Source organism: Anomaloglossus baeobatrachus, chromosome 4 (genome assembly GCF_048569485.1).
Source record: "Anomaloglossus baeobatrachus isolate aAnoBae1 chromosome 4, aAnoBae1.hap1, whole genome shotgun sequence".
In the NCBI taxonomy this organism is placed as follows: Eukaryota; Metazoa; Chordata; class Amphibia; order Anura; family Aromobatidae; genus Anomaloglossus; species Anomaloglossus baeobatrachus.
In genome coordinates this window covers 626,362,205-626,506,383 of record NC_134356.1, presented here as the reverse complement: position 1 = coordinate 626,506,383, position 144,179 = coordinate 626,362,205, and the positions used below count along the sequence as shown (strand labels likewise).

At 48.5% G+C, this 144,179-nt stretch overlaps 2 protein-coding genes across 3 annotated transcripts; both read right to left on the bottom strand.

Moving 5' to 3' along the window:
- Positions 1-29,856: 29,856 nt before the first annotated feature.
- MAP2K7 (mitogen-activated protein kinase kinase 7) lies at positions 29,857-87,168 on the bottom strand. Of its 2 annotated transcripts, XM_075346334.1 has the most exons (12): positions 87,001-87,168; positions 56,313-56,360; positions 55,636-55,774; positions 53,139-53,205; positions 43,392-43,505; positions 43,102-43,221; positions 41,109-41,216; positions 40,818-40,997; positions 38,608-38,688; positions 37,997-38,139; positions 34,303-34,348; positions 29,857-31,949 (listed from the first exon to the last, which is right to left on the bottom strand). In XM_075346334.1, exons 1-12 carry the CDS (start codon positions 87,116-87,118, stop codon positions 31,812-31,814), a joined length of 1,302 nt encoding a protein of 433 aa, XP_075202449.1. In that variant the 5' UTR covers positions 87,119-87,168; the 3' UTR covers positions 29,857-31,811. The 2 variants fall into 2 exon arrangements, with proteins under 2 accessions (XP_075202449.1, XP_075202450.1); XM_075346335.1 differs by lacking the exon at positions 56,313-56,360.
- A 34,518-nt stretch (positions 87,169-121,686) lies between these two features.
- LOC142301935 (volume-regulated anion channel subunit LRRC8D-like) lies at positions 121,687-135,994 on the bottom strand. The gene is made up of 2 exons (XM_075342993.1): positions 135,943-135,994; positions 121,687-125,796 (listed from the first exon to the last, which is right to left on the bottom strand). Exon 2 carries the CDS (start codon positions 125,792-125,794, stop codon positions 123,449-123,451), a length of 2,346 nt encoding a protein of 781 aa, XP_075199108.1. The 5' UTR covers positions 125,795-125,796; positions 135,943-135,994; the 3' UTR covers positions 121,687-123,448.
- Between the last annotated feature and the right edge of the window lie 8,185 nt (positions 135,995-144,179).

The following is a 144,179-nucleotide window of genomic DNA, read 5'->3' as shown; positions in this document are numbered from 1 at the left end:
TTGACATACCTTGGGATACAATTAACATCTAAGTATAAGCTTTTGTATCAGCAGAACTATCCTAGTTTATTTACTGAGATAAAAAGGCTCCTGCTCAATTGGAATAAGCTCCCATTGTCTCTGTTTGGAAGAATCTCTGCAGTCAAAATGTCTGTTCTGCCAAAGCTCCTTTACCGGTTTGAGACCCTTCCGGTGTGTGTACCATACAAAGAATTGCGCAACATTCAGTCTAGTATACTTCAATTTGTTTGGGCCCATAAGAGACATAGAATCAAGAAAACAACATTATTTGACAGTAAACTGAGAGGAGGCCTGGGGGTCCCTGATATTACTAAGTACTATTGGGCAGCACACTTACGCCACATCCCTGCATGGTCTAATCGCAGTGCCTTCTCTAGATGGATGGAAATAGAGAAGCTATGGCTCGCCCCAATACACCCTAACTCTTACCTTTGGGGCACCTCATCTAATAAGCCTGACCCAAATACTCTGGGCCCTATAGCCTTTACGAAGAGGATATGGGACTGTTGTGTCAAGAAGTTTCCACTTAAATCTGAACACTCTCCATTGACTTCTTTTCTTTTTAATCCCAGAATGCCGGACGGTATGCAGGGTACAGCGACTAAAACGTGGTTTGACAGGAAAGTCTTTTGCTTTGCTGACATAGTAGACGCACACTCCAGAGTCCTTCTCCCATACGCCACCATAGCTGCTAAATTTAATCTCCCAGGCAATTCCCAATATCGGTATTTACAAGTTAGACACCTGATGCACTCCCTTTTTACCTCATTAGAAGTCTCTATCCCTACACTTTTTGAGAGATTATGCAGAGCTGGGGCCTCTACTAAAGGCCTCATCTCCGATATATATCGTATTTTAATGGCTCCGTGCCCCGAAGACAAGCCAAAGCATACATATATGAGGAAATGGGAAGATTTCCTTGGTGAGTCCATTCCCTTGTGTATGTGGAAGCGGATCTGGGATACGGCCTCTAAGACATCTTCATGCTATGTCTATAAGGAAAATCAGTATAAATTACTTATGTATTGGTATCACACCCCATCACTACTACATAAACTAAACCCAGCTATACCTGACAATTGTTGGAGGTGTGGAGCCACAGGAGGAGACATACCGCACATATTCTGGGTATGCCCCAATATCCAGTGTTTCTGGAGGTTGGTGCAATCTCTTATTTATAAAGTAACTAAGCTTTGCGTTCCCCTGGATCCTAAATTCTATTTATTAAATATACCACTTGCTCAGCTGGGGAAAAGAGTGAAGCGGTTACTATTACACATGACCACAGCAGCTAGATGTCTAATTGCCCGTAACTGGAGATCGGCCCATCCACCCTCACTTACAGATCTCCAATCTCGGATCCAAGATGTGAGAAGGATGGAGTATTTATCTGCCCTGTCAAATAACACAGTAGATCTTTTTGAGAGTGTTTGGTCACTTTGGGATACTTATTGGGCCAACAAAGAATAACAGTGAAGTACGGCCTTGATGGAAGCCTGATATGCTCACCCTCCCCAATCCATCCCCCCTCCCTTATGTTTTCCCTGTCTAGTATTGTATTGTTCGTCTTGTCATATTCCCTGTTTTCAGTGTATTAGTGGATAATATGGATACTGATTTCTGGTGTACAGTTATTAACAAGCTTGTGAGACATATCCATGCATCCATGTATTTTTTTTGTATCTGTTCTAAAAACTTAATAAAACATTCAGTTATAAAAAAAAAAGAAGTCTGAAGACTACCAATAAATTTTAGGCCCAGTGTGAGAAATCTGGGTCTTCCTCAGAGGTCATAGGTCTTCCAGCAGGACAATGGCTCAAAACACACTTCAAAAAGCACTTGAAAATGGTTTGATAGAATGCACTGGAGACCACTAAAGTGGCCAGCAATGAGTCCAGACCTGAATCCCATAGAGCACCTGTGGAAAGATCTCAAAATGGCAGTTTGGAGAAAGCACCTTCAAATCTCAGGGACCTGGAGCAGTTTGCCATAGAAGAATGGTCTAAAATTTCAGCAGAGCATTGTAAGAAACTCATTGATTGTTACCAGAAGCGGTTGTTTGCAGTTATTTTGGCTAAAGGTTGTGCAACCAAGTATTAGGCTAAGGGTGCCAATACTTTTGTCTGCCCCATTTTTGGAATTGTGTGTGAAATGATCAATGATTTGATTTTCGTTTCATTCTCTTTTGTGTTTTTTCATTGCAAGTAAAATAAATGAAGACAATAATACCAAAGAATTTGTGATTGCAATCATTTTCAGGAAGAAACTGAGTATTCTCTGACAGAATTGCAGGGGTGCCAATACTTTTGGCCAGCACTGTACATTAGGGACAATGTGCATCAATCCAATGACTAAGACGCGTGTCCTATCTTTTTTGTCCATATAGTGTTTATATCTATTTCAGTGCTGAAAGGTGAATTCCATATTTACGGAGCCTGATGAAGAGATCAGAATAATCTCCAGAACTGTGGTTATCTTTTTAGTTTGCCATTAAAACTAATCAACCACTGTAAGGGTACCATCACACTTTAGCGACGCAGCAGCGATCCCACCAGCGATTTGACCTGGTCAGGATCGCTGCTGCATCGCTACATGGTCGCTGGTGAGCTGTCAAACAGGCAGATCTCACCAGCGACCAGTGACCAGCCCCCAGCCAGCAGCGACGTGCAAGCGACGCTGCGCTTGCACGGAGCCGGCATCTGGAAGCTGCGGACACTGGTAACTAAGGTAAACATCGGGTATGGTTACCCGATGTTTACCTTAGTTACCAGCGCACACCGCTTAGCGTGTGCAGGGAGCAGGAGTCGGCACTGGCAGCGTGAGAGCTGCGTAGGCTGGTAACGAAGGTAACTATCGGGTAACCACCTTGGTTACCCGATGTTTACCTTGGTTACAGCTTACCGCAGGCTGTCAGATGCCGGCTCCTGCTCCCTGCACATTCAGGATTGTTGCTCTCTCGCTGTCACACACAGCGATGTGTGCTTATCAGCGGGAGAGCAACAATAAAAAAACGAACCAGGGCTGTGTGTAACGAGCAGCGATCTCACAGCAGGGGCCAGATCGCTGCTCAGTGTCACACACAGCGAGATCGCTAAGAGGTCACTGCTGCGTCACAAAAACCGTGACTCAGCAGCTATCTTAGTAGCGATCTCGCTGTGTGTGAAGTACCCCTAAATCTCTCAATGTTGACTACCTGTCTACTTACTAGCTAACACAGCACAAAGATAATTTTTCCCTAAACTTACAGTGGGTATGGAAAGAATTCAGACCCCTTTAAATGTTTCACTCTTTGTTTCATTGCAGCCATTTGGTAAATTCAAAAAAGTTCATTTTTTTTCTCATTAATGTACTCTGCACCCCATCCCTCATCTTGACAGGAAAGGCAAAAAAAAAAGAAACGTAGAAATTTTTGCAAATTTATTAAACAAGAAAAACTGAAATGTCACATGATCATAAGTAATCAGACCCTTTGCTCAGACACTCATATTTACCCCTTCACAACCTTTGACGGATATATCCGTCATGGAGCGTGTGACATTAAGCCCCACCCCCTGCCGCGGGCAGGATTCAGCGATCTGCGCACATATCAGCTGTTTTCAACAGTCTGGCAGTGTGATGTATATACGCGCAGCCATGATTTTCACTTACCGCCGCCCACACAAGTCACGTGAGTGATCACGTGACTTTCGGTGGTTGCCATGGTAGCACAGGGTCATGTGATGACGCCTGTAGCTATGACGAGTCACTTTCGTTTTCACTCGGCCCGGAGCCGAATGAATCAGGAAGTAATCATATCTGCTATTTACAGCTGTATAGCTGTGATCAGCAGATATGGCAGAGCAATTGGATTGCTGATGGCTCTAGCCCCCTAGAGGGACTAGTAAAATAAAAAAAAAAACAAAAAAAAAAAAACGAAGAACCTAAAAAGTTCAAATCACCCCCCTTTCACCCCATTGAAAATTAAAGGGTTAAAAAATAAAATATACACATATTTGGTATCGCCACGTTCAGAAATGCCCGATCTATCAAAATATAAAATCAATCTGATTGGTAAACAGCGTAGTGGCAAAAAAATTCCAAACACCAAAATTACGTTTTTTGGTCGTCGCAAGTTTTACGCAAAATGCAATAACAGGCGATCAAAACGTAGCGCAACCATTGTACCATTAGAAACGACAGCTTGAGACGCAAAAAATAAGCTGTCACTGAGCCATAGATCCCAAAAATGAGAACGCTACGGGTCACAGAATATGGCATAAAATGTACGCCACTTTTATTGGACAAGCTTAGGAATTTTTTTTAACCCCTTAGATACAAGTAAACCTATACATCTTTGGTGTCTACAAACTCGCACCGACCTCAGGCATCACACCCACACATCAGTTTTACCATATAGTGAACACAACATCCCAAAAACTATTGTGCGATCACACTTTTTTTTTGCAGTTTTTCCACACTTGGAATTTTTTTGCTATTTTCCAGTACACCATATGGTAAAACTTATGGTTTCATTTAAAAGTACAACTTGACCCGCAAAAAAGAGAATTTTGTTTACTTACCGTAAATTCTTTTTCTTATAGTTCCGACATGGGAGACCCAGACCATGGGTGTATAGCTTCTGCCTCCGGAGGACACACAAAATACTACACTAAAAAGTGTAGCTCCTCCCTGCAAGCATATACACCCCCTGCATGAACACATCTAGCCAGTTTAGTGCAAAAGCTGAAGGAGGACATCCACCCACAAGTAGAGATAGAGTAAAACCCGGAATAACCGGAACCTCTGTCTACAACAACAGCCGGTGAAAACACACGGAACAAGAACTGCCAACAGGCAACAGGGAGGGTGCTGGGTCTCCCATGTCGGAACTATAAGAAAAAGAATTTACGGTAAGTAAACAAAATTCTCTTTTTCTTCATCGTTCCTTATGGGAGACCCAGACCATGGGACGTCTCAAAGCAGTCCATGGGTGGGAAATAAACAGAAACTGAGAAGTAGGCAAAACCTAACTTCACAAATGGGCGACAGCCGCCTGAAGGATGCGTCTGCCCAAGCTCGCATCTGCCGAAGCATGAGCATGCACTTGGTAGTGCTTCGAAAAGGTGTGCAGACTAGACCAAGTGGCAGCCTGACAAACCTGCTGAGCCGTAGCCTGGTGCCTGAAAGCCCAAGAGGCACCGACAGCTCTGGTCGAGTGCGCCCTAATCCCCGGCGGGGGGGGCACCTGAGAACATTGGTAGGCATCGGATATGGCCGACCTAATCCAACGAGCTAGGGTCGGTTTAGAAGCCGAGAGACCCTTGCGTTGACCTGTGGTCAGCACAAAAAGAGAGGTGCACCGCCTAAGGGCAGCGGTGCGTGACACATAGATCCGGAGCGCCCGCACCAAATCTAAAGTATGCAACGCTTTCTCAAAGCGATGCACAGGGGCCGGACAAAGGGAAGGCAATGAAATGTCCTGGTTAAGGTGGAAAGGAGACACCACCTTAGGGAGAAAGTCCGGAGTCGGACGGAGAACCACCTTGTCTTGGTGAAAAACCAAAAAGGGTGACTCCGAAGAGAGCGCAGCCAAATCAGAGACTCTCCTGAGAGAAGTTATGGCCACCAGAAAGACCACTTTCTGTGAAAGACGAAACAAAGAAACCTCCCTAAGAGGCTCAAAGAGGGGTTTCTGTAAGGCCGTGAGGACCAGATTGAGGTCCCAGGGATCCAGAGGCCGCCGGTAAGGCGGAATGATGTGAGATGCGCCCTGCATGAAGGTGCGCACCTGGGCCAGTCGGGCGATACGCCGCTGGAACAACACTGACAGAGCCGAGACCTGTCCCTTGAGGGAATTGAGGGACAGTCCCAGCTGCAGACCGGACTGTAGAAAGGACAGGATGGTCGGCAAGGAAAACGGCCAAGGAGCATGGCCGGAAGAGCGACACCAGGACAGGAAAATTCTCCAAGTCCTGTGGTAAATCCTGGCCGAGGAAGACTTCCGAGCCCGAGTCATAGTGGAGATGACCTCGGAAGGAATGCCTGAAGCCGTCAGGATCCAGGACTCAAGAGCCACGCCGTCAATCTGAGAGCCGCAGAATTCTGGCGGAAAAACGGACCTTGTGAGAGAAGGTCTGGGCGGTCCGGGAGATGCCACGGCACCTCTACGGACAGACGGAGCAGGTCTGGGTACCAAGCTCGCCTGGGCCAGTCTGGAGCAATGATTATGACCCGACGGCCCTCCATTCTGATCTTGCGCAGGACTCTGGGCAAGAGAGCTAGAGGGGGAAACACGTAGGCCAGACGGAACTGGGACCAATCCTGAACCAGCGCGTCCGCCACCAAGGCCTGAGGATCGTGGGAGCGAGCCACGTAAACCGGGACCTTGTTGTTGTGCCGGGATGCCATTAGATCCACTTCCGGAGTGCCCCACTTGCGGCAGATTGACCGGAACACTGCCGGATGCAGGGCCCACTCGCCGCTGTCCACGGTTTGACGGCTGAGATAATCTGCCTCCCAGTTTTCTACGCCTGGGATGTGGACTGCGGATATGGTGGACTTGGAGTCCTCCGTCCACTGAAGGATGTGTTGAACCTCCAACATTGCTAGGCGGCTGCGAGTCCCGCCCTGGTGATTGATGTAGGCAACTGCTGTCGCGTTGTCTGACTGGACTCGAATGTGCTTGCCCGCCGACAGGTGGTGAAAGGCTACGAGAGCTAGGAGCACAGCTGATTTCCAGCACATTGATCGAGAGGGCTGATTCGGACGGAGTCCAAGTGCCCTGTGCTCGGTGGTGGAGAAACACTGCTCCCCAGCCGGATAGACTGGCATCCGTGGTGAGAATCACCCAGGACGGGGCCAGAAAGGAGCGTCCCTGGGACAGAGAGAGGGGCCGAAGCCACCACTGAAGAGAGCTCCTGGTCTGTGGCGACAGAGCCACTTGCAAAGAAGAGGTCCGCTTGTCCCAACAGCGGAGAATGTCCAGCTGCAGGGGACGCAGATGGAACTGAGCAAAGGGAACCGCTTCCATTGACGCCCCCATCTGACCCAGCACCTGCATGAGGTGCCTGATGGAATGACGGCGGGGCCTCAGCAGAGAGCGTACCGCCAGATGAAGGGTCTGCTGTTTGACTAAGGGCAGCTTCACAAGTGCCGGCAGAGTCTCGAATTGCATCCCTAGGTACGTTAGTTCCTGGGTCGGGGTCAGAGTGGACTTGGGCAGATTGACAAGCCACCCGAATTGAACAAGCGTGGCGAGAGTGAGCGAGACACTCCGCTGACAGTCTGCAGTGGATGAAGCCTTGACTAGAAGGTCGTCCAGGTAAGGAATCACTGCCAACCCCTGGAGGTGCAGAACCGCAACCACTGCTGCCATGACCTTGGTGAATACACGAGGGGCCGTGGCTAACCCGAAGGGGAGAGCCACGAATTGGAAATGTTCCTCTCCGATTGCAAAACGTAGCCAACGCTGGTGTGAAACTGCAATTGGCACATGCAGATAGGCATCTCTGATGTCGATGGATGCTAGAAAATCTCCTTGGGTCATTGAGGCAATGACCGATCGCAGAGATTCCATGCGAAAGTGCCGCACCTGAACATGCTTGTTGAGAAGCTTAAGATCCAGGATGGGCCGGAAGGAACCGTCCTTCTTGGGCACTAGGAAGAGGTTTGAGTTGAAACCTCTGAACCGTTCCCGGGCGGGAACCAGTACAATTACTCCGCTGGCCTGCAAGGAAGCCACGTCCTGAGAGAAGGCGGCGGCTTTGGAGCAGGGGGAGTGGACAGAAAAAATCTGTTTGGCGGGCTGGAAGAAAATTCTATCCTGTAGCCGTGGGAGATGATATCCCGCACCCACTGATCGGAGACGTGTTGGAACCACACGTCGCCAAAGTGGGAGAGCCTGCCACCGACCAAGGACGTTGCTGGCGCAGCCAGATAGTCAAGAGGAGGCTGCCTTAGTGGCAGCGGCTCCTCCGCTCTTCTGAGGACGCGGCTTCGTGCGCCAGCTGGGTTTTCGATCCTTGGCTGAGTTAGTGGACGAGGCTGAGGGCTTAGAGGATGACCAGTTAGAGGAACGAAAGGAACGAAACCTCGACTGGTTCCTGCCCTGGACAGGTTTCCTGGTTTTAGTTTGTGGCAAGGAAGTACTCTTCCCGCCAGTAGCTTCCTTAATAATTTCATCCAGTTGTTCACCGAACAGCCGGGACCCAGCAAAGGGGAGCCCAGCAAGGTACTTCTTAGAAGAAGCGTCTGCTTTCCACTCTCGAAGCCACAAGATCCTGCGGATCGCGAGGGAATTAGCGGAAGCCACCGCCGTGCGGTGAGAAGCCTCCAGAATGGCAGACATGGCATAGGATGAAAAAGCCGAAGCCTGGGAAGTTAAGGCAACCATTTCGGGCATAGAGTCCCTGGTGAGGGAATGCATCTCCTCCAGAGAAGCAGAGACGGCCTTAAGAGCCCACACCGCTGCAAAAGACGGGGAGAACGAGGCCCCTGCCGCCTCATATACAGATTTGGCCAGAAGGTCAACCTGGCGGTCAGTGGGATCCTTAAGTGAGGTGCCATCGGCCACAGATACAACTGTCCGGGCTGAGATTCTAGACACCGGAGGATCTACCTTTGGTGAATGAGCCCACTCCTTGACCACCTCTGGTGGAAAGGGAAAACATTCATCAGAACTACGCTTTGGGAAGCGTTTGTCAGGACAGGCCCTGGGCTTGGTCACAGTGGCCTGAAAACTGGAGTGGTTAAAAAAACATACTCCTTGCTCTCTTAGGCGAGGTAAACTGGTGTTTTTCTACCAGAGAGGCTTGTTCCTCTGACACTGGTGGATTGAGGTCCAGTACGGAATTAATGGACGCAATCAAGTCACTAACATCCGCATCCCCTTCAGATAAATCAATGGGGTACATAGAGGTAGCATCCGAGCCCACAGTAACGGCATCCTCCTCGCCCTGCAATTCAGCTCGTGAATCAGAGCCGTGGGACGAGGAAGGAGAAGAGTCCCTGCGTCTCCGTTTAGGAGGACGGGGTCCGGGAACAGATGAAAAATCCTCTGTGAGCTCTGCAGAGCGAGTAGGAGCAGCAGAGGCGCCCTGAGCAGCCGGAGGGACCCCTGGGGAGACTCCAGGCTGAGGCACCACCATGTTAGAGCAGGCATCACAATGTGGATATGTGCTCGGTTCATGCAGTATGAGCTGACATGCAGTGCATATAGAGTAAAGCCTTGCAGCCTTGCTCCTAGTGAGAGACATGCTGCTGAGGTGGAGGCTCTGCAGTAAAGAACACACTCCTTCAGAATGACCCCCAGAGAGTGTACAATAAAGTCCACAACCAGAGGTTGTAGCTTACCAGACCGTTTTGTGTGCCCTCCGGATTTAACAGCTTGGACCCCCAGACAGATGCAAAGCTGCAGCAGCCAGCGCCGATCAGTGTGTAAACGCTGATAAAATGGCGCCGGAGTGAGGAGGGGGGGCGGGGTTTAGTCCAAGAGCGGGAACCGGAGGGCCAAGGAGAAATACAGGGGAGGGAAACATCTCCTCAGAGAGGAGTGTCCTCCCCTGAGCTGAACGGCCGGTGGGCGGCGCCGCACTGTCCCCCTGCATGACTGACATGCAGGGGCAGTGAAAACGAAACTAGGCCGCAGCCGAAGCCGGGGCCTAAATTTTCTCATGCGGCCGACGAGCAGGCACCCTCGGCGCGGTTCTCAGGAGAAAACCAGAGAACCGGCCGGAAATCACAGCACAGTGACATAACACACTCTCCCCACAATAAATGCACAAGGGACCCTTCAATAACGTCTCAATACTTAGCTTATGAGACGCAGGGCCAGGTCCCTGAGGGGTGAGCGCTCCGTCCGGCAGGGTCCTGAAAGGGCTGCGGATGGAGACCGGTCTCCTGCAAAGCAGAGAGAACCGTGATGGCTCCCACTTCAAGCCAGAGCCCGAGGGATGGTGAAGGAGCGCGGCATGTAAGGCTCCAGCCTTGTAAATCAACCTTAACAGCACCGCCGACACAGTGGGGTGAGAAGGGACATGCCGGGAGTCCAGGTTGGACCCGCTTTTCTTCCAACTCTTTGAAATCAAAAATCAAAAATCAGATGAGAATGCATGTGTGTGTGACCTCCTGAACACAAAGCATTGAACTGGATAGATGTGTTCATCCAGGGGGTGTATATGCTCGGAGGGAGGAGCTACACTTTTTAGTGTAGTACTTTGTGTGTCCTCCGGAGACAGAAGCTATACACCCATGGTCTGTGTCACAAACCACCGGGGGGGTCACTCAGAAATCCCCCGCGCTGGCTACCAGTACGTCACAATCGGGGGGTAACAAGTGGGGGGTCACCCCTCCTTTATACCTCCCGACCGACAGACAGAGCACGTGACGCGCTCTCTAGCGCCCCTCTTATAGTCAGGCCAATTATGGAATTGCCCGACCATAAGCAAGGAGGCCGCTATACTACTTATGCCGATTATTGAAGGGTCCCCGGTGAGAGTAAGGTATATATTCCCCCGACCTCCGCGGGCGGAATATATAAAATCTCCCCGAATCTCACTGGCCTCCCCACAATAATCCTTGGCACAATTCGCTGCCACCAACCGATTTACGGTAACTATTAGCCGAACACACAGACGTGGGATTCAAGATCGAGATAACAGAACAGCCCAAGATTAATTATATAATTTAATCAGCCTAAAGCACACTAGAAACTACAATATATACAATAGGGAATCTACAGAATATACATATGTCAGAGTACAGTTACAATCAAAGCATGGGTTACAAACAGGCATACACAGTTCCAGCAGTTACCTTGTTGCGTCTGGCCACAGGGGGGCGCTGTAGACCAGGTTTCCAGGAACTCCCTCACAGGTCTTTCCCAACCAGGCCCCCGAGCAGAAGAACACTGGAAAATGGCCGAAGTAGGGTTATCAACCTGGGCAATCCAGGTCCCCTCCTACCTTAGTGACCTCACAGGGAAGCCCTGCTCCACCCCTGGCTGGAGTTATGGACAAAATCCACAACATGGAATATGGCCATAACTTGGCCTGGGAGCGTCGTAGGCGGACGCCAATGCTCTCATTGTGACAGTTATGAATTTAGCTACAGAACGAGGGGACTCATGACCTGTCTGCCAGTTCCCCATTGGCTGATATCACGCCTGGGGCATTTCCCAATGTCCTGCTCCCATAAAAAGGGTGTGCCGGCATCGTCCACATGCGGAGACACCATTTTTATGGTTGCCATATTTATCGGAAATATGGCTTGCGAGATATGAACCATTTTTTACTGGAGTCGTTCTGTCTGGCTATTTCCATAGCCTTGCTAATGAGATACAACTCTTGTTACAGGGTGACGGCAGGGAGTCATCCTGTGTCCATTGTTCCCACACCACCTCATTTCCATATCACAGGACATGGCCATGGGATTTGTTGCTAAACCAGTTGTGTGAAGGAAAGGGGGGGTGACACCAGGAGAGGGCTTCCTGACATACTTGAATATCATGATTTATCGTCATCTCTCCGGATTTACCTCACACCTCCCCCCTTTTGAGGGCGCTAGGGGGCAGCACACTCCGGTGTTCCCCCGTGCGCCCGTCCGCGACCTCTCCTTGTCGGGACAGCCCGTCTGCGTTACCGTGGTCACGGCCCCTTTTGTGGCGAATGGTGAAGTTGTATTGCTGGAGCGCAAGGCTCCATCGCAACAATCGCCCATTCGTCCCAGAGACGGTGTGCAACCAGCTGAGGGGATTGTGGTCCGTCTCCACGATGAAGTGGCGCCCGTATAGATAGGGTTGCAGACGCTGCAGGGCCCACACTATGGCCAGGCACTCCTTCTCCATCGTGGAATAGGCAACTTCCCTTGGTAACAGCTTCCTGCTCAGGTACAAGACTGGGTGCTCTTGGCTCGCAGAGTCCACCTGGCTGAGCACCGCACCGAGGCCGAAGTCACTGGCGTCGGTCTGTACTACAAACGGCCGCGTGAAGTCGGCTGCCTGTAGCACGGGCGGGCTGGACAGGGCGTCCTTTAGGGCCCGGAAGGCTGTCTCGCAGTCCATTGTCCAATCGACTGCAGAGGGCAGCTTCTTCTTGGTGAGGTCCGTCAAGGGCTTTGCCAGGCTACTATAGCATGGAACAAACCTCCTATAGTACCCAGCGGTCCCCAAGAAGGACATCACCTGCTTCTTGGTCCTGGGGGTGGGCCAGGATGCGATGGCTTCCACTTTCTCAGGCTCGGGCTTCAGTGTTCTCCCACCTACCCGGTGACCGAGGTACTGGACCTCGCTCATGGCCAGCTGACACTTTCCCGGCTTGATGGTCAAACCTGCCCGGTGGATCCGCCTGAGCACCTGTGCTAGATGCTCTAGGTGGTCCTCCCAGGTGGGACTGAAGACGGCAATGTCATCCAGGTACGCGGCCGCGTACCCTTCAAGTCCCTTGAGCAGGGTGTTGACCATCCGCTGGAAAGTGGCAGGGGCATTCCTCATCCCGAATGGCATCACCGTGGACTCGTACAGTCCAAATGGGGTAATAAAGGCAGAGCGTTCCCTGGCCTTGCGAGTCAGGGGGATCTGCCAATATCCCCGGCTCAGATCCATGATGGTCAGGTACTGAGCCCCGGCCAACTGATCGAGCAGGTCATCGATGCGTGGCATTGGGTACGCATCGGCGACCGTGACCGCATTGAGCCCCCTGTAGTCCACGCAGAACCGAGTGGTTCGGTCCTTCTTAGGGACGAGGACTACAGGCGAGGCCCAAGCGCTGTTGGATGCCTGGATCACCCCCAGCTTCAGCATCTCGTCAATCTCCTGGCGCATGTGTTGCTGCACCTCCAGGGAGACCCGATATGCTGAACGCCGGATCGGGGGATGATCCCCAGTGTCCACGTGATGGACAGCCAAGTCAGTCCTTCCGGGCTGGTTGGTAAACAACCCCCGGAAGGGGAGGAGGGTGGCCCACAGCTGGGACCGTTGGTCCTCCAAGAGCTGGTGGCCAACCTCCACATCCTCAATGGATCCGCCTGCCCTAACCTGGGCTAGCATATCCAAGAGGGTTTCCGCTTCTCCCTCCTCGGGCAGGTTGCACACGGGGAGCGCACATGCCTCCCGCTCATGATGTGCCTTCATCATGTTCACATGGAAGGGCTTCCGCCTTCCACGGGCAGGGTCCAGGGTGACCAGGTACGTCACAGGGTTGAGCTGCTGGTACACGAGGTATGGGCCTTCCCAGGCTGCCTGAAGCTTGTCCTGTGGTACGGGGACCAGTACCCACACCTTTTGACCCACTTGGTAGGTCCTCTCACAAGCGTTCTGGTCGTACCAACGCTTCTGATCGGCCTGGGCTTGAGCCATATTGTCGTGTACCAGTTGCGTCAAGGCCTGCATTTTGTCCCGGAAGCGCATGACATACTCGATAACCGACACTCCAGGGGCGGCCAAATCCCCTTCCCAAGCCTCTTTCACCAGAGCCAGGGGGCCCCGCACACGTCGCCCGTACAGGAGCTCAAACGGTGAGAATCCTGTTGAGGCCTGTGGAACCTCCCGGTAAGCAAATAACAGGTGTGGGAGATACCGCTCCCAGTCACGCCCATGGGAGTCGACCAACATCTTAAGCATCTGCTTTAAGGTGCCATTGAACCGCTCGCACAGGCCATTAGTCTGTGGATGGTACGGGCTGGCCACCAGATGTCGCACCTGGACTTGCTTACAGAGGGCCTCCATCAGCTGGGACATGAATTGGGTCCCCCGGTCAGTGAGCATTTCCTGGGGAAAACCCACTCGGGAGAAAATCTCCAGCAATGCGGTGGCCACCTTGTCAGCCCGAATGGACGACAAGGCCACTGCTTCTGGGTACCGGGTGGCATAGTCCACTACCGTCAGTATGAAGCGTTTCCCGGAGCTGCTGGGGATGGCCAGCGGGCCGACCAGATCCACAGCCACCCTCCTGAAAGGCTCATCGATGATTGGCAGAGATACTAGTGGGGCTTTGGGGCGTGGCCCCGCCTTCCCCACTCTCTGACAGGTTTCACACGAACGGCAGTAGGCAGCCACATCGGCCCCCATTTTTGGCCAGTAGAAATGCTGGTTTAACCTGGCCTTGGTCTTAGCGATCCCTAGGTGTCCGGCCATCGGAATCTCATGTGCGATCCGCAACAACTCCGTCCGGAACGGATAGGGTACCACCAACTGTCGGTCCCTGGGCCACGCCTCCGGTGAACCCTGCTGGACCGTGGCCCGGTACAGCCGTCCTTGGTCCCAGACCACTCGCTCCGGGTCCGAGTCCGAGGGAGGCTGTGCCGCCTGCTCCTTAAGAGCTTTCAGGCTGTCGTCAGCTTCTAACGCTGCCTGAAACCCCTGACTAGTTGTGGCCAGAATCGACGAGACTGTCACATCTTCGGTCAGTACCCCGGGACCTGTGTCCTGGCCTCCACCTGACTCGGCTGCCACTTGGTCAGAAGGGGAAGAGCTATCGGACCTCCGGGAGGCCCCTTGGCTTCCAGCACTCCCACTGCGGGTGACAGCGGCCACAGCCGCTGCGACCGTGGGTCGTGCCTGCTCCTCCTCCGTTCCTGACCAAGTCGCCGGTTCAGGCAGACCTACCTGGCTTCCTGACACCCCGGTTGTGGGGGAACCATGCACCGAGATCTTACCTGGGAGCACTTCCGCTCCTGGACCGGCCCCAATCTCACCTGCCTGTTCCCCTCCTGCAGCAACAGAACCCCGCTGTGAAATCTCTGGGGACCCCACATTTGCTGTGGTAGCCCCCACCCCACACACTGGTCCTCCCCCTGCAGCACCCTGCTCTCTGCTTATCCCTGCAGAGGGCAACAGATCCCAGCTCACAGGCTGGTTACTTGTAGAGGCATTGTCACACCTTTCTCTGACCCCCTCCCCTATCACAGCTGCAGCTGAGTGTGTGTCTATGGTGTCTATGCAAGCAGAAATATCAGAGTTCACTCCCTCCTCCCTTACATCATTCATAGATAACACATTAACATTGTCCGGAGGCATGTCAGTACGGGCTGAAGGTTCAGCCCTTGGTTGGGGCCCAAACTGGGAGGTTATCTGCCCCAAATCTGTCCCAAGTAGCACGTTTGCAGGGATCCGATCAGTTACCCCCACCTCTCTCACCCCTCGCCCTGCGCCCCAGTCCACATAAATGTCAGCAACAGGCAGCGCCGGGTCAATGCCTCCAATCCCGGAGACAGCGAGGGTTTTTCCAGGGATCAAGTCTTGGGGGGACACCATCTCAGGCCGCACCAGAGTCACCTCCGAGGCGCTGTCTCGCAGTCCTATGGTCACAGACCGGCCGACGGTGACAGGTTGGAAGCTGTCCAGGGACCTACCACCACCCCCACCCACACAATACACCTTGGGCGGCCCTTGGGACGGGGACGGAGCCGGGGCCTTGGGACGCTGAGGGCACATGGCCTTGAAGTGTCCAGGTAGGTTGCACTGGTGGCACCGTCTTGGTTCCGCCACGGCCCTGGAGAGGGGAGTTGAGGGGGACACCCCCTGCAGTCTAGGGGCAGGTGGGGCAGTCGCAGAATTCATCTTACCCCCTCTCCAGGTGCTGCTGGTGGCCGCTCTCCTGGCCTCAGGGGCCCGGTTGTTGGTGTAGTCATCGGCAAGGGCAGCTGTAGCCGTGGACCCCTTTGGCTTCTGGTCTCGGATGAACTGGCGGAGATCCTCAGGGCAGTTCCACAAGAGTTGCTCCGTGATGAACAAGTCCAGGATCTCCGGTCCGGTGGAAAGCTGCAGGCCTTGGGTCCAGTGGTCGGCAGCTCGGGCAAGTGCCCGCCGGTGGTCAGCCCAGGAGTCCTTTGGTCCCTTCTGTAGGCTCCGGAACTTCTTGCGGTAGGACTCTGGAGTGAGGTTGTACTGTTGGATCAGGGCCCGCTTGATGGTGTCGTAGCCCTGATCTGCCTCAGCAGGCAAGTCCCCAAGGACATCCAGGGCCTTACCCCTTAAACGGGGGGTCAGGTATTTGGCCCACTTGTCCTTGTCCAGATGGTGCTGCAAGCAAGTCCGTTCAAAAGCAGTCAAGAAAGAGTCCAAGTCTCCATCCTTCTCCAGCACTGGGAAGTCCTCAACACGGACCTTTGGAAGTTTGGTGTCTCGAAGGTCACATGTGGCTGATGAGGGCCGGAGCTGAGCTAGCTGCAGCTGGTAGTCACGGTCTGCCTGTCGCTCTCGCTCTTCACGCGCTGCCTGCCGCTCTCGCTCCGCAGCCTCACGCTCTGCGTGCCGCTCTGCCCTGCGCTCTGCCAGGAGTTCCTTGTAGCCCTTCTGGTCTCCAGCCTGGAGAAGGGCCATAGCCATTTGAAGAAGGCTATCCGAGCCTCCCAGGCTCGGTGGAATGGCACGTGGTGATCTGCGGCACGCTGCAGAGCTAGGCGATTCACTGTCCCTTTCAGAGCGGAGGGCTGGCATCTGGCTCGTTGAGGAACCTTGGGTGAGCTCCTCCTCATCTTGTCCATAATTGCCAGGTTGTGCAATGTCCTCGGCAGAACGGTTTTCTGGCGTCGAGCTCCTGGGGGACTCGTGGGCAACCTCCTCATTGCTGTCCACAGCACCGTCCTCCCTCTCTTCGGCTCCTGCCTTAGCATTGGCCAGTTGCATAGCTCTGCTCCTGGTGCCATCAGCCATTCTTGCAGACTTTTGGTCACTGACACAGAACTGACACCTGATGCCTCCACACACCTTACAGTATCTGCACTCTTACACTCTAGTGTTGAGCTAGTCTGAAGACCCCAGCAGCCACAGCTGCTGCAGGCAGTCTTTAGTGTCTGGGAGTATGGGTCTCACACTCACACACACTATTATCTCGATCCCACCGCTATGCCACCAATATGTCACAAACCACCGGGGGGGTCACTCAGAAATCCCCCGCGCTGGCTACCAGTACGTCACAATCGGGGGGTAACAAGTGGGGGGTCACCCCTCCTTTATACCTCCCGACCGACAGACAGAGCACGTGACGCGCTCTCTAGCGCCCCTCTTATAGTCAGGCCAATTATGGAATTGCCCGACCATAAGCAAGGAGGCCGCTATACTACTTATGCCGATTATTGAAGGGTCCCCGGTGAGAGTAAGGTATATATTCCCCCGACCTCCGCGGGCGGAATATATAAAATCTCCCCGAATCTCACTGGCCTCCCCACAATAATCCTTGGCACAATTCGCTGCCACCAACCGATTTACGGTAACTATTAGCCGAACACACAGACGTGGGATTCAAGATCGAGATAACAGAACAGCCCAAGATTAATTATATAATTTAATCAGCCTAAAGCACACTAGAAACTACAATATATACAATAGGGAATCTACAGAATATACATATGTCAGAGTACAGTTACAATCAAAGCATGGGTTACAAACAGGCATACACAGTTCCAGCAGTTACCTTGTTGCGTCTGGCCACAGGGGGGCGCTGTAGACCAGGTTTCCAGGAACTCCCTCACAGGTCTTTCCCAACCAGGCCCCCGAGCAGAAGAACACTGGAAAATGGCCGAAGTAGGGTTATCAACCTGGGCAATCCAGGTCCCCTCCTACCTTAGTGACCTCACAGGGAAGCCCTGCTCCACCCCTGGCTGGAGTTATGGACAAAATCCACAACATGGAATATGGCCATAACTTGGCCTGGGAGCGTCGTAGGCGGACGCCAATGCTCTCATTGTGACAGTTATGAATTTAGCTACAGAACGAGGGGACTCATGACCTGTCTGCCAGTTCCCCATTGGCTGATATCACGCCTGGGGCATTTCCCAATGTCCTGCTCCCATAAAAAGGGTGTGCCGGCATCGTCCACATGCGGAGACACCATTTTTATGGTTGCCATATTTATCGGAAATATGGCTTGCGAGATATGAACCATTTTTTACTGGAGTCGTTCTGTCTGGCTATTTCCATAGCCTTGCTAATGAGATACAACTCTTGTTACAGGGTGACGGCAGGGAGTCATCCTGTGTCCATTGTTCCCACACCACCTCATTTCCATATCACAGGACATGGCCATGGGATTTGTTGCTAAACCAGTTGTGTGAAGGAAAGGGGGGGTGACACCAGGAGAGGGCTTCCTGACATACTTGAATATCATGATTTATCGTCATCTCTCCGGATTTACCTCACAGTCTGGGTTTCCCATAAGGAACGATGAAGAAAAAACAAGCCCTCATATGGCAAGTTTGACGAAAAAATAAAAACGTTACCGCTCTCGGAAGAAGGGGGGCAAAAAACAAAAACGCAAAAACGGGAAGTGCCGGGGGCTGAAGGGGTTAAGTCACATGCTGTCCATTTCCTTGTGATCCTCCTTGAGATGATTCTACTCCTTCATTGGAGTCCAGCTGTGTTTAATTTGTGACGCCCTGGACTAGCCAGGTAGTCACAGATAGTGCCCCGCACAACACCAGTCCCACACAAGGCACCACCAGCCAAACCATAAACCCTAGTCACCTCCCTCAGTGCTTAATGGACACATCAGGAAGGCAGAGCCAGCGGTTGGCACTCCCACCGAGGAGTTAAGAGGGCCTGAGGCAGGAAACACAGCAGTTCAGTTGTCAGTCAGATTAGTGACAGTGGAGTGGAGAGTTGAACCAGGCCTGTGTAGCAGGTCTGCAGCAGTCTGACAGGTGCTGGGGTCTGAGCCCTGGTACCTTGGCTAGGAGGCATGCGGTGGCCTTAGCCTGCAGGACCCGGGAAGACGGCTCGGTGGAACCGTGGTGGACCGGGACAGGGTAGTGGCCCGCTGGTACCGACCCGGGGAACGGACTCGGAAACCGGAGCACACGGGGGTACTCAGATCCTGAAACGAGGTCCAGAATACACTGGACTGAGTTAATTCACTGATTACGGTCTGGACTATAAGTCCTTTCCCACCCAAGTCCCGACTGAAGACAACAGCCCACCGAGGGGGATAGAAAGCCACTGCACAGGCAGAGAGATCCCACGGGCCAGCATCTGCGGGCAAACGGGCTCCTCGGACATACACAAAGCCGGGAAGCGGACTCCCGTCGCTGAAGCGCAGGCAGTCTACATATACACTACACGATGCAGGAGAAAGCCAAAGACCACCGAACCGGGTGGGGGACCAGACGCAGCCGGCTGCGGGCCCCGACCACCATCAAATTTGTTTACCAGAGACTTGTGTGTGTCAATAACAGTGAGTACCACAGTGCCATCAGGCCGCACACCGTCCAGCTACTCTCCCCAATGGGTCCCGGGGCCATCATCCCTGCCCACGGAGGGATTAACATCTTGCTGCATCACCATCTCCCCCAGGTGCCCCGTAACCGCAGCGGTGGTGTCTACACCTTCACCACATCCCGTGGGTGGCGTCACTAACTCAAACACGGCTCCGGCCGTACACCTACCCTACCACCCCCCTAAGTAGCGCCAACCCCCTTTCAGAGCGAAGTGACCCCGGGTCTGGAGGCGCTCGAGCCACCCAACGAGCCCGGATCCGGGGCGGTACACATTGACTCTTCTGGTGTCACGAACAGGATACTTACCTACTCACTTACCTAATGAAGTGCGCCTTGAAGTGAAGTCAGCGGTGATCCGCTGCGAAATTTGCAGAATCCGCCATCTTTTGGCGCGAAGATTCCCGCCAGAGTCTTCTTCCCCGCAGAAAGGGCGCGAAAAGCCGAAGCCCCGCCCCCTGGGAACATGGTCGTGCAGCAAAGCGTGTGGTCGGAAAGCGAAACTGCCCAGCAGAAAAAGGGAGTGCTGCGAAAAGACCAAGGGGGAGAAGTGGGTTAAGATCAGCGGCATGTAACGAACGCTGTGAAGTGCATGGACGCCAGGACTCTGCGGCAACCCGTTTCTGGATACCAACGCAGCAGGATGTGTCGGAGTACGCAGGCCCAAGCCCACTTCATGCTGGAGAAGTGAACGTTTGAGATGAAGGGCCTGGCTGCAGCTGTCCGGGCGCGCGAAGTGGAGATGATCTCGAAGGAGCGGGTAAGCAGTGACCCACGCCCCTATGTTCCCCAGGAACTGGCCGTCTTGGCTGAGGGACCCAGCTTGCTCCCGTCCACCACACCATCTCCCTCATCGCCCGTGTCCGCAGCCACCGCCCCGACCGACCCACTGCCTCAGTCCGTGGCAGCGGAGCCCGTACCACCTATGGGGGAGGACCCAGCTACTGGGCCCTCAGGCTTTAACGTCACTTTCGCTGCAGCACCGACGACGACATTCCATCTGGCCCCGAGCATGGCCGCAACAGAGATGACGACGACTCCGGCAGTCCGCCCGCCGCAACGGAGGCAGTCTTCGCCCAGGCAGAATGTGAGTCCGGTCGTAGCCGGCGCCGGGGGCATCCGAGTGAGCCTGGCTCCTAGGCAGGAAGGGGAGCACAGAGTCTGTGCCCTGTGCTGGGAGCGGCAGCAACGCCACAAGATTGCTGTTTAAAGAAGAAGAAAGTTAAGGTAGCGGTTCCCGGCTACCATACTGCTTGTGCCCGTTGGGACTTTGTTGATGTTCCCGTTGTTTACCGTGTTATATGAACAAGGCTGAGAACTTGCAGGCCACCCAATAACTTTTGGGCTTGTAAATAATCCCGGACCACCCTTTCAGGTCCTGCAGCCCCCAGGGAGGCTGGTTGGAGGAAGGGCCTGCGGCAGAGGAGGCCGAGGTCCCGTCACCATTGCAACCGGTGACTACCCTCCGGGTCAGGGGTCCCCTGGACGTGGGGCCTCCGAGAGACTGCCGGGTAAGGAACTTTGTACCCGGCACGTTTGGGCAACACCCGGACCCAAACCAGATTCCTGAATGAGGAAAAGGGGTGCTGACCTGTTTTTAGAGGCAGCATCAAGGTTCAGGTTTGTTTGGGTGGGCAACTGAAAGGACCTGGTCCAGTCCAGTTCCCGGTTTAATAAAAATGTGTTTGCAACGTTTAACCAAAATGCCTCCAGTCAAGGGAAGAAACAAAAGCTCTCAATTGTAAATATGTTAGTATGCTTGTTCACTGTTTTTATCTTTTTCAGTTCAGAAAAATAAACGGTGGTGGTCAGACAGCCCGCAGACGGTCTGTAGTTAACCAAGGGGGAGGGTGACGCCCTGGACTAGCCAGGTAGTCACAGATAGCGCCCCGCACAACACCAGTCCCACTCAAGGTAACACCAGCCAAACCATAAACCCTAGTCACCTCCCTCAGTGCTTAATGGACACACGAGGGGGGCGGAGCCAGGCGGTTGGCCACGCCCGAGGAGTTCAGAGGGCCTGAGGCAGGAAACAGCAGTTCAGTTGTCGGTCAGATTAGTGACAGTGGAGCGAAGAAGAGTGGAAGCAGGCCTGTGTAGCAGGTCTGCAGCAGTCTGACAGGTGCTGGGGTCGGAGTCCTGGTACCTTGGCTAGGAGGCATACGGTGGCCTAGCCTGCAGGAGCCGGGAAGACGGCTCGGTGGAACGGGACAGGGTACTGGCCCGCCGGTACCAACCCGGGGAACCGACACGGAAACTGGAGCACACAGGGTGGTACTCAGTCCGGTGGATTCTGGACCTCGTTTCATGGTCGGAGTTAATTCACTGATTGCGGTCTGGACTATAGGTCCTTTCCCACCTAAGTCCCGACTGAAGACAACAGCCCACCGAGGGGGATAGAAAGCCACCGCACAGGCAGAGAGATCCCACGGGCCAGCGTCTGCGGGCAAACGGGCTCCTCCGACATACACAAAGCCAGGGAGCGGACCCCCGTCGCTGAAGCGCAGGCAGTCTACATATACACTACACGGTACAGGAGAAAGGCAAAGACCACCGAACCGGGTGGGGGACCAGACGCAGCCGGCTGCGGGCACCGACCATCATCAAATTTGTTTACCAGAGACTTGTGCGTCAATAACAGTGAGTACTACAGTGCCATCTGGCCGCGCACCGTCCAGCTACTCTCCCCAACGGGTCCCGGGGCCATCATCCATGCCCACGGAGGGGTTAACATCTTGCTGCATCACCATCTCCCCCGGGTGCTCCGTAACCGCAGCGGTGGTGTCTACACCTTCATCACATCCCGTGGGTGGCGTCACAAACTCAAACACGGCTCCAGCCATACACCTACCTACCACCCCCCTAAATAGGGTCAGCACCCTTTCAGAGCGAAGTGACCCTGGGTCCGGAGGCGCTCGAGCCGCCCACGAGCACGGATCCGAGCAGCTCGGCTAAAGCAGAGCGCGGGGCGGTACAAATTAAACTGATAGGTGTGTGCCTTTCCAAATCAAGGCCTGTCTATATAAGCCCTCACAGCTCACAGTGCATGTCAGACCAAATGAGAATCAGGAAGTCAAAAGGAACTGCCCAAGGAGCTCAGAATCAGAATTGTGGCAAGGCACAGATCTAGCCAAGGTTACAAAAGAATTTCTACAGTACTCAAGGTTCCTTAGAGCACAGTGGCCTCCATAATCCTTAAATGGAAGAAGTTTGGGACCACCAGAACTCTTCCTAGACCTGGACCTAGACCATCGAGCCAAACTGAGCAATCGTGGGAGAAGAGCCTTGGTGAGAGGTAAAGAAGAACCCCAAGATCACTGTGGCTGAGCTCCAGAGATGCAGTAGGGAGATGGGAGAAAGTTCCACAAAGTCACCTATCACTGCAGCCCTCCACCAGTCGGGCCTTTATGGCAGAGTGGCCCAACGGAAGCCTCTCCATACTGCAAGACATGTGAAAGCCCACATAAGTTTGGAAAAAAACACATGAAGGACTCCCAGACTACGAGAAAGAAGATTCTCTGGTTTGAGGAAACGAAGATAATTCTATCACCAAAGAGTTCTAAGCGGTATGTGTGGAGAAAACCAGGCACTGCTCATCACCTTCCCAATACAATCCCAACAATGAAACATGGTGGTGGCAGCATCTTGCTATGGCTGTTTTTCAGCTGCAGGGACAGGACGATTGGTTGCAATTGAAGGAAAGATGAATGCGACCAAATACAGAGATATCCTGGAAGAAAACCTCTTCCAGACTGCTGTGGACCTCAGACTTGGCCGTAGGTTCACCTTCCAACAAGGCAATGACCCTAAGCACACAGCTAAAATAAAGGAGTGGCTTCAGAACAACTCTGTGACCATTCTTGACTGGCTCAGCCAGAGACCTGACCTAAACCCAATTGAGCATCTCTACATAGACCTGAAAATTGTCGGCCACCAACGTTCACCATCCAACCTGCTGGAACTGGAGAGGATCTGCAAGAAACAATGGCAGAGGATCCCCAAATCCAGATGTGGGAAAAGAAGGGAATTTTGTTTACTTACCGTAAATTCCTTTTCTTCTAGCTCCAATTGGGAGACCCAGACAATTGGGTGTATAGCTATGCCTCCGGAGGCCACACAAAGTATTACACTAAAAGTGTAAAGCCCCTCCCCTTCTGCCTATACACCCCCCGTGCTCACGGGCTCCTCAGTTTTGGTGCAAAAGCAAGAAGGAGGAAAAAATTATAATTGGTTTAAAGTAAATTCAATCCGAAGGAATATCGGAGAACTGAAACCATTCAACATGAACAACATGTGTACACAAAAAACAGGGGCGGGTGCTGGGTCTCCCAATTGGAGCTAGAAGAAAAGGAATTTACGGTAAGTAAACAAAATTCCCTTCTTCTTTGTCGCTCCATTGGGAGACCCAGACAATTGGGACGTCCAAAAGCAGTCCCTGGGTGGGTAAATAATACCTCATAATAGAGCCGCAACCGGCTCCGTCCTACAGGTGGGCAACCGCCGCCTGAAGGACTCGCCTACCTAGGCTGGCATCTGCCGAAGCATAGGTATGCACCTGATAGTGTTTCGTGAAAGTGTGCAGGCTCGACCAGGTAGCCGCCTGACACACCTGCTGAGCCGTAGCCTGGTGCCGCAAAGCCCAGGACGCTCCCACGGCCCTGATAGAATGGGCCTTCAGCCCTGAGGGAACCGGAAGCCCGGAGGAACGATAAGCCTCGAGAATTGGTTCCTTGATCCACCGAGCCAGGGTTGATTTGGAAGCTTGTGTCCCTTTACGCTGGCCAGCGACAAGGACAAAGAGTGCATCCGAGCGGCGCAGAGGCGCCGTACGAGAAATGTAGAATCTGAGTGCTCTCACCAGATCTAACAAGTGCAAATCCTTTTCACATTGGTGAACTGGATGAGGACAAAAAGAGGGTAAGGAGATATCCTGATTGAGATGAAAGGGGGATACCACCTTAGGGAGAAAGTCCGGAACCGGACGCAGAACCACCTTGTCCTGGTGAAACACCAGGAAGGGGGCTTTGCATGACGGCGCTGCTAGCTCAGACACTCTCCGAAGCGAAGTGACTGCTACTAGGAAAACCACCTTCTGCGAAAGGCGTGAGAGAAATATCCCTCATTGGCTCGAACGGTGGTTTCTGAAGAACCATCAGTACCCTGTTCAGATCCCAGGGTTCTAACGGACGCTTGTAAGGAGGTACGATGTGACAAACCCCCTGCAGGAACGTGCGTACCTGTGGAAGTCTGGCTAGGCGCTTCTGAAAAAAGACAGAGAGCGCAGAGACTTGTCCCTTAAGGGAGCCTAGTGACAAACCCTTTTCTAATCCGGATTGAAGGAAGGACAGAAAAGTGTGCAAGGTAAACGGCCAGGGAGAAACACCCTGAGCAGAGCACCACGACAGGAATATTTTCCACGTCCTGTGGTAGATCTTGGCGGACGTTGGTTTCCTAGCCTGTCTCATGGTGGCAATGACCTCTTGAGATAATCCTGAAGACGCTAGGATCCAGGACTCAATGGCCACACAGTCAGGTTCAGGGCCGCAGAATTCAGATGGAAAAACGGCCCTTGAGACAGCAAGTCTGGTCGGTCTGGTAGTGCCCACGGTTGGCCGACCGTGAGATGCCACAGATCCGGGTACCACGACCTCCTCGGCCAGTCTGGAGCGACAAGGATGGCGCGGCGGCAGTCGGCCCTGATCTTGCGTAACACTCTGGGCAACAGTGCCAGAGGAGGAAACACATAAGGGAGTTGAAACTGCGACCAATCCTGAACTAAGGCGTCTGCCGCCAGAGCTCTGTGATCTTGAGACCGTGCCATGAACGTCGGGACCTTGTTGTTGTGCCGGGACGCCATTAGGTCGACGTCCGGCATGCCCCAGCGGCGACAGATCTCCTGAAACACGTCCGGGTGAAGGGACCATTCCCCTGCGTCCATGCCCTGGCGACTGAGAAAGTCTGCTTCCCAGTTTTCTACACCCGGGATGTGAACTGCGGATATGGTGGAGGCTGTGGCTTCCACCCACAGCAGAATCCGCCGGACTTCCTGGAAGGCTTGCCGACTGCGTGTCCCGCCTTGGTGGTTGATGTATGCCACCGCTGTGGAGTTGTCCGACTGAATTCGGATTTGTTTGCCTTCCAGCCACGGCTGGAACGCCTTTAGGGCAAGATACACTGCCCTTATCTCCAGAACATTGATCTGAAGGGAAGACTCTGTCTGAGTCCAAGTCCCCTGAGCCCTGTGGTGGAGAAAGACCGCTCCCCACCCTGACAGGCTCGCGTCCGTCGTGACCACAGCCCAGGATGGGGGCAGGAAGGATTTCCCCTTCGACAGAGAAGTGGGAAGAAGCCACCACTAAAGGGAAGCTTTGGCTGCCCGAGAAAGGGAGACGTTCCTGTCGAGGGACGTCGACTTCCTGTCCCATTTGCGGAGAATGTCCCATTGAAGTGGGCGCAGATGAAACTGCGCAAAAGGAACTGCCTCCATTGCTGCCACCATCTTCCCTAGGAAGTGCATGAGGCGCCTCAGGGGGTGTGACTGACCATGAAGGAGAGACTGCACCCCTGTCTGTAGTGAACGCTGTTTGTTCAGCGGAAGCTTCACTATGACTGAGAGAGTATGAAACTCCATGCCAAGATATGTCAGTGATTGGGCCGGTGTCAGATTTGACTTTGGAAAATTGATGATCCACCCGAAACTCTGGAGAGTTTCCAGAGCAATGTTCAGGCTGTGTTGGCATGCCCCTTGAGAGGGTGCCTTGACAAGAAGATCGTCTAAGTAAGGGATCACCGAGTGTCCCTGAGAGTGTAGGATTGCCACCACTGTTGCCATGACCTTGGTGAAGACCCGTGGGGCTGTCGCCAGGCCAAAAGGTAGTGCTACGAACTGAAGGTGTTCGTCCCCTATGGCGAAGCGCAGGAAGCGCTGATGCTCTGGCGCAATCGGTACGTGGAGATAAGCATCTTTGATGTCTATTGATGCCAGGAAATCTCCTTGGGACATTGAGGCGATGACGGAGCGGAGCGATTCCATCCGGAACCGCCTGGTTTTCACATGCTTGTTGAGCAGCTTTAGGTCCAGAACGGGACGGAAGGATCCGTCCTTTTTTGGCACCACAAACAAGTTGGAGTAAAAACCGTGACCCCGTTGCTGAAGAGGAACCGGGATCACCACTCCTTCCGCCTTCAGGGTGCCCACCGCCTGCGTAAGAGCCTCGGCTCTGTCGGGGGGTGGAGATGTTCTGAAGAAACGAGTCGGAGGACGAGAGTTGAACTCTATCCTGTAACCATGAGATAGAATGTCTCTCACCCATCGGTCTTTTACTTGTGGCAGCCAGGCGTCGCAAAAGCGGGAGAGCCTGCCACCGACCGAGGATGCGGTTTGAGGAGGCCGAAAGTCATGAGGAGGCCGCTTTGGGAGCGGTTCCTCCGGCGGTCTTTTTAGGACGTGACTTAGACCGCCATGCATCGGAGTTCCTCTGATCTTTCTGAGGCCTTTTGGACGAGGAAAATTGAGATCTGCCCGCGGTCCGAAAGGACCGAAACCTCGATTGTACTTTCCGTGGTTGAGGTCTGTTTGGTTTGGACTGGGGTAAGGATGAATCCTTTCCCTTGGATTGTTTAATGATTTCATCCAATCGCTCACCAAAACAAGCGGTCGCCAGCCAATGGCAAACCGGTTAAGAACTTTTTGGAAGCAGAGTCTGCCTTCCATTCACGTAGCCACATGGCCCTGCGGAGTACCACCAAGTTGGCGGATGCCACCGCCGTACGGCTCGCAGAGTCCAGGATAGCATTAATGGCGTAGGACGCAAACGCCGACGCCTGATTGGTAAAGGACACCACTTGCGGGACAGATGTACGTGTTACTGCATGAATCTGCGCCTGACAAGCTGAGATAGCTTGGAGTGCCCATACGGCAGCGAATGCTGGGGCAAAAGACGCGCCTATAGCTTCATAGATGGATTTCAACCATAGTTCCATCTGTCTGTCAGTGGCATCTTTGAGTGAAGCCCCATCTTCCACTGCAACTATGGATCTAGCCGCCAGTCTGGAGATTGGAGGATCCACCTTAGGACACTGAGTCCAGCCCTTGACAACCTCGGGGGGGAAGGGATAACGTGTGTCCTTAAGGCGCTTGGAAAAACGCTTGTCTGGACAGTCTCGGTTTTTCTGGATTGCCTCTCTGAAGTCAGAGTGATCCAGAAACATATTTAATGTACGCTTTGGAAACCTGAAACGGAATTTCTCCTGAGAAGCAGACTCCTCAATTGGAGGAGCTGGGGGAGAAATATCCAACCCCTGATTGATGGTCGCTATAAGGTCATTCACTACTGCGTCACCTTCAGGTGTATCTAGGTTGAGAGCGGCTTCAGGATCAGAATCCTGATCTGATACCTCCGCTTCATCCTCCAGAGAGTCCCCCTGCTGGGACCCTGAACAGTGTGATGAAGTGGAGGGAATTTCCCAGCGACCCCGCTTGGGCGGCCTGGGACTGCAGTCCGTGTCAGAGACCTCACCCTGGGACCTATGGTTTACCCCCAGGGCACTTTGCCGTTCCAATTGAGGGGGACCAGGGGTCAAGGATTGGATAGAGCCCGGGGCCTGAATCACCGGTCTGGACTGCAAAGCTTCCAGTATTTTAGCAGACCATTTATCCATAGTCTCAGACAGTTTGTCAGCAAAGGCTGCAAACTCCGTCCCTGTCACCTGGACAGTGGTAGCAGGTGGATCCACCTGTAGCAGAGGCTCCGGCTGAGTAAGTGCTACAGGGGCCGAGCATTGCACACAATGAGGGTCAGTGGAACCTGCCGGTAGTACAGCTGTACATGAGGTACAGGTTGCAAAGTACGCCTGTGCTTTGGCACCCTTGCTTTTTGCGGATGACATGTTGTCTCCTCTGAGAACAACCAGGAGGGTATATAGCCAAGAATCAACAGAGCGACCGTACAGTGCAATGTATAGCCTATAAGCCTATATATATATATACACTTCGGTACTCAGTGGGGCCAGCACCACAGGTGCTGCTTACCGACCGCTCAGAGCGGTTACGTGGTCACCAAATTCCCTGCCTGGGTCTCCCTGTTGTCTCTCCTCTCCAGCGTCTGAATCGCTGACAGGAATGGCTGCCGGCGTTCTGTGAGGAGGAGGAGACCGTGGGCGTGCCCAAGAAAAGTGCGGGAACCCAGTGCCCCACTGTACTGAGTGAGGAGGGAGGAGGATACTAATGTATGCTCCAGCCCTCCGCTGACGATCCGTGCAGCGTCCCGCCCCTCCCCTGACTGGCAGGCCTGTGGGCGGGAATAAACGACACTAGGCCGCAGAAGCCGGGGACTAAAGTTAGAAGCGCGGCCGGCAATAAGCGCGGCCGCGCGTAGTCCCCCGGCGCACTAACACCTCCAGCAGTGCTGGAAAGTGTCTGGCACAAGCGCCCCATGTCCGGCGCACTAACACACCCAGCCGAGCTGGAAAGTGTCTGGCCCAAGCGCTCCATGTCCGGCGCACTAACACACCCAGCAGAGCTGGAAAGTGTATGCCACAAGCGCTCCATGTCCGGCGCACTAACACACCCAGCAGAGCTGGAAAGTGTCTGGCACAAGCGCTCCATGCCCGGCGCACTAACACACCCAGCAGTGCTGTAATGTGTATGGCACCAGCGCTCCATGCGCGGTCCCCACGGGGACACAGAGTACCTCATAGTAGCAGGGCCTTGTCCCTGACGATACCCAGCTCCTATCCTGCAGATTCCCAGGGGCTGCGGAGGGAGCACGGTCCCAGTGCCTGGAGACCGTTCCGGATCCCACTTCACCCAGAGCCCATTAAGGGATGGGGAAGGAAAACAGCATGTGGCTCCTGCCTGTGTACCCGCAATGGGTACCTCAACCTTAACAACACCGCCGACAAAGTGGGGTGAGAAGGGAGCATGCTGGGGGCCCTGTTATGGGCCCTGTTATGGGCCCTCTTTTCTTCCATCCGACCTAGTCAGCAGCTGCTGCTGACCAAGCTGTGGAGCTATGCGTGGATGTCTGCCTCCTTCGCACAAAGCATAAAAACTGAGGAGCCCGTGAGCACGGGGGGTGTATAGGCAGAAGGGGAGGGGCTTTACACTTTTAGTGTAATACTTTGTGTGGCCTCCGGAGGCATAGCTATACACCCAATTGTCTGGGTCTCCCAATGGAGCGACAAAGAAAAACTTGTTGCATCATTCCCAAGACGACTCATGGTTGTACTAGCTCAAAAGGAAGGTGCTTCTACTCAATACTGAGCAAAGGGGCTGAATACTTATGACCATGTGATATTTCAGTTTTTCTTGTTTAATAAATTTGCAAAAATGTTTAAATTTCTGTTTTTTTCTGTCAAGATGGGGTGCAGAGTGTACATTACTGAAAATAAAGTATAATTTAATATTTAAAAATGTAAACTTTTACGTTTGCAGTTAACATAAAACCCAATTTAAGCAATAAGGAAGTTTTTGATGACAAATTCCCTTTCATGAGGATGACTGTCCTCCCAGTGGAGAAAAGAAGGATCAGGTCAGATTTCAATTGGATGGATGAAAGAATGGATGGATTGCCGTGACCTGAAGCCGTGTGGCCAGCTTTATGAAAGTTTAGAAGAAAAGTACTCACAAGGACACAAACTCGAGACATGATGGAGTGTTGTAGCAGAGTTTATTTCAAACATGGCCTCCCCTGCAGAAAAGCCAGCTGGACACATGCAACAGGAATAGTAGAGTGGATATATAGGGGGGATAGAGGGAAAGATGAAAAAAGAAGGGAAGGGGTGCTGGAGGAAGAGAAAATAAAATAAGGGGAAACACACATACACACACCCACACTACAAAACAGTGCGACAGCAATACCGCTACACTGCTGCAGTAATATAATTACAGACATTAAAACCGGTGGGAAATCCCCATGAGCCCACCCGCCCAACCCCCAATCCACCATGTAGCTTTGGTACAGTCAGCCCCTCCCGCCCATTTAATAACTCTTGGATCCACCCTCCCATAGGAAGGAGGCAGTCACAAATTGATCTGGCATTTAATTAACGGACAATGCATTAAAACTGCATCTATAGACCCATTTATGAGCAGTCCTGAAGACACGCAGAACATTGATCAACTCTGTAGCCGAGACGAGGCACGGCCGAAAATAACGCCTCGCACGAGACCTCCGCGTATACCGACATTCTCTGCTTTCTTCTCACTTTCACGCGCAATCATCTCTGGTAGCACCAGCCAACAAGAACGATGATGTTCCTGCCCTCGATTCACTTGCATTTTTCTGATCTTCTGTAACTTTTTTTTTTTTTAAAGAAATGCCCATAACTTGCACCTGTGCCCATCTACATAGAGGTACTGTGAAGGGTCAGTCTAAAATTGTTTTAGTCCAAAAGCTTTTCTCCCACTCCCTCACCTTGCGACAAGCATGAATATACAAGTCATTGTTGGTTCATCCATGTCATCCTGAGCTAGCAGAGGTCGGTGCTGATAACCGGCTCCTCTACCCAATTCTTAGTCTTTGTGGTGGAAGCACCAAGAGTCTTTCTTCCCCCTCGACTCTACCTTAAGCAGATACACTTATAAATAGATATCTTCACAGCATAGTACAGTGCACCACATCTACCCGCAGCATGTTTCCAAAAGTTGCTCTGCTCCCGTCGAGCGCGTGCCGTGCACTTCTTGCTCTGGACAGTCCTGTTCGAGATCCGTTTCAGAACAAAAGCTGGAGACCATTGAAAGGCTACTCGATTAAACCTGTGTATATGACGGCCATATCTAATAGGGATAAAAGCTTAATAGGTGCTTCATAAATAAAAAGGTAAGGACACCATCCAGTAAAAAGAGCATCGAAGACTTTCTTCAACGTATCGTAAAGGCCCGATGTTACAGTCAGACGCAAAGTCTTTCCAAAGACTTACGTGTGGTCTTCAAAAAAAATAAAAATAAGTAAAATGTCAAAATAGTTCTATGGGTGCAACGGAATAGGAGGAAAAAAAAATAAAATAAAATGATTGAAGTTCATTCATCTAAAAACAGGCTCGGTGGTGATGATGCGACTCCACAACATGCCAAAAACTTTCATAATTAAATAAATAGAGACCTTTCCCCCCCCAGTCATGGAACATGACAACCTGACCCAAGGAACAGATAAATAGGCTTCCGTAACTTAGAAGTCGCAGAATAAAAGCTTAGAGTTTTTAGTCCATAAAACACAATAAAAAGGTGGTGTGTTCTGACATACGTATTTCCATAAGTGGGGACGGGGTCTTGAGAAAAGCCTCCAACTCTGATGCAGAGTCCCTAAAGAATGGAGGACAGTAACATCTTAATTGATGAAATAATACAAAGGGGATTCCTCCCCCCTCCTCCAGGTGTTGAGTCGAAATGGGGATGGGGGGGGTGGATTAAAAAAAAAAAAAAAAAAAATACATCTCCAACTGATGGAGATGGTGAGGAAGTGGGAGCCTGACCTCCCCTTACAGGAAGAATTTTCAGAAGAATCCCCGATACACCACATAATATACGATTATCCATTTTTGAGTCTCAAAGCCATGTCTGCAGATGATGTTGGGGAGGGGGCAGTCCTCCCCTCCCATGCCAGATGCTACCTGCTGAAAAAAGGTAGATTTTGGGGACTGATTAGAGTGCTGCTTCTCGGAGACTCTGTCTGAGCCATGACGTCCTGGAACCAGGAGGCTACGTCTACCTCCTGTGTTTCATACCGACGCAAGAATGGATGCTCCTGCAAGACAATGAAGAAGCATCAATGTGATGATAGAATGTGTTTCCCCAAAATATCAGTGTGCATTTGTTACCCATATCAGGGAAACACTCAAATACTGGAGCAGCAATCTCCATTTTGGAGGACTAATGCGAGCTTCACACGCTGGGACATCGCTAACGAGATGTCGTTGGGGTCACGGAATTCGTGACGCACTTCCGGCCTCGTTAGCGACGTCGTTGCGTGTGAAACGCACGAACGACCGCTAACTATCAAAATTACTCACCTAATCGTTGATACGTCGTTCAAATCCCAAATGTCGTTGCTGTTGCAGGAAGCAGGTTGTTTGTCGTTCCTGCGGCAACACACATCGCTACGTGTGACACCGCAGGAACGACGAACAGCACCGTACCTGCGTCCTCTGGCAACGAGGTGGGCGTGTCTTACCTGCAGCTGCTCTCCGCTTCTATTGGATGGCTGCCGTCTGACGTTGCTGTGACGCCGCACAAACCACCCCCTTTGAAAGGAGGCGGTTCGCCGGCCACAGCGACATCGCTAGGCAGGTAAGTGCGTGTGACGGGGCTTAGCGATGTTGTGCGCCACAGGCAGCGATTTGCCCGTGACGCACAACCGTAAGTGTCCGTGGCAATAAATGATGGCAAGAGGAACCATATAATGCATTTTAATATCAAAGCAATTGATCCAATATGGGGAAAAACATCTAAAATATAGGCATGTTTTGATAATCTAGAATTAGTCTCCTTTCTATTATTTTTGAAAGGGAACTCTTGGAAGATGCCATTTACCTGTGGTTAATCTGCAGGTAAATAGAGCTACAATGCGGCCAGGACTCCTTATGGTAAGTGTTACTCAATAGATTAAATTATTCTATTTACTCCCGTGCGCCGCCAGCTTTCAGTCATGGGGGCAGGCACTGCACAATACTGTGATTGGCAGCTGTAAGCACGTCCCATCACATTGATTGAAGTGTGCTCTACAATATATTGGTGTGATGAGCTGTCTAAAGTGCTGGGGCATGATTACAGCCGCCACTCACAGTATTGCAAGCATTATCTGTAACTGCTCCATTCACCGTCCACATGACTGAAAGCCGCCGGCTCTTGGGAGGAATCACATTTTTTTCCCCAAGAGGTCGCACTCTCTGTAAGAAGTCCGGACAGCATTGTAACACTATTTGTATGTTATTCCAGTGTTTGCGTAAGTTTCTTTCAAATATTCCTGTTTTCTCCCACACTCCAAAGACAAAATGATGGGGAATTTAGATTGTGAGCCACAATGCAGACCATGACGATGATGTCTGTAAAGCGCTGCGAAATATGATGATGCTATACAGTGTGTCCACAGCCATTAACTTGAGAACGGCGGCAGCTATAGGCATACAAGCGGTGTCTAGGTATAGTAAAGTAGCCATGCGCTACGCATTGAAACCTATAGCGCCACCTGTGGAAAACAACGGAGTTAGCATTTTTATCTGAACTTGAGAGAAAAAAAGTGAATTAAAAAATTGTAGGGCGTCATCAATTCAATACAAATCGACACCTTGCATACAGAAATGCTATGATATGAAACCCATGACCCCCCCCCCCAAAAAAAACATTGAATGCTGGTCATGCATATGGCGCTCATTTAACTTTAATGCTCAAAGTGGCCCCCGTCAGCAGCAATGCACATCTGGACTCTGCACAGCATACTGTATCTTGCTGCATGTTGTGCAATATGGTAGGTGACACGTTTGCACAAGCATCTGTGATAAGTCGTCGTAGGTCCTGCAATGTTGGTGGAGGGGTCACATACACCTGTTTGATGTGACCTCACAGAAAGAAGTCCAATGGGGTCAGGTCAGGTGAGCGTGGAGGCCACTCCACACAGCCACCATACCCAATGACTTGTAGGAAGGTCTCCATGAGGTATCGCTTCACGTCCGCAGCCTTGTGAGTTTTACACGTTCTAATCATAGCATTTCTGTATGCAAGGTGTCGATTCGTATTGAATTGATGATGCCCTACAACTTTGTAATTCACTTTTTTTCTCTATCTCGTTCCGTTTTCTAAATAAAAATGCTAACTCCGTTGTTTTCCACCAGGTGGTGCTATAGGTGGTTTCATTGCGTAGCGCATGGCTACTTTACTATACATAGACACCACTTCTATGCCTATAGCTGCCGCAGTTCTCACGTTAATGGCGGTGGACAGGATATGGGTGGACACACTGTATAAGCAATGCATAATAATCATAATATTTACCTGCAGACTAACTTTATATTTGCAGGTAAATAGCATTTTGCAATGCGACAGGTTCCCTTATGCAATTAATCTTACCATGAAATAGCACACAATACAGAGTTCCCACTCACCAGAAGCTTATTGTACTTTGGCCTCTTTCTGTGATCTTTAGTAAGACTGAAAAGAAAAAGAAAAAAAAAAAAAACACTGTAATTAGGACCGAATAACTGGCAATATCACAAATTTGCATCCACAGGGACTTATTCTCTGCAGAATAAACTTTTGCTTCCGAAGAAAATTTAATTTTTTTCCTCTCCTTCCATGTGCTAAAACTTTTTAAATAGCGATATAAGGGTTTGGTTTTTGTTGAGTAAGATCCAACGACTTTATTGATATTAATGTGAGGGGGGTGGGGGATGTGGTGACCGAGAGGGTGGGTAGGATAAGGAGTGATTGAGGAAATCGCAAGTCTGGAGTCTAGAATCTTTTTTTTTTTTTTTTTTTGATCTTTACAGCATCTATTACTTGATTTTATGCATTCATAGCATAGTCTATAGAAGTCAAATCTATTTTTTTTTATTATTTCTTTATTGTTAATAAGGGAAAGAGCGAGTCACGATTTTGTATTTAACGGGAACTTACACTCCTCAGTGACCAAAAAGCAGCAAACACGCCGTTGTCAGAGAAACTGCAGCATTTAAATGGCTAACAGCAGCAATCAGAGCTCCGCTCTGGTCGCTGCAGTTAAACAAAGATGTTGGCTATATAATTTGGCTCCTGAGACCTCTCCACACATTGGGCACCCCCCACAATCATCTAGTAAACAATGCGCTAAGGATAAGCATCAGTAAAAATGCACACGCAATTATATTGATTTTGCTGCAGAAATGCGCGACAAAGATGAAATCTGCAGCATAATTTCACAAGCTATTCATGTCAAATACAAACCAATGGTCAATTAATGCTGCAGAACTTCTCCCCGGTGTATAGATGAGGAGATTTTGGAAACTGGCATACAAAATACTGGTAGGTCTGGACGCCACATACAAGGTGGCCATAAAATAACCCAAGGTATTTGGAGCTGTGTGCAGACTGACCCAGTGGACAGGATTGGCTGAAAATTGGTATGTATGCTTTTTAAGTCATGGGGAAACGGAAGGCATCTTATAACTTTTTTTTATGCCAGACCTCCCCACTACGTAAAAAAGTGGAGTTGTACAGTGAGAAAGCGGCCGAAAACCGTGTGCCGATAATTGGAGATGTCACATTTGTTCCACAGACTAGCATAACTGTTCAATACGGCCGCCATGCACGGTGATCATGTTCATCCTATGAAGAACGTCTGGTGGGATGCTGTGCACTTCCAAAATGATGCGTTTTTTGAGGTCAGCCAGGGTGTGGACATTTCCCCGATAAACACGCTCTTTCAAGTGTCCCCACAACCAGAATTCACAAGGCGTGAGATCGGGCAAACGTGGTGGCCATGCGTTAGGGAAGGAGCGGCTCAAAATCCTGTCATCAGGAAAATGTGCACGCAGAACATTCTTCACACGATTTGCGATGTGAGGAGGTCTCCATCATGCATGAAGGTGGTCGTCTGAAGACACTGCCGCTTTTGGAGTTGTGGAACGACCACTGTTTCCAGCACTATCTGGTATCTCACTGCTGTCACGGAACAGATAGCAAACCCTAGTTGGCCTCATTTTGTTCGTAAAAGAACGGTCCGAGGATGAATGATGAGGTGAAGCCACCCCAATCGGTTACCTTTGATGAATGCAGCAGAACCCCGACCGCATGCGGATTTTCGAAGCCCATATGCGACAGTTTTGTGTGTTCACCGTTCCATTTGTCGCACCACAGAACATTCCATGGCCAATTGCCATCCACTTCCAGTCTCACCAGAAACATGAATGCAAATGTCATGCGAGGAATCTGTCACCAGGAAGAAGTTGTTGATGATGGCTAATTTTGTAGGGTATGCCCGCAAGACCTTTCAGAGAACTTTCCACACTGTGCTGTACGGGAGCCCCAATTGTCTGGAGACACTGTGTGCACTGCTGTTCCCGGCAGGGTTGTTCGTGCCCTGTTCCGCGACAGCAGTGGCAATGTCCTCCACAACCTTTCTGCTTACCAGTCGTCGCTCGCGCCCTGGCTGAACACTCAGTAACCCTGTTGCCTCAATAAGTGTCATCATCTGTCTCAGCGCATTGACAGCCATTGGACCACTACGTGTGTGAAAGTCTTCCTAACGACGAAAGGCTCCCAAGTGCAGCTGTAGCGTTCCTGCATTCTCAAAACAACCGCACTAACAGTGCACAATCCGGCAAAGAGACAGGCATCTTGCAGACTGAGTTGCAAGGCACGCTCACTGTACAGCGCCACTTTTTCACCTGGTGGGGAGTTTTGGTATGTACAGGGGTTGGACATAATAATGGAAACACCAACAAAAAAAAAAGTTTAATATGGTGTAGGTCCACCTTTTGCGGCGATTACAGCCTCAATTCTCAAGAGGTGTGGATTCATACAAAGTGTGAATTGTTTCCAAAGGAATTTGAGCCCAATTTTGCAGTTAAAACACCCTCCAGTTCTTTGAGCGACGATGGTGGCGGAAATCGACGTCTAACTTGAATCTCTAAAATCGACCATAAATGCTCAATAATGTTGAGGTCTGGGGATTGTGGGGCCAGATGAGATGCTCAACTTCATTAGAATGTTCCTCGTGCCATGCTTTAACCATTCTAGCTGTATGAATTGGTGCATCATCATCCTGAAAGATGGCATTCCCCTTCGAGAACAGTGCTTGAACCATTGGATGCACTTGGTCGCCAAAAATGCCTAAATAATCTCGGCTGCTAATTCTTCCATGAAGGGATATCAATGGCCCAGTGGATCTCCACGAAATAGCACCCCAGGATCACAGAACCTCCGCCATGTTTTACGGTTGGGAGAAGGCAGTCTGGATGGAAGGCTTCTTTCGGCTGTCACCACACGTACACTCGGCCATAGGTCAGAAAAAGGGTAAACGATGATTCGTCTGAGAATATCACGTTTCCACTGCTCGAGGGACCAATTCTAGAGGTTTCTACACCACTCAACGCTTGGACACATTTGTCATTGAGAGCAGCGGTTTTCTAATTGCAGCTCTTCTGTGGAATCCAGATTTGTGCAGCTCCCGACGAACAGTTTTCGTGGAAACTGGGTTCTGTAGGTGTTCATTGAGCTCAGCAGTGATTTTCGGAGCCGTGGTCTTGCGATGCTCTCTCACAATTCGCTTTAGAGTCCGACGGTCTCTCTCAGTCAACTTCGACTTTCGGCCGGACCTGTGCTTTGCTGCGGACGTTTTTCCTTCTCTTTCAAACGCAGTCATTACTTTGGAGACAGTACCTCTTGACACGCCAAGCATTCGGGCACTTTCTGTTACACTAGCACCAACAATTTGGCCTCTTTGAAAATCCGAGAGGTCTGCCATTGGTATCAGGGTCTCATCAATGTTCTTACGATTCTGCAAAACAAACAGTTAATTTACATACGCATATCACATAACACAAATAATCAACTACAAAACATTAACATGTCACGGTTTGCATGTTTATAACATGTTTGAAGATTATGATTCCAAAACGGTAGGTGTTTCCATTATTTCGTCCAACTCCTGTATATAAAACAAATTAAGATGCCTACTGTTTCCCCATGCCTTGAATAGCATACATACCAGTTTTCAGCCAATTCTGTCCACTGGGTCAGTCTGCACAGAGCTCCAAACACCTTAGGTTATTTCATGGCCTCCTTGTATACGGACCATGTGTGCAGAATCATCTTACTTACCAGTCTTTGACAAAAGACTGAAAGAGAGGAGAAAAGCCCATATTATGAGGGAGAACTGGAGGTTCTTCTTGAAGGACTTTGGTGAGAACTTCAAAGTCTGTCTTGCAGTTCTTGTATGGGAACTGTCCTGTTGCCAACTCCACCTAAAAGACAGTAAGCAAAATGGTTGATGGAGACACACATCGGTCACTTTAAGACTTTAAAGCACCAGTCCAGCAGCACTTTAAACGCAAGCCCCGTCATATACTCGCCTTCCAGCGGCTTCATAGTTCTCCAGCACAGCATCAGTCCTGCAATGCCATCTTGCGCCCACAACTTCTTACTGGCCAGAAGTCAGAAGCTACGTCACAAGATCTCAATGCAAGTCTATGAGTGCCTTAACGAGGATTTCAGACTTGTATCGAGTTGTGACCTGCGGCTCCATAAAACACTGGAGCTATCAGCAGGTCACTACTCGCTGGAGACCGACCAGAGTAGCTGATATAAAAGATGAAGCCGCTAGAAGGAGAGTATAACATGGGGGGCAGGTGACTTAGATTTAAAGCACAAATTAAAAAAAAATAAAGTGCTGGAGTGGTGCTTTAAATGACCTCCTGGGTTTTCCATCTTACCAATGAGATCCCGAGACTCCACACATCTGCTCGAATGTCGTAGTCTGGTTTGGTTGGATCTGGTGGATCAATTCTCTCGGGCTGAGGAAAAACAAAATTCAAGTAAAAGGCTAAAATTCGATTTCTATTTATCAGTCATTTTCAGTCGAGAAAGGAGGGAGCTAGAGGTGATCAATAATTCAATGGTCACCTCCACTGCCTTTAGTATAATTTACAGAAATGGTAAGATACCTTACTATTGCCACCTATCTCTGGAACTGGCCCTGTCGCACACTGAATGAATGAAGAGGTGACTGCCAGATTAATGTGAGATTAATAGGGGGGGAACAAACACTATCATGTGTAGGAGCGAGGGTTAAAAAGATTTCAGTTGCAAACATTGGATATCATCCTCCAATACAGAAATTTAGATATCATTATGAGCCTATAAATTAAACAGCACATGCTAAGTCATTATTATAGGCACATATTATGTATATGCTTTTCACAGTAGCGCTCTTTATTACAAGCTGAGAATAGCTACGTCACCTGTCCGTATAGCGCTTAGTACCTTTGTTTTGAGTGTCATGCACTACAACTCCCATTGTGTCACATCTGAGGAAAGCTCCAGTCCTGGGAGCTGAAACGCGTCATGTCCTACTGTTCCATATGTAGCAATAAATTGGGTTTACTACTAAATATTTTCAGTGAACCAGAGGATGTTGTTCAATGATAGCGCGTGAAACAGTCCTGTAATTCTCATGTATAGCCAATATTAATTTGAAGGAAAGGTTCAGATATTGTGGAGCCTCCTTGCCTACAAATTTAGGAACATAGACAAGGAGGCACTCGTGCGACCATCTTTTTATTTCCCCGCGACATGCAACGAAGCTCTGTCCTCAATACAGACATGGCATCCGTATCTGAGGCATTGACGTGAAATCCATTGGATGTGCCATAAATGTCCTATATGGTAAAACTACTTTAATCAAGCAGAGCCGTATGGGACATGAAGCGGACACTTCTCCCAAATTCGTAGCTCCTCTTGAACTCAGGCGTCTTCTGCATCGCCGCAGCCTTCCAGAGAGAAACATCGTACACTGAAATGAAGGAGCCAGTCAGGTTTCGTTTAATTGGTCTCTGGCTAATGGAAACAGGTATTATGGTGCAGGCTCAGCTCCTGAGCCTACTCCATTGATAGGCACCAGACATGGGACATAATAGCTCAAACAATTTTGTTTAGGGGCTTCTCCCTTTAAAAATGTCACGTTGTACAATACAGACCAAAAGTTTGGACACACCTCATCTCTAGAACAACTGTTAAGAGGAGACTTTGTGCAGCAAGCCTTCATGGTAAAATAGCTGCTAGGAAACCACTGCTAAGGACAGGCAACAAGCAGAAGAGACTTGTTTGGGCTAAAAAACACAAGGAATGGACATTAGACCAGTGGAAATCTGTGCTTTTGTCTGAGGAGTCCAAATTTGAGATCTTTGGATCCAACCACCGAGTCTTTGTAGAAAAGGTGAACGGATGGACTCTACATGGCTGGTTCCCACCGTGAAGCATGGAGGAGGAGGTGTGATGTGAGGGGGTGCTTTGCTGGTGACACTGTTGGGGATTTATTCAAAATTGAAGGCATACAGAACCAACATGGCTACCACAGCATCTTGCAGCGGTGTGCTATTCCATCCGGTTTGCGTTTAGTTGGACCATCATTTATTTTTCAACAAGACAATGACCCCAAACACACCTCCAGGCTGTGTAAGGGCTATATGACTAAGAAGGAGAGTGATGGGGTGCTACGCCAGATGACCAGGCCTCCACAGTCACCAGACCTGAACCCAATCAAGATGGTTTGGGGTGAGCTGGATCGCAGAGTGAAGGCAAAAGGGCCAACACGTGCTAAGCATCTCTGGGAACTCCTTCAAGACTGTTGGAAAACCATTTCCGGTGACTACCTCTTGAAGCTCGTCAAGAGAATGCCAAGAGTGTGCAAAGTAGTAATGAAAGCAAAAGGTGGTTACTTTGAAGAACCTAGAATATAAGACATATTTTCAGTTTTTTCACACTTCAAGTATTTCATTCCACATGTTTTAATTCATAGTTTTGATGCCTTCAATATGAATCTACAATTTTCAGAGTCCAGAAAATAAAGAAAACTCTTGGAATGAGAAGGTGTGTCCAAACTTTTGGTCTGTACTGTAAGTTAATCAATTAGGTCCTCTCTTACCGCCATGTAAGCCGCACAACCCGCACTTCTGGTTTTGGCTTTTGAGTCCACGAGCCGCCCGCTTATGCCAAAGTCACAAAGCTTAATCTGCCCGCTGGCATCCAGCAATATATTGGAAGGCTTGACATCCCGGTGTATAACCCCATGCTTCTCCTTCAGATAGTACAAAGCATTGACAATCTGTAAGAGATAAAATAGAAGAATCATATGATCCACATGCCGGCAGGATCTCGCTAGATCCGGCACTAGAAACATTGAATGGGAGACGACGACGTGCCGGGAACCACTCACCGCTACAGTCATTTTTCCTAGGATGCTCTCTGGGATGGGACCCTGAATCCTCTTCTTCAGCTTTTCTGCACATGTCCCCATCAGCTCCATGGCTATGAATACGTCTGTCTGCGGAGCCAACGGGATACAGGTTAGAGGCACAAAGACTACAGGAGATATCCTGGCACACAAATCTGCTCCAGCCCTGGCTGCTTTTCAGCTCCGCAGCAATGATTTTGTCCAAGTCAGAGGCTCAGGCACAGATTGTGTCATGTTTGAGCATGCAGCAATATGCTTTCCAAGACAGAATCAGGCAGATTCCAATATACAGCAGCCTAATTTTGTCCCCCTATGATCTTTATGGAAGAGTGAAAGTAATTTTTGGGCATTTGATGCCGTCGCCATCTCATCATTTAGAATATATTGAGGACTAGGGGCCGCCATGTTATTGGCGTACCTGTGTATATGGGGTTATGCAGAGTGGTGATCTGGTGTGGTCCTGCCTGCGTGTTTGATAATAGTGTAAGACCTGATTAAAAAAACTGGCACATCAAGGCCGTAGTTAATGAGGTTGTACATGTGCATACAACCTATAACCAAACTGATAATACAACTTGCTGCACAGATCCCAGGTTTATCCTTTCAAAGTGCTACCTATGACCCTCGAAGGTCTCTGCTTCCCCTTCTGCTGGCACAGACATTAGTGCTGGAGCCAACGCGATGGTCACAGCTGTGGTCAATGATTGTCTGCTGCAGTCACAAGCCCATCCAGCTGGGAGAGGAAGATCAGAGAGAACAGTGCTGGATATTGGTGACTGAAGGTTTTTGGTTTTTTTCCAGGTGGCAGGGTCAACGATACTGAGTGCTCAGAGGAGGGGTTGTCAGTGCAGTGTCGTGACTCAGGAGGGTCAAAGGACAGAGGGTCGGTGGCACTGCAGGCTTTGGGGTATCGAAGCGGCGGGAGCCATTGATCTGCCAACGCGCTGCAGGCTCCATTGAATTACCGGCGGTTGATACGATGGACCAAAAAAATGGCCGCGGAGGCCAATCTGCGCATGCGCCACCTCCGCGGCCATTTTCTTGAAGTCCATCGCATCAACCACTGGCAGTTCAATACAGCCTGACGCCGCGATAGCCCCAAGCCCGCAGCATCGCCGACCCTCCTGGACTGCGACACCCCCTCCTCCAAGCGCACAGCATTGCCGACCCTCCGTCCACTGACCCTCCTGAGATGTGACACCCCCTCCTCCGAGCCCACAGTATCGCCGACCATCCGTCCACTAACCCTCCTGAGATGTGACACCTCCTCCTCAGAGCCCACAGTATCGCCAACCATCCGTCCACTGACCCTCCTGAGATGCGACACCCCCTCCTCCGAGCCCACAGTATCGCCGACCCTCCGCCCACTGACCCTCCTGAGATGTGACACCCCCTCCTCCGAGCCCACAGTATCGCCGATCCTCTGTCCACTGACCCTCCAGGGCCGCGACACCCCTTCCTCCGAGCCCGCAGCATCTCCGACCCTGCCTCCTGGTGAGCTATTATAAGACGCACTAGGATTATAAGACGGACCCTGATTTTAACATTAAAAATGTATTTTCTTTTCCCTATTTTCCTCCTCTAAATTTGGGGTGAGTCTTATAATCTTATAATAAAACGAAAAATATGGTAATTTAGTATAGGCTTTGTGGGAAATAAAATTAGTAGCAGACAGCTCCTTAAAAACAAAGATAATTTAGCCGTATAAGCCTAAGCCCAAAAGTTTAAAGAAAAAGAGAAAATCAAAAAAAAAAAAAAAAATCAGATTTCTTGTGTAATGGGGTGATGGGGTGATGGGGGGGGGGGAAATCAGGTATTCGGTCTGATTTTTTTCTTGGGTGTATGGCCGCTCGGCACATCAGGTGCGATCTCAGATTGGCACAAGCACGCCAGCTGCTAACCTCCTGGACGGGGGATGATATATATGAGAACCATGACGATAACTGACCGACAAGCAGCTGTAATCAACGCTTACATTAGTGATGAAGGTGCCGTAACACTGGACGATGTAGGGGCAGTCGTGGCTCTTCAGTACAACATCCAAGTCCATCAAGATCCTTTTATTTTCTTCCTTGTTACCGGAACGTCGCATTTGCTGAAACCCAGAAGCAGATACAGTATATAAGGAGCAGCCATGTAATAATGCAGCTACAGAAGAAATAACAGGTCCAAAACTGCCCAGATAAAGAGAAGGACTCTTCTGAGGTCACACAGCCGTATGGGAACAAGGGAAGGTCAAGTGCTGAGGACATCACATCAGCTTACCTTCACGGCAATGACATGTCCAGTCTTCTTAAATCTCATCTTCCAGACTTGTCCGCACGTCCCACTGCCAATTTCACCCAAATTTTCCAAGTCATTGATATCCGCCTGGTATTTCTAGATGTGAGAAATATCAGACATTAATGCGCATTCCAGACATTGTGCCCATCATCCGCACAAAATACACAGTCAGTGGCTATGAGGTCGTGCTATTAATGACACCACCCTCTCGCCTTCTCCTGGCCCTGCCACCAAGGAGGTAGTCACAGATCCATCATGGTGACCGATCCATTACTGTCGCAGGACTAAAATAATCAATACTGACAAATTGAAAGTTCCAATCTTCTCGAGATGGGCACCTCCAGGAATGGCGAGGTGACTGAGCATGTCTGGTTTTCTACTAATTTCTGTAAGTTCTCAGGCATTTTCAGAAATCCCATAGATTATCAGCCCCGATACGTGGCCATCTCCTCATTCCAGGACGAGCAAAATGGAGCACCATACGCAAGACTGGTGCAGCCCCAGGAGGTGAGCTACATATCAAGCAAATATGAGAATAGCCCTTTAAAAGGCTAGAAAGTGCCTAAAGGGGCACTTACATCTTGATATATGGGTAATGGCTGGTAGGGTGGCTCAGTGGTTAGCATAGCAGTCTTGCAGCGCCGGTGTCCAGGGTTCAAATCCCACCAAGGACAACAACTGCAAAGAGTTTGTATGTTCTCCTCGTGTTTATGTGGGTTTCCTCTGGGTTCTCCAATTTCCTCCCACACTCCAAAGACATACTGATAGGGACTTTAGATTGTGAGCCCCAATAGGGACAGTGTTGCCAATGTATGTAAAGCGCTGTGGAATTAATAGCGCTATATAAGTGAATAAATATTATAGTGCTGGTAAAGAAGGGAATTTTGTTTACTTACCGTAAATTCCTTTTCTTCTAGCTCCTATTGGGAGACCCAGACAATTGGGTGTATAGCTTCTGCCTCCGGAGGCCACACAAAGTATTACACTTTAAAAAGTGTAACCCCTCCCCTCTGCCTATACACCCTCCCGTGGACCACGGGCTCCTCAGTTTTGGTGCAAAAGCAGGAAGGAGAAAACTTATAAATTGGTCTAGGGTAAATTCAATCCGAAGGATGTTCGGAGAACTGAAAACCATGAACCAAAAGAACAATTCAACATGAACATGTGTACACAAAAGAACAACAGCCCGAAGGGAACAGGGGCGGGTGCTGGGTCTCCCAATAGGAGCTAGAAGAAAAGGAATTTACGGTAAGTAAACAAAATTCCCTTCTTCTTTGTCGCTCCATTGGGAGACCCAGACAATTGGGACGTCCAAGAGCAGTCCCTGGGTGGGTAAAAGAATACCTCAATAAAAAAAGAGCCGAAAAACGGCCCCCTCTTACAGGTGGGCAACCGCCGCCTGAAGGACTCGCCTACCTAGACTGGCGTCTGCCGAAGCATAGGCATGCACTTGATAGTGCTTCGTGAAAGTGTGCAGACTAGACCACGTAGCTGCCTGACACACCTGCTGAGCCGTAGCCCGGTGCCGCAATGCCCAGGACGCACCCACGGCTCTGGTAGAATGGGCTTTCAGCCCTGAAGGAAGCGGAAGCCCAGAAGAACGGTAGGCTTCGAGAATCGGTTCCTTGATCCACCGAGCCAAGGTTGACTTGGAGGCCTGAGAGCCCTTACGCTGGCCAGCGACAAGGACAAAGAGCGTGTCTGAATGGCGCAGGGGCGCCGTGCGAGACACGTAGAGCCGGAGTGCTCTCACCAGATCCAACAAGTGCAAATCCTTTTCACATTGGTGAATTGGATTAGGGCAAAATGAAGGCAAGGAGATATCCTGATTGAGATGAAAAGGGGATACCACCTTAGGGAGAAATTCCGGGACCGGACGCAGAACCACCTTATCCTGGTGAAACACCAGGAAGGGGGCTTTGCATGACAGCGCTGCAAGCTCAGACACTCTCCGGAGTGATGTGACTGCCACTAGAAAGGCCACCTTCTGCGAAAGACGTGATAGAGAGACATCCCGCAGCGGCTCGAAAGGTGGTTTCTGAAGAGCCGTTAGCACCCTGTTAAGATCCCAGGGTTCCAGCGGACGCTTGTAAGGTGGGACTATGTGGCAAACTCCCTGCAGGAACGTGCGGACCTGCGGAAGCCTGGCTAGGCGCTTTTGAAAAAATACGGAGAGCGCCGATACTTGGCCCTTGAGAGAGCCGAGTGACAAACCCTTGTCCATTCCGGATTGAAGGAATGAAAGAAAAGTGGGTAAGGCAAACGGCCATGGAGGAAAACCGTTATCAGAGCACCAGGATAAGAAGATTTGCCAAGACCTGTAATAGATCTTGGCGGACGTTGGCTTCCTGGCCTGTCTCATGGTGGCAATGACATCCTGAGATAACCCTGAAGACGCTAGGAGCCAAGACTCAATGGCCACACAGTCAGGTTGAGGGCCACAGAATTCACATGGAAAAACGGGCCTTGTGGCAGCAAGTCTGGGCGGTATGGAAGCGCCCACGGTTGACCCACCGTGAGATGCCACAGATCCGGGTACCACGACCGCCTCGGCCAGTCTGGAGCGATGAGAATGGCGCGACGGCAGTCGGACCTGATCTTGCGTAACACTCTGGGCAGCATCGCCAGAGGAGGAAACACATAAGGCAGTCGAAACTGCGACCAATCCTGAACTAACGCGTCCGCCGCCAGAGCTCTGTGATCCTGAGACCGTGCCATGAATGCCGGGACTTTGTTGTTGTGCCGTGACGCCATGAGATCGACGTCCGGCGTCCCCCAGCGGCGACAGATCTCTCGAAACACTTCTGGGTGCAGAGACCATTCCCCCGCATCCATGCCCTGACGACTGAGAAAATCTGCTTCCCAGTTTTCTACGCCCGGGATGTGAACTGCGGAGATGGTGGAGGCTGTGGCTTCCACCCACTGCAGAATCCGCCGGACTTCCTGGAAGGCTTGACGACTGCGAGTGCCGCCTTGGTGGTTGATGTATGCGACGGCAGTGGCGTTGTCCGACTGGATACGGATCTGCCTGCCCTCCAGCCACCGATGGAAAGCCAATAGGGCTAGATACACTGCCCTTATCTCCAGAACATTGATCTGAAGGGAAGACTATCGGAGTCCAGGTTCCCTGAGCCCTGTGGTGGAGAAAAACCGCTCCCCACCCTGACAGGCTCGCGTCCGTGGTGACCACAGCCCAGGTTGGGGGTAGGAAGGATTTTCCCTGCGATAGAGAATTGGGAAGGAGCCACCACTGAAGTGACGTCTTGGTTGCAAGGGAAAGAGAGACGTTCCTGTCGAGAGAAGCCGACCTCCTGTCCCATTTGCGGAGAATGTCCCATTGGAGTGGCCGCAGATGGAATTGCGCGAACGGCACTGCCTCCATCGCTGCCACCATCTTCCCCAGGAAGTGCATGAGGCGCCTTAAGGGGTGTGACTGACTCCGAAGAAGTGATTGCACCCCTGCCTGCAGAGAAAGCTGTTTGTCCCGCGGTAGCTTGACTACCGCTGGCTGTGTATGAAACTCCATCCCGAGGTAAGTCAGTGATTGGGTCGGTGTTAACTTGGATTTCGGGAAGTTGATGATCCACCCGAACTGCTGGAGAGTCGCCAGAGCGACGGTAAGGCTTTGTTGACACGCCACCCGAGAAGGGGCCCTGACTAGGAGATCGTCTAAGTAGGGGATCACCGAGTGGCCCTGAGAGTGCAGGACCGCCACGACGGATGCCATGACTTTGGTGAAAATCCCGTGGGGCTGTCGCCAGGCCGAAAGGCAATGCCACGAACTGAAGGTGTTCGTCCCCGATGGCGAAACGCAAGAAACGATGTTCGGGTGCGATCGGCACGTGGAGATAAGCATCCTTGATGTCGATCGATGCTAGGAAGTCTCCTTGTGACATCGAGGCGATGACCGAGCGGAGAGATTCCATCCGAAACCGTCTGGTTCTCACATGTCTGTTGAGTAGCTTGAGGTCCAGAACGGGACGGAATGATCCGTCCTTTTTTGGCACCACGAACAAGTTGGAGTAAAAGCCGCGACCACGGTCCTGAAGGGGAACGGGGATCACAACTCCTTCTGTCTTCAGAGCGTCCACTGCCTGAAACAGTGCGTCGGCCTGAGCGGGGGGCGGAGAGGTTCTGAAAAAACGAGCCGCAGGACGAGAGCTGAACTCTATCCTGTAACCGTGAGACAGAATGTCTCTCACCCATCGGTCTTGAACATGTGGCCACCAGGCGTCGCCAAAGCGGGAGAGCCTGCCACCGACCGAGGATGCGGCTAGGGGAGGCCGAGAGACATGAGGAGGCCGCCTTGGAGGCAGTGCCTCCTGCGGCCTTTTGGGGGCGTGACTTGGACCGCCACGCATAGGAGTTCCTCTGGCCTTTCTCCGGCCTGCTGGACGAAGAGGATTGGGGCTTGGCGGAGGGACGAAAGGACCGAAACCTCGATTGGATCTTTCTCTGCTGAGGTCTCTTAGGTTTGGACTGGGGTAAGGAGGAGTCCTTTCCCTTGGATTCCTTAATAATCTCATCCAATCGTTCGCCAAACAAGCGGTCGCCAGAAAACGGCAAACCGGTTAAGAACCTCTTGGAGGCCGAGTCTGCCTTCCATTCGCGCAGCCACATGGCCCTGCGGACTGCCACAGAGTTAGCGGATGCAACAGCTGTATGGCTAGCAGAGTCCAGGACTGCGTTCATGGCGTAGGATGAAAAGGCTGACGCTTGAGAGGTCAAAGACGCAACTTGCGGAGCAGAATTACGTGTGACAGCATTAATCTCAGCCAGACAAGCCGAGATAGCTTGGAGTGCCCACACGGCTGCAAAGGCCGGGGCAAAAGACGCGCCCGTGGCCTCATAGATGGACTTCACCAGGAGCTCTATCTGCCTGTCAGTGGCATCCTTTAGCGATGAGCCATCTGCAACCGATACCACGGATCTAGCCGCCAATCTAGAGACTGGAGGATCCACCTTGGGACAGTGAGCCCAACCCTTAACGACTTCAGATGGGAAGGGGTAACGCGTGTCAGTGAGGCGCTTAGTAAAGCGCTTGTCCGGAACCGCTCTGGGCTTCTGGGCAGCGTCTCTGAAGTTAGAGTGATCGAAAAACGCACTGCGTGTACGTTTGGGGAACCGAAACTGGTGTTTCTCCTGCTGAGACGCCGACTCCTCTACAGTAGGAGGCGGGGGAGAGAGATCCAACACCTGGTTGATGGACGAGATAAGATCATTCACTAAGGCGTCCCCTTCAGGTGTATCAAGGTTAAGGGCGACGTCAGGGTCAGAGCCCTGAGCTGCGACGTCCGCCTCTTCCTCCAGAGAGTCCTCAAGCTGGGAACCCGAGCAGCGTGAAGAAGTCGGGGAAGATTCCCAGCGAGCCCGCTTAGCCGGTCTAGGACTGTGGTCCGGGCAGGAGTCCTCCACCTGAGACCTAGGGCCCAACCTGGGAGCGCGCTGCGGCGCGGACCGAGAGGGGCCTGGAGGCGACGATCCAACAGGGGCTGGGGCCTGTGAAAGGACCGGTCTGGACTGCAAAGCTTCTAGCAGCTTCGCAGACCATTTGTCCATAGACTGAGCCATGGATTGTGAAAGTGACTCAGAGTTTCTCAGCAAAAGAGGCGAACTCTGTCCCTGCCACCTGGACAGGGGGAGCAGGGGGGTCTACATGAGCCGAGGGGCCCACTAGTGACCGAGGCTCCGGCTGAGCAAGCGAAACAGGGGTCGAGCATTGCTCACAGTGAGGGTAGGTGGAACCCGCAGGTAACATAGCCCCACAAGAGGTACAGGCCGCAAAAAAACCCTGTGCCTTAACAGCTTTGCTCCTTGTGGACGACATGCTGTTGTCTCCTAGGAGAGTGATCACTGAGGGTATATGGGGAAAAAAGGGGTATACAGCCCGACCGAACAGATTATATATATATATATATATATATATATATATGTGTATCTATTCCGGCACCCTAGGGGGACCAGCACCGGGTGACCGGTGTGGCTTACCGACCGCTACCAAGCGGAGCGTGTCCTCCAGATTCCCTGCCTTAGGTCCCCTGGAGCTGCAGAGCTGTTCACTGAGAATCCTCCACCGGCAGAATGCCAAAAAATGGCTGCCGGAGCTCTCAGGGAAGGAGTGGAGCCGTGGGCGGCGCCAGGAAAGTGCGGTAATCTGGGGTCCCCACAGTGATCAGTGAGGGGGGAGGAAAACATGCAGGATGCTCCAGCCCTCACATCCAACGTCAGGTCGGTAATCCCGCCCTTACCCCTGACAGGCAGGCCCGGGGGCGGGATTTTTGCGTCTAGGCCGCGATGAAGCCGGGGACTAAATTTGAGACCGCGCCCGACAAGCAGGCAGGGTCGGCGCGGAAGTCCGCCGGCCTTCTCAATTCAGCAGCTGCCGCAGCTTCCGGGAAGAAAGTGCGCTCCCTGCACAGTCCCCAATGGGGACACAGAGTACCTTTGAGTTGCAGGGCCCGGTCCCTGAGGTTGAATAGACTCCGGTCCGGCAGGTTCCCACAGGGGCTGCGGAGGGAGCACGGTCCCAGTAAATGGATGACCGCTTAGGATCCCACTTCTCCCAGAGCCGCTAAGGGATGGTGAAGGAGACGGCATGTGGCTCCAGCCTTTGTACCCGCAATGGGTACTTCAACCTTAACAACACCGCCGACGTAGTGGGGTGAGAAGGGAACATGCCGGGGGCCCCGTGGGGGCCCTCTTTTCTTCCAACCGACATAACTAATATGAGAATGCATGAGTGGATGTGTGCCTCCTTCCACACAAAGCATAAAACTGAGGAGCCCGTGATCCACGGGAGGGTGTATAGGCAGAGGGGAGGGGTTACACTTTTTAAAGTGTAATACTTTGTGTGGCCTCCGGAGGCAGAAGCTATACAAGGAGGCAATATTCTTACCTTTAGCCGCTGCTGAGAAATTAGATTAGCACTTTGTTTACAGCTTGTTGCCTTGGAGACAGACCACCAGTGCTAGACAGCAGAAAAAGTGCAGTGCATACAAGCTTTTTGCTATTGATTTGAAGCTGGAAAGGATCGCAGGAGTGCGGTACCTCCTAATTCCCGCAAGCTTCAGCACAGTGCTAACAAGCCAAACAGCAGCGGTGGTCGGTCTCCTAGGAAAAACCTGTGTTAAAGTGGTTTTCCACTACTATTTGCCTCCCTTTCCTGAGTCTTAACCCTTCCTAACAATCGCTTGTCTAATATACTTGTGTTACTTGCGATGCTTCTCATCTCTGTGTGGGTCACCTTTCCTGTCACGCAGCCTCCGCTTCCCACCGTTGTCCGATTTGGGTACCAGAATTGGCCAAAATGACCAAGGATTGTCCATTATGGGGCAAGCTGCCCTTCAGTGATTGACAGGAGTCAGCGCACACATGCTCAGATGACCGATTTCACTCTCCTCTGCACGGATCCTGCCGAAGCTTTGGAGCACTGGCCCTTTCAGCTGACAAGCGCTGCTTGTAATTAGAAGGCACATCACAGCGCTTGTCAGCTGTAAGAGCCAGCGCTCCAAAGCATCAGCAGCATCCGCGCAGAGAAGTGAATTCAGTCTGAGCATGCGTGCGCAAACTACTGTCAATCACTGGGAAAAAAAAAGGGGCATTCCTTGGCAAAGACTGACAGCCAGTTCTAATGATGAGTGGCTGACAGTCCGTGCTGGTGGTGCAGTTACAGCCGCTGCGCACTATTCACTGGGCGGAGACAAACTGCGCCGGCGCTGCCCCTATGACTGGAGCCCGAACGCAACTGGGTAGAATAAAGGTAATGTCCTCCAGGCAGAGGGGCTGCCACAACAGGTTCAGAACAGATTACATACAGATTAAACCCATATCTACAAGTTATTAGCATTTTGTTCACATGACCCTTTAATAAGCAAATTGCAAAAGTGTTTGTTTTACAAGCTATGAAGATGGTAATGACCCTTTAATGGCCGATCTACACCTCTGCATACCTATAGCCAAATGTATTTATTGTTCATTTGTACTGCCATAGCTGTATAAAGCTTTGTATGGTATTATAATCCTTGCACAAAAAAAAACACGTTTACAATATTCACAGACATGGAAAAAAAACAAAACATTGGGGTGAACAGTCAGATCCCCACAATCACTGGCAGAGCTAATCTCTGTCTATTATCTGTTAAGACCCTGAATCTCTTATGATTGTGGGGTGGACACCCAGAGATTGCAGTTGGTATCCGTGTGACGCAAGTTGAAAAAGAGCAGATAGCAGTGGTGATCAACCAGGTCTATTTTGTCCTCCAGTGTCCTGACCTGCTCCTACTAGATAGCAGGAACAGAGGACCGTGGGAATGTATTGGTTAAAAGGGGTTGTTCACTACTGGGACATCCCCTTCTGATTCCACATTTCCCCCAGGTAAAATAAAAATAGCCTATACTCCCTCCCCCCCTTCCCGTGCCATTCCAGCAAGCACCGCATAAAATCATGGCTGGCTCCCCTCTTTCCTTTAAGAGAACCACTATAGGCGAAACGTGCGTTGGGGCTGTCATGACTCCTCAGGAGGTCCTCCTCATTCAATATGCTGATATTCCAGCATTGATATCCTACTGTGTGGGTTGTTTATGTGGGCAGATCTACTATGGTTAATTTAGCATACTCATTATTTCATCCCACTCTGAGATTGATGTTCTATAGTCAGCGATTCTGCTTTTGAATGTAATTGGACTTTTTTGGGGCACATCCCCTACTAGTGGGATGTATATGTATAAAATTTCTCCTTTTTTTTTACCTTTGTACTGTTTGATGTATGCTATTTTTAAAGAATTTTTCAATAAATTAAATTTTAGTTGATGGGTTACTCCATTTTTTTGGTTTGACTTTGGACACAGGAGTAATCGAGAGGATGAGCAGAGCTCACTTCCTGTTAATTAACTTAATCGTCCAATGGCAGGAAGAGGCAACCCGGTGGTGATTGTATGTGGTGCTCACTGGAACGGCGCAGGCACGTCAGAGGAGAATAGGCTTTTTTTATTTTACCTGGGGGAAACGTGGAACCAGAAAAGGTTGACCTAGTAGTGGACAACCCCTTTAAAGGGAACCTGTCACCGGATGCTTATAATACTTACCTAACGGTCGGTGCGGAGTAGACTGGTCGAATAAGCTTCTCTGTTCTCCGGGTCCCGCATCTCCTCTTTCGGCCATCTGAGCAGGGCAGGTCAAAGAGCGCCTGCGCAGGACCTCACTGTCGGCTAGTGTACATTATGTAGAACATGTCATCCACACTAGCTTCAGAAGGAGGACGAAGATGGCAAAAAGAGGAGGCGCGGGACCCGGAGAACAGAGAGGCCCATCCGAAAAGTCTGCTCCACACCAACAGTTAGGTAAGTATTATAAACATCCGGTGACAAGTTCCTTTTAACGAGTCAAGAGCGTATAATAAGGATGATAGATCTTGGGCCCAGTGTGAACAGTGACTGCAAGCGATAGTGACACTAAGCTCGATAAGAGGTAAAATGAATTTGACCCTTCCCCAAAAGCTGGTAACCAACTGAGCATCGCTGCATCGATTGCTGAAGACCATGCGATGTCAGTAGACTTTGGTGGTGGGAGACCACACATCTCAGAAGTGTAAATGTATAACATGACATCTATGTCATAATGGAAGGTCCCGTAGCCGCCGGGGGAGAACCTTGCCGCATGTACATACATGGCACACATTCACAATCCTACATCTCACACAAGACCCCTCTCCCAGTTAGAACAGAACTCACCTGCCCATCGATGACAAGATACCCAGTCTGCTTAATTATTTCTTGCAGCTTCTGGTCAATTTCAGTGCTAAAAATCAGAAAAAAAATAAATAAGAGGCCATAATGCTTCACAATAATGGAGTTCAAGGCAGAAAAAAATATTGAGCAGTAGCTGAGAATCACAGATGAGAACCGGTGGATCTATGTAGTAAAGGCAGAGTGTCTGATGGACCACCATGAGGAGACCACCGGTTTACTGACAAATCTCTACACATTAGGAATTATAATGCTCCAGTGATGTCTCCAGTGATAAACAGATTGAGATGAGCGAATCGATTTGCACGATCTTGGTGCAGAGGCCACACAAGTATTGGAGACCTACTGGCATCCCCAGATCCCCTCCTGATTAGTAGGTCTGGCCAGACGCCCACGTGATGACCCCAGGTAAATTCAACGGAGAAGGGGACAAGGATGGCGCCAGACAGGGGGTGGTTCATCGGGCTTCTGTTCAAAGGTAACACAGAGGCGGCTGCCAACCAGGGTCCGGCGAATCATGTCACTCATCTCTAGTGAAAGATAAGCAAAGCCCAAAAACTAATGCAAAGTGGCTCTCCTCCAGGAGAGGAAACCTTTACTAATGCCACCTCACTACTCTAAGTCAATGACAGACTCTATAACATGGCTGGTAATAGACAAGTCATCTACAGGTTCTGATGTGATGTCACCATGCTGTGCCTTCTCATCTTCAGATCCAGGACACGGGGGTACCTGGTACAGACACGTCCGGTTTTCCACTACGATATACTGTATTTGTACTGGTTCCTGTGTTTGGCATTTTCTTTCATGCGCTGGAGCTGTTGTTTGTGACATCTCCTACTCCATAGGTTGCTTCAATTGTGAGCTGACGTTCCTTTTTCCTCCATGCTGTACTACAAGACTTGAGATTTCTTTAACCATTCACATTTCTCCTAATTGGTGTTTTTTCATTTTCTCTTCTTTCCTATGTTGTCGGACTCTTTATTTAGTGAGGTTATCATATGCCAACAGAAGACCTTCCTTATTAGACCACCTGAGCAGTTTACTTTTGACCTTGCTGCAGTCCGTCAAGAAGTCGACATTCTCCAAGTTGGCTTGGTCCCGGTGTAAAAGGTAGGGAATAAGGCATAGATGCGCATCTCCATCTTCTTCAAAGCTTACAGATACCACACTTATACTGTATTGGAGGTATACATACAGATTTCTGCAGGGAGCGTTTCATAGAACAAGCGCTCCTTTTGAATGAGGGGCTTACAGATGGTCTTGTTAAAACTAAGGACACAAGAGTGTCCCCCGACCTGGTGTGAAGAAGGCTTGAGCACTTCCATAGCTCCGAATGCTGGACTCGTTAGTGCATATTAGCAAATATACAACAGCTCGTACCCGACCTCTCAGCTTCACCTCACTTTACGGTGAAGAAACTTACAGATTATTCTAACTGTAATTATCAATTTACAGTGAATGCAGCTAATGTCTTCATATCAGTGCTTGTTATTATAAGGACCTTCAATATCCATCTTTAAAGGGAACCTGTCAGGCCCAATATGCACCCAGAACCATGAGCAGTTCTGAGTGCATATTGCTAATCCCTGCCTAACCGTCCCTGTACACACTAGCATAGATAAAGGGATCTTTAGAAATAGTATTTCTAAACATCCTTTATGATATGCTAATGAGCGCGGGGACTAGTCGCAAGGGCGTTACTTCCCCCAACTAGTCCTCCCTCTTAGCATGTTCACACACCCACAGGGACATGCAAACATGCTATTCAATACCCATTGCCTAGCATCATCAGCTGTGACGCGAACTAGTGTGCGTTGTCACTGCTTGAGAAGGCTGGGTTTAGTGTCAGTGCGTGTGATCAGTAGTCCCGGCACTTCCGGCCATTCACAGTATGAAGCCGGGTGGACGCGTCCCGGCTTCAGAGAGGTCTAGTGCGCATGACCAGAAGTGCTGGGACTACTGATCACGCGCACTGACACTAAACCCAACGTTCTGAAGTGGTGACAGCGGACACAGGTAGGCGCGTCCATGCCAATGACATTGGGCAATGGGCATTGAATAGCATGTTCGCACACCCCTGTGGACGTACTAACATGCTAGGAGGGCGGACTAGTTGGGGGGGGGGGGGGGAATGCCATTGCGACAAGTCCCCGTAACTCATTAGCATACCATTAAGGACCTTTAGAAATACGTTTTCTAGACATCTCTTTATGTATGCTACTAGATATAGGGACTGCTCGAGGTTCTGGGTGCATATTGCACCTGACAAGTTAACTTTAAAGATAGGAACAACCCTTTAATCTCTGACAGCTCCTCACTGTCCTTCCTCCCTGCTGAGATCTCACTTGCTCAGTATAAATTGCACCTATCAGTCAGGCTGGCATGGTGAAGACTGAATGCAATGGACTCATGAGCACTTACTCTTCGAATGGGTCCGTTACACATAACTATAACACAGTTTAGCAGGCGTCACGCTTACCTCTCCAGGCTCCGCTGTGTCAGGTAGTTGGTTTGTGGCAGGCTCAGCATATTCCGTGGTCGGACTGGCAATGAAGTGTGATGGTGTGTGGGGTTGTCAGGACGAGTGTGTCCATCATTGGCTAGAGGAAGTTGTAAGGCTGCACAAAAAAGGGGTAGAGGCCGGTATGTAGAAGAAGGCGAAAGACTAGCCAACAAAGATAAGCATTGAGCAACAGCAATGTCCTCATTACCCAGTGTGTGCCACCCCCAGTGTATCCTACTTTCCCTATACTGGTGCACCCCATTAGTCCAGTTATTCTCATGCAATATACCTGTGTAAATCTTAGTACTTGCTTTTTAACCCTTTCCCACCTCCTCTCTTTGTTAGGCTCTTGTGAGCTCATGCTCCTTACAAAGCCTCCATGCTGTGTCCACACTGCATGCAACATTCCCCCTCCCATGCACAAAGACAGGTGGTAGAGCATTGCCAAGCCTGAGCAGCGGAGGGGACGGGTGACAGATCAAATGTATACGAAGGGGTCAGAATGAGGAGAGAAACATTGGAAAAGGTTAACAAAAAAACCAACGAAAAACACACAAGAAAATAGCAGTGGATGCATGTTAAGAGTGACATATGGAGGAGGAGGTTAGCTGGGCCTAGAGCAAGTGAAGAGCTGATAAAGGACGATCCGGTACCTGCTCTCTGGGATGGAGCGGGCGTGGGGCTTAGAGTGATGAGAATAACTGGGGGAAAAATACGGGAAAAAAAATAAAATCAACATAAAATACAGAGCAACCTAAGAGATAACAAGGAGACAACCGGAAAAAGGGACAGAAGACAGTAGGGTCGGGGGTGAACAGAGGGCCGAAAACATGAAAATGAGGAACGGAAGAGTATAGACTGGATGTCAAGAAAATGTCCAGTGGTAATGAAGGAAGGGAAGATACATGGAGAAGAACATTTCCCAACAGACAGGTATAACCAGCTTACGGCATATACTCAGGCAATGATATAAGTCTGACAGACGCGGCTCCAACCTCTGGCACCGTACCCAACTTCCGAGCGGAGGTCGCCCCATTTCCCTGAGAGAAGGGCACCACATCCAGGTGAAGAATGAATGGTGAGGTGGCTGCACAGGCCCTCAGTGACATCGGAGCCACTCACATGCACATCCACATCAACAGAGGGTGGATCCTCATCTACTGGTCACTTATGGCAAAGGAATACCCCTAGATTGATGGTCTCCCCAATGATGTCACCGGTACCAACAGTTTCTTTTCTACTTCAGACTAAACCTTTCTCCACACCAGTGTCCTACCCAGGTACCGAGAACCAGCGCGGGAAAAGCCATGTGATATTGGACATCACCCAAATCAGGCAGGATGACCTTATATTCAGCGTTACCAGTATCTTCCTTGACATGACAGTTAGGGGTACTTTACACACTACGACATCGCAGGTGCGATGTTGGTGGGGTCAAATCGAAAGTGACGCACATCCGGCGTCGCTGTCGACATCGCAGTATGTGAATCCTTTTACATACGATTAACGAGCGCAAAAGCGTCGTTATCGCATGATCGGTGTAGGGTCTGACATTTCCATAATTTCGCAGCTGCGGCGGTACGATCTTCCTCGTTCCAGCAGGCAGAACACATCGCTGTGTGTGAAGACGTAGGAGCGAGGAACATCTCCTTACCTGCCTCCACTGGCTATGCGGAAGGAAGGAGGTGGGCGGGATGTTTACGTCTGGTTCATCTCCGCCCCTCCGCTCCTATTGGCCACCTGCCGTGTGACGTCGCTGTAACGCCGCACTAACCGCCCCCTTAGGAAGGAGGCGGTTCGCCGGCCAGAGCGACGTCGCAGGGCAGGTGAGTGCATGTGAAGCTGCCGTAACGATAATGTTTGCTACGGCAGCAATCACAAGATATCGCTGCTGCAACGGGGGCGGGGACTATCGTGCTCAGCATCACAACATCGGCTTGCGATGTCGTAGTGTGCAACGTACCCCTTACAGTCTAATGGGGTCTCGCTGGTTACAGTATTGACTGACCTCTAGACTATTATGCATAGAGAGCAGTGTAATTTGGCCAAACAAGAATGTAGATACAAAATTGATGGAAACGCAAGCAACGACTGTACTAGTGATTCAGGCTCAATCATTAACCCCTTAACTACCACGGGCCATAACAGTACGTCCTAACATATAGTTGTCATCACCAGCGGCTGCTGCTGGTGATCCGCATACGTCAGCTCATTTGAACAGGTGACATGTGCGAGTCGCAGGCACCAGTGGATCCGCAATCCACCTGTGCCTGTTAACCCCTTAAATCGCAATGTCAAAATGTTACCACGACTTAAATCCCCGGAGCGGTAAATCTTCACTTACCCGACTCCATTGTTGGTGTCCTGACGTGATCACCGTGAGCCGATGTTTGTCATGGTAGCACAGGGTCATGTGATGACTCACTTCTGGCCAAGTGCTGCCAGTGACAAGAAGTGAGTATTTCTGGTGATCGCTGTGTAGCTGTGATCAACAGAAATGAAGTAGAGCTCAGACTGCTGATCCTTATAATCACCTACGGCCTAAGGGGTCTAGTAAAATAATATTTAAAAAAAAAATAAATAAAAAAGTAAAAAATAAAAAGTTAAAAAAAAACCTTAATAGTTGAAATCACCTCCCCTTCACCCCATTGAAAATTAAAGGGTTAGGAAAAAAAACAAAAACAAAAAACCACATTTGGTATCTCCGTGTTCAGAAATCCCCGATCTGTCAAAACATAAAATCAATTAATCTGACTTGTAAACGGCGTTGCTGGAAAAAAAAATTTCAAACGCCAAAATTACGTTTTTGGTTGCTGCAAATTTTGTGTACACTTCATTTAAAAGTACAACTCGTCCTGCAAAAAACAAGCCCCGATATGGCAAAATTGACAACAAAAATAAAAAAAAGTTACGGCTCTCGGACGTTTCGGTCTCCTTTAAACATTATCAGTAGAAAAGGATGCATGAAAAAATAAAAAAGGAGGCATACATACAGCCGGAACCCACCCATCGCTCTGTCCATCTCTGCCAGAGATTGCCAAGATCACCAAGGCTGCAGGGTCAGGTGCTTTGGATTTAATCTCATCTCTCCAATATAAAAGGTTAATGGGGGCAGTGCTGGGGGGGGGGGGGGGGGTAACTGTGCCACCTTTTATCTTTTCTAAGAATCCCATCCACAGCTAACTTTAACCCCTTTACCTGGTCTGTCCACTTTACATCACCATCATTTTTAAAATTGAATTTTTTTTTATTTTTTAAAAAGGAACTTAGAAGGGTTAAAAGTTCATCAGCAATTTCTCATCTTTGCAAGAAAAAAAAATTCCAAAAGCTTTTTTTTAGGGACACATTTGAAGTGACTTTGTGGGGCCCCAATAATGTTATTTTACACCCATATTTTGCATTTTCACAAGAGTAACAGGAGCAAATGCGCCAACCAATTTGTTGTGCAATTTCCAGAGTTCACAGGTATCCCACATGTGGTGGAAATCTACTGTTTGGGCGCACGGCAGGGCTCGGAAGGGAAGGAGCGCCATTTGACTTGTAAAGAGCAAAATTGTTTAGAAACGTTAATCGACACAATGACGTGTTTGGAGACCACCTAAGGAGCTTAAACAGAGGACCAACTCCACAATTTTGCATTTTGGAAACTAGACCCCTCAAGGAATTTATCTAGATGTTTGGTGAGCACCTTGAAATAGATCACGTTACGTGTAATGCATTGCTGTGTCACGGCAATGCATTACACCTGTCAATGCTGCACTGGCAGAAGCCTCTTAGACCATGCTCCAGACATGGTCAAACAGGCTTGCTGTAGCTAGCCGAGCTGGATTTCATCACATGGCCATGGCAAAGATCAGGCTCTTGCAATTAAGTTACGGGGGCGCTGATCAGAAGGGAGAGGGATATCGATTGTGGCATTTAGGTGACTAAACAGCCTGGTGTGGTGCAGGCACCGCTCCTGGCTGTGAGAGCTGTGTCTCAGCAGTCAAGTAAGCAAAGCTCCCGGCGGCGATCGCAAGGCCACTGCTGCTCCTGTACATATATGTCGAAGGTTGTGAAGGGGTTGTTACAAGAACAAAGTTAATTTTATAAGATCTTGGAATAATAATTTCCACAATTGGATGTGTATAAAAAAAAAAAAAAAAAAAAGCTCCTGTGCTTAGATAATCTTATATGCATGCGGGGTGTTGCATGCATGCCATCTCTTGCTAAGTGCCATCATTGCGAAGTGCTGGGCAGTTACCTCAATGGCAGTGGACTAACTTCCGTCTTCTCTCTCTCTTCACACAGGTATATAACTCTGCTTCCTGTCAAGTGAATTGTCTGTTCCCCACTGCATTGGCTGAATATGTGTTCTGGTATATAACTCTGCTTCCTGTCAAGTGAATTGTCTGTTCCCCACTGCATTGGCTGAATATGTGTTCTGGTATATAACTCTGCTTCCTGTCAAGTGAATTGTCTGTTCCCCACTGCATTGGCTGAATATGTGTTCTGGTATATAACTCTGCTTCCTGTCAAGTGAATTGTCTGTTCCCCACTGCATTGGCTGAATATGTGTTCTGGTATATAACTCTGCTTCCTGTCAAGTGAATTGTCTGTTCCCCACTGCATTGGCTGAATATGTGTTCTGGTATATAACTCTGCTTCCTGTCAAGTGAATTGTCTGTTCCCCACTGCATTGGCTGAATATGTGTTCTGGTATATAACTCTGCTTCCTGTGATGTATGCTCTGTCATTTTCATAATCTATGTAATATTCACTGATGTATGACTGTATATTCCTCTTTGTAAATGTTATCTGATGGTGGATGGTGTAAATCTGTGTAGACTGGAAGTCCGGGTGGGTGTCAAGTGTCCTGTTCCCTTTGATTCCTTAATCATCCCCTGGTGTGATCAGCATTTGTTGATTTCCCTTAACAAGCTGAGCTCCCATAATCCCCCTCACCTACCCCTCTAGTCAGCCCTATATATTTGTGTCTTTCTTAAGGGGTGCATGCATGCGGGGTGTTGCATGCATGCCATCTCTTGCTAAGTGCCATCATTGCGAAGTGCTGGGCAGTTACCTCAATGGCAGTGGACTAACTTCCGTCTTCTCTCTCTCTTCACACAGGTATATAACTCTGCTTCCTGTCAAGTGAATTGTCTGTTCCCCACTGCATTGGCTGAATATGTGTTCTGGTATATAACTCTGCTTCCTGTCAAGTGAATTGTCTGTTCCCCACTGCATTGGCTGAATATGTGTTCTGGTATATAACTCTGCTTCCTGTCAAGTGAATTGTCTGTTCCCCACTGCATTGGCTGAATATGTGTTCTGGTATATAACTCTGCTTCCTGTCAAGTGAATTGTCTGTTCCCCACTGCATTGGCTGAATATGTGTTCTGGTATATAACTCTGCTTCCTGTGATGTATGCTCTGTCATTTTCATAATCTATGTAATATTCACTGATGTATGACTGTATATTCCTCTTTGTAAATGTTATCTGATGGTGGATGGTGTAAATCTGTGTAGACTGGAAGTCCGGGTGGGTGTCAAGTGTCCTGTTCCCTTTGATTCCTTAATCATCCCCTGGTGTGATCAGCATTTGTTGATTTCCCTTAACAAGCTGAGCTCCCATAATCCCCCTCACCTACCCCTCTAGTCAGCCCTATATATTTGTGTCTTTCTTAAGGGGTGCATGCATGCGGGGTGTTGCATGCATGCCATCTCTTGCTAAGTGCCATCATTGCGAAGTGCTGGGCAGTTACCTCAATGGCAGTGGACTAACTTCCGTCTTCTCTCTCTCTTCACACAGGTATATAACTCTGCTTCCTGTCAAGTGAATTGTCTGTTCCCCACTGCATTGGCTGAATATGTGTTCTGGTATATAACTCTGCTTCCTGTCAAGTGAATTGTCTGTTCCCCACTGCATTGGCTGAATATGTGTTCTGGTATATAACTCTGCTTCCTGTCAAGTGAATTGTCTGTTCCCCACTGCATTGGCTGAATATGTGTTCTGGTATATAACTCTGCTTCCTGTCAAGTGAATTGTCTGTTCCCCACTGCATTGGCTGAATATGTGTTCTGGTATATAACTCTGCTTCCTGTCAAGTGAATTGTCTGTTCCCCACTGCATTGGCTGAATATGTGTTCTGGTATATAACTCTGCTTCCTGTCAAGTGAATTGTCTGTTCCCCACTGCATTGGCTGAATATGTGTTCTGGTATATAACTCTGCTTCCTGTCAAGTGAATTGTCTGTTCCCCACTGCATTGGCTGAATATGTGTTCTGGTATATAACTCTGCTTCCTGTGATGTATGCTCTGTCATTTTCATAATCTATGTAATATTCACTGATGTATGACTGTATATTCCTCTTTGTAAATGTTATCTGATGGTGGATGGTGTAAATCTGTGTAGACTGGAAGTCCGGGTGGGTGTCAAGTGTCCTGTTCCCTTTGATTCCTTAATCATCCCCTGGTGTGATCAGCATTTGTTGATTTCCCTTAACAAGCTGAGCTCCCATAATCCCCCTCACCTACCCCTCTAGTCAGCCCTATATATTTGTGTCTTTCTTAAGGGGTGCATGCATGCGGGGTGTTGCATGCATGCCATCTCTTGCTAAGTGCCATCATTGCGAAGTGCTGGGCAGTTACCTCAATGGCAGTGGACTAACTTCCGTCTTCTCTCTCTCTTCACACAGGTATATAACTCTGCTTCCTGTCAAGTGAATTGTCTGTTCCCCACTGCATTGGCTGAATATGTGTTCTGGTATATAACTCTGCTTCCTGTCAAGTGAATTGTCTGTTCCCCACTGCATTGGCTGAATATGTGTTCTGGTATATAACTCTGCTTCCTGTCAAGTGAATTGTCTGTTCCCCACTGCATTGGCTGAATATGTGTTCTGGTATATAACTCTGCTTCCTGTCAAGTGAATTGTCTGTTCCCCACTGCATTGGCTGAATATGTGTTCTGGTATATAACTCTGCTTCCTGTGATGTATGCTCTGTCATTTTCATAATCTATGTAATATTCACTGATGTATGACTGTATATTCCTCTTTGTAAATGTTATCTGATGGTGGATGGTGTAAATCTGTGTAGACTGGAAGTCCGGGTGGGTGTCAAGTGTCCTGTTCCCTTTGATTCCTTAATCATCCCCTGGTGTGATCAGCATTTGTTGATTTCCCTTAACAAGCTGAGCTCCCATAATCCCCCTCACCTACCCCTCTAGTCAGCCCTATATATTTGTGTCTTTCTTAAGGGGTGCATGCATGCGGGGTGTTGCATGCATGCCATCTCTTGCTAAGTGCCATCATTGCGAAGTGCTGGGCAGTTACCTCAATGGCAGTTAGTCAGGGCAGGAGTCTGCAGGTAAATTACTCTTTGACACCATCTGTTTTAACCTTAACTATTATCTCACTCTCTATCATCCTATGTGCTTTTTCTGTTCACTTTCACCGCCCTGTCCCCCCTCCATCACCACTCATCCACATCAGCCCCTCTCTCCTCCCCTCTCCTATGTACAGCTCCCAGGCTCTTTTCACCTATCTTAATAATCTGACTCAATCAAGCTCCAGGGACTTCCAAAAAAAGCCATGCCACAAGTCCAAAAACCATCTGACCTTTCTCCTTCTACTCCTACTTCTTTCAGGTGATATCTCTCCTAATCCCGGTCCACCCCAGGCTAACTGTACCCCCTCCCCCACCTCCCATAGAAACCCTGATAATATTATTAACATTCCCTGTACACCCTCGCTTCCCTCTTTTAATTGTGCTCTATGGAATCCACGGTCCGTATGTAACAAGCTTCCTTACATTCACAACCTCTTTCTCAATAACTCTCTTAACTTACTAGGCCTAACTGAAACCTGGATTCAGGATTCTGATACTACTTCCCCTGCTGCCATCTCTCATGGTGGTTTACACTTTTCCCATTCACCAAGACCTGGAAACAGACATGGTGGTGGAGTAGGCTTACTACTGTCCCCACAGTGCACTTTCCAGGTCATCCCCCCAGCTCCATCACTCTCATTCCCATCCTTTGAGGTCCACACCATCAGGCTCTTCCACCCCCTTCCCCTCAGAGTAGCTGTCATATACCGTCCACCAGGCTCACCCACCCAGTTCCTTGACCACTTTTCAGCCTGGCTGTCACACTTCATGTCCTCAGAGTTACCAACCCTGATCCTAGGAGACTTTAACATCCCCATGAACAGCCCCTCCTCCCCTTCTGCATCCCAGCTTCTATCTGTCACCACCTCCCTTGGCCTCTCACAGCTCTCATCCTCTGAGACACATGAAGATGGTAACACCCTTGACCTGGTCTTTATCCGCCTCTGCTCAATCTCTGACTTTGACAACTCACCTCTTCCCCTCTCTGACCACAACATCCTCTCCTTCAAGCTCACAAACCCTCGTCCGCCCCAGCACACTCCCACCAATCACACATTCAGAAACCTACAGGCCATCGATTCTCAGACACTTTCAGACTCTTTACACACATCACTGTCCCCTATATCCTCACTTTCCTGTCCTGATCTGGCTGTAAAGCACTACAATGACACACTCAGGACTACGCTAGACCAAGTAGCGCCCCTCACCCTCAGAAAGACCAAACACAGAGTAAAACAGCCCTGGCTCACATCACAAACTCGATTTCTCCAGCGATGCTCCAGGAGCGCCGAACGCCTATGGAGGAAAACCCGCACACCAGAAAACTTCATCCACTACAAGTTCATGTTAAGGACCTATAACTATTCCCTTCACCTCGCCAAACAGACCTACTTCACCAACCTTGTTTCCTCACTTGCCAACAATCCAAAAAAACTCTTTGACACCTTTCACTCCCTCCTCAGTCCCAAAGTACAGACCCCTGTCACAGCCCTTCATGCTGATGACCTGGCCTCGTATTTCACAGAGAAAATTAAAAACATCCGCCAAGAGATCAGCTCCCAGCCACCAAGCCCTGTGAATCCCATCCCTCCCCATATTCCATCCAGCTCACTTTCCACATTTGACCCAGTCACAGAGGAGGAAGTCTCCAGGCTCCTATCCTCCTCTCGTCCTACAACTTGCCCTACTGATCCCTTCCCCACACCTCTACTCCAGTCCCTCTCTCCGGTTGTCACCACTCACCTAACTAAAATCTTCAATCTCTCTCTCTCTTCTGGTATCTTCCCTTCCTCCCTCAAACACTCTATCATTACTCCATTATTAAAAAAACCTTCTCTCGATCCGTCCTGCACAAGCAACTACAGACCAGTCTCCAATCTCTCCTTCATCTCTAAACTCTTGGAGCGCCTGGTCTACTCTCGCCTCACCCGCTACCTCTCCTCTCACTCTCTTCTAGATCCTTTACAGTCTGGCTTCCGCCCTCTACACTCAACAGAAACTGCCCTTGTCAAAGTGACCAATGACCTATTGACAGCAAAACGTAACGGTGACCACTCTCTGCTTATTCTTCTTGACCTTTCTGCTGCCTTTGACACTGTTGACCACCATCTCCTTCTCTCTATGCTCCACTCTATCGGCCTAAAGGACACTGTGCTCTCCTGGTTCTCGTCCTATCTTTCTGGCCGCTCATTCAGTGTATCATTTGCTGGCTCCACATCTTCTCCTCTTCCTCTCACTGTTGGGGTCCCTCAAGGTTCAGTCCTTGGCCCTCTTCTTTTCTCCCTCTACACTGCCCCAATTGGTCAGACCATCAGCAGATTTGGCTTTCAGTACCATCTTTATGCTGATGACACACAGCTATACACCTCCTCCCCTGAGCTCACCCCCGCTGTACTACAGAACACCAGTGACTGCCTGACTGCAGTTTGCAATGTCATGTCTGCTCTCTATCTGAAACTTAACCTTTCCAAAACTGAACTTCTTCTTTTCCCTCCATCTTCCAACTTTCCTCAACCTGACATCTCCCTCTCTGTGTGTGGCACAACGATAAGTCCTAGGCCGCAAGCCCGCTGCCTGGGGGTTATACTTGACACTGATCTCTCCTTCACCTCCCACATACAATCTCTTGCCCGCACCTGCCGCTTGCACCTCAAGAACATCTCTAGAATCCGCCCCTTTCTCACAATGGAAACGACAAAAACCCTCACCGTGGCCCTGATCCACTCTCGCTTGGACTACTGTAACTCTCTATTAATTGGTCTCCCCCTAACTAGACTCTCTCCTCTACAGTCAATCCTTAATGCAGCAGCCAGGGTCATCTATCTGGCTAACCGCTACTCGGATGCCTCTGCTCTGTGCCAGTCATTGCACTGGCTGCCCATATATCATAGGATCCAATTCAAACTGCTTGTTCTCACCCACAAAGCTCTCCACAGTGCGGCACCCCCCTACATCTCCACCCTCCTCTCTGTCTATCACCCCACCCGTTCTCTACGCTCTGCAAGCGACTTTCGACTAACATCCACACTAATTCGAACCTCCCACTCCCGGATCCAAGACTTCTTCCGAGCTGCACCAACCCTCTGGAACGCTCTACCCCAAGAAGTTAGGACAAATCACAACTTACTCAGCTTCAGACGCACCCTAAAGACACATCTTTTTAGGGCGGCCTATCACACTCCCTAATCAGATTCGATTCACATAGTCCCTCTACAACCTCTCACAACATAGCTCCACATCAAACTCCATGGCACCCAAAGGCATCTCAAGGCTCGGGCCCACTGGTCCAGGAAACCATTATCCAGCCCCATTTCCGTGAGATGGTTGGATTGTCATTGTAAATAAGCACTTGAACCTTGCCTCTCCCCCCATCTCATTGTAGATTGTAAGCTCTCACGAGCAGGGTTGTATTTTTTTCCCCTCTAAATATTGTATTTCTATAACTGTTACTTGTTTGTATATGATCCTCCTGAATTGTAAAGCGCTACGGAATATGTTGGCGCTATAGAAATAAAGATTATTATTATTATTATTATATACAGAGGATACGTAAAGTATTCAGACCCCTTTAAATTTTTCACTGTCTCATTGCAGCCATTTGGTAAACTCAAAAAAGGTTTTTTTTCTCATTACTGTACTCTCTGCACCCCATCCCCCCATCTTGACAGAAAGAAATGTAGAAAATTTTGCAAATTTATTAAACAAGAAAAACTGAAATATCACATGGTCATAAGTATTAAGCCCCTTTTCTCAGACACTCATATTTAGGTCACATGCTGTCCATTTCCTTGTGATCCTCCTTGAGATGGTTTTACTCCTTCATTAGAGTCCAGCTGTGTTTAATGAAACTGATAGGACTTGATTTGGAAAGGCGCACACCTGTCTATATAAGACCTCACAGCGCATGTCAGATCAAATGAGAATCATGAGGTCAAAGGAACTGCCCAAGGAGCTCAGAGACAGAATTGTGGCAAGGCACAGATCTGGCCAAGGTTACAAAATAATTTCTGCAGGACTCAAGGTTCCTAAGAGCACAGTGGCCTCCACAATCCTTAAATGGAAGAAGTTTGGGACCACCAGAACTCTTCCTAGACCTGGCTGTCTAGCTACACTGAGCAATCGTGGGAGAAGAGCCTTGGTGAGAGAGATGAAGAACCCCAAGATCACTGTGGCTGAGCTCCAGAGATGCAGTAGGGAGATGGAAGAAAGTTTCACAAAGTCGACTATTACTGCAGACCTCCTCCAGTCAGGCCTTTATGGCAGAGTGGCCCGACGGAAGCCTCTCCTCAGTGCAAGACATATGAAAGCCTGCATAGAGTTTGCAAAAACACACATGAAGGACTCCCAGACTATGAGAAATAAGATTCTCTGGTCTGATGAGATGAAGATAGAACTCTTTGGTGACAAATCTAAGCGGTATGTGTGGAGAAAACCAGGCACTGCTCATCACCTGCCCAATACAATCCCAACAGTGAAGCATGGTGGTGGCAGCATCATGCTATGGGGGCGTTTTTCAGTTGCAGGGACAGGATGACTGGTTGCAATTGAAGGAAAGATGAATACAGCCAAATACAGATATATCCTGGAAGAAAACCTCTTCCAGACTGCTCTGGACCTCAGACTTGGCCGAAGGTTCACCTTACAACAAGGCAATGAACCTAAGCACACAGCTAAAATAACAAAGGAGTGGCTTCAGAACAACTCTGTGACCATTCTTGACTAGCTCAGCCAGAGCCCTGATCTAAACCCAACTGAGCATCTCTGGAGAGACCTGAAAATGGCGTCCACCAACGTTCACCATTAAACCTGACGGAACTGGAGAGGATCTGCAAGGAAGAATGGCAGAGGATCCGCAAATCCAGGGTGAAAAACTTGTTGCATCATTCCCAAGAAGACTCATTGCTGTACTACCTCAAAAGGAAGATGCTTATAAATACTGAGCAAAGGGGCTGAATACTTATGACCATGTGATATTTCAGTTTTTCTTGTTTAATAAATTTGCAAAAAATTTCTATATTTTTTTCTGGGAAGATGGGGGATGGGGTGCAGCGTACATTAATGAGAAAAAAAATGAACTTTTTAGAATTTACCAAAATGGTTGCAATGAAACAGAGTGAACAATTAAAAGGGGTGTGAATACTTTCCATACCCACTTTATTTACATGTGATTGGCTCATTCTGAACACAACTACATGCCCAATTATAAGAGGGCATTCATACTTGCATAACTACATTATTTTAGTTTTGTTAGGGTTCTTTTCCCTCTCAAAATTATTTGTTTCTTTCTCAATGTATTTCTACAAATACTAGGTGGAAATAGTTCTGAAAGGATTCCTCTCGGTATGACTTTTTACATGACAAAAACCTGACATTTTATTCTGAAGAGGAACAAAGATCAGAAAGATTCAAACGAAGACTCCTTCTGCAGCGACCCTATGCCCCAGGGGAAGGCAAGTACAAATATGTATCGACAGAAATAAGGATGTACGTACAACTGAAGAACGCTCTAGGGCGCTGATTCCAAGCCAAGTACCCAGAACTATAAATCACTTCAAAGTACCCCCCCCCCCCAAGGCTATGATCGTAGTTTATTCGGTTTATGAAAAGCTCAGCATTAGGATAGTGATATCCCCCTAGACATGGCATGGAGGGTTGGTGTAAATTGATTTGCAGGCCCCGATCCGGTGGTCTGGTCACTAATCTGTGGCCGGTGGATTGGAGCCCCAAAAACTGGCCAACCTGCCTGCATCTGCAAACTCTCTTGATTAGCTGGCCTTTCGCGACATCAGTTGTGCGCCACTCCACAACAACGGATTACACCAGGCCGGCTAATCAAAAGACTGGTAGCGGATGCAATCTGGTAGGAGGCTACAGATTACTGGGTCCAGTAAATCGATTGACACCAACTCTGATCTAGCCGTAGAGGTCTAAGTGCCATAGGTTAAAAATCCAGTCTCTTAAGGCTAAGTTCACACTTCCGTTGTTTTGCATCAGTCACAATCCGTAGCCTTGAGGAATTACGGTATCCTGCAAAATATTTCGCAGGAATCCTGTTTTTCCCCATAGGCTTCTATTAGTGACGGATTGTGACTGATGATGCTGCGTCGTGGTCAGTCGTTTTTTAACTGACTGCCGGGCGGGAGCAACGCAGCCTGTAACGTTTTTTGAGTAGCGCGATCCGTAGGATTTCGCTGCGCATGTGCTCTCTGGCTCCCCGCCCCCGTAACCAGGATAAACATCGGGTAACCAAGCAATGTGCTTTGGTTAGTTACCCGATATTTACAGTGGTTATGGGGGTGGGGAGCCCGCGCTAAGCGGTGTATGGTGGTAACCAAGATAAATATCGGGTAACCAAGCAAAAAGTGCTTTGCTTTTAGTTACCCGATATTTACCCTGGATACAGTGTGCAAGGAGGCCGACACTTCCCCACTCAGCTCCGCCCCCTCCTGCACTCCGCATGTGTACACACACACACACACACACACTCACTCACTTGTCCCCAGCCCTGCAGTCCCCGCGGCACTGACGTCCTCAGCTCCACAGCCCCGCTCGGCTCTGCCCCCTCGCGCTCCGCCCCCTCCCGCACTCCGCATGTACACACGCATGTAGACACACACATACACACACTCACTCACCTGTCCCCAGCCATGCAGACCGCGGCACTGACGTCTTCAGCCCCGCCCCCAAACTCCGCCCCGCCCTCCCGAACGCCGCCCCCCCTCGAACTCCGCCCCACCCCAACACAACGGAGTCCGACAAAGAAATTCTTTTCTTTGTCACCTTTGTCATCCGTTGTACAACGCATCAGTCACATGCGTCAAGCAACGCATGTGACTGATGCAAAACAACGGAAGTGTGAACTTAGCCTTAGGCATCTATTAATTTATGGCATTTTCCTTCCACTCAATTAAATGGAGAAATCATACAAGGCATTTTTGTGGTTTGAAAAGCCATAAGATGTGCCATGTCATGAGTGGAAGGTTAGGCTACTTTCACACATCAGTTTTTTGGCATCAGGCACAATCCAGCGTGTGCCTGATACAACGGATCTGACTCAGAATATAAAAAAAACGGATGAGCTGGATCTTTTTTTTTACGGATCCGGTATACCGGATCCGTCAAAAAACGGATCCGGCGCATTCTTTTCGTCCGTTTTTTTTTTTTTTTTTTTACAATAAATTGGAGCATGCGCAGTTTAAAAAAAACGGATCCCGCGTTCGCATCCGTTTTTGCCGCATTACGCCGGATCCGGTGTCCATAGGCTTCCATTGTAAATCACGCCATATTGCGCCGGATCCAGTGCGATGTGTTTTTTTGTCAGAGACAAAAAAAACGTTACAAGAGACGTTGCATCCAGCCGCCGCATTAGCCAATTACGCCGGATCTGGCAAAAGCTGGATGCAACACAATGCCATCCAGCACAATCCGGAGCTAATACAAATCAATGGGGATAAAACGGATGCGGTGCCAGATCAGTTTTATCCGTTTTTTTTTCCAGATTGTGCCTGATGGAAAAAAAAACTGATTTGTGAAAGTAGCCTTATACAGAATGAGTGAGCTGTACACATCACAAGCTGGAATGATACACCGAGCTGGAGAAAACCTGTAATCGTCATCCTGCCATTCACAGCCAATGATCGCTCCCCTTTTCCATGGGGTTGGTGATGGGAGGGACTAGGTATTGACTAGTGGTGGATGGCACGGTCAGCAATGGCAAGGCCAGGTTAGACAGTATCTTCTTGAATACCAAACATTTACCACCAATATTCTCTTGGGATGAATAAGATCAAAAGGGCCCGATTACGGGTCAGTACAAAATAAAGCAATAATACCGAAGTGTAGTCTCCCGCTATCCAAACATCTGTACTGAAATAATGGCGTGTGTGTGTGTGGATGGAGGACAGCTTACATATGTCCATACCAAAAAAGCCCCAACCATTTTAGATTTACTAAGCTACATTCAATTCTTGGAGACGTCGGGATCCATACGATTCTGTCTTCCAGGCCAAGAACTGTTCTCTATAAAGTTCTCTAAAGCTGTAGGGCAAAATCTTTTCATCATAATACACTCTAGGATGTGCTCGGGCCCACTACTCTTCTGGAAAAAAAAACGGGTCTATCACTGAAGGTGCAACAAGTGGTCACCTCAACGAGGACTCTACTGCTTGTCCACCAGGAAGCCAACACCAAGAAGGCAGTGAAGACACAGTAAAAAAAGACCTAAACCATATCAACTTCCCCAATTTGTGGTTCTTCAACCACATCCCAAATACCAGAGACGTAGGAACTCAGGTTGCACTCAAATACAGCCATGATTTTTATGGCCCTGGCCAGTACACATAAGCCAATATATAGGATTTAAGTACCAAACGTCAAAACGCTTTGAATGCACCACAGAACATCTCAATTAATCCACCAAACTCATGAGCTATGGCGGCAACCAGATTCCGTACAACATGACCCCAGACAATATTTGGTTTAAATGGACTCCAAGTACAGATGTTCGGTGCATCTTGGTGGGGCTAATCATTGAAGTGCACCTTCTCATTTGCTTGTTTTCCCTCCACCGCCCTCCACCTTTTCTTTGATTGATGACCCTTGCGTCAAAAAGGCGGAGATAGATGGAAAATAAGCTGGTGAGAAGGTGAGCTGATTTGTTTGCCCATGACGTGGTGCACCTTTACTTAGTTTGAACAGTCATTCTTTGCTCTAAGTCCCTTTAGGTGGGCCAGGGGCTGAAGTAACATTACGGAGAAATTGGGCACATGATGTCTTTTTCAGGTGGACTCTACCTGGAACTTGCCTGAAAAAGTGCTCAATAAACATTAAGAATTAACATATAGTACAGACCAAAAGTTTGGACACACCTTCTCATCTCTAGAACAACTGTTAAGAGGAGACTTTGTGCAGCAAGCCTTCATGGTAAAATAGCTGCTAGGAAACCACTGCTAAGGACAGGCAACAAGCAGAAGAGACTTGTTTGGGCTAAAGAACACAAGGAATGGACATTAGACCAGTGGAAATCTGTGCTTTGGTCTGATGAGTCCAAATTTCAGATCTTTGGATCCAACCACCGTGTCTTTGTAGAAAAGGTGAACGGATGAACTCTACATGGCTGGTTCCCACCGTGAAGCATGGAGGAGGAGGTGTGATGGTGTGGGGGTGCTTTGCTGGTGACACTGTTGGGGATTTATTCAAAATTGAAGGTATACTAAACCAGCATGGCTACCACAGCATCTTGCAGCGGTGTGCTATTACATCCGGTTTGCGTTTAGTTGGACCATCATTTATTTTTCAACAGGAAAATGACCCCAAACACACCTCCAGGCTGTGTAAGGGCTATTTGACTAAGAAGGAGAGTGATGGGGGGCTACGCCAGATGACCTGGTCTCCACAGTCACCAGACCTGAACCCAATCGAGATGATTTGGGGTGAGCTGGACTGCAGAGTGAAGGCAAAAGGGCCAACAAGTGCTAAGCATCTCTGGGAACTCCTTCAAGACTGTTGGAAAACTATTTCTGGTGACTACCTCTTGAAACTCATCAAGAGAATGCCAAGAGTGTGCAAAGCAGTAATCAAAGCAAAAGGTGGCTAGTTTGAAGAACCTAGAATATAAGACATATTTTCACTTTCACACTAAGTATTTCATTCCACATGTTTTAACTCATAGTTTTGATGCCTTCAATGTGAATTTACGAGTTTCAGAGTCATGAATGTAAAGAAAACTCTTTGAATGAGAAGGTGTGTCCAAACTTATTATCTGTACAGTGTGTCCAAACTTTTTATCTGTACTGTATATGCAGTAATGTAAAAACTACTTGCTGTGCTCATGTCTTGTATGATTTCGTATAACCTCATCAGACTTCAAAAGCCGTGAAGAGGCTAAAAGTGACCGAAGTATTTTTCAAGTGGCTTCTGCTTGGAAGCGGCTACTATTATATATACACGATGGTTCGTCGGCATCTAATAGACGCCAAGTGTGCATTACCGAAAGGGAAAACGGTAGATGGTGGCCGATAATCTTATGGTCTGTAAAGCGTTGATCAATTACATATAAGCAGATCAGCACGTGTTCACACAAGCCGACAAAAACGGATGGGAACTGAATGATCATTAAAGGGAACCTGTCACCAGGTGTTTCCCTCATGAGCTGCGGCCACCACCACTGAGCCCTTATATACAGTACAGACTACAGTATAGAAGAGTCCAGGCCGCTGTGTAGAATGTAAAAAAAAAAAAAATAATAATCACATTTATAATACAGACTCGAGGCGTGGCCTGGCAATGGAGGAGTGAGGACGCTAAAAAACCTTGCTCCCGCGCCTGAACTGCCCCTGAGCCCTATTAATCATACCCACCCAGCATTATAGACGTAAATGCCGGCTAAAAAGAAGGGGACCGGCGGGGGGACGCTGACAGACTCTCCTGTGCCTCCCTCAGAAAGCATTGCAAGGTTCCTAAGGAGCTCAGCGGGACAGGGCCTGACGCAGACTGACCCCTTCATGGCGGCCGCTGAAGTGTCTGGGGGTTCTTCCATGCCCCATCACTGCCAGATGGAACGTGCCCAGGGATCCTCCTGGAGAGATGGGAGCCCCCACAAGCCGAACGGAACACAGCGAGCAGAGGAAGGAGCAGACGGGGGACTGCTGCATCAGGGTGCCCCCTCCTTACCTGACATGGCGGCGGTCGCTCGTGGAAAGCATGCTCCCCACAGCAGCAGAGAGACGGAGGACATCGCAGACACGGCAGCTACTGAACCAGGAATGCAGGCAGAGGGTAAGAAGTGTCAGACATCCCCACAGCCGCAGCAGAGATTATCGGTAACAGCAGCGCCTGTAGCCCTCTCAGAAAATAGGCGGGAATTTCAACACCTCAGCCCCACTGATAACACACTCTCATATGCTGCTGTGTGTGCGCTCCCTAACAACCTGAACGCTGCTGGTCAACATGAGGCTGCAGACACTGTGACTCTTATGCCTGCTCCTGATAACTCCTCATTGTCCCTGAATAATCAGCTCCTCGGGCAGTCAGAGATAAGATCCCCCTCAGTACATATGTCAGTGTCAACATCAAAAAGCAGTGCACTGACAGTGGAGACTCCCTCCTCCCCAGAAAAAGGCTTGACCCCTGCTGTATTTAGATCTTCACCATCTGTCTCAGGGGATGGGGATATACAGGAGGGAACGCAAGAGGACTGTGTGTGGGATGACCTTAAAGCCAGAATAAGGACCATCCCCACTAGAGAGGAAATGGAAAACTACATCTCCAGACTAGAAGCCTCTTACAGAGCAGAATCGGCCTCAATCAGGGGGGAAGTGCAACAATTGTCAGAACGGGTGACGGCGTCTGAATCCTGCACTACATCTATCTCAATGCAACTGAAGGCACAGGCAACAGCATTATCTACACAAGCCCAACAGATAGAACATTTAACAGATCTGCTTGATGAGTTGGAAAACAGAGGAAGGCGAAATAACATTAGGGTAAGGGGCATCCCAGAAACCCTCGCCCCCCAAGATATAGATGAGTCACTGCGGCATCTTTTTAATTCTATATTGGGCCTTCCACGGGACTCCCGTTTGGAATTAGACAGGGCACACAGATCTCTGGGCCCTAAACCAGTTGAAGGTTCTAGTCCACGGGACATAATATGCAAAGTTCATAAATACAAGATAAAAGATGAAATCCTGAGAAAGGCACGGCAGAAAGATCCCATTTTATTCAAGAACACGCCGATTCATTTGCTGCAGGACCTATCTCGGCACACATTACAAAAGCGCAGGGTTCTAAGGCCTTTATTAGATGCCCTGAGACAGAGAAACATCCTCTACTCATGGGGTTTCCCCTTTAAATTGCAAGTCCGACATGGCGGTTCCTCACATGCGATACAGTCTCCAAGGGATATCCCGGATTTCTGTGTGGCCCTTGGGATACCCGTGGTGCATATCAATGCTTCAGAATGGCCATACGTCCACGGAGTTCCAGGAGTGGAGGCACAGGCTCCTCGGTCGCAGCGGGTCCGTAAGAGAGATCGGGGCCCGCGGCGGCGGAGTGGAGTAAAGACTGGAGCACCATCACCAAGTGGAGACTGAGAGTCCCTGGACTGCCTCAAATGGGATCCACTGAAATGTGGGGAGAGAATGATGGTTTTGCCATTTAGGGCACTTTGGTCTGTGCAGGCGTTGTCACCATTATTTCTAATGATGGGATTGATAATTTTGACTCCATATCTATATAGAGTTTATGGTGTTTTAGGATTGATGGGTTGGGTACATTAAAGTTCACATATATAATTGAGTTGGGCCGGGGGCCGGTCCGGCGGGGAGCATGCCTCCCTTGAAAGTTCACGTTCCCTTGGGGCTCTACACGCTGCAGGCAGGTGTAGAACACATTGGCCCCCAATTGTTCACGGTTAACCTTTGCTCACTCTAAGAGTAAAATTTCATAGACAGGTTATTTGTATAACTAGTCCTTTGTTTGGTATTGTGATTCCTCGAATCTTCTACATCTTCCCTTTTTCTCTTGTATTCCTGAAGTAACCCTTCCCCCTCTCTCACCCCCCCCTTTTTTTTTTTTTTTTTTTTTTCTTTTTTCTCTCTCTTCTTTCTCTCTTCTTTTTCTTTTTCTTTTCCTCTCCTCCTTCTCTCTCCCCGTTCTCTCCTTCCCCTTTTTTATCTTTGTCCACTTCTCTTTGTCTCCCTTCCCCTATCTTTCCCGGATCCCTTCACGCTCTCTAAAGCCCCTGGACCAACATGACCACCCTCAACTTTAGCTCTATTAACATAAGGGGGTTTAATACCCCTCAAAAGCGTTCACAGGTCCTGTATTCTATGCACAAAAAAAAGGTTCAGATTCTTCTATTACAGGAGACGCATTTCAAGAAGGATCATGTACCCATACTACGAGATAGATTTTATCCAGTATGGTTTCACAGCGTTAACCCAGAGGCCAGATCTAAAGGAGTATCGATTGCACTTCATAAACACTTAGTGCACACCATAGTCGACTCCTGTATAGACGAGCATGGTCGCTATATATTTCTTAAACTGAAGGTCGCAAATTCGATGTTTACAATCGCAAACTGGTACCTACCTAACACTAATCAGATTTCTACCTGTAGGGCCCTTCTGACGCAGCTATCTGATTTTGCAGAGGGGACATTGGTGGTTGGCGGTGACTTCAATTTTACTCTAGACCCAGCCATGGACTCCTCCTCTGGACGCAGCAGTGTCCGCACTAAGGAACTTAGTGCCCTAAAGCGGACTTTTCACGCCCTCCGACTGATTGATGTATGGAGAATCCTAAATCCCCAAGGTAAGGACTACACATATTATTCCCCACCACACAACTCATACAGCAGGATAGACCTTTTTCTGGTAAGCCACGGAGCGTTGGCTTGGCATCCCATTACAGAGATAGGGGAAATTTTTTGGTCCGACCATGCCCCAGTCTACCTCTCCCTTCAGGTACCCTCCCTCCCCCAGCGCTCATGGACCTGGAAGTTAAACAACAATTTACTTAAAGACAATCTCTGCCTAACGGAGTTGAGAGATTCAATCGACTCCTTCACGCAAGTCCATAGTTCTGACCCAACTTCTCAGCCTACCCAATGGGAGACCTTGAAGTGTGTCTTACGTGGAATACTGATTAAGCACGGCTCTAGGATCAAGAGGGAAAGAGCTGAAGAGATTGATAACTTGTTAACACAGATCCATGAGCTGGAAAATACACATAAACTGACACGTACCCCCACAGTTCTGGCTGACCTCGTCCTTAAACGAACTAACCTAAAAACCCTATTGGACCAGAAATTTCTCTATCATAGAGAGAGAGTCAAACATTTTTATTATAATTCATCTGACAAATGTGGTCGTCCTTTGGCACGGCTGCTGCATCCCCGGGCCAACACCTCATACATTTCATGCATCAACACCAAAGGAGACAAAACATATGATCCAACAGAGATCCTGGAGGTCTTTCGGTCCTACTACAAAGACCTATATAATATTAAAGGGCAATATGCGGAGCTCCCACCTGCTGACCTGGCAGATAGAATCGGGAGATATATACAAGAGACAGCCTTGCCTTCCCTAGATAGCAATGTTATAGAGATCCTGGAGGAGGATATATCAGAATCCGAAATCTGTAACGCAATTCAAATTACTCCCTCAGGTAAATCCCCTGGCCCCGATGGGTTCACCCCGGCTTTTTACAGATTGCTTAAGGATCAATTAGCCCCGATAATGGCCAAAACATTTAATTCTATTGATGAAGACACAAGGCTAACCCCTCAGTCTCTGGAAGCACACATTAGCGTGATCCCCAAACCGGGGAAAGACCCATTATTAGCTGCAAGCTATCGCCCTATCTCATTATTAAACGTGGACCTAAAACTCTACTCTAAGATTTTGGCTGATAGATTGTCCCCTTTCCTGCCCTCCGTTATTAACACAGACCAAGTGGGGTTTGTCAAAGGCCGTGAAGCAAGAGACAATACAATTAAAACCTTGTCTCTTATTGCTAAAGCTAAAAACAACTCGATCCCGCTGGGTCTCCTAGCCATCGATGCTGAGAAAGCCTTTGACAGAGTCCATTTGGGATTTCTGAGGGCAGCATTGGGTCAGTTGGGACTGGGACCCCGATTTATACAGAAAATTGGCGCTTTATATGACAACCCAACCGCTAAGGTCAGGGTTAACGGGGCTTTATCCTCCTCCTTTGCTGTACGAAACGGGACCAGACAAGGCTGCCCCTTATCTCCGCTTTTGTATGTAGTCATCATGGAACACTTAGCTAACGCTCTCAGGGGGAATAGTAATATCAAAGGACTCAAGATCGGGGATGCCCATCATAAAATTGCATTATATGCAGATGATCTCCTGTTATACATCTCTCAACCTCATATATCGATCCCGTCTATAATGAAGGAATTCGAACGATTTGGCCTCCTTAGTAACTTTAAAGTTAATCTATCAAAATCAGAAGCATTAAATATCTCTTTGACCCAAACTGAAGTTTCCCGGGCAATGTCTAACTTCCCATTCAAATGGAGACCTTCGGCCATTAAATATTTGGGTATTTCAATCCCAGCGGACCTCTCCAAACTATATACACTTAATCACTTACCACTACTAGAAGGTACAATAAAGAACTTAAAGTCTTACGGGGGACTGAAATTGTCTTGGATGGGCAGGATGAATGTAATTAAAATGGATATCCTGCCACGCTTTTTGTACTACTTTCAAACCATCCCCATTTCTCCTCCCAGTAGTTTTTTTCGTACCCTTCAATCTGCTATTATCCGATTCATATGGGGTAAAATTAAACCAAGAATCAACTTACGCACTCTTACCCTTCCAAGGGAGTGTGGAGGAGCAGGCCTTCCTAACTTCAGAGTCTACATGCAGGCTGCAGCCTTGACCCGTATATTAGACTGGCATTTCAACAGTGACTCTAAGCAATGGATACGGGTAGAGCAAGAAGGACTGGAGATCCCTCTTAAACACCTCCCTTGGATACCTCCTTCAGATCTTTCTAACGTGGGGATACTTTCAAATTTTATCAAAGAAACGCTCAAAGTTAGTCACATAGTATCCAAAAAAATGTCGCCTCCACAGTCAGTTAGTCCCCTCGCTTCCTTATTCTATACTCCATCATTTCACCCTGGATATAAACAGAGAAGCTACTTCGGATGGAGGGCGGAGGAAGACATCCGCTTGGGGCACATACTGATTGATGGTAAATTACCCTCATTCCAAACCTTTCGGACACAGCTTCCGTCTAGAGGTTCACAATGGTTAGAGTTTCTCCAACTACGGGCATTTGTCTCTCCGGGGAGAACAGTTGATCGAGTCCGAGGCACTTGTAGTGCCTTTGAGGAACTGTTTACTAAAAACATCCCGCCTGAACACACAATCTCCCTTCTGTACGGTATTCTTATCAGAGTTGGGGTCTCAGGCAAACGAGGCTACCAATTAGCTTGGGAAAAGGAGCTGAAGCAACACTTCTCTCCCGATGAGTGGAAGAAATGTTTCTTATTTACTCATAAATTGTCAGTCACGTGCTCTGCAGGGGAGAAAAATTTTAAGATTTTGACACGTTGGTACCAGTTTCCGTCAAAACTACATATTATATTCCCTTCAGTATCTGCGATGTGCTGGAGATGTGGGCAAGATGTCGGTACCATGACACATATCTGGTGGGAGTGTGATGGATTAAAACAGTTTTGGGGAAAGGTTCTTGCTAATTATCAGCTTATAACTGGGAAAGCAGTGAATAACTGCCCCAAGATAGTCCTCCTCTCTATGTTACCACACTCAATCGCTTATCATAAGAGAGACATACTCCGCTTCTGCCTGGCGGCGGCGCGCTCCGTCATACCTAGGTACTGGAAGTCCTCCACGATACCTCCCATCTCAGAGTGGTACTCTGAAATGGCAAACATATGTAGGATGGAGGAGCTCTCTGCCGACATTGCGGGCACTAGGGACAAATTTTGCAGGACCTGGGGAGAATGGATCTTATTTAAGGACTCTCCAGATTTTGTTAAACTGTTTTGACGGAGCCATAACATCTTATTAGATCGGTGGAGTACAGCATGGTCAGGGATGAACCGGACAAGAATGTAGGACCACCTGATTCTCAGATGACAGTGAGCGCCTCTCCCCCACCCTAATCTAATCAAATCAAACTACCCAACATTTCCCTTTTGTGTCTGCCTTCGTCTTCCCAGCTTACTCACGCTGCTACCTACCTCTCCCCCACTTCCCCTTCTAATTCCCTCCCTTCTCCCCCCTTTCTTTCCTTTTTTTCTTCTCTCTCTCTCTCTCTCTTCTCTTCTCCTTCCCTTTTCCTGAGATCTCGTTGGAATCCAATTTGAAGAGGTCTATTGAGGACTATAGATGTAAAGTGTTCATTATCCGGTCAAATTGAGATCGAGACAGATTGAGAAAACATGATTTCTTTACTATGCAATTTATAAAAAGTTTGACATGTCAGTCATTCAGTTTTTCATGATGTATATGTATAATATGATATGTTTACAATAAAAATAGATTGAACATATAATACAGACTCAGGGGAAGGCTGGGCCAATGGGTGTCGCTGCTCTCGGTCCAGCGTCTTCTCCATTTTAGGCGATTGCCATCCCCCTGCAAAGCACGACGCGTCCTGCATCATCCACACAGAGGCCTCCATTGCGCTCTTGCGTATGCGCACTTTAATCTGCCTTACCGAGGCCAGATCGATTAACTGTAGTGCACATGCGCAGGCGGTCTCTGACCTTTCTTCACGCCTGCGCATTACAGTACTTTGATCTGTCCTCAGCTGGGCAAATCAAAGTGCACCTGCGCAGGAGCACAATGGAGACCTATGTGTGAACGACGCTGGACACGTCTTCCACACGGGGCTGGGCAGGAGGATAGTGACTGCACAAGATAGGGGAGGTGCCGGACCAAGAGCAGCAACATCCATCGGACCGGACCACCCCCTAGGTTAGTATTATAAAGGGTTTTTTTTCGTTCAACATAGTGGCCTGGGCTCTTATATACAGTATTCTGGAATGCTGTATATAAAAGCTCACTAATGGTGGCCGCAGCTTATAGGGGACAATCCTGGTGACAGGTTCCCTTTAATGCGCTCGTTCTGTTCCCATACAGTCATCATTTGAATATACCACGGGTATAGTGCTATCATTAGTGGGAAAAAAAAAAGCCTCCATGTGTATAGAACCCTGGACAACCACTTTCGCATAGAGATTCACAGAAAGATCTCTATTAGGCCAAGTTCACACCAGCGTATTAAAAACCCCAAAAACATCTGACCTTCATCCACAAAAGAGCAGACATTTTTCATCTGGGTACAGTCTGTTATACAACACAAGTTATTAAAATTTGCAAGACCAAATACAGTTTCCTTGGTCAATAATGACAATATATCTGGACCAATCAGATTTCTACGTGTTTCTAGAACAGGTTCTTATATTATTTCTTGGTGTGAAAGATGGGTTAGGGCTTATTTTCAGGGGATGTTTTATTTTTTCCCCCATAAACAAAAATTTACATCTATTCTTAAAAAAAAAAAATAAAAAATAATCAACATTTATTCAAATATAAAAAAGGTCATCACATTCTGGCTCATCAAAAACTCTCCAACCTGAGTTCCATCATGAATTTCTGGAGCTCCCATCTGCTTTTTCCATGTACGACAATCTACCAGTGTGAACAAAGATCAAAAACTGTCCAGAAAACAAAAAAATAAAAAAAGGACCTATTCTCAAATGATATACAGCTCTGAATGAGTTTTAAAGGGAACCTATCACTAGTTTTGGGGCCTATAAGCTGCGGCCACCACCACTGGGCTCTTATATACAGCATTCTAACATGCTGTATATAAACCCCAGGCCGCTGTGTAGAATGTAAAAATCACTTTATAATACTCACCTAATCGGTCGCTCCAGTGCACAAGTCAGATGGGTGTGTCCGTTCTCTGGGACCGGCGCCTCCTCTTTCGGCCATCTTGGTTTTCCTTTTTCTGAAGCTATGGTACATGACTCGTCCTACGTTATACACACGCGCCGGTATTGAGGTCCTGCGCAGACGCAGTACAATACTTTGATGTGCCCTGAGCAGGCAGATCAAAGTGCATCTGCACAGGACCTAAATACCGGCGCATGTGTATGACGTAGGACGAGTCATGTACCATAGCTTCAGAAAAAGGAAAACCAAGATGGCCGAAAGAGGAGGCGCCGGTCTCGGAGAACGGACACACCCATCTGACTGTTTTGCACCAGAGCGACCTCCTAGGTGAGTATTATAAAGTGTTTTTTTTTATGATCTACACAGCAGACTGGGCTCTTATATACAGCATGTTAGAATGCTGTATATAAGAGCTCACTGGTGGTGGCTGCAGCTTATAGGCCCCAAATCTGGTGACAAGTTCCCTTTAAACTGTATGACCTCTACTGAACTGTAACTAGGGCTTATTTTTGGAGTAGGGCTTATATTTCAAACTTAGTCCCAAAATCCTGAAAAAAATGATACTAGGCCTTATTTTAGGGGTAGGTCTTATCTGGTTGATCCATATGGGATCCCATTTATTTGGGCAAAATAGACGAATAGACGAGTCTCATCCAAAATATGGCAAGGACTAGTGAATGGGGTTTTTTGTCCCACAAGGTCATTTGGACAGTGAAACAAAAAGATCACCTGGACAGCTCTTCTGAATAACACCAATTAGAGCGCTGCCCGTTTTCTTATCACACACAGTACTGAGCACTCAGGCCGAAAATACGGTTGTATGAACGAAGCACAAGAGCGGTATGTTCTCTAGCATTGGTGCATTATGAGAATGAGCTGTGGGGCCGATCCAATTTTTTTTTTAAAAAAAAGCTCTGAGCTGCATAGAAGCAGGATCCAGCGGTGGCCGCGGGTAACCTCAGTGACAGCTCAGCTGATCGCGCTATTCCCTTCATTAGCTGCGTGGAGCTGACAGGAGCGGCGGTGTCTTCTGCAGCTCTGGTCACCTTCATGCAGCAGAGCTGGAAGCGACGCTGGGCCATCCTGGATTACGCCGGACATGGAGGGCTTTTTCGTTCTTATAAAATTGGTGAACAAGGCAATTTGTTAGTGTTTTTATTTCTAACAAAGGATTTTTTCGTCTGTGTGTGTTTATTTACTGTCACTTACAGATTAATCATGGAAGGTTTCTCGGGGAGATGCCTGACATGATTAATCTAGGATTTAGTGGCAGCTATGGGCTGCCAATAACTCCTTATTACCCCGATTTGCCAAAGCACCAGGGCAAATCGGGAAGAGCCGGGTACAGTCCCAGAACTGTCGCATATAATGTATGCAGCAATTCTGGGCGGCTGCTGACTGATATTGTTAGGCTGGGGGGCTCCCCATAACGTGGCGCTCCCCATCCTGAGAATACCAGCCTTCAGCCGTATGGCTTTATCTGGCTGATATTAAAATTGGGGGGGACCGCACGCCGTTTTTTTAAAATTATTTATTTATTTTACTGCACAGTATAGACACGCCCACCGGCTGCTGTGATTGGGTGCATTGAGACAGCTGTCACTCAGCGTGGGGGGCGTGTCTGACTGCAACCAATCACAGGCGTCTGTGGGTGGGTAAAGCAGGGAATACGAGATTGATTGATGAGCGGCCGGCTTTTTCAAAGTAATTGTTGCCGCGTATTCTCTGCACAGCTGTTCCTCGCCGCGCTGGTGATCGGGGAGCGGTATGAGCCGGGGGAAGAAAAAAAACGAGCGCCAATGTAAGTATGACTGAGAACAGCAGAAAAAAGGTAAGTATACTGACTTTAATTTAAAAAAAAATAAGATCGCTAGTGTAAAAACGCACACGCACGAAGCGTGCTGAACACGGACATACTCCGTGTGCGGTCCGTGCAGGCACGGACCCATAGACTTTAGCGGGTCCATGCCTGCGTGCTGTCGGCCAAAAACGGACATGTCGTCAGTGCAGAAAAGTGCACACACGTACTTATCACACGGACACACGTTCCGTGTGATTTTACGTGTGTGTGCCATCTACCATAGAATAACATGGGTCTCCGTGTGTACGTGTCTCCGGTACGTGCAAATACGTACCGCACACGTACAAAAAAAAAAAACGGATGTGTGTTGCGGGTCTCACAGTGTTAGGGCTGCGATTCTGCTGTAAAAAGAGAAAAAAATGGCCGAATCGTAAAAAAGTCGCAGTCACGCATGACTTATGTCCATGAGAAAATTCAACCCATTTGGAAACATTTGAGACCGTCGCAGGTCACCATGTGATAACATTGGAAATAGGTGCAGCCTATATAGCACTGAAAAAGAAGGGGAAAATCTGCACCAAAAAAGGCGAGCGCCTGCAGAGAAACCGACAAGCTGTTCATGAAAAGAATAAAAAAATGCAACAAAATACTACATGGATTCCACAAAACAACAGAATGTGGATGAAATTGTAAAACTCATTGTTGCTACCGGGGATGTAAAAAGCGGCAGAGTTTATTGGTGAAAACGCTAAAGGATACCAAGTGCCAAAACACCATCATGTCAGACAGATCCTGGCCTTCTATAGGGGTTAAAACAAAAAAAGGGAACCCCAATAAAATATAACTTTTATTCTCAATACTAAAAAGGTCAGAGACCAAATTCACAAACGAACATGGATAGATAATGTGCCGAACGTGAAATAACAGACGCTAGGAGGGTGGGGATCACACAGACCGCCCCTAAATCAGCCTCTCCTACCTAGCAACGGAGGGTATAACGACCCCATTCACCGACGGGAAACCCTGCATGACCCCAATAGGCCCTGCACAACACAAAAAACACCACTGCAAGTATACAGGGACTCTCCATCCCAATCAGAGGGTGAGCCAAATAGACTTATCTGAGATGTTGTCCTAAGAAGACGTTTCGACGCGTTTCATCCCACAGGTACCAGGGAATCATCAGGGGAGAAACAGGGGGCGGACCTCCAATGCAGAAGCCTCGCTAAGCAGTCCAAGCAGAGGTGCAAAAAGGATACGGGTCCGCTCCCTGTCTGTCCCCTGGTACCTGTGGAATGAAACGCGTCGGGTCGTCTTCTTAGGACAACATCTCAGATAAGTCTATTTGGCTCATACCCCCATTGCTAGGTAGGGAGCGGCTGACTAGGGCTGATTTAGGGGCAGTCTGTGTGATCCCCCACCCTCCTAGCATCTGTTACTTCACGTTCGGCTCATTATCTATCCATGATTGTTTGTGAATTTGGTCTCGGATCTTAGTATAAAGAATAAAAGTTATATTTTATTGGGGTTCCCTTTTTTTGGGGTTTTTGGAACAAAACCCAAGAGAGCCTTTCCCCACCATCCACACCTCCTGTGCCAGCACTGGCACCCCGGTGTTATCCAGATTAGAAGACCAGCATCCGCAGCTTCCGGGGTCTATGTTTTAACTTTTGGAAGAATAAAGCTAGGGTTTCAGTATACGATCTGCGGATGCTGGTCTTCTTCTAATCTGGATCGCTTCTGTTCAGGAACCGGCCCGATATTCGTCCGAGCATCGCCCCTTCGGAGATATCCATCTACTCTGGTCTCTTGATCCCGCAGTTATGGCTATAAATGATCATACAACAAAATGTCACCGATATCACAATACCCTGATGACGGGAGGCGGCTATAACCTTCCGGCACCTGACGGCCTCGCCCCCTTGCTCCAGCCGGCCTCTGCGCACCCAACGACCTTCAAGTATCACCCCTATGCTCTGGTCAGCCTCCACAGCTCGCCTCCACACTCCAGCGGGCTTCTGCGCCTCCTCCCAACGTTCCAGCCGGCCTCTGCGGCTAACCTCCGGGCACCAGGCGGTCTCTGCGTCTCGCCCGCGCACTCTGGCCATCCTACGAGATTCGTTCCCAGTAACTAACATTTGCCCATCCAATGACCTTCACAGCTCGCCCCCACAATACAGCCAGCCTCTGCGGCCAACCTCTAGGCACCTGACGGCCTTTGCGACTTACCCCTACGCTCCAGTCGGCCCCCGCAGCTAACCTTTGTGCACCCCACTACCTCCACGCCTCGCCCCCACGGTCCGACCGGCCTCCGAGATTCATTCCTGACGGCCTCTGTAGCTAACCTTTGTGCACCTGACAACCTTCATGGCTCGCCCCCACACGCCGGCCGGCCTCTGCAGTTAGCCTCCAGGCACCAGACATCCTCTGCGACTCACCCCCATGCTCCGGCCTGCCTCCGAGATTCGCTCCAGACAACCTTCCCAGCTAGCCTCTGGGCCTCAACCCCACACTCGGGCAGGTCTCTGCAGCCTCCGCGACTCACCCCCACGCACCAGCCGGCCTCCAAGATTCACTCCCAATGACCTCCACAGCTAAACTGTGCGCCTCACCCCCCACGCTCTGGCCGGCCTTCGTGGCTAACCTCCAGGCACCTGATAGCCTCCACGACTGGTCCCCACACATCAGCCAGCCTCCGAGATTCGCTCCAGCCTTAGCAGCTAACCTTTGAGAAACCTGACAACGTTCATGGCTCGCTCCCACGCTCAGGCTGGCCTCTGCAGCTAACCTCAAGGCACCTCACGACCTCCGTGACTCGCCTCCCACGCTCTGACCTGCCTCCGAGATTCGCTCCCAACGGCCTCGCTGCCAACCTCCATGCATCACCCCCACCCTCCACCCGGCCTTCACTGCTAACCTCCACACCTCACCCCCACCCTCCACCCGGCCTTCACTGCTAACCTCCACGCCTCACCCCCAGCCGGCCTTCCCTGCTAACCTCCACACCTCACACCCACCCTCCAGCCGGCCTTCGCTGCTAACCTCCAGGCACCTGACAGCCTCCGCAACTCACCGCCATGCACAGGCCGGCCACAGAGAGTCGCTCCCAACAGCCTTCGCAGTTAACCTCTGCGCATCGGAAGCCTCCATAGCTCACCCCCACACTCCGGCTGGCCTCCGCGACTAACCTCTGCGCAACCTACGACCTCCACAGCACACCCCCACGCACCGGCTGGCCTCCACAGCTCGCCCCCACGCACCGGCTGGCCTCCGCGCAACCTACGATCTCCACAGCTCGCCCCCACGCACCGGCTGGCCTCCGCGCAACCTACGACCTCCACAGCTCGCCCCCACGCACAGGCTGGCCTCCGCACAACCTACGACCTCCACAGCTCGCCCCCACGCAACCTACGACCTCCACAGTTTGCCCCCACACACCGGCTGGCCCCCATGGGCTCTGGCAACTAAAATAAGGTGCACACTGCCCTGCTAGAGACCAGTAGAGGCCAGGGGGCCGCCAGCAATGTATGAGGCCACATAGCAGCCCTCATCATCAGCACGGCCCTCCTGTGACCCCCGCCGGCAGCTCTGCTCATGTTTCCACCATTCACTACAATAACCAGCCCTGCACCCCTCCCCCACCCGGGCCCATCACTCTCTGTTCTCCCGCACCCACCACCTCAGTGTTTCTTACTAGGCCGGGCACGCTGCGGGCTGATCTCTAACTCGATCCTCCTTCTTGCTTCTCTGTTTTCCTGCTTGAGCTTCGCCTCCAGACGAGAGAGTTTCTGTTCTAGGGAGGACGCCGCCATCTTCCATCCGCGCACTAATAATAAACAAACAGCGCTGTGCGCACGCGCGAAAAAAGACTGACAGATCTGACTCCTGCGCATGCGCGCCCGGCCTGACAGACAAACAACTTGACATCGCAGGGGTGAAGATCGACAGCTGTCAGTGCGCCTGCGCAGAGAATCTTGTATTCGGTCGCAGGAGGTGCCGCGTTTAGAAGTTAGTACGCATGCGCTTGACAGCTGCGCCTCGCTTTACTTGAAGTGCGCCGGACGTCAATAGTGCGCATGCGTACTTTGTATACCCTTCTGTCACCTGGATAATCATATAATTAGCCATGGCTTTTGGAAGCACACAGGACCATGGGGTGTCCTCACCCCGAGTAAAGATGGGGGGGTCTCTCTGACTAATATTACCCTGCCTGGAGGAATGCAAGATTTACTACAAGATTGACATACTAATAATATCAATAATACGATCAAATAATAATACAGTAATAATACCGCTATGTAAGATCAAAAAATAATAATACCACAATATAAGATCAAATAATAATACCGCCAGATACAATTGAATAATAATACCGCTATATAAGATCGACTAATAATTCCGCAATATGAGATCAAATAATAATACCGCAATAATACCGCTATACAAGATCGAATAATAATACCACAATAATACAGCTGTATAAGATAAAATAATAATAATACCACAATATAAGATGGAATAGTAATAATACCATTATGTAAGATCAAATAATAATAATACCGCTATAGACAGTTGAATAATAATACCGCTATATAAGATCAAATAATAATACCGCAATAATACCGCTATATAAGATCAAATAATACCGCAATATAAGATCGAATAGTAATAATACCGTTATATAAGATCGAATAATAATACCGCAATTATACCATTATATAAGATCAAATAATAATACTGCTATATAATAGTGAATAGTAATAATACCGCTACATAAGATCAAATAATAATACCGCTATATAAGATTGAATACTAATAATACTGCAATAATACAGCTATATAAGATCGAATACTAATACCGCTATATAAGATTGAATACTAATAATACTGCAATAATACAGCTATATAACATTGAATAATAATACCGCTATATAAGATCGAATATTAATACTACCACAGTAATACCGCTATATAAGATCGAATATTAATACCGCAATAATACCGCAATATAAGATCGAATAGTAATAATACCGCTATATAAGATCGAATAATAATACCGCAATTATACCATTATATAAGATCAAATAATAATACTGCTATATAATAGTGAATAGTAATAATACCGCTACATAAGATCGAATAATAATACCGCTATATAAGATTGAATACTAATAATACTGCAATAATACAGCTATATAAGATCGAATAATAATACCGCTATATAAGATTGAATACTAATAATACTGCAATAATACAGCTATATAAGATCGAATAATAATACCGCTATATAAGATCGAATATTAATACTACCACAGTAATACCGCTATATAAGATCGAATATTAATACCGCAATAATACCGCAATATAATAGTGAATAGTAATAATAGTGCAATAACACTGCTATATAAGATCGAATAATAATACCGCTATATAAGATTGCATTCTAATAATACAGCTATATAAGATCGAATATTAAAACTACCGCAGTAATACCGCAATATAAGATAGAATAATAATACCGCTATATAAGATTGAGTAATAATAATACTGCAATAATACAGCTATATAGAATTGAGTGATAGTAATACTGCACTAATATTGCTATATAAGAACAAATAATAATGCCACAATAATATTGCTATATCTGATTGAATAATAATAATAATACCGCAACAATACTGTAGTATTGCAATATAACAGCCAAATACCAATAAACCATAAACAAATATCACTAGCATAGACAGTAATTATAATACCGCCATACTGATCGTTAGAGGGATTGAGGTTAATCTGTGATCTCAGACTTCTGAACCCTCATGTGACCACAAATACGCCATTTTTACATCTGGCCGCATTCAGACTAAACTGACTTGGTTTTGCTGAATTCACTTGCATTGAGGGAAGCCGTGTACGTCTAGTCAGCACGTGACTGCCTGTAGGTAAATCGCTTATTTGGGGTCACATGATTGCCAACTCCCAGCACCGTAGAATCTTCCCAGTGAGCAAGCATTGTAAGGATTCAGAAATCCGGTGTCACGTAGAATCACTGCAGACCGGACAACCCATTTAACCAAGATCACTCTACTAACACTGTTATCAGCACCGTACAGTGCCTATATAATGGCAATATCAGTTTTAAACCAGTGCTCTGCACACCATACAGTGACATTTGTGCTGCTTGTTGTGGTTCATTTTCTCTTTTCCTTTGCATTCAGCCCAGACCGCCATGACCTCTTCTTCCATCCATAACTCATCCTTGCAAAATATAATAGACAAATCTGTACTGCTTTTCCAGGAGCCTCCTGACATTCCACCATTCTACACAACACACGACTTGTGTTATTTATAATAATTCCCCTGTGCCTCCTTTAATAATAATCATGACACAGTCAATAATGGGCATATCTTCCAACTTTTAGGAAAATGCATATGTATTGCATCATTTGCCCCACTAAAGCCCCCAAGTGGCTTCACTCAATATAAAACCCTAAAAAGAGTATTATTCATCCATTTGGTATGTTTGCCCCATAAATCTTACACAAAGCATGATGCTCCACAGCACCTAACACAGTAAGATTGACACCAAAGCCCCTCATACAGTATGATGTTCACCACAGGCCCCTATATGAAGTATGATGTTCACCACAGGCCCCTATATGAAGTATGATGTCCACCAAAGCTCCCATATAGTATGATGACACCACAGCCCCTTACAAAGTATGATGGTACCCAACAGCCCCCATTTAGTATGATGGTCCACCTCACAACCCCTTACATAGTATGATGGTCCACCTCTCAGTGCTCTTTATAATATGATGGTCCACCTCACAGTGCCCTTTTTAATATGATAGTCCACCTCACAGCCCCTTATATAGTATGATGGTCCCCAACAGCCCCCATATAGTATGATAGTCCACCTCACAGCCCCTTATATAGTATGATGGTCCACCTCACAGTGCCCTTTATAATATAGTGGTCAACCTCACAGCCCCTTATAGAGTATGATGGTCTCCAACAGCCCCCATATAGTATGATGGTCCACCTCCCAGCCCCTTACATAGTATGATGGTCCACCTCACAGTGCCCTTTATAATATAGTGGTCTACCTCACAGCCCCTTATAGAGTATGATGGTCTCCAACAGCCCCCATATAGTATGATGGTCCACCTCACAGTGCCCTTTATAATATGATGGTCCACCTCACAGCCATCTTATAAAGTATTATTATTATTATTTATTATCATACCACCATTAATTCCATGGCGCTTTACATGTGAGAACAGGTACGCATAATAAAGATAAGTACAATATTCATAAACAATACAAGGCACAGACTGGTGCAGGAGGAGAGAGGTCCCTGCCCGTGAGGGCTCACAGTCTACAAGGGATAGGTGAGGATACAGTAGGTGAGGGTGGAGATCTTCGTGCGGTGCTATGAAGATCTGGGGGTTACAGCAGGTTGTAGGCTTGTCGGAAGAGGTGGGTCTTCAGGGTCCTTTTGAAGCTTTTCAAGGTAGGCGAGAGTCTGATGTGCTGTGGAAGAGCGTTACAGAGTATGGGGGAGGCACGGGAGAAATCTTGTATGCGATTGTGGGAAGAGGAGCTAAGAGGAGAGAAGGAGATCTTGTAAGGTTCGGAGGTTACGTGGAGGTAAGTATCAGGAGACTACAGTGGGGCAAATAAGTATTTGATCCCTTGCTGATTTTGTAAGTTTGTCCACTGTCTATAATTTTAAGGGTAGGCTAATTTTAAGAGGGAGAGATAGAATATCAAAAATCCAGAAAATCACATTGTATGAATTATATAAATGTATTTGCATTTTATAGAGCAATGAATTTCGATCCCTCTGGCAAATAAGACTTAATATTTGGTGGTAAAACCCTTATTAGCAAGCACAGCACTCAGACGTTTTTTGTAGTCGATGATGAGGTTGGAGCACATGTCAGGAGAAATTTTGGTCCACTCCTCTTACTCTAAATAATTAAGATTTTGAGGCTGTCACTTCCCAACTTGGAGTTTCAGTTCCCTCCATAGGTTTTCTATGGTATTAAGGTCTGGAGAATGGCTAGGCCACTCCATGACCTTAATGTGCTTCTTTTTGAGCCACTCCTTTGTTGCCTTGGCTGTATGTTTTGGGTCATTGTCATGCTGGAAGACCCAGCCACGACACATTTTTAATGTGCTGGCGGAAGGAAGGAGGTTGTCACTCAGGAGTTTATGGTACATGGCTCCATTCATTGTCCCATTGATGCGGGGAAGTAGTCCTGTGCCTTTAGCAGAGAAACACCAACCAAAACATAATGTTTTCCCCTCCATGCTTGACAGTGGGGCTGGTGTTCTTTTCTTTGGGTCATAGGCAGCATTTCTCTTCCTCCAAACACGGTGAGTTTAGTTAAGGCCGAAGAGCTCAGTTTTTGTCTCATCTGACCACACCACCTTCTCCCAATCACTCTCAGAATCATCCAGGTATTCATTGGCAAACTTCAGACAGGCCGGCTGCACATGTGCCTTCTTCAGATGGACCGGCTGCACATGTGCCTTCTTCAGACTAGCCGGCTGCACATGGGTCTTCTTCAGATGGGCCGGCTGCACATGGGTCTTCTTCAGATGGGCTGGCTGCACATGGGTCTTCTTCAGACGGGCCAGCTGCACATGTGCCTTCTACAGATGGGCCAGCTGCACATGTGCCTTCTTCAGATGGGCCGGCTGCACATGTGTCTTCTTCAGATGGGCCGGCTGCACATGTGCCTTCTTCAGATGGGCCAGCTGCACATGTGCCTTCTTCAGATGGGCCAGCTGCACATGTGCCTTCTTCAGATGGGCCGGCTGCACATGTGCCTTCTTCAGATGGGCCAGCTGCACATGTGCCTTCTTCAGATGGGCCGGCTGCACATGGGTCTTCTTCAGATGGGCCAGCTGCACATGTGCCTTCTTCAGATGGGCCGGCTGCACATGTGTCTTCTTGAGCAGTGGGATTTTGCGGGCACTGCAGGATTTAAAGCCATTACGGCATAATGTGTTACCAATGGTTTTCTTGGTAACCGTGGTCCCAGATGCCTTACGATCATTAACAATTTTTCCCCGTGTAGTTTTAGGCTGTCTCACCTTCCTCATGATCCTGGATACCCCACGAGGTGAGATTTTGCATGATGGCCAAGATCGATGTCGATTGACACTCATTTTATATTTCTTCCATTTTCTTACTATTGCACCAACAGTTGTCTCCTTCTCACCCAGCGTCTTACTTATGGTTTTGTAGCCCATTCCAGCCTTGTGCAGGTCTATGATCTTGTCCCTGTCCTTGCCCATGTTGTAGAGGTTAGAGTCTGACTGATTAATTGAGTCTTTGGACAGGAGTTTTTAAAAAGGTGACAATTTAAGACAGCGGTCTTTAATGCAGGTTGATTAGGAGCGTCTAAAGCGGGCTTTACACATTACGATATCGCTAGCAAATGCTAGCGATATGGAGCGTGTAAGCACCCGCCCCCGTCGCCCATGCGATATCGTGTGATCGCTGCCGCTGCGAACATTATCTCTACGGCAGCGTCACACGCACTTACCTGGTCGGCGGCGTCGCTGTGACTGCTGAACAATCCCTCCCTCAAGGGGGAGGGACGTTCGGCATCATAGCGACGTTACCGCGACGTCACTAAGCGGCCGGCCAATCAAAGCGGAGAGGTGGAGCTGAGCGTGATGTAAACATCCCGCCCACCTCTTCCTTCCGCATTGTGGCCGGCGGCAGGTAAGGAGACGTTCCTCGCTCCTCCGGTGTCGCACACAGCGATGTGTGCTGTCGCAGGAGCGACGAACCACAACAAAAAACAACCCTTACCGATTTTTGAGTTTGGAACGACCTCTCCATGGTGAACGATTTTCACCATTTTTGAGGTCGCTTAAGGTCGCTGGTGTCACACGCTGTGATATCATTAATGACGCCGGATGTGCGTCACTAACAACGTGACCCCGACGATAAATCATTAACGATATCGTAGCGTGTAAAGCCCCCTTAAGTGTCTGTAGGAGCCAGAACCCTTAAAGGTTGGTAGGGGATCAAATACATATTTCTCTGTGCAAAATGCAGATAAATTTATATCATTTATACAATGTGATTTTCTGGATTTTATTTTGGATATTCTATCTCTCACTGTTAAAATTAACCTACCCTTACAATTGTAGACTGTTCATGTCTTTGTCAGTGGGCAAACAAACAAACAAAATCAGCAAGGGATCAAATACATTTTTCCCCCACTGTAGGTCACAAATGTATGAAGGGGACAGGTTGTGGATGGTTTGTAGGTCATGGTTAGGGTTTTGAACTGGAGTTGTTGGGCAATGGGAAGCCAATGAAGGGATTGACAGAGAGGGGAAGTCGGGAAGTAGTGGGGGGACAGGTGGATTAGTCAGGTAGCATAGCTTAGAAAGGATTGAAGGGGAGCAAGACAGTTTGAAGGGAGGCCACAGAGCAGGGGGTTGCAGTAGTCCAGTCAAGAGATTATAAGGGCACGCACTAGTGTTTTTGCAGCTTTATGGGAAAGGAATGTACGAATCCGGGAATAATATGATTATCCACCTCACAGCCCCTTATGTAATATGATGGTCCACCCACAGTGTCCTATATAATACGAGGGTCCACCTCACAGTGCCCTATACAATGTGCTTGGCTCCACAACCACCAAAAATAGAAGATTCTCATATTATTATTATTATTTATTATTATAGCACCATCTATTACATGGTGCTTTACATGTGAAAGGGGTATACATAATAGGGACAAGAACAATAATCATAAACAATACAAGGCACAGACCAGTACAGGAGGATAGAGATCCCTGCCTACAAGAGCTCACAGTCTACAAGGGATAGGTGAGGATACAGTAGGTTAAGGTAGAGCTGGTTGTGTGGCGCCATATCAGACCTAAACCAGACTCCTCGTCCTCTGCAGAATCTGTCTCTTCTTCTATTTATGGACATCGATCGGCACGATGCAGTGACATCATCCCAACAATGTCGTCTCCTGCTTGGTGCCCGCGGCCTGCCCAGGTAAGTGATGGAGCCCGTGGCCTCCCCGGGTAAGTGATGGAGCCCGTGGCTCAATGCTCCATCACAAGTTAACAGTCCTGTCGTGAGAGGACAAGGCTGCCCATGTCTGGAGTGCCCCTTCTAGCATTTGGCTGATGGCCAGTCTAATCCTGTTGGACACTGGACTGGCCAATACGCCCTGCCACTAGGAGGTTCCACACTAGGTAGAAAGGAAGTGTTGCTTCCGCCCGATGGTCTGTGACCTGCTCAGACACCAGGAAGCGCAGTCTTCGGCTGCAGATGAGAGTATGAAAGCTTGGGCCGGTCACCTCTGCAAATTGCAGACATGTCAGGCTCCAAGTGCAGCTCTGTGTGTTCCTCCTAATATCAGATGAGTAGAGGAGCTGCCAACCATTTACATACATTATTCTGGTCCGTAAATCCGACCACAGCACTGCAAGCTGCAATTTTTCTCTAACAGACCTAGAGAACATTTGTTTTTCTGAACATCCCTACAGAATAACTTGGGTCCATGTGCTGTCTGACTAGAAATCAGATAGCACACGTCTGATTTTTATATGCTTATCTGCATGAGCCCTAATGCGGGCTTCACACGAGACGATCTATCGTGCGACCGCATAAGCGATCGCACCCGCCCCCGTCGTTTGTGCGCCCAATTAGTTGCTCATGGCGCACAAAGTCGTTAACCCCCTGTCACACGTACTTACCTCCCGAGCGATGTCGCTGTGGGCGGTGAACATCCTCTTCCTGAAGGGGGAGGGACGTTCGGCGTCACAGCGACGTCACACGGCAGCCGGCCAATAGAAGAGGAGGGGCGGAGATGAGCGGGACGTAAACATCCCGCCCACCTTCTTCCTTCTGCATTGCCGGCGGGACGCAGGTAAGCTGTGTTCATCGTTCCCGGGGTGTCACACGCAGCGATGTCTGCTGCCTCGGGAACAATGAACAACCGGACGATCGATTTTTTTAAACTGAGCGACGTGTCAACGATGAACGAAAAGATGAGTATTTCTGCTCGTTCACTGTCGCACGTAGCTGTCACACGCTACGATATATCAGACGATGCCGGATGTGCGTCACTACCGACGTGACCCCGACGACATATCGCCCGATATATCGTACCGTGTGACGCCGGCATAAGACTTGTATCTGTAGGAGGCAGCCATGGCCTGTGTCTGGTTTGCTGCTTTTTCTTTTTTTTTTCTACATTAGATATCATGCACAACCACCATTTGTACTGCAGTCAAGGGGACCAAAGTGTGATACACAGCAGTGCCCGTGCTATGCAAGGCCACCACGGAGGCCACCCTGCCAACCTGAAAGAAAAAAAACCTTCCATAGCCACTTGCTGCCTTTCTTTTTCACGAGGATAGTATTTAGGGAATCCTTCTTTTCTATTTTCCATGGGGTACCTTTATGCCTTCTTTTTTTCTTTTTTCCCTCTAGTCCTTTAAACGCCCAACTACCCAGTATCCTCACTGTGGCATTCCCACCCATTTTTGGCTGCCAACTCACTGTTCTGGTTGCCTACTAGTGTGGGGGTAGCTCCTTTCTCATAGCTCTCGTAACCGTCATGTATGGTTGTGAGTGTTTTCTTTCACTCACACACCTGGATAAGCTCATCTCCACAAGACCCGGTTCTTCCCCCAGTGAGGCCACACTCCTTGTGACAAATGGTTTACAACAGTTACCTAAAAATAGTGGTCCAAGAAAGTACAACACCACTGAACTTGGCGATAGGGTTATTGGGCCTAAGTGGAGTGAAGGCTCGTCTGTCTGGAGTTACTGTGCCACAAATTGCTGACTATAATAGAAAGGCATCAGGGTATGCATCACAGCTTACTATGTATAGGACTGTAAAGTCAAACACTGGTCATAGGGCCTTTTGTTCATCACCGATAAGACCTACAATGGGTATATGAGTATCAACAATACAAGCCGGCTGCGGAAGTGTCATACTCTGGGCAATATTCTGCTATACAAACTTGGATCCTGTCATCATGTGAATGTGAGACGTACCACCTACATAACCATTGTGGAGACCAAGTACATCACTTCATGACAGCAGTACTCACTAATGACCAAGGCCTCTCTTAACAGGATAATGTGCCATGCATATGTCGCAGGCGGGGGGTGCGCTGCTCGACCGCGCTCGCGGCTCGGGTCCGGCTGTTACTGATGCTGGGTGGCTCGAGCGGCGCTCCTCGCCCGTGAGTGAAAGGGGTTGGTTTGGTTTGGGGATTGAGTTTGTGACACCACCCACAGGTCGTGGTGAGGTTGGGGCACCACCGCTGCTGGTGACGGGGATCCCGGGAGCGTTGTTAGGGAGCAACTGGGATGTTTTCCCCTCCGTGGGTAGGGGTTGGTGGTCCCGGGGCCCGGTGAGGGGTGAAGGGAGGTATGCAGGGCAGGTGAGGTGCAGGGTCGCGGGGGCAGCGCGGTGCCGGACGGCACGGTGGTACTCACTCAGCCAAGGAATGAACACAGTCTCCGGTAAAACAAATGGCTGGATGGACGGGTCCCGTAGCCGGCTGCCTCGGTCACTCCCGGACGGTTGGTGATGGCTGCCTTTCCCAGCACCTTCTGTGTGTTTTCGGTCCCGATGGCTTCCCACCGGTGACCTTCTCCCCAGCGTATAGGTGCCGGAGGAGCCCTTTTGCCTGCAGGCTCTGGCCCTGGGAGCTCTAGCTCTGGTGGTAGCTTTATCTCCCTGTACAGTTTGGACGGTTGCCTTCACTTGGGTCTTTGATGCTGGGAAACCCCGGAGGTTCCCTTCGCTAACGGATTTGACCAGTTTTACGGCGACTCCCAGCCTGGTCGGGGTCCGCAGGCCCTGCCGGTTTGGTGCTGGCTTCTCTTCGCTCCTTGGTTCGGTACCGGTGGGCCAGCGCCCAACCCCGGCCCTACGGTTACGCGTCGATAGGCCTCTCCTGCAGACGGCCCCCACCGTCTGCCAACCTTGCTGTAAGTGCCCGGGCCACGTACCTGGACACGGTCAGTCTGCTCCTCAACTACCACTTCCCTAAACTGTTCTGACTCCTTTTCCCGCCTCCAGGACTGTGAACTCCTCAATGGGCGGGGCCAACCGCCTGGCTCCGCCCCACCTGGTGTGGACATCAGCCCCTGGAGGGAGGCAACAAGGATTTGTGTGTGCGGCTGATGTGCCTAACCGGGGTGTGGGGTGTGTTGTTGCAGTACCTGTGACGTCCTGGCTTGTCCAGGGCGCCACATTCCCCCTTGGTTAAATGCAGACCGTCCGCGGGCTGCCCGTCCATCACCGGTTTTATTATTCACAACTGAAAAAGATAAAACATTTAAACATTTCAACATAAGCATTTGCATAACACTTCCCTTACGGGAGGCACGGTACTTAAACATTACTAAACGGTAGTCAATTTTTATTAACAACGGCTTCCGCTCTCCCCCCGCCCAAACAACCTGGCCCTGATGCTTCCCCTAAGAAAATGGGCAGCACCCCTTGCCCCAGTCCATCACCAGGCTGCCCGAGCGGGTATGGTCTCTTTAAGGGGACCCACGTCCATGGGGAATCCCTGACTCCCCGGAGGATCACCACCGGTTACGGTAATGGCGGGTCTGGGCCATCCATTTCCTCCAGGCCCATCCTCCAAATCAGCCTCTCCGGAGGCGGTCACGGAACAAATGGCAACAATTTTTTTGCATGCCACTAGTTTGTGGTTGCCCTGCAAGTTCTCGGGCTTGTCCATAAGTAGTTTCTTACGCAAACGGTGCAAAGGGTCCCCTCGGGGACAAACTAGCCGGCAACGGCCGGTTCAATCACGGTAGACAATCAGGTTAACTTCGGTTAATTCATTCATTTTTCATTCACTCACACAACAACGGTACTGGTGGTCCCAACGGGGACAACGGTGCAACGGGGGACCGCTGACTTACTTCAGGTCCACCCCACTGGCCGGGGGAGGGGGCTGGGCTGGTGCTTGGACCTCCTGACTGCCCCTCAGCTTAGCGTCCAGGGCAAACCAGCCCCTCTCCACGCAGTGTCATGTGTACTGGACCAAATCTCCCGGCATCAGGTTACGACCCGGGTGGTCCTCCGGCAAGTGGTCATTAACGTCCCGACGGGCTACAAAGACCTTGGCCTCCAGGCCCGGCTCGTAGATGAACCCGTACCACCGACGTATATCAAATTTTCGTACTTGCCCCTCCTGGATCGGGCCCCGTACACGGAAGGTGGCTCTGCGGAGGCTCTCTTTTTCTCGGATGGTGCGGGCTATCATTTCAGCTCTCCGCCTCTCCCTCTCCGCAATTTCTCGGCCCAGCGGGGTCGGTTCCCTATCCCAGTAAGGGGCTACTGCTTGCCCCTGCGCACGGGTCGGGCCCCGCGAGACTTCCACCACGCTGCCCATCACTGGCGCCCTCTGTGGAATATCCCGCGGTGTCATGGCCTGGGGCGCTGCCTCGCAGCAACGACCCGGTGCAGCCTCAGCCGAGGTGTGGGGGATGGGTATAGGGTTTCTCTCCCGCTGGACCTCCGCCTCCTCCTGCACGGAACGGCCTGTCGGTGCCGGTACGGGACTAGGCACGGTCTTCGGTAGCTTCCAGGGAAGCGGCTCGGGATGGTTGTGGGCTTCGGCTGCAGGTTGGTCCGCTTGGGCGGACGGGCAGGGTACCGCTACCGGTTGGGGCGGGTAGCGGGCCTAGTGGCAGGGCGGTAGCGATTAACGCGGGTAGCGGGGGAGGCAGCAGGGTGAGTGGATGCAGGCCCGGCCCCTCAGCCGCAGCGGCCGATCCCTGGGGAATACAGGGGCAAGGATACAGCTCTTACAAATCTTCCTCCACCTCGCGTCTCCGTATAGCCGCCACCACGTCCGCCATGTCGGCCTCCCACTCCTCCAGGAGGAGCTGCACACGGACCTGCAGACAGCTGCTGAGCTGGACGGTCCGGACTTCCACCCACGCTGCAGTGCCAGGCGCGGGCGCAGGGACTACGGTGTTGTCGGTCAGACTCAGCATCTTAGCAGCGGCCTCTTCCAGGAACCAAAGATGGCCGCAGAGTCCTGGCGTCCCTGCTTTTATAGCCGCGGTTCGCATGCGGCCGGCCGCCATCCGTCCCCCCTTGGTTTTCTCTTAGTACCTCCTCTTTAGGGGCGGAGCTTCAGCTTTCGCGCCTCCACTGCTCGGGAAGACGCTCGAGCGGGAAAATCTGCGCGCCCAAGATGGCGGATTCTGAAATTTTTCGGCCGCACACCTCCGGCGGGGCTACAAGGCGCACTTCTACCAGCCGGCAGAACGGTAAGGATCCTGTTCGTGACGCCAAGTTGTCGCGGGCGGGGGGTGCGCTGCTCAACCGCGCTCACGGCTCGGGTCCGGCTGCTGCTGATGCTGAGTGGCTCGAGCGGTGGGCCGGATCCGGGGACTCGAGCGGTGCTCCTCGCCCGAGAGTAAAAGGGGTTGGTTTGGTTTGGGGATTGAGTTCGTGATGCCACCCACGGGTCGTGGTGAGGTTGGGGCACCACCGCTGCTGGTGACGGGGATCCCGGGAGTGTTGTTAGGGAGCAGCTGAGATGTTTTCCCCCTCCGTGGGTAGGGGTTGGTGGTCCCGGGACCCGGTGAGGGGTGAAGGGAGGTATGCAGGGCAGGTGAGGTGCAGGGTGGCGGGGGCAGCGCGGTGCCGGACGGCACGGTGGTACTCACTCAGCCAGGAATAAACACAGAGTAAAACAAATGGCTGGATGGACGGGTCCCGCAGCCGGCTGCCTCGGTCACTCCCGGACGGTTGGTGATGGCTGCCTTTCCTTGCACCTTCTGTGTGTTTTCGGTCCCGATGGCTTCCCACCGGTGACCCGTTCCCCAGCGTATAGGTGCCGGAGGAGCCGTTTTGCCCGCAGGCTCTGGCCCTGGGAGCTCTAGCTCTGGCGGTAGCTTTATCTCCCTGTACAGTTTGGACGGTTGCCTTCACTCGGGTCTTTGATGCTGGGAAACCCCGGAGGTTCCCTTCGCTAACGGATTTGACCAGTTTTACGGCGACTCCCAGCCTGGTTGGGGTCCGCAGGCCCTGCCGGTTTGGTGCTGGCTTCTCTTTGCTCCCCGGTTCGGTACCGGTGGGCCACCACCCAACCCCGACCCTATGGTTCCGCGTCGATAGGCCTCTCCTGCAGATGGCCACCACCGTCTGCCAACCTTGCTGTATGTGCCCGGGCCACGTACCCGGACACAGTCAGTCTGCTCCTCAACTACCACTTCCCTAAACTGTTCTGACTCCTTTTCTCGCCTCCAGGACTGTGAACTCCTCGATGGGCGGGGCCAACCGCTTGGCTCCGCACCACCTGGTGTGGACATCAGCCCCTGGAGGGAGGCAACAAGGATTTGTGTGTGTGGCTGATGTGCCTAATCGGGGCGCCACACATAGATAATAGTGCAGTTAGGTCTTCCACCACAAAAAAAAATAAATTAGAACAGCATATAAGAAGTGTAATCCACATAGCGCTCACAATCCAATGGACACTGACATATTAGATGCCTACAGCCAATATTGGAAAAATGCAGGATTTCGGATTCGTTGAGTTTTTGTAGCATTTTTGCATGCGTTTTAGACAGCAGTGAATGCTATAAAGATATAATAATAACCTATTTGGCCTTAAGGCTGCTTTACACGCTACGACATTGCTAATGCGATGTCGTTGGGGTCACGGAATTTGTGACGCACATCCGGCCGCATTAGCGATGCTGTTGCGTGTGACACCTATGAGCAATTTTGAACCGTCGCAAAAACGTTCAAAATCGCTCATCAGTGACATGGGGGTCCCTTCTCAAATATCGTTGCTGCTGCAGTTACGATGTTGTTTGTCGTTCCTGCGGCAGCACACATCGGTACGTGTGACACCGCAGGAACGAGGAAGCTCACCTTACCTGCGTCCCGCCCGCAATGCCGAAGGAAGGAGGTGGGCGGCATGTTACGTCCCGCTCATCTCCGCCCTGCCGCTGCTATTGGGCGGCCGCTTAGTGACGTTGCGGTGACGCCGAACGGACCGCCCCCTTAGAAAGAAGGTGGTTCGCCGGTCACAGCGACGTCGATAGGCAGGTAAGTAGTGTGATGGGTCTGGGCGATGTTGTGCGCCACGGGCAGCAATTTGCCCATGTCGTACAACCGATGGGGGCGGGTACCCACGATAGCGATATCGGTACTGATATCGCAGCATGTAAAGTGGCCTTTAGTGTCAATATGAGTGTCAAATGCCACCTGGGTATCTCAAGGGCACATTAATATGGTAATTATTCTCCTGCATTGGTTCCAGCTGTATTAAACATATCATATTAATGTGGCTGTTATTAGATTTTGCACTGTTGTCTGCTCGTTTGTTTGCAGTGGCTTAGTTCTTTGTGAGACTCCCATACTTTCCCACATTGGAGCAATTATTCACACATAGCATTATGTGTTAGCATGCAACTAGCATTAATGCTTATCTACATGCAAGATCTGCACACCCAGCTCATGTGATAAAAGGAATACCCACTGGACAGTTCATTCGTGCACGTCGTATTTGTGATAAGGATGAAGAGTTTGAAAAAGAGGCAGTGGCGTTCCAGAAGAGTCCTCAGGTCCGAAATGGGGATCATGGACGTGTGGGGGCTGTTCTGTGTGTCCTGTTATTTTGAAGACGAAAACCTTCTGAAACTCCGCGAGAACACGGGAATTTGAAATTGTTCATCACATAAATTGTAAGACAGAGGCGGTAATATATCTTGCGACGTGCCCTTGTGGACTTTTTTATGTGGGCATGACCTCAAGGGAATTAAAGGTCCGTATCCAAGAACACATACGGGATATTAAGTCTGCATATGAGGTTAGATCTGATGATTTTGAGGCCATCAAGAAGCTGAAGCCATTGGCTAGGCATTTTCGTAATAAACATCCTGATTCATGGAAGGGGTTGAAGGTTCAAGGAATCGATCGGATCCATATGGGTTTAAGAGGAGATTTAAAAACCCGCTTGCTACAAAAGGAATGCCGATGGATCACTATTTTAAGAACAATTGTACCTTTTGGACTTAACGAACAATGGGACTTTGGTAGTTTTTTGTGATCTGTAAATTCTGTATTCTGCATTGAATAAATGGAGTAATGATTATGGTTAATATTGTACAGTGGTAAATGAATTGATATGAAGTGGTTTTAATTTGTTATATGGGGTGAGCTTTCTTATCTAATAAAGTTGATTAGGCGTCGGGTGCATTTACGTATGGGTTAATGTGGTTTTAGAAGGGGCTTAGTATGGATAGGTTGGTAATAAAATATGTGGGTTTGTGACAGTGATGTGGTATAGTATAGTATTTATTGGTAATTTAATGGATTGTGTATTAAATGAGATTTTTTAATATTGTATAATTTTATATTAATTTTTTATTAATTTATATATTTTTTCACTTTCACCTCATCATTCGGATATAAATTTTTACTTTAATTTTTCACTTTTATATGTAATTATCACATGTTGCACTACCTTTTATGGATATATACTCTTTATCCTCGTGTCTTCACTTATACATGTTATATATATATATACATATTTTGTCATCACTTTCAATTGATAATATTATATTTATTTGTACATATATTTTTATATATATATTTTTATTTTTTCATCCATGCTTATATATATATATATATTTTTTTATTGTATTGGTCACATTCACATGCACTTTTTTATAAATAATAATTAATAAAATACATTTTTTTATATATATAATTTTTTTTATATATATATATATATATATATATATTTTTTAATTTGTTGTGCATATATATATATGCACTATACAATTATATTTAATTTCTATTATGTGAGTTTGGATGACTGTGTGGATATAAGGTTTGTTATTGTTGATTGGTTGGTATGATTAATGTATGGGTTATGATGTGCCCTTTGGATGTTATTTGCCCGGTGATTATGTGCATTTCGTCTGACGTCCTTGGGTTTTCCTGGGATGCACTTTTTCCCCATCCGCGTCATCATATGGTTTACATTGGTGACGTGAACTGGGGCGGTGCGTCCCTGGATTTCCTGTTAGGGCGGCTTCACAATGTGGTCATGTGACCTGGCCAAAAACACGTGACATTCCCCATGCCGTGCGCCGCTTGCCTGCGTCCCGGCGGTTGCTAGGGGACGTGTCTCCCTCGCCCGCGTCATCGCATGCCTGTGCGCGTGCGTGTGACGTGGCCGACGGTGACGCGCTCCTGAACTTCCGGTCGGGGCGCTGACATGGTGGCGCCACATATGAAGGTATGGGGCGCTTGATTAATTATACATGTGTGCCGGTCCTATATAAGAAAGCTCACTGCCTGCCTCCACATCACTCCCTGAGGAAGCGGTGTGAAACACGTGTTGGAGTGGCTGGCAGGGGAGCAGTATTGCACTATTAATATGACAGCAGGTCTGGTATTCTTATGAGCAAAGTACTTTAATGGGCAGCTATTTATGCAGATTATTTTGCTGGTATTTTACCATTATATGGGGATGTTGTAAGCTGCTTATTTAATGCTCTTGTTGTATTTCAGTATACACATTGAATTTGTTATTTGGCCTGCTAGGACTTAGTTAATTCATTATATATGTTTCTTATTGTGGGTGTAGTACGTGCTCCCCTTGCCTTAAATTATGTTGATTTTTAAGCAATGTTTGTGTTTATGTTTTTAATATACCATCAATAAAAGAACGTTTTATCAATTTATAGCTTTATTGGGATAATTTGGATTAAATAATTATTCACACATACCCTGCTTACTTGCTTTTGTCTTTATATATACATGTTTACCTAGTTATCCTGTGCATCACATTACTATCCATTATTGAAATATTATTTATACAACCAATGTGATTGTTTGACTCAGACAGGAATGTTTTATATTGTGCCCTGGGTCTGTTTTTAGCATCCTACACATTGTCCTATTTTCTCTTTTTAAATGGTTTTAATATGTATATCCCTTTGAATTGATGGCACCAATAAAAGATTTTTACATTAATCATTGGCGTGTCTCTTTTTTTGTTGGATCTTTAGCGATAGATATAGATGTAGACAGGGCAATCAACTGACAGACATTCAGACAGAGTGACCGACAGACAGACATAGAGAGAAGGCGACCCACCAACCAACTGACATACAGACTGGGCAACAGACAGACACACAGACAGGGTGACCGATCGACAGACATATACACAGTTTGGGCGACCGATGGACATACAGACAGGGCGGACAACTGACAAACATGCAGACAGGACAGGCAATTGACAGTCATACAGACATTGCGACCAACAGACATATAGACAGGGCAACAGAGACATACAAACAGACAACCGACAGCCACACAGATAGGGCAGGCGACTGACCGACAGACATACAGACAGGGTGACCAATGAACGGACATATAGACAAAGCGACTGACAGACAGATATACCAACCAACTGACAGAAATACAGACAGGACAACCGACCAACAGAAATTCAGACATTGCGATCGACAGGGTGACCCACCGACTGACAGACATACAGACAGGGCGGGCAACTGAATGACAGACATACAGACCAAACGACAGACATACAGACAGGCAGGCAGGCAACCAAGTGACATACAGACAGGGCGATCAACCAACAGACATACAGACTGGGCGATCGACAGACAGGGTAACTGACAGAAATATAGACAGAGCGACTGACATACAGACAGAGCGACCGACCGACATACAGACAGGGTAACCGACCAACAGATATAGAGACAAGGCAACCAACCAAGAGGGTGACAGTCATACAGGCAGAGATGGCAACCAACTGACAGATATACAGACAGGGCGACCGACAGACATACAGACATACAGACAGGGCAACAAACATACAGACACGGCGACCGACCAACAGAGATATAGCAAAGGTGACGGACAGAGATATAGACAAGGTGTACGATTTGAAAGACATACAGAAAGGGCGACTGAGATGGCGGGCGACTGACAGACATATTTAATGACCCAGAAGGAGCCATTACAAAAATATGTGCATTTATAGGAGACTGTAGAATAATTTATGGATTAATGTATTACCTGGAATCATCGTCAAATTAAATGCAAGTTGTTGCTCTGTAATACCACTGGAGACCAGCAGGTGGTGGTATAAGTGTTGGCAAGGGACTGTATTGGAGGATGTCTGATCAATATCCTCTATAACCTGGTCACTATGGTAACCAGGGAGAGGTGACAGTTGGCAGTTGAGACAAGCCGGGCTGGAGGTGATGAGCAGGTGACAAGGGCGGTAATGTCCTGTACCTGCCACACAGGCTTTTCGGAGCCCATCACAGTAAGGCCCAATCACAATTATAGATTTCCTATTGCAGAGCACAAGTCCAGTTGCCATCCAACCAAAGCCTGTATGGAGATCCAGTGTCACAGCTAAATGTATAAGAAGATTTAACTCATCATAGCATACCTCCCAACTTTTGAAGAAAGGAAAAAGGCAAATTTTGACCATGCCCCAGCCACACCCCTAGCCACACCCATATGGCAGTAAGGGTCATTCAGTGGGTACCCCGGACTGTTCATTCATAGTCATAGCAGCCAGAATTTTCTTCTATATTGATAACTAGCTGTAGTACCCGGCGTTGCCCGGGATAGTAATTGTCTGTCTGTCTCTCTCCCAGTCTCTGTTTATCGCTGTCTGTCTGTCTCTCTGTCTGTCTCTTTCCTTGTCTATCTGTGTGTATGTCTCTGTCTGTCTGTTTCTATCTCTCTGTCTGTATTTGTATCAGTCTATCTGTCTCCATCTCTGTATCTGTCTCTCTCTTTGTCTCTGTGTCTGTCTTTTTGTCTCTCTCTTTCCCCATCTGTCTCTTTGCCCGTCTGTCTCTTTGCCCATCTGTCTCTTTCCAGAGCTGTCTCTTTCCAGGCTGTCTCTTTGCCCGGCTGTACCTTTGCCCGGCTGTCTCTTTCCAGGGCTGTCTCTTTCCCCGTCTGTCTCTTTCCCCATCTGTCTCTTTCTAGGTCTGTCTCTTTCCAGGTCTGTCACTTTGCTCGTCTGTCTCTTTGCCCGTCTGTCTCTTTCCAGGTCTGTCAATTTTGCTGTCTGTCTCTTTCCCCATCTGTCTCTTTGCCATTCTGTCCCTTTCCCCGGCTGTCTCTTTGCCCAGCTTTCTCTTTTCCCAGCTGTCTCTTTGCCCGGCTGTCTCTTTCCCGGTCTGTCTCTTTGCCTGTCTGTCTCTTTCCCTGTCTGTCTCTTTCCCCATCTGTCTCTTTCCACGTCTGTCTCTTTCCCTGGCTGTCTCTTTGCCTGGTTGTCTTTTTCCAGGTCTGTCTCTTTCCAAGTCTGTCTCTTTCCAAGTCTGTCTCTTTCCCTGTCTGTCTCTTTACCCGTCTGTCTCTTTACCCGTCTGTCTCTTTACCCGTCTGTCTCTTTGCCCGGTCTGTATCTTTCCCGGTCTGTCTCTTTCCAAGTCTGTCTCTTTCCAAGTCAGTCTCTTTCCAAGTGTCTTTTTGCCCGGCTGTCTCTTTCCAGGACTGTCAATTTTGCTGTCTGTCTCTTTCCCCATCTGTCTCTTTGCCATTCTGTCCCTTTCCCCGGCTGTCTCTTTGCCCAGCTTTCTCTTTTCCCAGCTGTCTCTTTGCCCGGCTGTCTCTTTCCCGGTCTGTCTCTTTGCCTGTCTGTCTCTTTCCCTGTCTGTCTCTTTCCCCATCTGTCTCTTTCCACGTCTGTCTCTTTCCCTGGCTGTCTCTTTGCCTGGTTGTCTTTTTTTTTTTCCAAAACGTTTTTTATTGATTTTTCAAATTTGTAAAAACATGACAAGTATCATTGCAAAAGAAGAACATTCGTCTGACAAAATGTGACATAGAGGTGGGTGATACCCCAATTTGGAGTTCCATGTTGCTGTTCGATTTAAGATAGTATACAGTAACATTAAACCAAAACATAGGTAATGAAATATAATATAACATATGCAATACAATTCGTTAAATCTCTGTGTCGTCCCTGAATGATTTCAATTTTGCTAGCGTGTCTTGGTATTCCCAACCGTCTCGTCTCCCCCTCCCGCCAGAGCCCCCTCCTAGGTGATTCTCAGTTTACCCAGGCTGTCCTGAATATCGCTCAGGATATACCACTCCGAGTGAACAAAAGGTGCCATCAGGTTAATTATTTCTCCCTGTGTGAATTGGCTTTCAATAAAATGTCTCCATCTCACAAAAAACTTGGCTGTCAACCCATCTTTATCCCTCTCCGCTTCTAGTTTTTCCCACTTCAGAAGGTTGTGTAGTTCGCCCACAACCTCCTTTATGGATGGGCCCTCCCTTTGAATCCAGTGTTTTAAGATGCAACGCTTAGCTATCATGGCTATGTCATGCGTTATTGCGTATTTCCTCTTTTCCTGCGTGCTCGGTCCTCCTCCTACTCCTCCCTCAAAGGAGTGGAAAATCCACACCATTAAGTCTAGTTTGCTGAAAATTCCCCATGTTGACTGGGCAAATAGTCTGACTTGGTTCCAGAACCTAGCGATTGTCTCACATTCCCATAGCCCATGCAGCATATCCGTTTTTTCTTTTTGACACTTAGGACACCACCTATCCCTACCTGGTATGTTGAAACCTATAATGGCCCTATGTAGAATTCTGAATTGAGTGTCTCTCCATCTCTCATTGGTAATGTGTTTCCGCACTTGTACCCATCCTCTCAGTATATCATCCACCACTTCTTCCCTTCCCAATTGTTTCCCCCACGCTTTTAAAGTCCGACTATCCTCCCGAGAGATAAGCACCCCCCTTAGCGATCGATAAATTTTAGAGACATTTATACTTGTTACATCACATTCCAGTAACTCATCAATCGAACTTCTGTTCAGCTCTCTTCCAACCACACCCAGGTCTCCTATTATTCCATGTTTCAATTGTTCATACTGGATGACATGTGAGCTATTAAGGTTGTACTTATCCAGCACTTCCCGACCTGTCATCCACCTCCTGTCCTCCACATTCATAACATCTATCATTCTCCTGACTCCCCTCTCTTTCCATCTAGTAAATAGCTTGTTTTCTCGTCCCAGGGGAAAATTTGGGAATGCCCAGGGGTTCAAGTACTTGGACACTTTCCATGAGAGCCCCAGTTTTTTCCTTACCGACTTCCATGTTAGCATGGTGTCTCGGAATATAATTGAGTTCCTTATGTGCCCTTCAACCCTGGATAGTGGGGAGTGCAGAATGGACGTCAGATCCCACGGTGACGCATATTTAGTTTCCATCGCATGATCTGAGTGCCTACTCGTTCCTCTCACCCAATCAATTACATGCCTCATGATACATACAAGATTATACCCTTGGACATCTGGAAAGTTTAGACCTCCCTCCTCTGCTGACTTCATCAGCGTACGCAGCTTTATTCTGGGTTTCCTTCCCCTCCACAGAAATTCTGTATACGCGGAGTTGAGCTTATTCACATCCTTTAGTTTTAGCAATAGCGGGATTGTCTGGAAGGGATACAGCAGCCTAGGAAAGCTCATCATTTTTATCAGGTGACATCTTGCCAGTAATGGAAGTGGCAGACCTTTCCATCCCTTTAATTGAACTATAATTTTCCTGATTAGCGGTCCATAATTCAAGTTATAGATTGTTTCCACCGATCTTCCTATATGCACTCCCAGGTATTTAATTGAAGATTGTGCTATAGGAATTCCACATAGACAGCCATCCCTTATTTGTCCCCCCATTGTCCCATGATGCCCCTTTAGGAACATGATCTCGCATTTTTTTTTGTTCAGTTTGAAACCGGAGAATGAGCCAAATTTTTCAATCAAGGCAAGAGTCTGTGGCAAATCCGCACCGGGGTCCCCCATATAAAGTATGATGTCATCAGCAAAAAGCGCTGTCTTTACTTCTGAACCCCTTATCTTGATTCCTTTAAAGCTATTTTGTCCCTGTAGTATTCTTGACAACGGCTCGATTGCCAGGTTGAATAAAAGAGGAGATAATGGGCAGCCCTGTCTTGTTCCCTTCATCAAAGGGAACACGTCTGATAGAAAGCCCGGAGTGTGAACCCTAGCTCCCGAGTTGGCATAAAGGTTTCTAATGTAAAGTCTCATCTTGCCTACAATCCCTATGGCCTCCATTACCCTGTCTAACCACCCCCAATTTACATTATCAAACGCTTTTTCTGCGTCAAGTGTAACTAGGGCAGGTCTAGCCCCTCCCTCAGTGAGACCCAGTCTAACCGCGTCTACCACTAGAATTGTCTTTCGGATATTGGTAACGGCATTTCTCCCCTTAATAAACCCCACCTGGTGATTCGTAATGATCCTAGGTAAGATCTCGGCCAGTCTATTAGCCATGATCTTGGACATAATTTTTAAATCCTGATTTATGAGCGATATAGGTCTATAACTAGAGGGATCATCCAGGTCCTTGGTTCCCTTGGGGAGTAATTTAATATATGCTATGTTGGAATTTTTGGGTATTTCCGCCCCTCCCAGGAAAGCATTAAAGACTGAGGTTAGATCCGGCGAGATCAGATCCTTCAGAGCCTTATAGAATTCACTATTGAAACCGTCAGGTCCCGGTGCCTTGTTGGTGTTAAGCTCCCCAATTGTTCTCGTCACCTCCTCTACTGTGATATCTGCGTTTAAGGCACTCAAATCTTCCTCCGTCAAGCTAGGCATTTGGGCTTGTCTTAGCCACTCTGCCTCATCAGTCATGTCGTTATTCCCTGACCCATATAGTTTTCTATAGTAATCTCCCAACAGTTTATTAATGTCCTTAGGATCCGTAGTCACCTCTCCCCCCTTTGTTTTCAGTTTAGAGATCACTGTCATCTTTCTGCTGCCCCTTGCCAGATTGGCCAACATCCTTCCCGCCTTGTTGCCAAACCTATGTAAGTCAACCTCCTTGTGCGACCAGAATAGTTGTTCCTTTTTTTTGGCCCATTCGTCAAATCCCTCTTTTGCCTCCAACCATCTGCCTTTTGTCATGGGAGATCTATTTGTCACATAATTTGTATATGCTACCCGTACTGCTTCACTATGGAAATTATAATTCTCATTGGTTTTCCGTTTGATCATGGCTGCGTACCCCACCAGACGGCCCCTTAGGACCGCTTTTGCCGTTTCCCAAAATATCACTGGGGACTCTCTATGTTCCTTATTGTCCTCTGCGAATTCTCCCCACCACTCCTGTAGCACCTTGTGGAAATTATCTTGCCTGAGAAGGAACGATGGGAATCTCCATATGATATCTGTACCTCTCCTGAATTTCTCTCTAATGCCCAATCTCACCGGACTATGATCAGAGATCACCATATTCTCTATCACACAATCTTGCGTTCCACTCAGTAAGTCTTGCGAGATCCAGAACTGATCAATACGTGACCAGCTATCATGAGGGTGAGAGAAGTGTGTATACTCTCTGTCATGTGGGTGAGTTAGTCTCCAGATGTCTTTCAGTCCTACGTCTTCTAATGTTACATCCCTATTGTCTAAACTCCTGCCCACATTAGCTGTCCCCTCCTCGCCCCTCCTCCTATCTTCAGCTGAGTCTGGGACAGTGTTAAAATCGCCTCCCACTATAATGTTAGCCTCCCCATCTGCTAATATGGTGGCCTTTATGTCATCATGGAATGTGATTTGTTGTGAATTTGGGCCATAGACATTATAAATACTGAGTTTACCCGCTGGACTAACGATTGTTAAGTGCTGCCACCTTCCATGGTCGTCTGCCTCATGTGCCACTACCTCATGACTGAATTGTTTATTTATTAGAATCATAGTGCCCGCTTTTCTACCTTGTGCCGCTGCCCCGTAAACGGTGCCCACCCAATGTTTCTTCATGCGGAAAAAGTCCTCCCCCCCCAAGTGGGTTTCCTGTAATAAGGCAATGTCTGTCTTTAGTCTTTTCAGATGTCTCAATATCATTGCTCGTTTGTTAGGTGATCTCAGCCCTTTAACATTCCACGTAGTTATCTGTATCATGTTAACCTGTGTATTCTGCTTTTACTACTCCCTCCCCTATGGGCCCCTGCATCAAGGAAGACGAGATGTTCGACACTAGAATCACAGTTGGTACCACAAAATCGACACTCCCTTTCCCCACCTTGCAAATATAACAAATACAACAAAAAGCATGTAACTGTAAAACATATTTTCCCTTCCGAGAAATCCACGGCGTTTCCCGCCACGTTGGTGAGCTCCCCTATTCCTAGCCAAAATATGTAGCTCCCTAATCACCCCCCAAAAAATATATGTTCTATCCCCGGACTAACTTGAATAAGCCTTTGAAAATTATGCAAAAATTAGCACAGTATGTCAAAACCTCAGCAAGATTCTCCAGTCCTACTTATCTCTGACTCCAGGTAGCCATCAGTCCGCCCAGAACAGGCCCACTTCATTTGAATTTGGATGATGTTCCTGGACAAAGGAGAAAAAGAAAAAAAGACAAAAAAAGACCAAGGGGAGAGAAGATGGAGAAAGAAAGGAGAAGAACAAAAAAAAAAAAGAGGGGGGGAAGAGGACCCAGACTTTGGGATGTTTTCCTCTCTTTTCTCCCTTCCCCCTCCTCCTCTCACCTCCCCAACCCTCTCTCCGTAATGCATCCTCCTCAACGCCTCTCCCTGTTTGGGAAGAGAGAAAAAAAAAAAAAAAAAAAAAAAACAGGCAAAAAAAGGAAAAACAATGAGCGAGTTCCAGTTCAGGTATCATGGTTTCTCTCCAAGGGTTGGTTCCTGTGTTCCAGGCGAGAATTATGCTGTCGACCCGGGCTTGGCCTCCTTTCCTCCCTGGTCTCGACTTGCTTTTGTCCCCCAAGACGTCCCACATCTCTTCCTGAGCTTGTGGGGGATCCTCTTCTATTATTCCCTTCTCCACTAGCTCCTTTTTCTTGCCTTTCTGACCTAGTCTTGTTGAGCTCTGCCATGAGAATGTTTTCTGCTTCTTTGTAGTCCTTGTAGTATACAAACGAGCCATTGGGGTTTCTAACTTTCAGTGTAGCAGGGTATAATAGCTGGCACTTTACTTTTTTGTTGTACAGAAATGAGCAAATTTTGGTAAATTCTTTTCTCCTTCTGGATACTTCCGCTGAATAATCCCCAAAAATTAGCAGTCTGTTGCCTTGATATTGTAGTGGACGCTTTCGTTCTCTAAAGGCCCTCAATATTTCCTCCTTATGCTTATAATCAAGGTACTTGACAATCACCTGCCTGGCTCTTATCGGGGTATTCTTGTTTGAGTTTTGGCCCTCTCCCTTATTCGCCTCCTGGTGTCTCAGTGGACCCACTCTGTGGGCTCTTTCAACTCTGAATTTCGCCTTTATGCCCAGGGCCTGCGGTAGCTCCAACTCGCATATATTATCCAACCGTCCAATCGACACAGACTCTGGCAACCCGACTATACGTAAGTTGTTTCGTCTCGATCTGTTTTCCAAATCGTCCGCTTTATCCTTCAAGTATTCATTAGATTTTGCTAGAGCTGCTATTTGTGCTTGCATAGCCAGTATTGTCTCCTCGGAGTCAGATATTCTCTGCTCTGATTCTGCCAGTCTAGAGGCATGGGCATTTATCTGTTTTTGCATATTAGCTAATGATGTTTGTATGGCTGCCTCAATAGCCACTTTAACCTCTTTTGACAAGTGTGATGTCACTTCTTCAGCCAGTTTTTTATAGTCCACATTAAGCTTTTGTGTGTACTTGTCTTGGCCTGCAGGTGGTGCTGTTTTCTTAGTTCTCTTTGTCTGGACTGGGCCACCACCTCCATCCCCCAATAGCTTGCAGGCTTGTGATGTTGGTGTAGTAGGCTGCTTTTTGTTTCCTTTGGAAGGGGTACTATGAATTCTTGCATTTGACTTCCTGTGAGTCTGAGTGGGATTAATCTCCCTGTGCTGTTTGTCAGTTTCATCCTCCAACACTGCTGTGTCTCTGAGCTGCCCTGCTTTGTCTGCATCTTCTCTCCCCTCTGCCTCCATATCTCCTTCATCCTCCCATTGCGATCCACCATCATCAGTCCCCTGCATCCACCTCTCTCCTGCTGTGTCCTCCTGTGACTCCTCGCTCATATCTTCCTTATCTCCTGTCTCCTCGCTCATATCTCCCTTATCTCTCCCCTTCCAGCTCTGTGTTTGCTTTTCTGTGTCTCTCACCATGCGTTCAGGCTCCTCCCCCATCAGGCTCGGTGCCATTATCTTATCTTCTCCTCTGTCCATATCAAAGCTTCTCCAGGCTGATTCACTGCTCCCAGAGCTTCTCAGGAGGTACCGTTCCATAGCTGTCTGCTTTAGGTAACCTCCTGTGCTGCTCTCTGTTTGGTGGCTCGTCCGGGGGGTCTGTTTTTAGTCGGTTTCTGTGAGGGGTGGCAGGAGCTTCTCCCCTAAGCTGCCACCTCAGCCAGGACAGGAACAGGAAGTCCCTGGTTGTCTTTTTCCAGGTCTGTCTCTTTCCAAGTCTGTCTCTTTCCAAGTCTGTCTCTTTCCCTGTCTGTCTCTTTGCCAGTCTGTCTCTTTGCCCGGTCTGTATCTTTCCCGGTCTGTCTCTTTCCAAGTCTGTCTCTTTCCAAGTCAGTCTCTTTCCAAGTGTCTTTTTGCCCGGCTGTCTCTTTCCAGGACTGTCTCTTTCCAAGTATGTCTCTTTCCCCATCTGTCTCTTTCCCCATCTGTCTCTTTCCCCGTCTGTCTCTTTCCCCGTCTGTCTCTTTCCCCGTCTGACTCTTTCCCCGTCTGTCTCTTTCCCCGTCTGTCTCTTTGCCAGTCTGTCTCTTTGCCAGTCTGTCTCTTTGCCAGTCTGTCTCTTTGCCCGGTCTGTATCTTTCCCGGTCTGTCTCTTTCCAAGTCTGTCTCTTTCCAAGTCAGTCTCTTTCCAAGTGTCTTTTTGCCCGGCTGTCTCTTTCCAGGACTGTCTCTTTCCAAGTATGTCTCTTTCCCCATCTGTCTCTTTCCCCATCTGTCTCTTTCCCCGTCTGTCTCTTTCCCCGTCTGTCTCTTTCCCCGTCTGTCTCTTTCCCCGTCTGTCTCTTTCCCCGTCTGTCTCTTTCCAAGTCTTTCTCTTTCCAAGTCTGTCTCTTTCCAAGTCTGTCTCCCCGGCTCTCTCTTTCCCGGGCTTTCTCTTTTCAGGGCTGTCTCTTTCCCGGGCTGTCTCTTTCCCCATCTGTCTCTTTCTCCGTCTGTCTCTTTGCCCGTCTGTCTCTTTGCCCATCTTTCTCTTTCCAGGTCTGTCTCTTTCCAGGCCTGTCTCTTTGCCCGTCTGTCTTTTTGCCCATCTGTCTCTTCGCCTGTCTGTCTCTTTCCAGGGCTGTCTCTTTCCCCGTCTGTCTCTTTCCACGTCTGTCTCTGTCTGTGTCTGTCTGTCTTTTTCTGTCTCTCTCTATCCAACTCCCCACCGATATCCTATTATCTCACACATAAGCTTCTTATACTAACAGTTTATTTTGTTCCTATAGCAACCACTGACAGTTGCTATTAATAGCCTATAGCTCCCATCTCTATTCAGTTTAATGGAGGCAGGATTTTTGAAGAGTAACTGTAAAGCGCGGGGTTACATTTTCCCGCCCAAACATAGTCTATGACGTTGCCTGAGTCACATGGAGTGTATGTGCAAAATTTCGTGATTGTAAATGTGACGGTGCGGATTCCTTTAGCGGACATACACACACACATACATACACACATACACTCAGCTTTATATATTAGATTGGCAGTTTTGTCCGTCCACCTGTTCCGGCATGTACCGCGGCACTGTCAGTTACGCAGCCGCAGTTCGAACGATGCTCCGGCTTCCAGGTCCTCATTGCACGCACGCACACACACATGCATACACACACACACACACACCACACATGCATGTGTACACTGAACACAAACACACACATATGTCTTCACACACATACACACACTGCTGTATATTCACTTGTCCAGGGCCGCGGCTGCAGCTGTCAGCGCTTTACTGCAGTTGAATGCTTTGTGGCACCGTAAAGCATTCAACTGCAGTAAAGCCATGACAACATCCTGCAGCGGACGCTCCGTTATCGGACGCTATCCCAGAGGGGTCTGTGAGCATGAAGACTGAAAGAAACAGCTGGATTCTCCGCGGGCACGAAGGAGACGTGAGAATATCTTTTATTGTGTGTAAACAACCTTATAATAGGGGACAGAAAGGAACTAGCAGGAGCACATTATTAAACAATGGGTTCATTACTGCAGGTGACATTACTGCAGGGCACATTACTAAACAGTGGGGACATTACAGCAGGGGACATCAGCCTCCCCCAACAGATCTGTATAACCCCAGCCCCCCCCCCCCACCAGATTTGTATATCCCCAGCCCCCCAGCTCTATATGCCCCCAGCTGATCTGTATGTCCCCAGCCACCCCCCCGTCAGATCTGTATGCCTCCAGCCCCTCCACCAAAACTGTATGCCTCCAGCCCTCCCCGCCAGATCTGTATGCCCCCAGCCCCCTCACCAGATCTGTATGCCCCCAGCCCCCCCACCAGATCTGTATGCCCCCAGCCCCCCCACCAGATCTGTATGCCCCAGCCCCCACACCAAATCTGTATGCCCCCAGCTCGCCACCAGATCTGTATGCCCCAGCCACCACCACCAGATCTGTATGCCCCCAGCCCCCACCACCAGGTCTGTATGCCCCCTACCAGATCTGTATGCCCCCAGCCCCCCCACCAGATCTGTATGCCCACAGCCCCCCCCACCAGATCTGTGCCTCAGCCCTTCCCGTCAGATCTGTATGCCCCCACCCCCACCAGATTTGTATGCCCCCAACCCCCAGACGAGATCTGTATGCCCCCAGCCCCCCACCAGATCTGTATGCACAAAGCCCCCTCCCCAGAACTGTATGCCCCACCACCAGCTCTGTATGCCTACAGCCCCCCCCACCAGATCTGTATGCCCCCAGCCCCTCCACCAGATCTGTATGCCCCAGCCCCCCACCAGATCTGTATGACCGTAGCCTTGTGACGCCCTGGGCAAGCCAGGGGTCACAGGTCATCACACCATCACACCCTACATCCCAGTTAGGAACACCAAAGCTACTAAAATCCTTGTTGCCTTCCTCCAGGGGCTGATGTTCACACCAGGGGGTGGGCCAGGCGGTTGGCTCTGCCCACCGAGGAGTACACAGCCCTGGAGGCGGGAAGAACCAGGCAGATAAGAAAAGATAGAGAAAGGAGGAAGAAGTGGAAAGAAGTGGCAGTTGAAGCCAGACTAGAGTCTGAGGAGGAGTGCAGTCAAGTGAGGGAAGTGAAGGAGTAAACAGTGGAGTGGTAGAGGAGCTAAGTGAAGTGAAAGTGAAGTAGTAGTGGAGCAAAGAAGAAAAGAGTAAAAGTGAGAGTAGAAAAGCCTGAAGTTGGTCCGGCTAAGTGCAGGACAGAGTCAGCAAGGTCAGCAACGGCGGTGACAGTCTGGAGGGGGACTGCTCGGAGGTTGCTGGAAGGACCGCGGACGGGTAGTGGCCCGGCGGTCTGGAGCAGTATACAAAGAACAGTCAGCACCAGGGCAGGGGCCTCTCGGACCCCGGCAAGGCTAGGAGTCGCCGTAAATTTGCCAATTCCGTCAGTGAAGGGGACGTCTGTCTCCAAACAACCAAGTCCCGATTGAAGGCAACAGTCCGACCGTTACAGAGAGACACCGCCACCGCCAGGGCACCAGTTTCTCAGGGCCAGCGCCTGCGGGCAAAGTAGGGCTCCTCCGGCCCATATCCAAGCCGGGGAGCGGGTTACCGGTGGGAACCCATCGCTACCAACACAGAAACATTAGGTGCAGGACAAAGGGACATCACCGTCACCTACTGGGAGAGCAAGTGCAGCCGTCCGTGGGAACCGTCTTTCCAGCCGTGTGGTTTACCGAAAAACTGTGTCAACGTCTCAGGCTGAGTGAGTACCACAGTGCCGCAAGGCACAGCGCTGCCCCTGCGTCCCTGCACCCCACCAAGCCCTGCATCACCGACCTCATCATTGGGCCTCGGGATCACCAACCCCTACCCACGGAGGGGCAACACAACAACTGGCTGCTCCATACCATCCTTCCCGGGATCCCCATACAGAGCAGCGGTGGTGTCAACAAATCACCACAACCGTGGGTGGCGTCACGGACAATAACCAATCCCTATACCCAAAACCCCCTTTCACTCACGGGCGAGGAGCGCCGCTAGAGTCCCCGGGATCCGGCCCATCGCTCGAGTCACCGAGCAGCAGCAGGCCGCAGCAGCCGCGGCAGCCGGCCCAAAGCAGAAGTGGGAGAGCGCGGCGTCCCCTCCTCCGCCCGCGACAGCCTCCCCCCCACTAGATCTGTATGCCCCCAGAACCCCCAGAACTGTATGCCCCAAGCCCCCTCACCAGATCTGTATGCCTCCAGCCCCCCCAGAACTGTATGCACCCAGCCCCCCTCACCAGAACTGTATGCACCCCTCCCCAGAACTGTATGCCTCCAGCCCCCCCTCACCAGATCTGTATGCCCCCAGCCCCCCCACCAGATCTGTATGCCCCTAGCCCCCCTCTCCAGATCTGTATGACCCCAGCCCCCCTCACCAGATCTTGATGACCCCAGCCCCCCTCACCAGATTTGTATGCCCCCAGCCCCCTCACCAGATCTGTATGCCCCCAGCCCTCCCTCCAGATCTGTATACACCACTAACATATTTGTCACATACAGCACACACACTGCTTCCAAATTAGTCAGAAACCGCATACATATTAGATACATACAGCATAGACAACACCCCATTTATACACTAGTCACATAGCGCGCACACATTGCTTATGTGACGGCCTGGCCTATCAGGTCGTCACAGGGTATTGTGCAATCTGCCCTTCTGCACAGTATCCACATCCTCCTTGGTTATGGGTCCCTGGCCTTTGGTGTTGCTAAGAACAAGCTAATCAAAATGCTAGAAACACTCTGTACCACACCCACCAGACACACCAATGGGTAGCCTGAAGTGAATAGGGCTGCCTTACCCCCACTTGGGGGGTTGGTTAGGGAGGGTCAGGAGTGTCAGGAGCAGACAGTTGAGAGAGATGTAGCATTGGAGGAGGTAGGAGCAGGGCTCCTTGAGAATACTAGGTGGCAGACGTTGGTCTGGGCCTGGTAGGAGATGAAACCCCGGTCGCAGGGGATCATGACAAGGGGCACAGAACTGCCGAGGAGGGCAGCCGGCGGCCTTGTGCCATCTCCGGGCAGGAGCCAGGGCACGACGGGGTACGTGGACCCTAGGCCGGGAAGTAGCTTCAAGCGTCCTCGTAATTCAACCGACGAGGATGGAACCTTCAAGATTTGCTCTCCACCTGCTCCAAAATCAGGGTACTAGCGCAACGAGGGGGATAGGACTTTCCCAATACACAGTCCAGAAAATCCCAAGCGTGAACCCTGAGAGCAAGCTCACTAACTTAGCCATACGGGTGAGCGGGACCCGACTAGTTCTATACTACAGGGGCCAATCAGTAGAAAGGTGTCAAGGTAAAGGTCACAGGCTAACAAGCAACACCAACAGGCATGGGGCCAGGCGTGCTCACCCCCTGCTGCAGCGGTGCTCAGAACTTTGGTTTACAAGTTGTCGGTGTCAGCATCATTGGACTGAGTGAGTATGCAGTGCCACTTACCTCCCCAATGGTATCCCTTTGTCAGCTTCACCGAGCCCCGGGGCATTCCCCCCTAGCCACGGAGGGGTTAAACACCTGGCTGCCATCCCATCGCCACCGGGTGCTCATAAAGGCAGCGGTGGTACTCCACCTTACCACGCACCTTGGGTGGTGTCACGAATTTTAAACACACAACCCTCTGTAAATACCCCCCTTTTTATTTCGAGTGCCGCACGACCCCTCCCGGGTCCGGAGACCCCTCGAGCCACCGCGGATCCGGATCCGAGCAGTTCTGGCTGCTGACGTGGGGATGGCACACCTCCATATTAGTCACATACCACCAGCACACACACTGCATACATATTAATCATATACAGTACTCATGCACCACCCACATATTAGTCACATAGAACTATCTTCATAGTAAAGAAGAACATGGAGTCCTAGAAGTGATGATCTGGTCCCCACAGAGCCCTGATCTCAACATCATCCAGTGTGTGTTGGATTACATGAAGATGTGGCACCCTTGAGGCCTCAGCCACCCAAAGTACTGCATCTGTCTTAAGGTGCAGTACTGATCTAGGTAAGAAGAAGTTAACCACGGGTGTTCAGAGCTTACACACATCCTGAGCTCATAACTTACGTAAACACTCAGTTACACAGGAAGACAGACAGTCTGGGGAATTCCTGGTTGCTGGGGCAACCACCAATTAGTCATCCCAAAGGTGGGGGCTGCCTGAGGAAGTGTGCTAACACAAACAGTTTCTAGTCAGACCAGTCTGAGATGGAGAAGGAACAACAGGTCCTTAAGGGGTGTGCTGCCCAGCTTCCCTCAGGAAGACTGCCCGGGATGCGTGCTTCAGAGCTATCTCGAGAAAGGATAAAGTGCCAGGACATCATGGGACTTGTAGTACCACGGCTGCTATAGAGCGTGCTTAAGAGCTTCTGTAGCTATGACTGGGCAGACTGGGAGGACAGAGAGAAGCAGGAGACGACCGGGTGGAGCTGGTGAGACAGAGGAGAGCATGGTAGCTGAGGTCGAGCCTATCCATTCCCACAGTGCCAGCGCAGTCAAGGTGCAGAGCCCTCGGTTGGGGAAACCTTCACGAACTCTAACAAATCTGCAGGGGATGGGGATTCCAAGTCCCATCGTCCACTACCCATTTTTCCGGAGCACAGTGGCATATATAGGATCCGGGGTCAGGGCCACAGCTGGACCTCACATCAGACCCACGTCACCTGCATATGGGAAGGGACACTTAATACTAACGGCGGGGTCCCCAAATTGCTTCAGGCAATGGGGAACCACGTGTCAATGCAGAAGAGGAGGGTCCCACACGCTCCACAATACCGGTGGTGACCTCGGATTCATCCGGGATCGACTGGGAACCAGCATGGCGGTGACTGGTACCCTGAGGGCAGCATCATAAGAACTGTGAGTAAAAGACCTGGACCCGCAACTGTTGCCTCAGTGCCTTATTACCGGCGCACCACGCTTCGGTGCCAATGGCCCCTCATCTCCGTCGCCACCGTTTACCCCTGGGGCTCGTTCCACCTGTCGGGAGCTGGACTATCTGAGCTGCATCAACATCAGCCCCGGGGGAGAGCCACATCTCGCAGCGGTGGTTGAATGCCTGGCCGCGCACCACGGGTGACGCTGCAAAGCAAACCCCCTACCCCCATTACCGGGACAACCTGCACCCTTCTTTAATGACACCGATGGGGCCACGGAGCCAGGTCAGGCCAGTCACAGCAACCCCAAAATACCACTGGCCCGGAGACGGGTGAGCCCTGAGGCCCCGGGGGCGCTACGAAGAGACAAAAGGATTTGCACAAGTGACATCCACAGATCTGGCGTTAGTTCTCCAAGATATTTGGGACAACCTGCTTGCCGAGCTCCTTCAAAAACTGTATGTAACGCTAGGTTCACATTTCCGTTATTTATGATAAGTCACAATCTGCCGCTCTGATAAACAACGCAATCCGTTTGGCGGATTCTGTTGTTTCCCATAGACTTGTATAAGCGGCGGATTGCGACTGATGCCCTTGCGGTGCATCCGTCGCCTGACTGATCAGTTGTGGAACGACTGACAGTCGGGCGGCAGGAACGCAGAATGTAACGTTTTTTGAGCAGCAGAATCCTTATGTTTTCACTGCGCATGCTCAAATCTTGTGTTTAATCATTCAAATGAATGTCTCTCTCTCTCTCTTGGTGGCCGGGAGATCAGCTGATCGCCTGGCGGATGGCTTCTGTGAGCGATCAGCTGATCGCCCGGCTATTGTGAACGATCAGCTGATCGCTCTCAAAAGCCGGCGGCCGGGAGATCAGCTGATCGCCTGGCGGACGGCTTCTGTGAACGATCAGCTGATCGCTCTCAAAAGCCGGCAGCCAGGAGATCAGCTGATCGCCTGGCGGACGGCTTCTGTGAGAGATCAGCTGATCGCCCGGCTATTGTGAACGATCAGCTGATCGCTCTCAAAAGTCGGCGGCCGGGAGATCAGCTGATCGCTCACAGAAGCCGGCCACCGGCTTTTGAGAGCGATCAGCTGATCGTTCACAATAGCCGGGCGATCAGCTGATCTCTCACAGAAGCCGTCCGCCAGGCGATCAGCTGATCTCCTGGCTGCCGGCTTTTGAGAGCTGATTGTTCACAGAAGCCAACGGAATCCGCTTTATCATGACAATGAATTCCAATTCTTGTCTCCCGTTGTACAACGGATCAGTCACAAGCGTCAAGCAACGCATGTGACTGATGCAAAACAACGCAAATGTGAACCTAGCCTAAGTGATAAGTGACTTGGAAGAATTGATGCTGTCTTGATGACAAAGGGTGATCAAACCAAATTTCGATTTGATTTAGATTTCTCTTTTTTATTTTATTCACTTTTCATTTTTTCAAAGGTCTATTTTATTTAAAGCATTCTTACTTTGATGTATTTTTTCCTCACCCGCCTAAAACTTCTGCATTGTACTGTCCATATAACCACCTCTGTAAGGTATATAAAGTGCAAATGGTGCACAACTTTAATAAAAATATTCTTTACTTAGCACACCCATTCGACAGTGCCTTACAATTTAGTTAATGTTTTAGGATTTTAAAATCATATGACTGCAAATTCAATTGGTTCGATGCATTTGCTGTTACCAGGAAATAAGCAATAAGTATTGTGGCTGCTGATGACCGATCAAAGTTGTAAAATCTTATTATTCTGTGTCATTGTTTGGGTATAAAAGGCTCAAAACTACTTAACAGAGGTTGTCCTTCACTTTTACATTGATAGCCTATCCTTAGCATAGGTCATCAATGTCTGATCGGCTCCGACACCCGACACCCCCGCAGATCAGCTGTTCTTGGTTCCGGCAGCAGATCTTCCTCCCATTCAAATCAATAGGAGGCGAATGTGCATTACCCAGCGGTGGCCACTATCAGAAGATGGAGCAGCTCCAGAACTGAGCATTTCCAGCTGCTGCTGCCAGGACTGAGAACAGCTGATCAGCGAGGGTGCCAGGTGCTGGACCCCAGCCAAACAGACATTGATGACCTATCCTAAGGATAGGACATCAATGTAAAAGTAGTGGACAACCCCTTTAAAGAGGACCATGCCCACCTGATCAAACAACCACATCCACCCCGTTGTAGTTAGGACTGAATGGAGCAGTAGGGTCATGATGACTGACTTTCTGCTCAGAATCAATGGGGCCACAACAATGAGCCCATACACAATAGATGATTTCAACTGTAAAAAATGACTGTTGGTTGATTTGGTGAAATTAACAATCTTTTGTTGTGACCAATGACCAACCAATGAATGTTCATTATCATTCAGGACACCGGTCAGGTATGTTAGATTTCTTTGGCTGCTGATCAACAATAGTGGCCAATGCAGCATGAGAAGTGTTTTCGGCCGAAAATCTGTTGGGTCATTTTCCTGTAAGGTATATGTAGGCCTTAAAGAGGTTACCCGGGTCTATTTTATTATTTTACCATGTGTCTAAGAACTAACAGGTAGGTAGTTGATAATTAGCTACCTGTTCTCTACCTGGTGCTGGCTCAGAGTGATCACGGACAGCTCCTGCCTTCGATTCTGCTGCTTCACCTCAATAAAGCAACTCTTCTTCCAGGCTGCTCTGTAGATGGGGCATGACTGCTGACATCATGCTGTATGATAGCTGGTTCCCCGCAATAGGGCAGCGGGGAGCTGATTGTCTATCAGCAGTCATGCCCCATCAGTAGAGCAGACGAGAAGGTGCTGCTCTGTGGACATGACAACAGTGGTAGCAGCAGAATCGCTGGTAGGAGTGGTCTGTGACTGCTCTGAGGTTTAAGAGATCGGTGCCAGGCAGAACAAGGTAGGTAGTTAGAAACTACCAGCCTGTTAGTTTTTAGGCACATAGTAAAAGAAATAAAAAAGTTCTGGATAACCCTTTAATACTGCATAGCATAAATGGATATTCGGAAGTTTGAGACTATGGGTTATAGTCAATAGTTTCTATTTTCCTCTTAAGTAAATCCCCCCAAAAATTGTGCATTTTTGATTATTCATTTACAAGTACTTTTTCCTAATTTCTGGACTTAATGTTCGTAAGACATGTTCCTCCACATCAATTCTCCCTTTTTTCAGCTGTACACAATTTGCAATTTCTTCTGGCAATTCAGTCAAGTTGTTACCAATAAGATCCAAGCTGGTCAGAAGATGTAGCTGTCCAATCTCCGGTGGTAGTCTCGTAAGCTTGTTAGAACTAACATGTAGGGACCGGAGTCTAGAGCAACGGAACAACTCACGAGGTAGCAAAGAGATTTGATTAGAACTGATTGTCAGCTTTTCCAGACGAGTTAAGTGCCCAACCGCAGGAGGGATAAGTCTGAGATGATTATAGCTTACATCTAAGTGTCTTAACCTAACAAGGTTAAAAAGAGAAAGTGGTAAATTCTCCAATTTATTATTGGAAATTGATAGTTCTTCCAAATTACGTAGAAACTCAATAGATGGCGGGAGGTGACTAATAGCATTGTGGGATAGTCTTAGGATGCTAAGGCTCCGTAGACGCTGAAGGGTTCCTAGTTCATCAACGTATTGTAGATGGTTGTATGTTAAATCAATACATTGCAAGTTTGTTAAGCCAAAAACTGCACCAGGGATTTTAGAGATCTTGCAGTGGCAAAGTTTAAGCTGCAATAATTGGTTCATCCTTTTCAATTGACTCAGTGTCCCGAGTTCAGTGTCTCCATTTTGTATGCTCAAGTCAGACAGCTGCCCAGCTACATCCAACACTGCTGAAGGAAAATGAGGCAAGTTACTTGTCAGCGAAAGAGACTTAAGTCCAGACAGTCCTCGTAGAGACTGTAGACGGATGGACCGATTGTTTGAGCAATTGAGGTTGCCGGAAAGATGCAGTTGACTTAAATTCTTCAAGGCGTACATCCAAGATGGAAGTTCTTCCATGTCTGTAAATCTAACATGAAGCACTTTTAATCTTTCCTTTATGAAAGAAAAAGCTTCAGGGTCCATTTTGACTGAGCAGTGACTGATGTGGAGCTCAAAGAGAGACTTGAGTTGAGACACTGCTCCTACAAACTTGGCAGATGAGATCAACTCTAGCTTGAGAACTTCAATCTCACTCAATTCATAAACATCTTTTGGTATCACAGGGATCATGGACAGTTGCAGCTCGTAGCGACCATTGGCGTCCTTGTTGATCATCTGTCTCAGTTTCTCTGCAGGCCACTCAGAATTAAGTGCTAACTCTCTGAGCCTTCCTTCACTGACAGCGGACAGAAATACAGAGAATCTCCTTGAGTACAAGGTGTCGTAAAGGTCTACCATGTGCAACATGAAGGCAAAATCATTTTTAACATCGGGGATATCACTAAAGCCAGCACCTTCACTATTTTTTTCAAAGGAGTAAACCTTGAGGGTATTAGTTAATAACCAAAATAATGCATAGGCAGATAGGAAAGCGTAAATAGACACAAGTATGATATAGGTCACAAGAAGCTTTTCTAGTATGAAGGCTAAGTTGTGTGTGCAAGTGAACACAGAATATCCCATGAGATTTTGTATACCTGGTCTACAAGGATGGTGGAAGCTAAATGAACCTACCAAACTCAGTGAGTACCCAAGGATTATTGCTACTTTGACAACTTTGAAAACAGTTTGACCCACATAAACTCTATATACGACATCTGAATCCTCAGCATGAGATCGGAAATGTCGGATCTTCTCAAACAAAGCCTTAGCTTGCTCTCCTTCCTTTTTGTCCAATATCGCAGAAACTGAGACAGGTATGAATGACAATGGCATTTCATGTATTAATGGTGTCCTGGGGGAGTAATCCATGGAACGTGAGCTGCTGGACTTTTGACGGCTATGTTCTGGAGGTGGCTGGTCACTCGTTTCCTCAAGAGCTTTAGTAGTCCATGGAGATTCAAAACATTTTGCCAAGATAGACAGGAAATGTTCAACCTTTGAAGATGTTTTGGGATACTTGAACCAAAAATTACTGCTCACCAGTAGCAATAAAGTGTTGATAAGAGCCAAGTAAGGAAAATATTTTGACTGCCAAGGCATGACCCTGTGATAACAGACAACACTCACGTACATATACTGTTGGTAGTCTAAGTTGGTCAAGTGGCCGATATCTTTTGGAGACGTCAGAGTAGGTTTTGTGGCCATGCCAGCCTTACTAAAGTCATTTGACATATTCTCGGCAAGCTTTGACTTTGGCATACAGACAACTTTATCCATTGTGATAAGAAGTGTTGCAGAAAAGAAAGATGTCATGAGCATAATTATAAGGAGGTAATCCATGAGAACATCCCACCAAGGTTTCAGGGCCTTGAAATGGGCCTGGGACTCGCCAAGCGATGCAGCCTCGCTGACTGTGATCATACCTAAGAGTGGGGAGAAAAAAAAGCAAAATATTAAAAACATGAAAAAAAAAATCACTTTATTTGGAGTATTTGAAGGTTAATAAAGGTTTTCGTTAAGTCATAGTGGTGTAATATTTAAGTCTTGAATGCAATATTCCTTGTCAAGTTAAGTCTGGTTGGTCACTGAATAGCTTAAGGGTACTTCTCATAGCGAGATCGCTGCTGAGTCACAGGTTTTGTGACGTACCAGTGACCTCATCAGTGATCTCGCTGTGTGTGACACTAAGCAGCGACCTGGCCCCTGCTGTGAAATCGCTGATCGTTACACACTATTCTGGTTCATTTTTTGCTCGTTGGTCTCCCGCTGTGCAGCACACATCGGCGTGTTTGACGGCGGGAGACCAACGAGCCCCGACTCTGTGTAAGCATTGTACGCTGGTAACCAGGGTAAATAGCGGGTAACTAAGCAAAGCGCTTTGCTTAATTACCCAATATTTACCCTGGTTACCAGCGTACACCGCTTAGCACTGACTCCCTGCACACGTAGCCTGGGTAAATATCGGGTAACTAAACAAAGCGCTTTGCTTAGTAACCCAATGTGTACCCTGGCTACGTGTGCAGGGAGCCAGCGCTAAGCGGTGTACGCTGGTAACCAGGGTAAATATCGGGTAACCAAGCAAAGTGCTTTGATTAGTTACCCTTTATTTACCCTTGTTATCAAGCACAGAGTCGCCGATTGACAGCTCACCAGCGACCATGTATCGACGCACCAGCGATCCTGACCAGGTCATATTGTGGTCGGAATCGCTAGTACGTCGTTTAGTGAGACCACTTAAAGATGTCTCCTCACTTACCATTTTTGTGTGAAATGTAACATTTTCATGACAATTTTAACAGCATGTCTGTTGAGGTGAGGATTTAATAATCGAGGATAGGCCCGTCCCGATTGGGTGCACCTTGTCATGGTGGGATTGGTTTTACGCTTTTTTTTTTCTTCCATAAAAAACAGTGTTTACTAAATACCCTGTCATTTATATGTACTATCACTATTTACTTACTGCAGGGTATTTGTTTATTTTGTTTCTCTCTTAAGGCCACGTCTCACTAAGCGACATCGCTAGCGACATCGCTGCTGAGTCACGTTTTTTGTGACGCAACAGCGATCTTGCTAGCTATGTCGCTGTGTGTGACATCCAGCAATGACCTCGCCCCTGCTGTGAGGTCGCCGGTCGTTACTGAATGTCCTGGACCATTTTTTGGTTGTTGCTCTCCCACTGTGAAGCACACATCGCTGTGTTTGACAGCGAGAGAGCAACGATCTGAATGTGCAGGGAGCAGGGAGCCGGCTTCTGCGGACGCTGGTAACCAAGGTAAATATCGGGTAACCAAGCAAAGCCTTTGCTTGGTTACCCGATATTTACCTTGGTTACCAGCGTGCGCAGCTTCTAGAAGCCGGCTCCCTGCTCCCTGCACACGTAGCCAAGGTACACATCGGGTAACCATAAGCAAAGCGCTCTGCTAGTAACCCGATGTGTACCATGGTTACGAAGCACAGCGTCGTTACACGGGTCGCTGGTGGCTGATCTCTGATCACTGTAGAGATCTGCCTGTTTGACAGCTCACCAGCGACCCGTGTAGCGATGCTCCAGCGATCCCTGCCAGGTCAGGTCACTGGTGGGATCGCTGGAGCGTCGCTTAGTGTGACGGTACCTTTAGGTTTTGGCTGTTACATGGTGATTTTGTGAACGTGCTCATACATGTTGCATATATACCAACTTGCTCCTGCTCATACCAAATGCTCCTGCTCAGTTCTTTGGTTCAGCATTTCTGCCGTGACCGCGCCCCCAAAAAGCTGCAGTCATGTGTTACTTTAACCCCTTCACGACCTTGGATGTACTGGTACATCCAAGGTTGTGTCCCTGCCTTTAATGCAGGCTCACACACTGAGCCTGCATGTTTTCCTTCACATGTCGGCTGATCTGATCAGCCATCATGTGCCTTTAATGTCCAAGATTGTGTCCCTGCCTCTAATGCAGGCTCAGACACTGAGCCCGCATGTTTCCCTGCACATATCGGCTGATCTGATCAGCCATCATGTGCCTCTAACAGCCGTAGATGGATTGGGGATTTGCTCGTAGCTGTTAACCAGTTAAATCACGCCGTCAAATCTCTGACAGTGGGATTTAACACGTGCCAGTGGGGAGCGCATTATCCTTTGCTCCAATCGGTGGTCCAGTGATATGATCACGGGGCGCCAATGGGTTATCATGACATCCGGGGGTCAGCTGATGACCCGTGTCTGTCATGATGAACTTCCTGTAAATGCCGGCTTCGAGAGACATTCATAGGAGTGATTTCTGCTGCACAGAGCGGGGCTGATGCTGATGTGAAATGCCCGCGCCAGGGCTTGCAGGGCTCGCACGATCACCGGGCCGGTGGTATTCGGGGTCAGGCTGTGAGTGGCCCGACCCGGCTTCCGTGACCCCTGGCGGGTTTCAATAAAAGGAAAGTCCCAAAGTCAGTCCGGTGTTACAAGGGGGATGGAAGGAGGGTAACGCGGTTCCTGGGGAGCTTGCCATCGCTCTCACCCAGGAAACGGGACGGGGACGGGGGATGCTTGCAGCGCCACCCGTGGTTTGCGGCCAGGTGTTCAGCCGCCGCTGCGCAGTCTCTCTCCGGGGCAGGTGTTGCGGGCAGCCGGATGGAATCGCTCCCCACGGGTGGAGCGGGGTAGCCCTGGGAGGTTTATGAGACCCAGGGCAACAGTCCTCAGGGACACCGGGGGCACAGGGCGGCGACATTACTCACACCAGTCATGGAGTGTGGTTCCAGTTGTTCTTTATTAAAAGTCCGTTCCACATCGCACCCGGTTGCTGGTCCTCGACGCCTGTAACCTCTGGTCAGACCCGGGCAGGTAGGAGGCAGGGGGGTCCGGTGAGGTGTTCTGGGGGTCTCTCCCTTTTGTGTGCATTAGTGCCATCCCCATGGCATGGAGCATCTTGGGAACTCGCCACCTCTCTGTCTCTCTCATCCCGGTAGCGGACACCACCAACCACCACCGGGTACAACTTTCTCCAGGGATCCCCAATCCTCAGCTCCACTCCTCCTCTAGGTGTTATCAGCCCTGGTCTTGTGGCATCTCCTCAACAGGAGCTGTCCTGTGGATGTCTGCACTCTCCTGCAACCTCTGATGTTCTGCTAAACTTTCTGTGTGTTCTGCACTAAACTCACTCCTATTCAGGCCCCCCTCCCCTTGAGTTGTCATGGAAACCAGCCTGTGTGCAGTCACCTGCTCATTAAGGAGACAGGATGAGTCATAGGCTCAAAACTACATGCTGCAAAAGCTATTAACTCTCTCCTGCCAGTGTGATGTGAGTGTGTGTGTGGACTTCACTCCTCCTGCCTGGGAAAAAATGGGGTAACATTTAATACCCTGTAACGACCCAGTTGCAGGGGCATTACAGATGCACTGCTATGTATAGCACAGGTGATCAGATGATTGCAATTCCAAGTCCCCTAAGATGGCTAGTGTCGAAGGTGGGGGCCGGTTTCCCCGTCGCGGGGGCTGCTCGGGGAGATCGCGCTCGGATCCAGTGCCTTCTCCTCGGTGGCTCGAGCGGGCCGGACCCAGGACTCGAGCAGCGCTCCTCGCCCATGAGTGAAAAGGGGAGGAATTGGGGATTTGTATAGAGTTTGTGACGCCACCCACGGCTCGTGGTGATGGTGGGCACCACCACTGCTGGTGACGGGGTTCCCGGGAGCGATGGCGGGGAGCAGCTAGGTGTTGATCCCTCTGTGTGTAGGGGCTGTTGGTCCCGGGGCCTGGTGGCTGATTGCTTTCCAGTAGGATGGGGCTCGCAGGGTGCAGCGTGGTGCCGGATGGCACTGGTGTACTCACTCAGATACAGATGGACAGAGTCTCTGGTAAACCAAACAGCTGGATGGACGGGGCCCGCAGCCGGCTGCAGTGTTTCCCTTGATGGGTTGATGGTGGCTGTCATTTCCCTGCACCTGTGTTTGAATGTTGACTCCAATGCCTGGGCACCGGTAATCCGCTCCCCGACGTATATGTGCCGGAGGAGCCCCTTTGCCCGCAGACGCTGGCCCTTTGGATCTGTGGCCCTTGGCGGTGGCACTTATCCATACTGGTTGGGCTGTTGCCTTCAATCGGGACTTGGTTGGGAATGAACCCCTGAGGTCCAGACCGCAATCAGAGAATTTGACTAGAGGTTGGCTTTAAGCCTAGTCGGGGTCTGAGTACCCTGCCTGGTGCTTGGCTCCAATTGGCTCCCCTGTTCGGTACCAGCGGGCCACTGCCCGACCCCGGTCCTACGGTTCCGCTGACCTTCGCCAACTCCTGCAGACGGCCACCACCGTCTGCCGACCTTGCTGTACATGCCCGGGTTTCAACCCGGACACCAACAGTTTTCGCTCCTCTTTCACTACTGCCGACAACGGGACTCTACTTCCAACTGTGTGTTTTTCCCGCCTCCAGCCTGTGACCTCCTCGGTGGGCGGGGCCAACCGCCTGGCTCCGCCCCACCTGGTGTGAACATCAGCCCTGGAGGGTGGCAAGAAGGATTTTAAGTTTGACTGGTGTGACCTGTCCAGGGAAGAGTGTGTGTGTGTGTGTGTGTAGTGACCTGTGACCCCTGGGGTCCAGGGCGTCAAACTAGTAAATAGAATAAAAAGTGAAGAAAAAAAGATTTAAAAATATGAAAAAAAAAACAAAAAAACACAAAGTTCAGATCACACCCTTTTGTCACACTGAAAATAAAATAATAACCCCCCCCCACACACACACATATTTGGTATTGCTGAATTCAGAAATGTCTGATCTATCAAAATTTAAAATGAATTAATCTGATCATTAAAGGGTGTAATGAGAAAAAAATTCAAAACGCCAGGTTGACTGTTTTTTTAGCTGCTACAACTTAATAAAATGCAATAAGAGGAGACCAAAACATAACATCTACACCAAAATGAGATCAGTAAAATGTCAGCTTAGGGTACAAAAAATAAGTCATTACACAGCACCAGGTCCCAAAAAATGGAAATATTGCAGGTTTTGGAAAATGGTGCCAAAAACGCTATATATATGCTTCTGATTTTTTCCCCCACCAATTACGTAAAAGAAAAACTAAATATGTTTGGTATCTATGAACTCGTACTGACCTGGAAAATCATAATGCCAGGACAGTTTTACCATATAGTGAACGTGGTAAATAAAAAAAAAAAAAACAATTGTGGAATTGCACTTTTTTTGCAATTATACCACACTTGGAATTTTTTTTTACAGTTTTATATATCCCTCAAAAAACAAGCCCTGATACGGCTATATTGATGGAAAAATAAAAAAGGTTATGGCTCTTGGAAGAAGAAGGGGAGAAAAAAAAAGAGAAAATCACTGGGTGGTGAAAAGATTAAAATCTTTGTTGGATTATAAAAACATGTTATATACAATTTGTCGAATATTTAAACAAAAAACTATAGGTGATAACTTGCTAACTTGATGTCAGCTGCACCTTTTTAGTAGACTCACCCCTTGTGTTTAAATAGCCAGGTCTCCCAGGAAGCTTTGCTGACTATACAAATCCATTTGTATGCAAGCCACCTTGGTGGAAGGAGCTGCTTTGGATTCTCCTGAAATTGTATCCTTTCCATTTTGGTTGTTTATCCTATTTGTCTCCCCTACCCTCTTGTCTTATTAGTGCAGCAATGGGTCTAGTGAACCTCACCCGCCTCTCACTAGTCAGGGCCTCTATAGGGTTTCCCAAGGGTGCTGCTTGGCGACAGTTTCAGAGACTTAAAGGGACTGGCTAGGAGAGTAGGGACAGCTACAGGTGAGGATAGGTGGTGTCCATCTACCCTTTGACTAATTCCAGGGCCAACTGTTGTTATCATTTCTTCGGTGTCCCCCTTATCTGTGGTGTTTTTGAGGTGTGTTTTTCGTTGTGCGTCAGACTTCAGTTGGTCTGAACGCACTCACCACGCTTGTTGCATGACATTGTAATCTTTTTCCAAATCTTTTCAACAGATTTTTGCAGCCTCTAAATCCCACTTTCTGTAACTTCCTATCATAGATTGCTATTACCAGTACTAAAGAGGTTTGCCACTTCTTTTAATTTGATGGCCTCTCCTTAGGAGAGGTCATCAACATCTGATCAGACGGGGTCCGACACCCCACACCCCTGCTGAACAGCTGGTCATGGTGCCGCTGGCGCCAGGAAATGCTCTGTTGTGAAGATTTGCTGTCAACTGATTGCGGCTGCATCCGGGTACTGCACATCCGCCTCCTTTTGATTTGAATAGTAAATAGAGCATTTCCAGGCACCTGCTGCCACCACTGGCTGATCTGTGCTGGTGCCGGGTGTGGGACCCCGGCCAATCAGACATTAACGACCTATTTTAAGGATAGGCCATCAATGTAAAAGTAGTGGACAACTAATTTAACAACATATTGTTAGGCCGGGTTCACACTAGCGTATTTTACAGTTAGTATATAAACCACAATGACCGACCACAGGTCCAACGAACCGAACCTACAGCCTCATATGTTAGGTTCAAGAGGCCTTTGGTCAGTTCAGCCATTACAGTCCATATATGACTTATTCTGTTTAATTCTATATGCTCCCTCTCCAAAACCCCCAATTAATATGTGCCAGACAACAACACTTCACATACAGTCATATGAAAAAGTTTGGGCACCCCTACTAATGTTAACCTTTTTTCTTTATAACAATTTGGGTTTTTGCAACAGCTATTTCCGTTTCATATATCTAATAACTGATGGACTCAGTAATATTTCTGGATTGAAAAATGTGCAGAAAATGTGCAATCCGCATTTAAACAAAATTTGACCGGTGCAAAAGTATGGGCACCCTTATCAATTTATTGATTTGAATACTCCTAACTACTTTTTACTGACTTACTAAAGCACTAAATTGGTTTTGTAACCTCATTGAGCTTTGAACTTCATAGGCAGGTGTATCCAATCATGAGAAAAGGTATTTAAGGTGGCCACTTGCAAGTTGTTCTTCTATTTGAATCTCCTATGAAGAGTGGCATCATGGGCTCCTCAAAACAACTCTCAAATGATCTGAAAACAAAGATTATTCAACATAGTTGTTCAGGGGAAGGATACAAAAAATTGTCTCAGAGATTTAAACTGTCAGTTTCCACTGTGATAAAAAATGCCAAACAGGAAAACGGGTATATGCCGCGCTAAAAAACCACTGGTACAAAGAATATAACGGAATTTCTTTTATTTCAGCATCCAACGCGTTTCAGAGACAAGGACCGTCTCCTTCTGGGAAAAAGGAATTGTTGATTTCTTTTTCCCTGAAGAAGGAGACGGTCCTTGTCTCTGAAAAGCGTTGGATTGCTGAAATAAAAGAAATTCCATTATATTCCTTGTACCAGTGTTTTTTTAACGCGGCATATACCAGTTTTCCTGTTTGGCATTTTTTATTACGTTTTATACGGGGCCGCTGCTTGGACCACGCGGACACTCACATGCTTATTCAGGAGCTGTGACTGGCACAACCCGACCAGGTGAGTGTACCTCTCTATACTTCTATACGGTTAATACCGGGTAAGACCCTATTGCGCCTCCTGTCTCCCCATCTTTAGCAGTTTCCACTGTGAGGAACATAGTAAGGAAATGGAAGAACACAGGTACAGTTCTTGTTAAGCCCAGAAGTGGCAGGCCAAGAAAAATATCAGAAAGGCAGAGAAGAAGAATGGTGAGAACAGTCAAGGACAATCCACAGACCACATCCAAAGACCTGCAGCATCATCTTGCTGCAGATGGTGGCAATGTGCATCGGTCAACAACACAGAGCACGTTGCACAAGGAGAAGCTGTATGGGAGAGTGATACGAAAGAAGCTTTCTGCAAGCACGCCACAAACAGAGTCGCCTGAGGTATGCAAAAGCACATTTGGACAAGCCAATTACATTTTGGAAGAAGGTCCTGTGGACTGATGAAACAAAGATTGAGTTGTTACAAAAAGGCGTTATGCATAGAGGCAAAAAAACACGGCATTCCAAGAAAAGCACTTGCTACCCACAGTAAAATTTGGTGGAGGTTGCATCATGCTTTGGGGCTGTGTGGCCAATGCCGGCACCGGGAATCTTGTTAAAGTTGAGGGTCTAATGGATTCAACTCAGTATCAGCAGACAACAATGTGCAAGAATCAGTGACGAAGTTGAAGTTACACAGGGGATGGATATTTCAGCAAGACACTGATCTAAAACACCGCTCCAAATCTACTCAGGCATTCATGCAGAGGAACAATTACAATGTTCTGGAATGGCCATCCCAGTCCCCAGACCTGAAAATCATTGAAAATCTGTGGGATGATTTGAAGCGTGCTGTCCATGCTCGTCGACCATCAAACTTAACTGAACTAGAATTGTTTTGTAAACAGGAATGGTCAAATATACCTTCATCCAGGAACTCATTAAAAGCTACAGGAAGCGACTAGAGGCTGTTATTTTTGCAAAAGGAGGATCTACAAAATATTAATGTCACTTTTATGTTGAGGTGCCCATACTTTTGCACCGGTCAAATTTTGTTTATACGCGGATTGCACATTTTCTGTTCGTACAATAAACCTCATTTCAATCCAGAAATATTACTCAGTCCATCAGTTATTAGATATATGAAACTGAAAGAGCTGTTGCAAAAACCCAAATTGTTATAAAGAAAAAAGATTAACATTAATAGGGGTGCCCAAACTTTTTCATATGACTGTATAGGATGACAATGTCATTTTCTAAATGGGGTTTTCAAAATTTCAGATAATTACGCTAGGGTCCAGCATCCAAAGCTAGAATTTTTCCTAAACGGCCTTCAATGTGGTAAAAAAAGAGGGACAGATTTACTAATGTGGCCTACGTCTGCCGTGTTGCACATGGCTCCTTGTCCTACTCACAGACACATTGATGCATCATGATTATATTTTTGTTTTGACAATTGTATTATATCTGTGTTTTATTTATTTTTTTTTTATTTATTTTTTATTTATTTTTTTTATTTATTTTTCTCCAAAAATTTGTTCTCTTCATGCCTATTTGAATGCTCTTTAATTACCGTAAATAAAATTACTTAGTTATGGTTTATTCTGTTATGTTGCATTATATAAAAATTTAATTTTTGTAAAAATAAAAAATAGAAATGAAAAGGATTTGTGCTCATATAATGTTTGGCACATAGTAAATGAAAGAAAGCTGTAACGAACAAAACAAAATAAAATACGACCTAAATCAGAACAAGCGAACAATTTTGGTGCGAACGACTACGGAATTTGGGAGCTTTCGAAATAACAAAATCTGCTCCAATCTTTTCCTAATTTTATTATAGATCATATTATTTTGTAATGTAAGAATCATCATCACTAGAATTCGTGTATCGTAATTCTCTTCTACGTCCTTTACCTGATGTGTGGTGCCTAGCTTCTTCTGCTCATGAGACCCATAGACATTCCCACCGATATGAACCATCGACTGTGGAATTCGGAAGCTTTCGAAATACCAAAATCTACTCCAATCTTTTCCGAATTTTATTACAGATCATATTATCTTGTAGTGTAAGAATCATCATCACTAGAATTTGTGTAATTCTCTTCTACATCTTTACCTGACGTTTGGTCCCTGGCTTCTTCTGGACATGAGACCCATAGACATTCCCACCAAGATGAACCATCGACAATGGAATTTGAAGCTTTCGAAATAACAAAATCTGCTCCAATGTTTTCTGAATTTTATTATAGATCATATTATCTTGTGATGTAAAAATCATCATCACTAGAATTTGTGTAATTCTCTTCTACGTCCTTTACCTGATATGTGGTCCCCGGCTTCTTCTGCTCCTGAGACCCATAGATATTCCCACCGATATGAACCATTGACTATGTAATTCGTGAGCTTTCAAAATAACAAAATCTGCTCCAATCTTTTCCGAGTTTTATTATAGATCATATTATCTTGTAATGTAAGAATGGGCATCACTAGAATTCATGCATCGTAATCCTCTTCTACACCCTTTACCTGATGTGTAGTCCCTGGCTTCATCTGCCCATGAGACCCATAGACGTCCCCACTGATATGAACCATCGGCCTTCAGGGTTACCCTGCTGAACATTCACATCTCAAGTGTCCTTACCTTGTTGGAGTCTTGCAGAACTCACAGTCCTTACCTCTACGGGCGAGCATTTTTAAACCAGGAAGCTGCAGCGAATTCTTTCTCAATCCTGGACAAGCCTGAGCGTGTGCCTTGTGCGATGTGTCCTTTATCTTTTTAGAACATTTAAAATTACATTCCTCCAACTTCTTTCCCAAGGCTAAAAGTTTTGCCAGCAAACTTTCTCTCTCCGTCCAGTTTGCACGCGCTTCTCCCTGCGAGTTACATCTGACAGTCGGCCGCCTCTCCCACACAGATCTTTGGTTGGTTTACACATGAGTCAATCAGGCAGAACTTGGCTTTCGAATCCTGTGTACACAAGTTACCAGTTATTAAAGGCTTAATATGTGAGTTTTACACTGGGTACTGATTGGTTTATTGTGACCTTACTGGTTTTGTATTCTCTACAATTGATGAATAAGCTTTAGAAATTGGATGGCAATTTTGTCCTTAACACTAGAAGTCCCAGGAATTTCGAGCTCCATAGGGTTTCAAATGGTAGAAATGTTAAATGACCCCTCTCTGGGACTTGTAGTGTTAAAAGAAATAAAAACCTTGTGTGTACACCATGATAGCCCTCAGTGGGGAGCTTACTCATACTAATGGGCACAATATGGACCCCTTCACATCACACCTTCAACAGCTTTTCTAACTTTCTATTAATAAAAAGAGTTATAACAGCTTCCACCCTTCTGGAAAGTTCTTTTTTTACAAGATTTTAGAGGTATCTGCGTGAATTTGTTTCCCATCCAGAAGAACATTTGAGAAGTCAGGGTTCTTTTAAGTTTATCCCAAAGGTGTCGGAAGGGGTCGAGGTCCAGGCTCTGTGTGGCCACTCATGTTCTCCCAGACAAAACTCCCCCAACCATGTCTATATGGACCCTGTTTTCTGCACTGGGACACAGTAATGGGGAAAATAAAGGATACCTTCCAAAAAAACTGTTCCCATAATTTTGGAAGCTACAAGTGTCCACAATGTCTTGTGCTAAAGGATTAAGATTTCCCTTCAGTAGAATGAAGGGGGTCGAGGCCGATAACTGAAAACACCCTCATAGCATTGTCCCTCCTGCATCAAACTTTATAGCTGGCACAATGTAGTCAGGCAGATATTATTCTCCTGGCATGAACCAAACTCAGACTCGTCCATCAGATAGAGAAGGGTGATTCGTCAGTCCGAAGAACATGTCTCCACTGTTCCAGAGCCCTGTGTATTTATTTATTTTACTCACATACTGTATATAGCACCATTAATTGCACAGAACTTTACAGACAGCATCAAGCACTGTCCCCATTGGGACTCACATTCTACATTCCCTATCAGTAAGCCATTGAAATGTTAGAGGAAACCGGAGGAAACCCACCCAAACACGGGGAGAACATATAAACTCCTTACAGATATTGTCTTTGGTGGGATGTTAACCCAGGACCCCAGCTGTGCAAAACCAGTGATCCAATGATGGCTGCTTTACACCACTGTATCCGATGCTCAGCATTGGTGATGTACGGCTGCAGCTGCTCAGCCATGAAGCTCCCGGCAGACGGCGCAGTGTTTGTACTGATGTGATCACCGGAGGAAGTCTAGATTCCTAAGAGGCGTTGGTGACTTTTCCGCCCTCTACTTCTCAGCACTCAGCCCCCCGCTCTGTAACGTTATGTGGTCTCCCTTCCATGGCTGAGTGGCTGCAGCTCCTTCCACTTCTCGGTGCTATCATTTACAAGGGATGGTTGAATATTTAGGAGGGAAGAAATGTCACTTGTTATACCAGTGGCTCCTATTACAGGACTGCACTGGTATCAGTGAGATCTTTACCACCAACCGTTCTGTCACATATTAGTAAATGCAGATGGCATGGCGAGGAGTCGGAGGTTATACAAGGAGAGCAATTAGACAATTAAAAACATGAAGTGATTAACACAACTGTGCCAATACTTTTGTCCCTCTAATATATATCGATATCTAAGAACCGCTGAAGCTAATCATCAAGTTTAATTGGGTTTCCTTATTCCTTGTATTGGAGAATTACACGTCTATTCTCACTGGTTCATCTATAAATGACCTCTCAATGAAGGAGCTCCTCTAAATGTAATGAAAAACTATAATTATTGTGCCAAATAAAACAAAGTGCGTACTTCATTAAAATCAAAAGTTTCGATTCATGGGGCCCTGATGGTAAGAAACTGGGCACTGCCTGTGCTTCAGTGCCCCTTTACTCCTCCAATATGACCTTTACTTGCAGCATGGGATAACGCACTGTTTGGGCCAGCAGCTCGTCCATGCCACTGGTGTGAACTGTCAATCATCAGGAGCGGACTGCCCATTGGAAAGCAGGAAGCCGGAAGGCAGTGTACTCCTGAATAACAATCATGAGAATAATCCTTTAAGGTTAACTGGATCCAACTAAATTGTGTGGGGTGGGGGGGGAGGGGAGCGGGGGGGTGGCAGCTCCCTTATTCTTCTGCTCAGTCAAATATAGTCCTTAACTTTTTAGATTTTTTTTGCGCTTTAATGAGTTGTAGGCAAATCAAAACTGAGTTATCACTTACCTGAACGCTAAATGTAAGTGTTTAAGATTAAAATTAATCATTCCTGTGCTCCGTGCCCGCGGTCACCGGACTAGTCCAGGATAACTGCGAATCAAGGCAACTGTGTGGTGAGAGAGCACGTCCACAGCAGTGTACCAGACATACAGGTGTATGTGTGGGGAGAGCAGGGGCAACAGAGCGCAAAAGCATTGATTGACAGCGCTCTCGGACTAGTCTGGTGACCACAGGCAGGGAGAGCGGGGCGCAATTAAGCTTAGTTTTAAACACATTTAGCGTTCAGGACTAATTCAGGCATCATTAAAGAAGGTATTAGGAAGCGGATAAAGCGCTCCTAGTACCCTCTATTGGTAAATCCTGATGATAGGTTCCCTTTAAGGATTCTGGATTTTCTACTGAATAGTAGACACGGCCACATATCTATATGCAATGTACAGAAGTCTTCATAAGGTGCACTGTACGCTATAAATTGTACATGAATCTCTACCATGTACACTCAAGATTAGAAAATATGTAGCCCCCTTAAGGATCGTCATATATAGTGGCCTTTTGTTCATATCTAGTATGTTCGATATTGAGCCATTGAGTGCTTTTTTCCTTTTAAGACAGTGGTGGTTGTCTGAAAATAAAGGTTTAATTCAGGTTGTTTTCTGGGGGTAGCTTTGAAGAAAGATTTTGGAAGATCTGTGTCAGTGAATTAAAGAGGAGAGAAGAACTGGAGAAATCCATAAGGTCAATGAGTGGAACAGGCTTCCATGAGAGGTGGTGAGTAGAGATTAGCAGACTTATTGAAGTTTGGTTCACTTTGAGACCCGGATGTGGCCTGAACCCCAATTGAAGTCAATAATGGGGCAGTTCGGGTCTCTGCCCACATGCAGCCAGCCATAAACAGATCACTTCCAGGGGTGGGGGGGGGGGCAAGGTTTTTCCTTTTGTTAGGGAGGAAGAGGGAGGCTGCACACTACATCCGATCATGCTGTTGTTACCCCCAGTGCCAGACGTTCAAACACTGTAAGAGGCTTGCACTGAGCTCAACACCGACCGTACCTGAACACAGTGATGCTCACGTGAGTGGTCAACGTACGTAAAGCACCTGAATGCCGAACCCGAACTCTGTGTTTGGTACAAACACCAAACATTAAAACTTGGGATCGCATATCTCTAGTGGGGAGTTCTATCAATGGAAGTCTTTAGAGGCTGGACAGACATCTGTGTGGGATGATTTAGTGAATCTTGCATGGAGCAGGGGGTTGGACATCATGACCCTTGAGGTCCCTTCCAACTCTACCATCCTATGATAAAGGTGCACATGAGATTAAAGTCACATAGGGAGCAGTGGTTGCATTTAGATTGGTACCGCTGCAGCTGATCAGTGGCCACTGATTACCTTGTAGCTTCCAGGTGACACTGGTCAGCTGGGATTAACATCCCACAGGAGCATAGCCCTGAAGGCATAGGAGTGGCACTGGCACATTCAGCAGGGGCACAGCACTGAGGGGAGAGGAGTGCCACCGCCACATCCTGCAGGGTGTGCATAGCACAGCACTGAGGGCAGAGGAATGGCACTGACATATCTCGAAGGGGCACAGCACCTTGGACAGAGGAGTTTGACCACAGTGAACAACCTCGGGCACTGATCAACTTGATTGGTTCACCAGACTCTATCAAAGATAACATTTATTTGAGATTTGTTTTACCTTGGAATTGACAGGAGTTGGCATTGTGAAGTTTACGGACTGTGCCAAGTCAAATATTACCAGTAAGCTGCGGGCGTGTACATTCCAGTAGTCAGTGTGTACTTATCCACCACATTGTTAGTACAAGAAGAGGGGACTATGATGGCAGAAAAAGGAGTTTCCGATTGTTCATATTGCAGATGAAAATATAAATGACGATGGTGACAGACAGGTAAGAGTTCTCGGTGGTAAGGATGAAGGAAACATCGAGGCAGAGGTGACTTCATGCGAATCTTCAACGACGCTACTGGAATAATGTATGCAAGGGTTCGCTCACACTGGAGTATAAATAATCTGTCCCATTCACATTCAGAAAAGTTGGACAAGTGAAATCCGTTTGGTATTCCGGATGTCATACTAGTGTGGGATTTGTTTCTCAGCAGCCATTATTCTACAATCAATTACAGGACTATTTACAGTGTCCTGTGCTAAAGAATGGTAATGTATCTGTAAAAAATGGACACTGCAAGAACACAACATGCGTGTGCAATTTGTTTTCTCTTGCACCCATTGATTTATAATGAGATATGTCCGATAGATGAGCAAAATTGCAACATGCTGTGATTTTTCATAGTATCATAGTTTTTAAGGTTGAAGGGAGACTCTAAGGGCGGCTTTGCACGTTGCGACATTGCACGTGCGATGTCGGTGGGGTCAAATCGAAAGTGACGCACGTCCGGCGTCGCAGTCGATATCACAACGTGCAAATCCTTTTTGATACGATGAACGAGCGCAAAAGCGTCGTTATCGTATCATCACTGCAGCCTCCGACAGTTCCATAATGCCGGTGCAGCGACAGGTACGATGTTGTTCCTCGCTCCTGCGGCAGCGCACATCGCTGTGTATGAAGCCGCAGGAGCGAGGAACTTCACCTTACCTGCCGCCGGCTGCAATGAGAAGGACAGAGCTGGGCGGGATGTTTACATCCTGCTCATCTCCGCCCCTCCACTTCAATTGGCCGCCTGCCGTGTGACGTCGCTGTGACGCTGCACGACCCGCCCCCTTAGGAAGGAGGCGGGTCGCCGGCCAGAGGGACGTCGCACGGCAGGTATGTGCGTGTGAAACTGCCGTAGCGATAATAATCGCTACGGCAGCTTTCACTAGATATTGCACGTGCGACGGAGGCGGGACTATCGCTGCAGCATCGGTAACACATTGTTACTGATGTCGCAGCGTGCAAAGCCCGCCTAAGTCCATCTAGTTCAACCTGTAGCCTAACATGTTGATCCAGAGGAAGGCAAAAAAAACCCAATGTGGCAAACAAGTTCTAATGGGGAAAAAATGTCCTTCCTGACTCCACATCCGGCAATCAGACTAGTTCCCTGGATCAATACCCTGTCATAAAATCTAATATACATAACTGGTAATATTAAATTTTTCAAGAAAGGGATCCAGGCTCTGCTTAAATGTTAGTAGGGAATCACTCATTACAACATCATGCGGCAGAGAGTTCCATAGTCTCACTGCTCGTACAGTAAAGAATCCTCGTCTGTGATTATGATTAAACCTTCTTTCCTCAAAACGTAGCGGATGCCCCCGTGTTCCAGTCGCAGGCCTAGGTGTAAAAAGATCTTTGGAAAGGTCTCTGTACTGTCCCCTCATATATTTATACATTGTGATTAGATCCCCCCTAAGCCTTCGTTTTTCCAAACTAAATAACCCCAAGTTTAATAACCTGTCTTGGTATTGCAGCCCCCCCATTCCTCTAATAATCTTGGTGGCTCTTCTCTGCACCCTCTCCAGTTCAGCTATGTCCTTCTTATATATCGGTGACCAGAATTGTGCACAGTATTCTAAGTGCGGTCGCACTAGTGACTTGTACAGAGGTAGAACTATATTTTTTTCATGAACACATACCTCTTTTAATACATCCCATTATTTTATTAGCCCTGGCAGCAGCTGCCTGACACTGTCCACTAAAGTGAAGTTTACCATCCACCCACACACCCAAGTCTTTTTCTGTGTCTGTTTTACCCAGTGTTCTACAATTAAGTACATAATCATAAATGTTATTTCCTCTACCCAAGTGCATGACCTTACATTTATCTACATTAAACTTCAATTGCCACTTCTCAGCCCAATCCTCCAATTTACATAAATCTCCCTGTAATATAAAATTATCCTCCTCTGTATTGATTACCCTGCAGAGTTTAGTATCATCTGCAAATATTGAAATTCTACTCCACATGCCCCCAACAAGGTCATTTATAAATATGTTGAAAAGAAGCGGGCCCAATACTGACCCCTGTGGTACCCCACTATGAACTGAGACCCAGTCTGAGTACGTACCATTAATAACCACCCTTTGTTTCCTATCACTGAGCCAGTTTTTAACCCAGTTACACATATTTTCCCCTATCCCCATTATTCTCATTTTTTGCCTCAATACGATTCGAGCTGAGAAAAAACCCTGCAGATCTGCTCTGCCTCATTGACTAACATTGGTCTGATTTATACACCAGTGGGAAAGAGAACCCGAAGAGTCAGAATACACCACGAATAGGAATCATTCCTGCCAGGAGACAGCAAGGAAGTCATCATTCTTTTATTCCTGGAAAACCGCTCTCCTGCCTCCCGACTTCCTCCTTTGCCGGGACCCGAGTGCTCCTGAACATTGACCATTCGATCTGTGGAGGCATGGTTGCGACTCTGCACGGACCATTGTTCTCTCCCAAGATTTTACGAGATGGAGCTTTGATTCTGCAGCATTGGAGAGGAGTTAGGGAAATGAGGCTGGTTGCATCCAGCAATATGGCCGACTTCAGAGCAGCACAAAAAAGCTGTAAAACATAGAGTCACCATGTGCTCCTTAGGCAAGGAAATGCCCAGGCTGGCACAGCAGCAGGTAACCTAAGGAGCGATCTGTACACTATGAAATAAAAAATACAGTTTATACTAAAGCATTTCTCATAAAACGATCAACCCCGCTCCATATGTCATTCTCCCTGGAGATTGAACAGTTTTTTCATGGCGACAGTTTTTTGTTTTTTTTTTTTAAAGACAGCTGTACTAGCAACCGGGTGAAACTATAAAGTCACGCAGTTCATACATTATTTGGTGAGATTGTTACCCCGGTATTTGTAGCCAAAACCAGGAGTGGGTGATAAATCCAGCAGTGGTGCCCGTGTTTTGTTGTTTGTTTTTTTTTTTATAACTTCATTTTATTAACAGTTTCAAACATGGTACAACTGACATTTGCCATATTAAAATAGCTCAGTACATAGACAGTAATATTTGAATATAACAATGAACAGTCATATAAAGTCCATAATATCTTTAGCACTTAAAGGGAACCAATCATCAGGATTTTCGTGTATAAGCTGCAGCCAGTGCAGTACTGGCACTATCATGCACAGTGTGTACATACCATCAGGGGGCAGCTCGGGTGTTTAGGCAGTGAAATTCATCTTTATAAAGTTTGAAATTTCGTGCACTTTTTGATTGACGTGTGCACCTCTCTGTTAATGTCCGGGCGGGTTATGCAGGAGTTCCCCGCCCCCCCCCACCAGCCTGTTACTCCCTCTCTCCTGATGTCCGGGCGGGTTATGCACGTGTTCCCCGCCCCCCCGCGCCGCCTGTTCCTCCCTCCCTCCCTCTGGCTGTATGTAAATATCTAATCTTCAGAAACACGGCGCCGGAGTGGGCCTCTGCGCACAGCGCTCATCTCCGGCGCCATGTTTCTGAAGCCCGCATCACACAGCTTGGTGTTACAGGGCGGCGCATGCGCCCTCGCTCCTTCAGATCCCGTTGTGACCGCAGGAGCGAGCGCGATCACAACAGGACTGCAGAACAGCTGACCGGAGGACGCGATTACCTGCTGCTCCTGTATCGTGCCGCCCCAGGACACCGGGCCAACACACCAGCCAGTGTGACATCGCTGTGGCGCCGCCCTCTCAGACACCAAGTTGTGTAATGCGGGGGCTTCAGAAACATGGCGCCGGA

What these genes read in the sequence shown, in the direction of transcription:
- LOC142301935 (XM_075342993.1), bottom strand. Translation starts at nt 125,794, where the DNA reads ATGATCACAGTCAGCGAGGCTGCATCGCTTGGCGAGTCCCAGGCCCAT.
- MAP2K7 (XM_075346334.1), bottom strand. Translation starts at nt 87,118, where the DNA reads ATGGCGGCGTCCTCCCTAGAACAGAAACTCTCTCGTCTGGAGGCGAAG. An exon ending in CCCGCAGCGTGCCCGGCCTA is followed by an intron (nt 56,361 to 87,000) that starts GTAAGAAACACT and finishes TTTTTCCCCCAG; the next exon opens with TTATTCTCATCACTCTAAGC. An exon ending in CAGTCTTTTGTCAAAGACTG is followed by an intron (nt 34,349 to 37,996) that starts GTAAGTAAGATG and finishes TTTTCTTTTCAG; the next exon opens with TCTTACTAAAGATCACAGAA.